General features: G+C 42.5%; 1 protein-coding gene, 1 non-coding gene and 1 pseudogene across 2 annotated transcripts; all 3 read left to right on the top strand.

The window, feature by feature from the left end:
• Positions 1 to 930: 930 nt before the first annotated feature.
• LOC119800691 lies at positions 931 to 24,061 on the top strand (annotated as a pseudogene).
• Positions 24,062 to 37,767: 13,706 nt separating this feature from the next.
• Eif4e (eukaryotic translation initiation factor 4E) lies at positions 37,768 to 74,551 on the top strand. Its single transcript, XM_038311695.2, has 7 exons — positions 37,768 to 37,814; positions 57,130 to 57,236; positions 65,103 to 65,198; positions 67,803 to 67,866; positions 68,407 to 68,520; positions 70,582 to 70,721; positions 73,032 to 74,551. The coding sequence occupies exons 1-7, from the start codon at positions 37,797 to 37,799 to the stop codon at positions 73,144 to 73,146; spliced, it is 654 nt and encodes a 217-aa protein (XP_038167623.1). The 5' UTR covers positions 37,768 to 37,796; the 3' UTR covers positions 73,147 to 74,551.
• LOC119801568 lies at positions 68,601 to 68,703 on the top strand. The gene has a single exon (XR_005283250.1). It is a non-coding gene; the product is annotated as a U6 spliceosomal RNA (small nuclear RNA).
• Positions 74,552 to 144,179: the final 69,628 nt, after the last annotated feature.

Below are 144,179 nucleotides of genomic sequence, written 5' to 3' on the forward strand. Positions count from 1 at the left end.
TTATTAATTTTTACTTATCAACAGGATATTGGGTAACGGGTTCAATCCTGATTGGCTGGAGTCTAGGGACTTCTCAGAAATTTTATTTTTGAACCTCTCCTGTTGCTTGTCAAGTTTTTTTTAATCAGCTGACCTTGGGGTGGGGACATTCTGTGTTTATCTGTACTTTTCAGAGGGCTACCCTGTTACTTTTGCCCCTAGCCATTTCTGGGGACTAGAATGTTTTATGGGAAATAGCTTACACAAGACACAAGATGGAGGCAGAGGACAAAATGAAGGAACTTTGGTTATTCAATGTATATGGTGCTCTGTCTGTATGTACACCTGCATGCCAGAAGAGGGCATCAGATTCCATTATAGACGGTTGTGAGCCACCATGTAGTTGCTGAGAATTGAACTCAGGACCTCCTCTAGAAGAGCAGCCACTGCTCTTAACCTCTGAGCCATCTCTTCAGGACCTGACCACAGCAACTCTTATGAAGGAACACATTTAATTGGAGGGGGAGGAGCTTACAATTTTAATGGTTTAGTCCACTATCTTCATGACATGGTGGCACGCAGGCAGACATGGTGCTGGAGAAGGAGCTGAGAGTCCTACACCTTGATCTATAGGCAACAGGAAGTGAACTGAACTAGGCATACCTTGAGCATAGGAGACCTCAAAGCCCACCCCCACAGTGACACACTTCCTCCAACAAGGTCACACCTCCAGATAGTGCCATTCACCTGGGGGAACCATTGTCTTTCAAACCGCCACAATTACCATGTGGGTGCTGAGAACTGAATCCTGGTCCTCTGCAAGAGTAGCAAGTTCTTTTAACTCCTGTGCCACCTCTCCAGCCCCCTGACATTGATATTGATGTTGATATTAATATTAATACTGAGATCTTGGGGATGAACAAAAATGAAAATCTTGTGAATTAAAAAGTGATGTGTTCCTGCAAATTTCTTCCTTCTGTGTGCATCTGGCCTCTGGCTTCTAGTCACGTTCCTCGTGCCGTGGTCCCAAAACAGCAATGTGCACTCCTGCCTCAAACCAAAAAACCCAAATCTCTCCTTCCCCAAAATTTAGAGGACAAGTCGCCCTCTCCTGGAATGCCAAAGGAAAAAAAATAAACAGCAAGAAGCAATTGAACACATTGATGGAGAACAAAACAAAGTGGACAGACTTAATGAATAAGTCAGAGAGGAAACTCTGAAAGTAGAACAAAAATATAACAAACTCAGCCAACCATTTTTTCAGAAGAGGTCAGAATTGATGGCCAAAATCCCAAATTTTGGGGTGTCAGCCATCCACAAGTGTCTGAGCTGCTCGGGGAGGAAGTTGAAGGGGCTCTGCTAAAGCAACAGAATTTGAAGACATTAAGTCAAGTTACACAATAGATTTTTATTTTGATGAAAATCCTTACTTTGAAAACAAAGTTCTCTCCGAAGAATTTTATCTGAACGAGAGTGGTGACCCATCTTCAAAATCCACTGAAATCAAACAGAAATCTGGAAAGGGTTTGACAAAACGCTGGAGTTGAACACAGAATAAGGCTGGCAGGAAGAGGCAACATGAAGAGCCAGAGAGCTGCTTTACTTGGGTTCCTGACCACTCTGATGCAGGGGCAGATGGGTTAGGAGAGGTCATCGGATTACACTGTGTCTCTATGTGAATAGCATTTACCAACATGTATCTGTCTACTTTCTCTTGTTTAATAAAAAGAAAAACAAAGATAAAAAGGAGAGTATATTGTAGTGTGGAGCAGCGGGCCGGCTTCCCGCCGCCCGGCTCCTGGTCACCCAGCTAGCTTTACCCCGAAATAACTACACGGAAACTGTATTCTTTTAAATACTGCCTGGCTCATTAGTTTCAGCCTCTTATTAACTAATTCTCACTTCTCTTGCTTTAACCCATATCTAATAATCTGTGTAGCACCACAAAGTGGTGCCTTACCAGGAAGTTTCTAGCATACGTCCATCTTGGGCTGGAGCTTCATTGCCTCTCACTCCCTGAGCAGAGGCATGGCAGTCTGTCTAACTTAGGAGAGGCGTAGCATCTGACTGAGCCATCTACCTCACTTCCTTCTTCTTGTTCTGTCTACTCCGCCCACCTAAGGGCTGGCCAATCAAATGGGCCAGGCAGTTTCTTTATTAGCCAATGAGAGTCCTCCATCAGTATATAAGGTCACCAAGGGTGGGTTTGAGGTGTCTCGAGGGGTAAGTGGGCATTGTGACAACATGGCTTCTCCTTTGGCATGTGTAATTGTGATGGCAGAGACATCCTTACAGTTTAAGATGACACTTCCGAAATAAAATTCTCTCCTAAAGATGACTCGAGCCCTGCCACTCAATGGGGGAATCAGCAGACCTTCCAGGGTTTTATTTGGAGTTGACACTCTCTGTTGTAACTTTGAGTGTTTTTATTTTTAGTTTTTTGGTTTTTACTGGAAGGAAAAAGATGCTCATTGAAAATGTTGAAGTGTACAAGTTGCTTTGGTACAATAAGACCAATGCGTATACAAAGGATCAGATGCTTTTCTGTCAGAACAGAGGCTCAGCATGACCTTCCCAGTTTGACCTGCAGAATGACATCATGTCAAACTTTGTCTCTCTAACTTCGTATTTTTTGATATGTACTTTGCAAGATGACCTCAGGGCTATGCAGATTGAGTTAAAGGGATGTGAATTATGTCTTAATGTCTCCGTAACTGAGTGATGTGGGTATAGTTTTCTGTAACAAACTTGTACCCTTGATTTTTATCTCAATTTGGCATTTTTAAATGGGCCTTTAGTTACCTGGATGTTATGACAGCACCTGCTCCCACCATGTCTCAGACCTGTTGTTCTAATGCCATCTATACAAAGGTGTCTTCAGCAATAGGGTCTTAGTGTCAGGTTTAGAGGATAGCATTGGCATTAGCCTGTAATATTTCAGGGGACTATAAAATATCTTTGGCCATCAACTCATGAAGATATAACCCAAGCAGGAAAGTGGTGGTGCACACCTCTAATCCCAGCACTTGGGAGGCAGAGATGGGCAGATCTCTATGAGCTCAAGGTCAGTCTGGTCTACAGGAGCTAGGTTCAGGACAGCCAGAGTGGTTACAAAGAGAAACCCTGTCTTGAAAAAAAATTCTTTTAATGTCTTTTAGTGTCTAAAACAGAATTCTGGACTCACAAGTCAAATAAGCACAATAAACAGTTGCCTCTACTTTTCTAAAAAAATAGGTTTTGTTCTACAATTCAGCCTTAAAATTAACTGACTCAAATTTTGGGTTCTATGCAACTCTTGTTATCTGAAATGCAATGCTGGAGATATCAGCCAAGCACTTCAAAGTTTAATTGGAAATATGTGTTCGCGTCTGGTTTCCCTCAATACCATTAAGCAAATTAAAATGGCAAGTAGCATCATCTGGCCCCGTGTGAGGTTAGCAAGAGGCCCCAAGGGTTTGCTTCCTCTTCACTGACACAGTCTACAATGTATTACAACACGGTTCTAAGATTGATTGCAGAGAAGTTGAACTAAACGTAATTTTTCAAGTGCGTCTGTAGCTGAGGAATGAACTCAGCCCTGCTCCGGTTTTCTGTCTTGAGAACCTGTGATAAAGATGAGACAGTCTGAGTCACTGGAGTTAGGCAAGTATGCAGAAATTTGACATACATATTGCAAAATTCAAACTTTCTCATTTTAAATCTGAAAGACAACTATAGGGGAGAGGAGGAGGTACTGTTAGGAGGTGGACCTCATTACCCAGAATGAAAGCATTTACACGTGAGGAAATAGCCATTTACAGTTATATATATTCATAGCAGTCTTATAGCAAAGAGAGGCCCAGGAAAAAGGAGAGAGAAAACACTATGTCCTTTCATACTTCCAAAAGGGCTACAAACTGCATCAAGGGTTCCAGGTAGACAGGATAGATAACTATACAATATTGAGTCCGTTTGGAAATAAAAGGCAAGCATCTATTTGGCATAGACATTTATCAGCTCCCCGCAGACTCCGCAGTCACAGCCCGACACTGGTAGCGCAGTGCTTGCTGAGTTCTGATGCATCTTTTCCTAGCCAAGCGGTTCTCTTCTACCATCACTTCCTGGGAAGTATTTGCATAGCTTTACATCTTTCCAAAGAACACACACCACGTAGCATGTAAATTAGGAGTTTTAGAGTAGGCATTCATAGGCATTGATTTATGACAGGATTCTATTTCAGCTTTCTTCTGGGCATGTCTCAAAGCAGTGCAAGAGTTGAGATCCGTGGGGGGCTGGCAAAGAGAGCTGGAAGGAGAGGTCAAGCGTGCTACCAAGGTCAGGACGCCTTTGTGGCAACTCAACTTCAGCCAGCTGTGGGTACAGCTGCTCTTGTGAAAATGGCCTTGGTGGCTCTGCTGTGCCATTTAATCAAATGCTCTTGGTGATTCAAAAGCCAGCAACGTGCAGCCTTGGATTGCACACGCCATCTACGCGGCTTTGTTTTATGCAGCCTCATCAACATCACAATGAATAATTCAATTCAAGCTCCTTCTCCATCTTACAGTAAAATTGTATTTCTCGTTAAAACACTTGCTACGTTTAGCCAAGTTCCTTTTCAATAATTGTCTTTGTAACAAGAATATCAGTAATGCATCTCCAGGGATTCCCAAGTGACTCTGTATTCATTATTGTCAATTCTATGTATTTTGATTTTTTTTATAAAGACGAACAGAATTGGATTCTAAGTCCTAGCATCATTTTTTATTTAAACCATTGACATTATTTACAAGTACTTGATCCTTTATTCCTATCAACTAAATAGGACAAGATGATAAAATGCTTTTGCAACACTCCGGAAAGTCCAATATTAATGAAACAGCCTTCCTAAGGCTTTCATGCTACTTGAAAAGAAATAAAGAGAGATGTCCCTGAACAGAAGAGTGACATCTCTTGACAGTCTGGTACGGTGAGTGACAGGGAACGAAAACATTGAGAGGAATCAAATCGCTGCCTCCTATTTCTCTCAGAAGGAGGTGTTTGATGAAGCTATGGCTTATTAGCAGAACCTTCCTGTTAACACTGTCAGCAACAGGCAAAGACTGAAAGAGTCGACAGGCTCAATGGGGAGACTCCCGGCTTAACTGAGGAAGTCAATACCTGTCTCAGCTCAGAAAATCAAGCAGCAGCGTCCGCTGAAAATGGATTCCTGGGAGACAAGCAGAGACCACTTGCCTGTGGAATTAACACAACAGAATGTCTGTGTTTCCAATTTTGAGAGTGGTTAAGATACCAAAACCCTACTGTCTGTGCTATGCCAGTAACAGCTGTGCTGACTCAGGACTGAGTGTATATTAGTGTGTATTAGTTTGCTAACAATGCCACAACAAGACACGACCGACTGAAGGGCTTAAACAACACAAGCTTATGTCTCATAGACTTAGGTGCTAGGAATCCACAATTATGGTGTTAGCAGGTTTGGTTTACTTCTGAGGCCTTCCCTTTTCGGTTGGGAGATAACTACCTTCCAACTGGATCCTTCTGTAATCATTCCTCAGTCTGCACTGTCTACATTTGAATCTCTTTATAAGGGCACCTGACATATGAGATGAAGGCCTGTTTCTAGGACCTTGTCTTACCTTCCCTTACTTCTCTGAAGGCCACGTATTTAAATGCAGCCATACTGCGACGTGCTGGAGAGGAAGAATTCAGCGCATGAATTTTGACTGCAACACAATTCAGTCTACAACACTGGAAGATGCGCTATCTAGATCTGTCAGAGTCTGGACCCAGCAAATGTGGAAGTTGGTCCTCACCTCCCAGTGGACGATCCTTATTATCCAGACAAGGTACCGGGAGATCTGAGGAAAGATTCTCTAGCATTTTTTCCAGAACACAACACACTCATGTGACCGCACACATGGAACAGAAGAGCCCATTCCCCGTGCAATCTATTCATCTTTAGTGGAGACCTGTGCGCATTTGCAGTATTTCCTTCCCAGCGTTTTTGTCAAAGTTGTTGAAGGCATTTCAGTGTCTATAACATTTACATAATTAGAACAACCCTATTTGTCAACAAATTATTGCGTTATTCAAGAAGGAGGGGTTTTCATCTTACATTTATTGGTTTACCCTAACTGCTATAGCAATCTTTAAATCTCAGTGCTTTAAATATTGTGCCAGGCATGGTGATGCTCACTTTTAAGCTCAGCACTCAGAAAGCTGAGACAGGGAGTAGGCGTGCTGGGGGTGGGGGGTGGGGACAACTCTGTGAGTTCAAGGTCAGATTGGTCTACAGTGAGTTCCAGGGCTGCATAATAGAGAGACCATTTATAAATGATTATAAATTTTTAGGAATTTTTTTCCTTACTGAAGACTGTTAGATGTTCCTGCTTGAGCAATCTTCTGGGCAGGTCTTTAGAGTAGTCATTCAGAGAAGCAGGCACTTTGAATTTTATACAGTTGCAATCTTTTTTTTTTTTCCCAAGACAGGGGTTCTCTGTGTTGCCCTGGCTGTCCTCAGACTCACTTTGTACACCAGGCTTACCTCAAATTCACAAAACTCTGCCCGCCTCTGCCTCTAGAGTGCAGGGACCTGGCTAGAGGTTGCAATCTTAAATCCGATGGGCTCTAAGGTAAGAACAGAGCATAAGCGAATCACACCCTTGGCTCGCAGGTGAAGCACACCAGCCTGTCCCCCTGGATTAGAACCAATATTCCTCCTACTTAGATCCCAAGAGAAACCAATGATGAGTCTCTCAGCTCTCAACTTTTGTCTTTAAAAAAATAAAAAATAAAAAACTAAAAATGGGTGCTCGCCTAGCATACAAGAGGCCCTGGACTTTGTTCTCAGTATCAGAATAAAGAAAAGGAACACTGGGGCTGGAGAGATGGCTCAGCGGTTAAGAGCATTGCCTGCTCTTCCAAAGGTCCTGAGTTCAATTCCCAGCAACCACGTGGTGGCTCACAACCATCTGTAATAAGGTCTGGTGCCCTCTTCTGGCCTTCAGGCATACATGCAGAAAGAATATTGTATACATAATAAATAAATAAGTAAATAAATAAGTAAGTAAATAAATAAATGAATATTAAAAAAAGAAAAGGAACACTGAAAACAATAACGCTGACCTTACAGAGAGAAAATTCAGTGAAAGAACCAAGCACTTATTCTGACTTACAGTAAGTACTAAATTACTACTCATTTACCCTCTGAGCTATGCTGTCAACAGTAGCAATAGGTGGCAGACAGGACTATCTACCCTCCCCAACCCCTTGTAAAAACCCGTTCTCCTCTGGGATAGTCCCCAGCTGGAGAAACACTTCCCAGTCACAAGTGGACACAGCCAACGTAGAGTCGGAGTCATTGGTGTTCTCCTACCGCCATTCTCCGCCACATGCAAAAGCTCCAACAGAGGTTTCTTGAAGTTCACTTGCATCACAGATGCAGTGGTTAAAAACTAGATTAATAAAACTAAAGCCCTGGGGCTGCGCTGCTGGGTAGGTGATCCTGGAAACACTGCTCCATGCTAACCAGTTTATTCTTCCCATTCTTTGAAATGGGAGTGTCATTTAGAAGTTTGAAGAGACTAATCCTAAAGTACTTGAAACAGTTCTGGCCCATGGTTACTGCTCCGTAGAAGCTGTCGGTTTTGAAATTATCACTGACATGTCCATAGAGTCGACTACAGAAACAGCCCCTTGTGATATGGGCTCGGAAAGCTTGAAAGCCCCTCCCTAGCCACAGTGTAGTTTGGGGACAAGCGTATTATCTGGGGTAATGACTCTGCTTACCAGACGTGGCCAGAGTGAAGAGAACACACCAGTGTTTGCTCTGACAAAGCTGAGCAGGTCACACACAAAGAAAGCCAGCCGTTTGCTGAGTGGAGCTCAGAAAGCGAAATGCCAGAGAAAAGGCAACCATCAGAAGCTACGGGACAATGAAAGTCAAGAGTAGTCAGAAACTATGAATGGCCAGAGCTAAGACAGACAATGGACAGAAGCCAGTTCCCTGCACGGCAGCAGGAACAGCAGCTAGAGAAAGTAGCTGAGTTGCCAGAATGGTATAGGATGGCATCAGGGACTCACAACAGCAAGAGACCACTGTTATGCCCAAATCCACGAAGTCTATTCAAGGCCAACAAGAAAACCAAGTCCCATGTGTAAAAGCAAAGAGCCTTTATTTTAATCCTTTGCAAACTCAGTCTCTCCTCATGTCCAACGTATTGGAATAACCAGAGAGCCCCAAGCTCAATTAGAAATGGGTTTTTATAGTAATAAAGGTGGGGGTGAGGGGTATCTGAGGTTCAAGACCTCTGATTAGCTGACATTTGTCTAGGGTGTCCTAGTGAATGTGCACTGGCTGGTGTTTCTATCTACAGAGCTTGGAATGCCAGGCATTTCCTTTGAATGGTCTGCTCTTGGGTGGAGGTAAGGTTATCTCAGCTTGTGGCTCTTTCCTGCTACCAGATATTGCTTCAGGGTAAACTACTGAGACTTGGGCCTCTTATTAAATTTATCAAGGGCCAGAGTTCTACTCTGTCAGGTGATAATGGCTGGAAATAAAGAACTTCCTTTGGATGATCTGTTTATACTTAGCTTATCATGGCTGGTCCCCCACAACCACCTGGCAAAGATTGGTAACCAACCATTCCTGTGATCTTCTGCATTGGCCCCAGCTGCGGAAGGGACAGGCTCTAATACAGATATTTGTTTCTTTATTCAGGAAGAATAAGATTCTCCCATCATGCCTCTAAGGTTTGTGATTTAAAAGAGCATGCCATTACAGCCCCTGTGATTCATCTGAGACTCAGAAGTGACCTTGGCTCTTTTTCTATTATTGATAATGTGAATGCTGAGGATTTGAGCCTCGGGGCTCAGACACAAATGCACAAAAGATGTTCTGAATCTCAATGTACTTTGAGTTTTGTCCACTCTCTAATTCAACTGCATATGTGGGAATTTAACTTCGGTCATTCTCAGAGTTTGAAACCTCTCCAGGATCACTCATTGCGCTGGACTCATGTGTTACCTCCAGGAGATGGGTAACAAAGAGCCCACTGGCCACTGGTCATCTTTCCACAGCCCTGGCCATGCCCTGTCTATGTCGTCCCTTCAGGATCAGTGACTCTTAACGTGTCTGTACCAGGTTTGCTACACAGAGTTATTTTTGTCTTGGTTGAGGAGTCCATGCTTGGGAGTTCATTCACCCTTCACCCATTCCTTGTTTCAATCTGTGTCCCCACTCCTAGGGCTGCAGATAAAGCGCAGAGCTTCATACATGTAGAGCAAGAACTCTCCCGCTGAGCTACAAACAGACCTTGCAATCGGTCTTACTCACCCTTACTAGATATATTACCTGAAAGCATCGTTTGAGTCTCAAAGCCCAACACTCAATCTTTTTGGTCCATGTTGATTTTGTAGAATCTTACTTTTCTTTCATTGAACTGATTTCTTTGACTGGAACTTTCCTGAGTCACTTTTTGTACATGACTGTTCTCTTCTTTGCTGAAGTTTGCCCTTTGAAATAAGAGCCAGAAGGTTTTCTGTGGGGGTCTCTGCAAAATCGGGCTACAGAGTAATGATCCGCATGAGGCAAGAAGGGAGTCTGGTCCAACAGGAATCAGTAGCCAGTGCTGGTTCAGACTTCTAGAGTCTGATACTGGGTAGTTTACTTTTGACAGAGTTAAGTGGAATACAGCTTTGGAAATTTTCCTGGTGACAATTATCACGATAATGCTTAATGTATCTTTTTTGCAAATCTTTTGCAAAATACATGTGACCTCTCCCATAAGAAAGGGTTCTATAGCTTAAGGGCCTAGGGGAGGATCTAGAATGATCACCAAGCTACAAAGCACATGTGACATCTTTCATAAGAATGGATTCTTTTTTAGATTTTGTTTGTTTGAGCCAGGGTTTCACTGTATAGCACTTGCTGTATTGGAACTCACTCTGTAGACCAGGCTGGCTTTGAACTCAGAAATCTGCCTGCTTCTGCCTCCCGAGTGCTGGGATTAAAGGTGTGTGCCACCACCATCCAACATCAGATTCAATTTCTATGCCCAGAATCCAGAATCTGAATATTTACTACTAATTTATCTTTAAAGAAAAGAAAGAACACAATTTTTAATTGATTCTTTGGGAATTACACATCATGCACCCCAATCCCACTCATTTCCCAGGCATCCATGTCTGCCCTCCACTCCCCCCCCCAAAAAAAAAAGAACACAAGAGCCAGATAGTGGTGTCACACACCTTTAATCCCAGCACTTGGGAGGCAGAGGCAGGCAGATTTCTGAGTTCAAAGTCAGTCTGGTCTACAGAGTGAGTTTCAAGACAGCCAGGACTACACAGTGAAACCCTGTCTCAAAAAACCAGAGAGAGAGAGAGAGAGAGAGAGAGAGAGAGAGAGAGAGAGAGAGAGAGAGAGAGAGAGACCTTAGGAGCCCCTCCGCTGGAATTTTTAACTGGTTTAATCTTATGCAGGTAGCCATAGCTGTTGTGAGCCGATGCGTGTAATAGCCACGCCCTGTCCAGAGGCTAACACTTCATAACACTTGTCCACATCTACTGGCTCTTAATTCTTCTCACTCCTCTTCTGTTGATATTCCATGAGCTTTGGTGAGGTGGGGGTGAAATACAAGATGACCCTTCTACTGATGAGTGCTCACAACCCTATTCCCAGCACTTTGGATATTAACCGTTATCCACTGCAATAAGAAGCATCTCCGACCAACATTGAGAGTAGCACATTTTAAAAAACACAGTCCGCTTTCTCTTGGAATCCTTCCAGGTGCTGGGTCTCTTTTTCACATCTAGTAAATCCAACAGATTTCAGCATTTCTTTTTAAGTTCTTGTCTCCATGTGCGTGCAGAAAACTGACCGCATGCCAGTCGAGGGATTCCTGGTCACAATGGATGATGTCCCACCAGGAGCTGCTCACCAAATGACCAGCCTATGGTAGTGAGGGGTTTTGGATGTACAGACGGCTCGGCAGACGCCAGGCACACCCTTTCCCTAAGACGTGACAACTGAGGGAATTTCCAGCTGCTGATGATTATTCTCTAGAGAGGACAAAAGCAAACAAAATAAACACAAAAACAAAACCCACCCCAGTTGAAACCTACCGGTCTGGTGCATTTGGTAAACTGCCTACTCTTGCGGTGAATTTAAGACTGATCAGGCGCAACGGTCCTTAAGGGGATGTCCCCTAGAGGGCCACTGGTAAGAGTTCCTTACTCCAAGAGTGGAATTGGCACAAAAGCATCCTTTTCTTTCTAGCGGTTGTCTGTGGATGTAACTACTTAACTCTTACGGCCACTATGTTTCGGAATATTCCTTTACACTGTGTGAAGTTATATCACTGTGGTTGGTTTAGGAAAGAACTGAATGGCCAATAGCTAGTCAAGAAGAGGTTATGTGGGACTTCTGGGGATAGAGAGGCTCAGGGAAGAAAGGTAAAGTAGCCAGCAGGCACAGGAAGCAGGCTACGCAGTACAGAGTGAAGGTAACCAAATGGCGTAAAAGAACATAGATTAAAAGATATGGGTTAGGGTGCTGGAGAGATGGCTCAATGGTTAAGAGCATTGCCTGCTCTTCCAAAGGTCCTGAGTCCAATTCCCAGCAACCACATGGTGGCTCATAACCATCTGTAATGAGGTCTGGTGTCCTCTTCTGGCCTTCAGGCATACACACAGACAGAATATTGTATACATAATAAATAAATAAATATTTTTTAAAAAGATATGGGTTAATTTAAGTGATAAAAACTAGTTAGGAACAAGCGTAAGAAAAGACCAAGAATTCATAATTAATAGTCTCGTGTGATTATTTGTGAGCTGGCAGCTGGGACGGAGAAAGATTGGTTACATCATCATATAAAGGAACAAGTTCCAGGAAGAAGGGTGTGGAGGGAGAATGGGAGAAATACAGGCTGTAAGTGGGAAACACAGGAATTTGTATTCTTTACACACTGAGCTGATGATCTCCCGTCTACAGAAACTTGTATTGACTGCTGTGTGTGCGAGCGTGCGTGTGTGTGTGTGTGTGTGTGTGTGTGTGTGTGTGTGTAGGCACCCAGTACATATGTTACTCAAATGTGACTATACTGTACACGTTGTACGTTGTACTGCTTTTTCCATAATATTTATAATATCTAACACAAAATACTGAGAGCTGCCTCATTTAACATTTTTGTTTATTTATTTTGCATCTTCACTTTGTTTACTATCTATTTATTTTTGTGTGTATGTGTTTATTTAGTATGTAGAGATCACACTACAACTTGTGAGAGTCAGTTCACTCCTTCCACCTTAGGGGTCCCAAAGATCAAAGTCAGTTTGTCAGGCTTGGTAGCAATTGCCTTCATACATGGGGTCATCCTATTGGCTGAGAACTAGCTCACTTTTTGTTTGTTTGTTTATTTTTTCGAGACAGGGTTTCTCTAGGTTGCTTTGGAGCCAGTCCTGGAACTAGCTCTTGTAGACCAGGCTGGCCTCGAACTCACAGAGATCCGCCTGCCTCTGCCTCCCGAGTGCTGGGATTAAAGGCGTGTGCCACCACCGCCCGGCTGTCTCACTTTTTGTATCGACTATAAATAATTCTGTTTTGTAGGTGAAGAATAGTTTATGACCAGTACCTTGTTAGTCTTCTATGTGCTCAGCACAACCTCCAATTGAACACTGTGGCACCACAATTTGCATATATGGAAAATAAATAAAATAAATAAATAAAACCATTTTTAAACTGGGTTGTGGCCATGCATGCCTTTAATCTCAGTACTCGGGAGGCAGAGGCAGGCAGATCTCTGTGTGTTCGAGACCAGCCTGGTCTATAGAGTGAGTTCCGGGACAGCCGGGGCTACACTCAAAACCAACCCCCCACTCAAAAAAAAAAAAAAAGAAAAGAAAATATTTTAATGGATGGAGTGGCCCAATATACATGTGTTCTCTTGCACGTGAGTCTGTTGGATAGACTCCATAAGAAGTCTTAGGTAAAAGCTTCAGCGTGCATGCGATTTTCCCAGAGACTGTAAAACATCCAGGGCAGACATATTTTTTTATTATTTATTTAAGTACAAGTGCTCTGTCTACATGTATGCCTTTGTTCCAGAAGAGGGTGTAGGGACCTCTGGAAGAGCAGCCAGTGCTCTTCACTCCCGAGCCATCTCTCCAGCTCGGGACACACATCTTCCTCATTAGCACACTCCTAACTGTTCCACACGCTGTGGGAGGAAGTAGATGGTCAACCTCTTTGCACTCCAAGAATTTCGAGAAATATGTCATTCTAGCTTTCGTATTTTCTGATGAATGAGATTCAGTCTTTCATAGTGTTTAAGAATATGTAATTTCCTCCCCTCCCCTCTCCTTGTTTTCCTTTTCTCTCCATGTCTTGGTCTATTTTTAAAATTACATTTATTTATTTATTTATTATCCATATATGTGAATTGTGGTGCCACGGTGTCCAAATGGAGGTGGCTGAGCAATTTGCAGAAGCCGGTTCTTTTCTTTGCCAGGTGAGTCCTCAGGGATCAAACTTAGTTTGTCAGGCCTGGCAGCAAGCACCTTTCCCCACTGAGCCATTTCGCCAGCCCAGTGTTTTGGTCTATTTACTTTTGGATATTTCATTTCTTTGCCCATGTTTCTATGACTAGTGGCCATTTTTATATGGCTTGAAAAACTTCTTATATGTTAAGGGAAATTTTTGTATTGTATTGTCTCTATTTTTTTGCACTGATTAATTATTTTGTAAGGAGTTGGAGCATGCTACACTGTTATGTGTCTATCAAAGGGCAATTCGAAAGAACCAATTCTCTCTTTCTCACCCTGTAGGCTCTGGGATCCAGTGGGTTGTCGTGTTTGGCAGCAGGTTCTTTATCCACTGAGCTATCTCACAGGTCCAACCTTTAAATTTTTTCTTAATGTTTAACAGTTTCCTCATGAAAGTGCATATGATTTATTTTATACTTTGGCTGAATTGAGTGTATATATTAGCCTCTCTTTCAGGTACTATTAAGTTTTAACTATTGGCCTATTTAGAATATTTTAGCAAGATTTTGAAACTATTCTCTCATTATATTATGTGCTTTAACATGTAAAAAAAGATTTAGTTTATTTTATGTGCATGTGTATTTTGTCTGCCTGCATGTGGTGTGTGCACTATATGCATGCCTGCTGCCCTTAGAGATAGAAAAAGGGTGCAGATCCCCTGGAACTGGGGTTCAGGTGACTGTGAGGCAACATGTGGGTGCTGGAAACCAAACTTTGGTCCTCTCTAAGGGTAGACAGTGCTTTTAATGACTGAGCCATCTCTCCACCCTCTGTAGCATGCTCCTTCACTTCTATTTTGTATGTTTATTTATTATTATCCTGGTTCCATCTTTGAACAATGACATACAAATCTGAGTTTCTCCCCAAAGGTATTGTTGGTGAATTCTTGACTACCCACAGTCTCTTCACTGTCTCCTAATGTCAAGGATAGATACTTAATTTCTCATAATGGCCACCGCAGCATATAGCGACATGTAGTGCGCACAAAACTGACTTCTGAAACCAGAATGTCTGGTTGTCTTGTTGCCTGTTAGTTGTGTGCCCTTGGGCTTCTTAAATTCCTTATCTGCAAAGTAGACTGTTAGGACTGAATGAGTTAATCCTTGTAGCAGACTTGTGGAGTTTAGGTTTAGCTAGTGGCTGAGCTCTGCAACCCTGGGCTGTTAGCATAATTGCCTCTGTGAGGTTGGGAAGAGAGGAGAGAGAAGGGCTGAGACTCAGGCAAATAGTGGAGCTCTTAGCACATGGCAGTCAAGAGAGAGAAGGGATGAGATCTGGGCCATTAGGAACTCCTGTAGGCCTTGGCATGTAATTTAGAAATCATCTCAGACAGTCTTGCTTAGAGATTGCTTTCATACCCTCTAATGCTTTCGTCTACTCTTTCTCCAGTTTAGTCTAAACAAATCTATGTTTGGAAAACATTTTAAAAGTTAAAAATAGAGTTAGAGGCCAGCCTGGTCTACAAGAGCTAGTTCCAGGACAAGTTCTAAAAAAGCTGCAGAGAAACCCTGTCTCAAAAAACCAAAAAAAAAAAAAAAAAAAAAGAAAGAAAAGAAAAGAAAAACCAAAAAAAAAAGTTAAAAATATTAATGTGGAAAATTCTAAATAGTATTTTAAAACTTCTATAATACAATAATAAAGCATATTTACCACATCCCAGTCGTAACTATCATGTTCTTATGGCCATCACAATTTTTTTTCAAGATTTGTTATTACTTTTTTACAAAATTATTTTTATTCTATGTACATAAGTATTTGACCCTCATGAATGCATGATCAACATGTGTACTTGGTTGATGCCATAGGAGGTCAGGATGTGGGCCTCAGATACCCGAGAACCAGCGCCTTCCATGTGGGTGCTGGGAACTAAATCCAGGTCCTCCGTAAGAACATCGAATAGTCTTCGGAGCCATCTCTTCAGTCCCTGTTATTAAAATGGTGTGTATGTGTGTATCTTGTGTGTGTGGAGGGGAAGGTAGGCTCTCTTGAGTGCAGGTGCCTGTGGGCTCCAGAAGAGGGCATCAGAGCCCCTGTAGCTGGAGTTACTTGTCTCAATGTGCCTCCTGGTATAGGCAGTGGGAACCCAACTCTGGTCCTCTGGAAGAGCAGCACATCCTCTTAACCTCAGAGTCACCTCTCCAGCCCCTCCCTCCTTCACAGTTTTTGAAGGAGGTGATGAGATCCCTGGAAAAGAGGAGAAGTGGGTCTGGGGTCAGCTCTAGTTCATTCGGGAATCCCTGCACCTCCTAGGCAGGTCTTGAGCTGTTCAGACCCAGCTCATTTTTAAGGCAGCAATAACAGCCTGCGATACCTATCCTGTCCTCTTTATTTCGACTCTAATTGCACTTTTGGACCTTCATCGCGTTCATCTAAATTATAGCAACAGCAGCCTAATTGGCCTTCCTGTATTCAGCCCTCCTTCACACCCTGCAAGTGTGTTCTTAGATCACATGCCTAATTATGACACTCCACTCAGAGGCTCAACAATTGCTCTCGGTTGACTATAGAATAAAATTCTAATTGCCTATTTTCTACTGAATCCAAGGTAACTTTGCTCACTAGAGTATCTTTTACTGTATTGTGCTAGATTTTCAATGCCAAGATGCCACCGATTGTGAAAATAGCATTGTTTTAACAAGCAATTTTTGGGTCAGAGACCAAGAGAGAGGATGGAACCTATAAATATGGATAAAACGCATTGTGATTTCACAGTTATTAAAATGAAAGGCTATGTTAGCTGCTGCTTACAGTCACCCCTACAATATCAGGGTAACAACAAGAAATGGGTGGCGTGTTAACCCGAGTAATTGGGGAGATGGTAATAAGGGAATTCCTTACAGACATGGGCAAGGCTGACTTTGGAGAAAGCTGGGGGGGGGGTGGGCATTAAAGCCTCTGTGTCTGAGAGATATCAACCACTTTTCTCCTTGCTGTACCAAACTACCTAGCAAAACCACTTAAGGTAGGAAAGGCTTATTTTGGCTTACCATTTACATCAGTGGTCTTCAATCTGTGGGTCACGATCCCTCTGGGAGTTGCATATCAGATATCCTGTGCATCTGATATTCACATAATGATTCATAATAGTAGCAACGTTACAGTTATGAAGTAGTTACAAAATAATTTTATGATTGGGACCCTCTATGCTATGAAGAACTGTGTTAAAGGGCCACAACATTGGGAAAGTTGAGAACAACTGTTTTACATGTCCATCCAACATTGTAGGGAAGGCCTGGTGGGGAGAGTGGCTCTGCCTAGAGGCAGAAGCACGAGGCAGCTTATAAGACACGGGACAGGAGAGACCTTGATGGATCCCACCCTAGAATACACCATGCAGAAAGAGCTTGAGTGTCGGGCTTATCATATGTATTGAAAGGGTAGGGAAGAGGGAAGGAAGAGAGAGAAGAGGGGGGGGGGAGAGGGAGAGGGAAAGAGAGAGAAGGGCAGAGGGAGAGGGAGGGGGGGGGAGACTGAGAGTGGGTGGGCCTTGTCTCTTAAAGGGACAGGGTACCATCTGCTATACAGGCAGGTCCAGAGCATGAGGTGCTGTGCCAGGGTGTGCCTGAATACTAACACAACTGGTCACAGAATTGTGCAGAGGCAGTTGAATGCTGCTTAGTGCTCTCTTTCTGTTTTTTCTTTTCTTTTAAAAGTTACATTTATTTATTTATTTAGAGTGTGTTTGTGTGTATGCACACATGTGCATGCATGTTCCCATGCATGCATACAAGGCACACTTTTGCGTATGCCAGAAGACAACTGGAGCAAGTCAGTTCTCTCCTATCTCATGGGTCCTGGGGACTGAGTTCAGATTGCCAGTTTGCTGGTAAGCCCCGGGCCATCTCACCTGCCCTTTCTCCCTTCTTTTTTTTTTTTTTTTTTTTTGGTTTTTCGAGACAGGGTTTCTCTGCGGCTTTGGAGCCTGTCCTGGAACTAGCTCTTGTAGACCAGGCTGGTCTCGAACTCACAGAGATCCACCTGCCTCTGCCTCCCGAGTGCTGGGATTAAAGGCGTGCGCCACCACCGCCCGCCCGGCTCCTTTCTCCCTTTTTATTCAGTCCAGGATCCCGGCTGATAGAATGGTGCCGTGCACACGAGGTTAGGCCTTCCTTCCTCAGTTAAACCAGTTTGGGCACATCCAGAGAAGTATAACCTAGATCATTCTAAATCCAGTTCAGTTGACGGTGAAGATTAAGCAAGCCAAGGAGGAAACATCAGAACCCAAAGAAGGAAGTGTATGGAACAGGCTCCAGACCCGTGGTCCTCATCCTGTGGGCTGTGACCCCTGTGGGGGCCGAACGACCCTTTCATAGGGGTCATCTAAGACCACTGGAAAAAAAGATATTCACATTACAATTCATGACACTAGCAAAGTTAGTTATGAAGCAGCAGAAGGTTGAGGACCTTCAGTGGAGGGAACAAGCCATCCTAAGGCCTGCTTTGCTGTCCTATTTCTCCTTTACCTACAGCTTAGCTGGAACCATCTGAAATCAGAAGGCATATACGTCAACCAGAGCAGAGAGCCTCCCGGGGCCGGAGCTGGAGGGCACAGAGTGGACAGAGGTGAAGTGGGGGTCAAAGGACCACACTGACATTTGATCTTAAATCTTAGGTTTAATCTCCGTGTGTCTGAATCCCCTCCCCTCCATGACCCAGTACTAGCCCAGCTTAATTTCTATCTTTCCCGTGAAGCCTTCTCTGACTATGTCGGTCAGTTTGTCCTCCACTGTGAGTCCATAGAAATCTACTCAGGGGGTTTAAAATGTACACTGAAGTCTTGTTTGGTACTTTTCTCCATTGCTGTAAACTCTTCCATGGCAAAGGAGATGCACAATCTTTTCCCCCATCCTCTCTCCCCGACTCAACACTGCTGTAGCATCTTCGCCGAAGAATCATTTCAAAGGTAGAAAAAAAAAAACCTTAGAACCCTTAGTGAAGCTATTCCACCTTACAGGTGAAGAAACTGCTCCCTTAAGCAGCGTTGGTAAATACTCAATAAACCCTACTTCAAGTAAAGAGAAGACGAGCAGAACAGGTCAATGAGTAGCTTCAGAGTGGTGGTGAAAGAAAATGGCTCCCAAAAGGAGCGGCACTACGAGGAGGTGTGACCTAGTCGGAGGGAGTGTGTCACTGTGGGGGCGGGCTTTGAGGTCTCTTTTTTTTTCTTAATCTTCCCTTCAGTGTGAGGGTTAACTGACTTCCTGTTGCGCTGAGTCAAGATGTAGGACTTGCATGACGTCATGCTCCTCACCATGATGAGAATGGACTGGACCTCTGAAACTGTAAGCAAGCCCCTCAATCAAATGTTTTCATTCATAAGAGGGGCCATGGTCATGGTGCCTCTTCACAGCAATGAAACCCCAAGACAAAAGGACTCTGAGAATCCGTGGAAAGAAACGGCCTCTAGTGGAAGAAAGTCTGTGGTACCTGTGACCTAGAGTGCTGGAGATGACTGTGCCTTCCTCTCAAGCTTATTGGCTCTTAATAAGAATTTATTTGAATAAGAAGAATGAAATAATAAGTTACAGCACCTGTTTTACCAGAAAGCTTGAAAAGTGGGTGTTAGGAATATTTTCCTAATAATCCCAACCAAGCCAAATCAGACCAGATTAAAAGATATCCAGGTTTAATTAGACACCTGCGCTCCTGGGTGGCCACGAGGGGAAATGGAAAGTTCACCCCAGAGGAAGAGGGGACACCACGTGTTTATTTTCTGGGGGGCAGTTTAAGTAGCCCAAGGGAGTGGTCTTGACCTTTCCTTCAGGAGGGGTCAAGGTTTGAGGGGCACAGCGGAGGGGCCTCCAAAAATGGAGGCCAAGGCTGGGATTACACTGGGTAGTTGCTTTGTGGGGCATTATTTTACTATAACTTTCAAGAATTTGAAAATAAGGGAAATGGCAGGGTGTGTTGGCACACGCTTTTATTCCCAGTGCTCTGGAGTCAGGGGTAGAAGGATCTTCGAGTTAGAAGTCAGCTTGGTCTACAAAGAGAGTTCCAGAACAGAAAGGGCTACACAGAGAAACCCCTGATTCAAAAAAAAAAAAAAAAATCCGATAGTCTACCAAAAAGTGGTAATTTTTAATTTAATTTTGACAATCTCTAATTATCGGGGAGAAAGCTTTACTTTGGAAATTTCCCTTGAGTTATTAAAAAGCCTACAAAACTTGCCAGTGTGGGGGCGAGGCTGCTTTAATCCCAGGATATTAGCTGCTCAGAGAGACCCAGGGAAGTAAAATCATTCAGGGTGCTCCAGATAGTCGAGCTTCTGGCTCCATTGTGCTAGATCAGTCATGCCGTCCCGAGGGACACGGGGCTCTAAAGCTGTAGCGTTTTGACTTTTATTGGAGAACAAATCCCCCAAGGCGAGAAGAATGTGAAGTGATGAACAGCTTTTGGTCCGCTGTGTGCTGAATCACCTAGGCGCGCCACTCCTCTCCAGATGTTTCTTCATGATTAATTCCTGTGAATTACTGCTTTTTTCTGCCCCGTGACACACTTTAGGCCCATCTAATCAGATAGATCTAATAAATTGGAATTACCAGAAAGGAAGGGGTCAAGGTCTTGGCTCCTTTTCACTTCGGGGTCTCGGTGCTTTCTATGAACATTTGCATGCCCGGAAGTATGGGGGGGGCAGACTTTGCCAGATGCAGGGAAAGGAACCCGCGGCCCTGAAGTCCTTATTCTCAATGAGAAGCAATCACGTTAGTGCTTCTTAGGAATAAGGAGGGAGGGCGCCACTCTGAAGTGAAATTTTGTCTCAGTTTGGAGTAGCAGCTGACAGGCTGCAAGCTTATAAACCAAACGTCGATTTCCTCCTAGCCAGGCAGCGCTTTTCCTTAAGCGCTCCTCCGCTCTCCTGCTTCTTCGCATCACGCCTTGTTCCGTAGTTCTTTTTTTTTTTTTTTTTTTTTTTTTTTAAATATTTATTTATTTATTATGTATACAATATTCTGTCTGTGTGTATGCCTGCAGGCCAGAAGAGGGCACCAGACCCCATTACAGATGGTTGTAAGCCACCATGTGGTTGCCGGGAATTGAACTCAGGACCTTTGGAAGAGCAGGCAATGCTCTTAACCTCTGAGCCATCTCTCCAGCCCTTGTTCCGTAGTTCTATAAACTCTATATTTCTACCTCCAACATTTCTGTGATGATGAGTTAAACTAGGTTGCTATAGGTCTATATCAAGAACCACAAGCCGGGCGGTGGTGGCGCACGCCTTTAATCCCAGCACTCGGGAGGCAGAGGCAGGTGGATCTCTGAGTTCGAGGCCAGCCTGGTCTACAAGCGCTAGTTCCAGGACAGGCTCTAGAAACTACAGGGAAACCCTGTCTCGAAAAACCAAATAAAATAAAATAAAATAAAATAAACCACAGAAATATTTTTACTGTTTTCCAGTCAAATTTTTATTTATATTTTATTTATTGTAATAAGTGTATTACACTTATTGTATAATTTTCTCTTATCTGTCCAGATTGCATGGAACTACCTTACCTATGGCATCCGCTTGGGTACATTTTCTTTGTGTATTCTTCTCTTTAAAGAGTAGAACACCCCTCCCCTATTTCAAAGACATAGAATACATGACATTACATTCTGTGCGTTACCCATGACATCTGTTATGTTCTCAGTACACTGTATTCCCCTTTTATCACTGCTTACAAAACTTTTAAGGAATTTTGGGCCTTGCTGTTTACTTGTTTCTCTATTACAAATGCATATATCTACATATTTGTAAAAGTTTAAACGCTTATACAAGCACAAAATGTCAGTGCCTTTCCATGGCTCCCTCCCCTGTGTATTTCTCAGACGGCATCGTTGCTGATGCATTGATGCGTATCTTTCTGGTGAGCTCCCACTTTCGCTTGGAAAAGTGCTTCTGTTTTTACTCTATTGTCAGAGCTCATTCATGTTATGATGTCTTATTTGGTCAAGCTGGCTAGTTACTGCGTGCTGATAGTCAAGTGCTTGTCCGGCGTTATCTGTTGTGGCAAATACTACACTGCTGGCAATGTGTCATTCCTCCACTTTCCTGTAACCAGCTCCTCCTTCTTCCTATTCCGAACCATAGGGAAGGTTTTCAGTTATCACAAATGTCCGGTCTCGCTTTCAGGCAGAACTGGCTGGGCCAAAACTCTGACCAGTCTCATCACCCATTCCTGCTATGTGTATGTGCCTGGAGCTATTCCTTTAATTGGACGGCTTTGAGAAGGATCCATGGACCATGTGAAACAGCATAAATGTAGTGGCAAAGATGTCAGTGAGGTTCGGAATCCCTGGGAGCTGGGTTTCCTGCCATTTGGAGGAAGCCGGTTTTCACTGGGAGCGTGACACAGACACGCAGAGCGTACGTAGTAGGGAAGAGAGGAATTTCTGGAGTCACTCAAGCTCTCTGTCCCTAAGACCCACGTACGCTACTGTCTTTGTTTAGTTGTTTCCACTAAGAGACTCGTGGGCAATTTCTCTTTTGCTTATGCTGTGCCTCAGAAAGGTAAATCTTCCGTTGAAAGAATATTGCTTTGTTCAGATGATAACAATTCTTTTTTTTTTTTCTTTTCTTTTTTTTGGTTTTTCGAGACAGGGTTTCTCTGCAGCTTTTTTAGAGCCTGTCCTGGAACTAGCTCTTTGTAGACCAGGCTGGCCTCGAACTCACAGAGATCTGCCTGCCTCTGCCTCCCGAGTGCTGGGATTAAAGGTGTGCGCCACCACTGCCCGGCAGATGATAACAATTCTAATTATCAGGGAGAAAACTTTACCTTGGAAATTTCCCTTGAATTATTAAAAGCCTACAAAACTTACCAGTGGAGGAGGGGGATGCTGTTTCAATCCCAGGATATTAGCTGCTCAGAGAGAACCAGGGACATAAAACCATTCAGGGTGCTCCAGATAGTTGAGCTTCTGGCTCCATTGTGCTAGATCAGTCGTGCTGTCCGGAGGGACACGGGGTTCTAATATTTTATTGTTTTGTACCATTGCAGAAATATCTCTGGAATAAGTATTCTTAGCACTAATGAGAGTGGAAGATATCAGATACGATATACCACCAGTGGAGCCATGTCAGGAGCCCTGACAGCCCCTGAAAGTTTCGATCCTGGGTCCTGTTTGTATTCTCATGTTATACCCTAAAATCATAAGGTTGGGGTGAGTAAAAAAGATTTGACAGAAGTGTATGTGACAGTCAGCAGGTTATTAAGGGCAATGACCCATTGTTTCGGCTATTTCTCCACGTCATTTTGTTCCAGGTAGCAAGGGAAGTCATGCCTGACAAATAGGTAATTCAAACCGTGCTTTACGTAAATCACTGAGTCATGAAATCAGTATCTAGCCTAATAACTGGTCTTCTCTATCTCATTCTACTTCAGTGTGTGTATGTGTGCATATATGTGTGCCCACATCCCAAAGTGTACATGTGGGGAACAGAAAACAAATTTTGGGTGTCTGTTCTCTCTCAGAACCTTGTGAAGACAGGGTATCTTTTGTTCTTTTGTTTCTGTCACTTTGAGCACTCAGGGCTAGCTGGCTGGAAGACTTCTGGGTCATTCTCTCATCTCTATCTCCCATCTCCCTGTAGGAATGCAGGCCTACCATGTCTGGCTTTTTATGGGTTCAAAGACCAAGTCGGGTTGTGGGGCTTGCACAACAAGGGCTTGGATTTGTTCAGCCACGTCAGTGGCCCAGGAACAAAAATGTCCAATTTTTGTTGTCCAATTTTCATAACTGTTCAGAGCTCTGTTTTCCCTGTTTACTCTCAAAAGATGTAAACCCAGAGTGCAGTTTATTCAAGGGCTAACCGTGCATGATCAGGTGGGTTGGACCCAAGGACACAAGGAGAATACGAGCTTTCCGTCCCTAAACACCTGACAGGCAGTGTGCAGAGAGCAGAGTCATAGATGAAATATTTGGGCCAGAAGTCAATAACACTGGTTTAAAAAATTCTATTTTCATTGTAAGGAAAAAGAGAAAGAGAATTACACATAGTCCCTCCCTGCATAGTGGACATATTTTCATATTTTAAAAAATATACCTTTCATCAATTTTGTTTGCATTCTCTTGGTAAACTATAAATCAAATTAATTAGTATTCTTTTATTTGTCTTTATTTTTGTTTGTTTGTTTTTGTTTTTGTTTTGTTTTTTGAGACAGACTCTCTCTGCGTAACAGCTCCGGCTGTCCTGGAACTCACTTCGTAGACCAGGCTGGCCTTGAACTCAGAGATCTGCCTGCCCCTGCCTCCCAAGTGCTGGGATTAAAGGTGTGGTTTATTTGGTTGTTTTGAGATAGGGTCTCATTAAATAGCCTTGGCATACCTGGATCTCAACAAGCACACCAGGATGGCCTTGGACTCAGATCTGCCTGCCTCGACCTACCAAGAGCTGGGATTAAGGGTATGCACTGTAACACCCAGTTCTAATTTAAAGATTAAAAACTTTAAATTCTATGTATGTATGTGTCAGGTACATGCGTGTCAACAAAGACTCCTGTGGAGGCTGGCAGGGTCAGTGGTACTGGTGCCTGTAGAGGCCGGAAGTGCCAACACCCTGGAGCAGGAGACAAGCAGTTGCTAATGTAACACCACTAACCAGGCAGTTTATAGCGAAAGCAGCTTGTTTTGGCTCACATTACCACCCCTGGCCCCACCAGGGTCATAGAGTCACATCTATATAGCCTTCATACTAGTAGAGTCCCCAGGTGCACAAGCATTACATTTAGAGAGGCAGGAAAGGGCACAGCTCTAGCTAAACTGGTTTTTCTAGCATACCTAGTCTGTTTTTGTTTGTTTGTTTGTTTTTTGAGACAGGGTCTTACTATGCAGACCAAGCTGACCTCAAACTCATAGTCACATGCTTCTGCCTCCCGAGTGCTGGGATTAAAGGTGTGCACCGCTATGCCCAGTGCAAACCTATTCTTGACATCAACCATTGATTGATTAATTAATCATATCCATGAATGAGTCCATTCATAAGGGCAGGGCCTCACGTTTGGGATCTGATAAGGCATGATGTCAGACTCCTGAGAGATGAGGAAGTGTGTTCTAGGTTCTTATCAGCCTTAAGCACAAGCAGGTGTCACTCCGCAAAGGACGAAAGTGGATGGAACAATTTTAAACTATACAGCCTGTTTCCTTGATATGACACTTATATTCTTGTTTTTCAATTTTGAGACAGAGTTGTAGTGATATTTTGTTTGCAATCTACAAATAAAGCTTGCCTGAAGACCAGTGTGCAGAGCTAAGTCACTAGTTAGCCTTAGAGGTCAGGCAGTGGTGGCACACACCTCTAATCCCTGCACTCTGGAGACAGGCAGATGGATCTCTGTGAGCTCAAGGTCACCCTGGGCTACACTATTCCTCAAGACTTGGTTACAGCAATTTTGGAGCCTGGTCCATGTACCGGTGGGTACCGGCGTGTACCCGTGGTCGGAGGGGTTTGGAAATAACCAAAATAGTCCTTTTATAATAAATCAGTTTTAATAAAAGGGGAAATAAGGGAACTTACAGAACCAAGGGTCCAGCGGAGCAGAAGATAACGTGGGGGATAGCAAACAGGGCTCCTCCCGGAGCCCCATCCTTTTTAAGGGTATCCTACTCCCCTGGGGCAGCCACGCCCCTGAACACAGGGATTGGGCCAGCTGCCCCAACAGGTCCACAATTACAGTGGAGGACCTGGTGGAAAGAAGAGGCTAAGACCATTGAATAACAGAGTAGAGCTAGAGGTATGGAAATCTCCCCAGATCAACTTTTTGGAGAAGGAAATTATACTAATATAGAAAGGCAATCTCTATATGATGGCCACACCCTGACTTTGTCGGGCAACAGCTTTGAATGCTTGGGACATTAGTTCTTTGAGCATATCCTGTTTTTTTTTTTTTTTTGGTTTTTCGAGACAGGGTTTCTCTGCAGCTTTTTTTCTTTTTTTAGAGCCTGTCCTGGAACTAGCTCTTGTAGACCAGGCTGGCCTCGAACTCACAGAGATCCACCTGCCTCTGCCTCCCGAGTGCTGGGATTAAAGGCGTGCGCCACCACCGCCCGGCTAATATCCTGGTTTTTAAGCAGTGTTGTGAATATACAATGAAAGGCAGAGTCTCTCAAACTCTGAAATTAAGGATACAGGCACTCATTGTGATGGGTAGTTTCAATTGTCAGCTTGACACATTCTAGAATCACCTGGGAAGATTCTCAATGAGGTATTTTCTGGATCTGGTTGGTCTCTGGGCACATCTGTGAGGGATTGCCTTGATTACTAACGTCAATTGATGTGGGGCCACCCAGTCCACTGTGAGCAGCTCCACTCCCTAGACAGGGAACCCTGGACTGTACCATGGCAGAGAGTTGGCTGAGGATGAGTAGGCATATGTACCTCTATCCTCTTCCTGCTCATGACTGTGGACATGACTAGCTGCTTCAAGTTCTTCCCATGACTTCGCTTCAGTGATTGGATCCTAGACTTGTAAGTGAAGTCAATTCTTTCTTTTTTAAAATTGCTTTAGTCAGGGCATTTTTATCATTACAACAGAAATGAAAGCAGGACACTCATACAAAAAGCAAACACGAATACAACTGAGAGTAAATCATTGAGCATGTTTCAGTAGTTTATCATAATTATAATGAACTTGTTACATTTTTAAAAACTATTTGTTTATTTATTATGTATACAGTGTTCTGCCTGCATGTATACATGTGTGCCAGAAGAAGGCACCAGATCTCACTATAGATGGTTGTGAACCACCATGTGGGTGCTGGGAATTGAACTCAGGACCTTAGAAAGAGCAACCAGTGCTGGTAACCTCTGAGCCATCTCTCCGGTCCCTTGTTACATATTTTTTTCTGGATAACACCAACATTTGAATTTTTTTTTCTTTTTTTTCTTTTTTTTTTTTTTTTTGGTTTTTCGAGACAGGGTTTCCCTGTAGTTTCTAGAGCAAGGTTTTCATGCGTATGAGTGATTTGCTTGCATGTATGTTCACCACATGTCTGCCTGATACCTGTAGAGGCCAAAAGAGGGCATCCATTCCCCCAGATGGTTGTAAGTCACCATATAGGTCCTGGGAGCTGAATCCAGTCTGTCTGTAAGAGCACCAGTGCTCTTAAGTACTGAATCATCTCTCCAACCCAACATTGGGATTTTTAAGAGAAGAAAACTTCCTATTGGCAGCAACATGGTGTTTCTAGACTCTTCATCACACAGTAAATTCTGTCTATTCTCTACACTTGTCTAATATGAGTTGTTCTGCATACAAGGACATGCTTTTAATTGCATTTAACTTCTGTATTCTTTCTGTAAATTTGTTATTAGAATACAATAAACCTCTCCCCCCCTCTCCCTCTCCCTCTCTCTCTCTCTCTCTCTCTCTCTCTCTCTCTCTCTCTCTCTCTCTCTCTCTCTCTCTCTCTTTCTCTCAGGTTTTTCATGACAGTGTTTCTCTGTTGTACTGGAACTAGCTCTGTAGACCAGGCTGGCCTCTGCCTCCTGAGTGCTGAGATTAAAGGTGTGCACCACCACTTCCTGGCACTAAACTACTCTTTAAAAAGAATTTCCACCTGGCAGGTGTCTAGTGAAATGGCTAGAGTAGAAGATAAAGCATGCTGGGCAGTGGAGGCACATGCCTTTGATCACAGCACTCAGGAGGCAGAGGCAGGCAGATATCTGTGTGTTCAAGGCCAGCTTAGTCTACAGGGCAAGTTCCAGGATTGGCTCTATATCTACTGAGAAATCCTGTCTTGAAAAACCAAGAAAAAAGAAAGAAAAGAAAGCGAAGCATATGGGAAACGCTGGTGAAGGGTGTCAACCACCTAGGCAGTTCCCACAGGAAGATCCCACAGATCTTCCCAATCTCAGGACACAGAGGAGATGCAGTCCAACGAGGAGCTTTCTTTCATCTTCTCCCACAGAAAGCAATTACATGTAAATAACCCCAAAAGTCAAGGACCCCTTTAGAAAGTGACTTAAAACAACCTTAACTACTGTTGTGTGCACATCTTTATTTCCTTAGAAGCTCTATGTGCAAATAAATATGGAAATGTAAGATTATCTGTATGGTTGCTTGGTGAGTCTGAAATTACGGTGAATTAGTTGTGTCCTGAGGCAATATCTCCAAGAACTGGATTTGCATTTGCACACTGGAAGCCTTGTCCCTGGAACAGGTGGACACAGTCCAAGCATTGCCATTCTACATTTCTTATAGGTTGCAAGAGCTGTTCCTGATGAATCAATACTGTATGTAAAGTCAGTGTATGGAGCAATGAAGACCTGGACGTGTTTCCCTCAACCAGATCTCTGATTAAATTTTGGGTACTCTAAATGAAAATTAAAGGCTATTGTTTTAGACCACGTTCCTACACTGGATCCAACAGTCCATTGCCATAATGAAACTAAACTGTTTATTAGCATTAGAGAGGTAAGAGCCAAAATTCCCCCAAAGACCAGTCTGAGGTAGTACATTAATGAAACCCCCTGCTTTAATCCTTCCACTGAGATGAACTGAGACTTCAAAGTCTTCCTATTATCATTTCATCTTACATGGAAAAGAACTTGGAAATGACCAATCTGTTTTTTGTCTTGTTTCTGTTTTCATCAGCCTTCTATGTTTATGAATCTAACCTCCTTTGCTTGACTCTTTAGAGCACTCCTATTTTGTGGAGCGAAGTGTTAGCTGACTCTAGCATTGAAAAAAGACTCAGTCTTTAAAACCTTGAAATCCAATAGTTCTATTTAGCCCCTTAACAAGTATTTACAATGTTGGTTTCTTTCTAAAGATTACTGATTTTATCCCATGCGTTTTTTTATTTCACCCAGGTGTTGTGGAATATTCCTTTACACTGTGTGAAGATATATCACTGTGATTGGTTTAATAAAAAAACTAAACAGTCAATAGCTAGGCAGGAGGTATAGGTGGGTGTCGTTTTTGTGAGCTGGCAGTCCAAAGAAAAATCCATCTATATATGGTGACCAATGTCTGGCCACATATACCCACATAAGGCTTGAGAATGCTTGAAAGAAAAAGAAAAGGAAGGAAGGAAGGAAGGAAGGGAGAGAGAGAGAGAGAGAGAGAGAGAGAGAGAGAGAGAGAGAGAGAGAGAGAAGAAAGAAAGAAAGAAAGAAAGAAAGAAAGAAAGAAAGAAAGAAAGAAAGAAAGAAAGAAAGAAGCCATGCTGGGCATGGCTTCCTGGTGACCAAGGGCTCATGTAGGCTCAGCCTACTGAGACCACCTGCAGACTGGAGCCACCCACCAATGCCATACTAAACTGAGCCACACCAATATCTGACATTGCAGTTTAAGATTGGTCTCATTTGATCAGGGAATGCTATAGATGCTGAATAAGGCCAGATCCAGACACACAAAACCTCTCAAAAGGTACAATATGTTTTTAAACATGTGTGAGGCTTAAAAAAGAAAAGAATAAAAAATATAGTTTATAAATAAGATAAAGTCTTTAAAGAGAGAATAATATAAAAGGATAAGCCATGTAAAGATGGAAAATTCAGAGAATTTGGATTCTACATGGACCTTGTTGACTTTAAATTTTATGATTGCTGATAAGCAAAAAATAGCTAAGAGACATTGGCTTATGGAAACTGCTAAATTGAACCAGCCTATATATTTTTAAACTTTTTTTTTTTTAAGTTTCTCAAGACAGGGTTTCTCTGTAGCTTTGGAGCCTGTCCTGGAAATAACTCTTGTAGACCAAGCTGACCTTGAGCTCACAGAGATACGCCCACCTCTGCCTCCTGAATGCTGGTATTAAAGGCGTGCACCACCTCTGCCTGGCCAAAAGTCTTAACTTCAAAATGGAAGTAAAGGCCGGGCGGTGGTGGCGCACGCCTTTAATCCCAGCACTCGTGAGGCAGAGGCAGGCGGATCTCTGAGTTCGAGGCCAGCCTGGTCTACAAGCGCTAGTTCAGACTCTAGAAACTACTGGGAAACCCTGTCTCGGAAAACAACAACAACAACAACAACAACAACAAAAAAAAAAAAAAACCAAAATGGAAGTAAAAAAAATATGTTACATTGTGGAAGAGGTTATGCTTTTGTAACCATAGAAAATGAAAAGCTGTAAATTCATTCAAGGTTGATAGAGATCAGCTTTGATGAGGGGAGACCCCCTACTTGTGTTAATGCAGATATGTGTGTTACTTTTGAAAGTTTGTGTGTTTTCAGAGCAAGGGGACCAGACACCAATGAAAACAGGTAGCACAGATGATCCAGCCTCTCAGAGAGACACTGTTGGTTGCAGTTTCCTCAGAGTTCTGCATTCAGAACAGCTTCAAGGCTGCTACTGAGGTGATCCAGCCTCTCAGACTATTTGGTTTTCGGTTGTTTGGTGGGTTATGGATGTTTGTTATTGATTAGGGGGGCTGGTTACAAACTGTGACTGGTCATGGTCAGGTCATAAAGGGAAACAAAGATCAGATTCAGGAATTTCTTTCTAATGGGAAAAACGGTATAGAAACGATGGGATAAAAGGGTGGATTGTTGAGTCTACTTTTAAACAACCACTAATCTCAAATATTTTACATTAGAATGGATTTTTTGTATACTGATACAAATTTAAGGTTATTTTTGTTATACTGTATATATGTTTCTATTTCTGTTTAAGGTATTGTATCTATACAGCTCATTTAAAAATGTAAAGTTTTAGTCCTTAAAAGCTATTTAGAATAATAAGAAATACAGGCTAATAGTCATCTATAACAATCAAATTTATAGTCATCTATAAATGTAATTCTTTTTTTTCTTTTGCTTCTTTCAAACAAAACTGGCAAAGCTTTATTTAGATCACCCAAAATAACATTTTATAGAAAAGGAACTATAACATTACACGGCAGAGTATGGCTGTAAAATATCAAACAAGACAGGCAATTCTTTATTTATATAAATGTAATTCTTACCTTATAATTGTTCCTATTGTACATAGTTTTACTGTGTTAGAATTAAAACTTGTTTCAGACAAAAAGGGGGAAAATTTGTGGAATTCCTTTATTTTTATGAAGATGTGTCACTGTGATTGGTTTAATAAAAAGCTAACAGCCAATAGGTAGGCAGGAGGTATAGCAGGACTTCTGGACAGAGAGAGCTCTGGGAAGAAGAAAGGTGGAGTCGCCAGTCAGATGCAGAGGAAACAGCATGGAGAGAGGAGGTAATAAGCCATGGGAGAATGTAGATTTAAAAATATGGGTTAGTTTAAATTATAAGAGCTAGTTAGAGCCGGGCGGTGGTGGCGCACACCTTTAATCCCAGCACTCGGGGGGCAGAGGCAGACGGATCTCTGTGAGTTTGAGGCCAGCCTGGTCTACAAGAGCTAGTTCCAGGACAGGCTCCAAAGCCACAGAGAAACTCTGTCTCGAAAAACCAAAAAAAAGAGCTAGTTAGAAACATGCCTAAGCTAAGACCAATCTGTCATAATTAATATTAAGTCTCCATGTCATTTTTTGTGAGAGGATGACCTGGTCTAAATCCATATTTCAATTGTATAAAGTAATTATTTTTATTTAACCTTATTATTGGCCTAATATACTACTTACATGAATTTTCCACGTTACCCACAGAAGATTTCTTTTCCCACTATTTTGTAGTATGGCCTTCATTATGCAGTTCAGTTACAATCTGGTCTGTCTCATAGACTGGCTAAGAGCGGCTCACTCACCTGAACCACCAGGCATGCCTACTTCAGACTGCTGTTCTGAATGATGTACCCACACAAAGGACTTAGCAGGCATACACTGAAGGGTTTTTTCCTGATAGTTACTTTATTCGTCCTAAGGCTGAACCGTTTAAGAAAAAAATGTCTTTGAGTTTCCTCTAAATATTACACCGTGCCCACAGACCATCCAGAAGCTAGTATCTTCAAGTCAGAGGTGAACAATAATTAAAGAATGTTTGGCATGAGGTCAAGCCTAGAGTAAGGGCAAATAAAGCAGGGTTGCGACAGAGTAATGGGGAAGCTAGTTTACAGGGGTGAGCAAGGAAGGCATCTGTCAGATGACATGGGACAGAGGCTTGGATAAAATGAGGGAAGCAATTATGTGACCGGGCCACTCCTCACAGGGTGCCTTGTGGTTCGCTGCACCCTCTTGCTTCTTAGTCATGCTCCTTCATATGGACACTGGATTATTTATACCTCATGACTTAGTATACCAACCAGATTTCAAAATCCAGGAGGGAAGTGCCTATATTTATTTCATGTGTCTTTAAATAGCTTTAACTGATCACATAGTTCCCATGACTTAGTGCCTCCTGGATGCTTTCTTGTCAGGCCTGCAAACCAACTTGTAATTAGAAGTGCTTTCAAGAGAGCCAAGGGGATGGCTCAGTGGGTGACAAGGAGCTGGCTCGGTGGTGAAGGTGCTTACTGAGCAAACTTGATGACCCGAGCTTGATTCGCTGAACACATGGAAAGGTAGGAAGAGAGAACAGATTTTACCATGTTGTCCTCCGGGTTCCACATTCACTTCCTGCCACCATCACCCCCAGCCCATCATATACATATACATCAAAAACTAATTTTAAAAATTTCAAAGAAAAATAAGCATCATCTGGAAGACCCAATCAGAAGAAAGCAACTATGGTGTGAAAGCATGAATCTTGGAAGTGGAGAAGAATGGTTTGTATCTGTGGACTTCAACATGCCACTTAATAGCAATTGCTCTGTTTATATTTAAACAACAACAAAAAGGAACGATGTGTTTCATTCACATGATTATAAAAGTCAAATGAAGTGATGCATATGAAAAATACTTGGCACATTACAGGAGACCAATCCATGTTAGCTAACTTTTTAGTTACACAAGCTGGAAATATCCTAAAAAGATAATAAGCAGCAGTTGGTTCTTGAGGCAAAGGAATTCTTACACATATTACATTTCACTGAAAGAGAAGAAACAATAAATTTCTGTTGCCAGGTATGGTGGCAACAGTCTCACTGAGTAGGAAACAGATAAAGGAGGACTAGGCAGTTCCAGGCCAGCCTGGGCTACACAGTGAGTCTCTGTCTTAAAAACAGTAGCAGGAGCCGGGCAGCGGTGGCCCACACCTTTAATCCCAGCACTCGGGAGGCAGAGGCAGGCGGATCTCTGTGAGTTCGAGACCAGCCTGGTATACAAGAGCTAGTTCCAGGACAGGCTCCAAAGCTACAGAGAAACCCTGTCTCAAAAAACCAAACAAACAAACAGTAGCAGCAGCAGCAACAACAAAAAAGGAAGAAGCCTGGCCTGGTGGCAAAGGTCTATAATGCCACTTATATGGAAGGTTGATACAAAGTAATGAAAATTCAAGTTCAGCCTGGGATACAAAGTGAGTTCATGGCCAGTTCGGGCAACTTAGTGAGCCCTGTCTTAGAATAAAGAATAAAAAGAGGGCTGTGAACAGCTCAATAATAGAGCATTTGACTAATATATGACAAAGAAAATTAAATTAAGATGGGTGGTGGCGTATGCCTTTAATCCCAGAACTCGGAAGGCAGAGGCAGGCGGATCTCTGTGAGTTTGAGGCCAGCCTCGTCAACAACAGGTAGTTCCAGGACAGGCTCCAAAGACAGAAAAACCCTGTCTTGAAAAACCAAAAAGAAAATAAAAGTAAAAGAAAATTAAGAAATTTACATCAATGTAATATTTTATCACTCTAATGATCAGTAACGTTGAATGTTTGCTGTGTTCTAGAAACTATTCCAAACACACTACATGAAACAGTCACTATTCCTCACTGTAACCAAATAAAACAATATAACTCATGAGAAAAACGAGACACAGACTAATGCCATCTGTCCGTGATCCACACATAGAGAGCAGTATGAGAGTTTGACACCACCCTAGACATTCCAAGCTACAGGAATAATTTCTAAGGCTAATTTTCATGTAGAAGACACTAAGTTGAATCTTTCCTGAAGGAAAAATGACAATACTAAAAGTAGATATTAAATTATAGTTCAGGCAGTATTGCATCTCAAGGAAGAGAGATCGAAGGGAAAGATGTAGCTAGAATTTATTTCTAGGTACTGTTCAGCTTACAATACTGAGGTAATTGATCACCCAACTTCATACTTTCTGTCTCAGAGCCTACTTAAGAAAAATGGCTGCTTAGTATTTATGAGGAACTACGAACGTCTGGACTTCTAAAGCTTGCTGAAGTAAAAACAACAGTGAAAACCCAAGATAGTGAGCAGTAATAATTTTATACAGATCATAGCAGGTATGATTAGTTTGAAGTATGCAGTGTGATTTCTTTTTATCTTTTTTTTTTTTTTTTTTTTTTGGATTTTCAAGACAGGGTTTTTTTGTAGCTTTGGTGCCTGTCCTGGAACTCAAACTCACAGAGATCCACCTGTCTTTGCCTCCCAAGTGCTGGGATTAAAGGTGTGCGCCACCACTGCCCAGCTGCAGCATGATTTCTAATTGGTTTTAATAATAAAAACCCAGAGTCAGATATTAGGGGGTGGAAGCTGAAAGATCAGAGAAACGGAGCAGCCAGCCACTAGTCCTTACCTCCACAAAATCCTCAGATCGAATGGAGTATCCTGTCTCTCCAAGTCCTCAACTGAATGCCTGAGCTCCTCTCCTCCTGTCTTATGTTCCTCTCTCTGCCCAGCCATATCCCTTCCTATCTCCATCTCCCCAATGCTGGGATTAAAGGCATGTGATCCAAGTGCTGGGATCAAGGATGTGAACTCTGTTTCTCTTTGAGACTGGATCAATCTCTGTAGCCCAGGGTGGCCTGGAACTCACAGAGATCCGCCTGCCTCTGCATCCCAAGTGCTAGGATTAAAGGTGTGTGCCACCACTGCCTGGCCTCTATGGCTAACTGGTGGCTTAGCTCTGCACTCTGATCTTCAGGCAAGCTTTATTTGTTAGATCACAAACAAATATCACCACAGAAACACAGTCAAATAGTCTGGCAAAACAATGGCTTCATTCATCTAAACCAGGGAACGAGAACTCCAGAGACAAAGTATACATCTGAAATGACTAATGTGTTCTATCAAATTGTTTGAAACCTCAACATTACTTAAATCTACAAAGCACTGGTAATATACTAGTTTGAGGAATATATTATAGTGAAAAAAATCATCATTATTTACTAATGCTTAGTAACATTCAATCAGCCTAGGATTATAAGGAACGCATATATACAGTGAGACTACGCTGGACCAAAGTAGTCATGTGTGACCTAGACAATCCTGTCATATAGGGCAGCATTACAACACCATCTCTCATTCATAAATCTGACTCAAAATTAAACTTTTTTTTTTTTAACGAACCAGCATAGACATGGTAGCAAGGTGATAAAGGCATGTTTTGTAAGTAGATAAGACATAATATATTCTGCTGTGTGCATTTAAGATTAGCACAGAGCCGGGCACAGCAGTCTACACCTTTAGTTCCAACTTCTTTGTAGGAGGAGGTAGGAGGATCCTTTGAATCAATGAGTTCAAGATCACACATTGCAAGACTCTGACTCAACAAATAAATAAGGAAAACTAAATCAGTCACATACAGACAGACATAACACATAAAACCTGGCCACTGCCGGGCGGTGGTGGCGCACGCCTTTAATCCCAGCACTCGGGAGGCAGAGGCAGGCGGATCTCTGTGAGTTCGAGGCCAGCCTGGTCTACAAGAGCTAGTTCCAGGCCAGGCTCTAAAAAAAAAGTTGCAGAGAAACCCTGTCTCGAAAAACCAAAAAAAAAAAAAAAACCAAAAAAAAAAAAAACCTGGCCACCATATATTTGACCTGATGAAATCTTAGTCTTGATACTACGCAAACACATCTGAAATGTCAAAAATATGAAACAAGTCATATACAAATATGGAGATCAATTAAACTATAAAGAATGGGGCATACATAAGTACTGTAAAAGCACTTTTTTTTTTTTTTTTTTTTGAGAGGGGAGAGAAGGGGAGGCTGGGAGTACTGGGAATGGAATCTAGACAGTCTTAGGCAAACATTCTATCTCTGAGCTACACCCTAGCCCAAAATATGAGTCTTGGCTGACAATAGAGGAGGAAGGTTGAAGGAAAATACAATATAAATGAAAGCCATTTAAAACACAAGTTTTATATCGGTAGCTATTCGGCTCATTGGGATATTTTCTTGCAGCTTAATAAAACAGGATTATTTATGCTATCTTGTCTTTTCTTTCCTTGAATAGAGATTCTCATGTTGCTTTGGCTGACCTGGAACTTGCCATGTAGCTGAATTTGGAGTCCTGCTCTTTCAGAATACGGGGTTTATTGTTGTGATGGGGCCTGCTAGGTGAGCCCTCTACTGAGCTATGCTCCCAGCACTCCATGCTGTCTTTTCACCAAAGTTAACCAGCTATCATTTTGCAAACAACAGAAAATAGAGGGATCAACGGTAATTCCTTTGGTTAGTGGAACCGATTTGTGCAGAGAAATTCACCGAGCTGTTTAGTTTGCAGAACTGTATCTACTTTAGAATCTACTGGTGCTGAGTAAACAAACGCTTTCATTTGAATCATTTCTGCCATTCTTGTAAAGAAAAACATCAACAGAGTATTGGCTTTGCGTTCTTTGACAGCCTCAATTATGTGTTAGTCAACCCAAGCATCCATTATGTACTCAATAATAGCTATGACACAGCTCCAGACAACAGCAACTCTGGGAGGAGGCAGGCACAGATAGCCAGCTCGCACTGCTTTTCCTGGTGATAGCATTCTTAAGCCCCGTGGAAATAGCAATGAGATCCGTCTTCCTCACTAGAACTCAACACTATCTTGATAAACGATAGCCCAGCAACTTAGAAGAAAATGCAGCATGCCAGCATGGGGACACATTTCTGTTTGTTAGAAGTTGTTATGAACATAATTTCCTCAACATAAAGCTTCTGTTGAGAGCAGCTACATTTGAAAAGAAAAAAAAAAAGATTTTGAAAGTTTAAAACTGCATCGGTGTACAAGGCAACGTAACAAAGCAAAAACAAAAAAGCTTAAAACATTGTAAAGGGTTGGGGATGTCGCTCAATTGGTACTGGGCTCCCCTGGCACTCAGGAAACCCAGGGTTCCAGCTCTATCTCCGCATTACCCCACCCCCACCCCGGCACTAGCTAGCACTCCCAGTACTTTGGGAGGTGGAGGCAGGAAGGTCTACAGTTCAAGCAAGGCTATTTTCCCTTACACCGCAAGTTCGAGGTTAGCCTGGGCTAGCCTGTATCAGGAAAAGAAAAAACTGAACAGTAGCGGAGGAGAGGCAGCTGGTCCTTAGGAAGGCGCACGCGCTTGCTCCTAAGCATTGAGATTCCGAAGCGTTTTCAAAGCTGGTTACAGTCCTTACCACAGCACACCCTTGTGAGGTAAGTGTATTATCATCTTTGGTTCATAAATGAAAAAGCTGAGGCACCGAGCGATTAAGTCACTCGCCTAAGGAGCATGAGTCAACGTCAAGAGTCATAGTTGACCCGGCTTAACGACTCCTGACCTTCAGTCCAGGGCTGAGTCAGCGGAGCCCCGAGTGGCTTCCCTGGCTGGCACCTGGACGTAGGCTATTTCCGTTCACGTTCAAGCAGAATACTGAAACCGATTGGACAGAACTTCCAAACTTTTTACGTCCAGCAAGATTCAACCCTGAAGCATTCATCTCAGGACTGGGAACAGGAAAAGCCGACGCGTGCACATCCCCCTCCCCCAAAGCGTGCGAGTGGGTACCGTGGGCTAGCCCGCCCACCCGCTAAGGGCAGCGATGGAAACAAGTGACCACCCGCGTTAGTGGACCGGGGACAAGGGGAACGCAGACCGCATCAACGACTCTCCATCGCCGTCTCTTTCTGAAACCAAGAGAAAATGGTGGGAGGTGAAAAGAAAACTAAATAAAAAAAACACACAAGCAACTTGTCCTAGAACCTCAGCTAAGCAAATGAAGCCTTCTTGCGTGTGCTGAGCCTGCAGTTCCCAATCTTCTAGGAAAGATGGGAGGACTGGGCGACAAAGGGCACGGCAGGAATGCCCCGCAGTGAGTGACTGCGACCGGCGCTCTGCTCGCAGCACCGCAGAGGCCTAAAATCTACTCTGCAGCGAGCACCCGCGGCGCCGGGAGCCGCGCACCCTCGCCAGCGACCACGTGATCTTTTTTTTTTTTTTTTAAAGAGAAAAAAAAAAACTTCGCTTTAAGAAAAAAAAGAGACTCCACTTCCCAGAAGCCTCTCGGTCCCCACGCAGCTGCAGTCTTGCGCAGGCGCCGCCAGGGCCAAACGGACACGTCCGTCACGTGGGCAGGAGCCGGCCAATCCGGTTTGAATCTCATTTTTTTCCTCTCGCCCCCCCTTCAGGAGCGGTTGTGCGATCAGATCGATCTAAGATGGCGACTGTGGAACCGGTGAGTATTGCCTTCGGCCCCCACCCCCGAGGTCCCCGCGCTCCGGCTCCCTCCGCTCAGGGACTCCCCGCGGGACGGCGTTCCCGGCGCGCACGGCGCCCCCGGCCGCGCCCGGCCCCTGTCCCCCGGCCTGACCTTCCGCGGGCAGCCTTGGCGCCGGGAGGCTGGCGGCGGCAGCGTGGAGCGCACACGCCGTGTGGGGGCCCGGGCACCGGGGCGGTGGGGGAGGGGCGCCGCGCGGGCCCCGAGGTGGCGGCTCGGGCCGACGGCCGGCGCGGGGATCGGCGCCGGGCCCCGGGGGCGCGGGGCGGACTCTTAGCGGGCACCGTGCTCGGCGGTGCGGGTGGGCGGTGAACCCGGCCTGGAAGGAGCCGGAGGGGGAAGCCTGGGGGCAGCTGCGCCTTCGCCGCCGGGATCCTCGTGCGGGCGGCGCAGGATGCGGAGGAGGGTGGGCCGGCGGGGCCGGTGGGCGCGCGGGGCCGGGAGGGAGGGCGGACAGGAGAGAGGGGCGCGGCAAGAGGGCTAGCGCAGCCCGCGGAGAGCCGAGGCGCTGCAGGGTCGAGTGGGGAGGACGCACGCCCCGGGGTCGCGCCGCGCACCTCTCGGGGCCGGGCGAGGGGGGCTGCTGAGAAGGTGACCACATTGTCCCAGCCCCTCCACACCGGGACGGGGCTGTCATGGAGGAGTGGAGGGGGAGGAGCGAGGCCTACAGATCGCGGCCGCGGGTCGGCTGGACGCAGACCTGCCTTTCACTCGCGCCGGGCTTCCATTCATTCATCTTTCCGGCGCAGCGCGCACGCCTCTGACGACTCGGTAGATTCTTGTGCTCTGACGCGACTCGATCGTCTGGAAGATAGCCAGCGAAAACTAATATTGGAAATAGAAACTTTTAGGATTGCCTTTACTTTAAATGAAAAAGGAAATTAGCATGGGGACTGCAGCGCGTCCTGTGGCTCGCGTGTGGAAGTCAAAGGACAGCGTTTGGAGTCCAGAGGATGGAGATTCAAGCGCCTTTGCTGAACTCCGGCCCCTCGATACTGCTTTTTCATTTGGCTTCCCCCCACACACCTACCCTGCATTGCTTTCTCCTTAATTAAAGCTCTATTCCCAAATTGATTGAAGCAAGATGCTCACCGAGCATCACGTTGGTAGTTACCCGGAAGGCAGAAGAGCGCTGTCTTACGTGTTTGTCATGGTTTGGATTTGCCAGCAGCTGGCTCACTGACCATCCGTCCCAGGTTTTTTTTTTTTTTTTTAAGGAATGTCACACCTGTGTGAGAAGGTCTCAGATGATTAAAGGTATAGACTAGCAACAAGAAACCTTTGACATAGAAACCTTTGTAGACTACCTTTGCCAGATATTTTTAAGTTTTTAAAAACTCACCTATGGACTAAAGGAATTTGATTAGTTTGCAAGACGGAATTATCTTGGCAGAATTCAAGACAACTTTTTTTTGGCATGATTTACTGTTCTTTATTGATAACAGTTTTCATGGCAATTTGGTTGTCTGCAAAAATGCCTCACAAATTGCTAGTGAAATTAAGAGTATCCGTGTTATGTAAGAACAAGAGGGAAGCTTTTACATTTAACTTAAACTCTCCTGACACGTTCTGATGTCTACATCTAACTGAATCTTCTACCTTTCTCTACCAAGTGTTAGGGGAAAATATGGGTAATAGAGGCAAAACTGAGAAGATCCTGAGCAATAAAATAGCAGTGTGTTATGTGGTACTTCAGTTAGTTACATTTAAGTCTTGGATTGTGTTAAAGCCTCAATTTAGAGTCTTTAGATTTTGTTTAGAGTTAGTACAGAGCTGCTGATATTTTTAGGGTGGGGTAAGGAGTGAGATTTAGAGTACAAAGTTGTACAAAGTGTGGTTTGTACTTGTTCATTGTGCGCTCTTATGGGGCCTTACTGCCTGTGGTGGGCAGAGGTGAAATACTCCTAGTGATGATCCTGTTGTGAAAGTTGCATTGAAACTATTTGAGGATAGATAGTGTGCAAAATTGCATTGGGGTACTCCTTTTTGTTCACCCCTGCCTCTAGACTAGTCATATTTTTAAGATTTGTTTTTGGAGCGTGGCCATGGTGGCTCATGCCTTTAATCCCAACACTTTGGAGGCAGAGGCTGGTTCGGGGCCAGTCTGGTCTACAGAGTGAGTTCCAGGACAGCTAGGGCTACACAGAGAAACCCTGCCTTGAAAAGCAAAAAGATTTGTTTTTGGTGCTTTATTTCAGCTCAGGACCTGGTGCATACTAATCATATTCTACTACTAAACTACACTGGTGCTTTTCTAGTTTTTTAAAGCAGCTGATTTATTTTACTATTGGATCAGTTGAGGAACTGTATTGAAGCTTGCAATCTTATTTGGTCATTGCTATTTTCGTTTAGCATGTAAATTTCTTTAGGGTCGTGTCGCCCCCCCCCCCCCCCAGTCTGCTTGATTGTAAGCACTTAAAGCAGTGGTTCTCAACTTGTGGGTTGTGACCCCTTTGGGGGGTTGAATAACCCTTTCACAGGGGTCACCTAAGACCATCTAAAAACAGATATTTACATTTCGATTCACAACAGTAGCAAAATTACAGTTATGAAGTTGCAACAAAAATAATTTTATAATTGGGGTCACCACAGCATAAGGAACTGTATTAAAGGGTAGCAGCATTCGGAAGGTTGAGAACCACTTAGAGTCATGAGTAGGTAATTTTTCTCCTCTTTCATATCCTTTTATAAATATTTGTCGGATTTTTAGCCTTTGGAAATTCTATAAATGATCAGTCATTGTCAATTTGATACTGCAATTTTTTAAATGTTTGAGCTTAGTTAAGTAATAGCTTACAAATATAAATTGAGGTCATAAGGGTAAGGGAAGTGTATTGTTTCACAGAACATGTGGACAAAGGCTACTTACTCCTCTTAGTTTGGAATTGTAAGAAAGTCAAAATTAGACTGAAGACGGCAGACTGTGTCCTCAACTGTCGTCTTGTGGTTTTTGCTTCTCTTCAGGTAACTTCTAGGTTTTTCTTGTTATTTGGAGAATACTTTCATTAGTAAAAAAAAAAAAAAAAAATTCTTTTTTTTTTTTTTTTTTTTTTTTTTTTTGTGTAGCTCTGGGAACTCACTTTGTAGATCAGGCTGGTCAGCCTAAAACTTGGGGGGAGGAGTTCTTCTGCCTTCCGAGTGTTGGGATCTACCGGTGGACACCACCCCACCTACTAGTCTGGATAGTTCCTCTCTTTATACTTAGCAACCCACTTTTAAAATAAGACTGTTAAACATGGAGAAGCCAGCTGTGCTGGTGCGTGCCTGTAATCTGAGTCCTTGGACGTGGAGGCAAGAGAATTGTGAGTTTGAGCATAGCCTCACCTACATGACAAGACCTTTTCTCAAAGCAAAATATTTTTTTTTCTCATGGTTTATTTTTTTTATATTTAAAAATTTCCATCTCCTTCCCTCCTCCTCCTCCCCCCTCCCTCCCCTCCTTCTCCCCCTTCCCTCCCCTCCTTCTCCCCCTTCCCTCCCCTCCCCTCCACCCATACCTCCCCTCCCTCCCTCTCAAGGCCAAGGAGCCATCAGGGTTCCCCACTCTATGCTAAGACCAAGGTCCTCCCAACTCCCCCCAGGTCCAGGAAGGTGATCGACCAAGCTGAGAAGGCTCCCACAGAGCCCGTCCATGAAGAACAATCAGAGCCCAGAGCCATTGTCCTTTGCTTCTCAGTCAGCCCCCGCTGATGGCCACACTCAGAGAGACGGGTTTGGTCGCATGATCCATCAGTCCCATTCCAACTGGAGTTGGTGATCTCCCATTAGTTCTGTCCCACCGTTTCCATGAGTGAACGCACCCCTCTCGTTCCTGACTTTCTCCCTCATGTTCTCGCACCTTCTGCTCCTCATCGGGACCTTGGGAGCTCAGTCCAGTGCTCCAATGTGGGGCTCAGTCACCTTCCCCATCTGTCGCCAGCTGGAGGTTCCCTCACGGTCCTGACTTTCTTTCTCATGTTCTCTCTCCTTCTGCTCCTCATCAGGACCTTGGGAGCTCAGTCCGGTGCTCCAAGGTGGGGCTCTGTCATTTTCTTCATCTATTGTCAGGTGGAGGTTCTATGGTGATATGCAAGAAATTCATCAGTATGGCTATAGGAACTGGCCTTTTCAGGCTCCCTCTCCTCAGCTGCCCAAGGAACTAACTGGGGGCGTCTCCCTGGAAACCTGGGAACCCCTCTAGGGTCAAGTCTCTTGACAACCCTCAGGTAGCTCCTTAAATTAAGATATATGCTTCCCTGCTCTCATATCCACCCTTCCTATATCCCAAGCATCCCATTCCTCCGAGCTCCCCCCGCTCTCCCCTTCACACTTTTCTCTCCCCATCTTCCCTTGGCCCAGTCTTGCCCAACCCTCAAGGTAAAAAAAAAGGTAGGCTGAGATTTAGGGGTAAGGGCGATTGCTGCCAAGCTTGAGGATCTGAGTTGGAGGTAGAACCCTCAAGGTGCAAGCAGGACCTCATGTGTAGTTGACCCTCTGATTTTCAAGGCCACACCAAGGCAAGTGTACACACACACACACACGCAGAAAAATAAGTAATATATGTTTGAAAGCTTTAAAAGAAAACAGAAAAAGAGCCAGGTGTTATAAAATCAATGAAAAGCTCTTGATTGGTAAGCAGACTTTGGCATTTTTTTTTAAAGTGAGGAACCCATTTTGGTAGGAGCTATGTTCAGTGTTTATTTTACATTTCACTTCACTTTATACTCTGGGTAAGCATTTAACTTAGAGAAATGAGATGTGAATGTACACTTTACACATCGTAGTTACATAAATTGAGATGTAAAATGAGTCAGTTTGGCTTAATCCACGTTGAACAAGAGTCCTAAGCAAATAGCACTTTCATGAAACACTTTTAATTTCTAGAACAGCAGCTCTCGACTAGGGGGTTGAGCAGTTCTTTCATAGGGGTCTCCTAGGACCATCAGAGAACACATATTTATGTAATGATTCATAAGTAACAAAATTCCAGTTAAGAAGTAGCAGCATTGGAAGGTTGAGAGCCACTGCTGTAGAAAGCTAAGAATATAAACTTCAGTAGAAGTTCTGGGCTTCATAAAAGAATGTCTAATAGCTGCCCTAGCAATGGTCAAGTCTCCTGTTAGGTTGTAAGTTGTGCCGTCTTTCTCAGGGAGGTGACTGAGGAGTGGAAATGAGCATGGCTTGTACAGTCTCTTCTAAATTTCTCTGTGATGAAGAATGTTGAAATTTCTCAGTCTTGCTGAAAATGGGAGTCAAATATCCTAAAGTGATCCTGATTTTTAAATGTATTCAGAGTTGATATTTGTGACATGTGGATCTCATGTTTATACCTAGACCAAGGTTCTGTATACAGGAACCTCTCTGTATGCACACGTCTGCTGCTGGGAAATTCTTGCTTGCCAATCCTTGGCCATTAGCAAGCAGTGGGAAGCCTATGATCATAGCTTCAGGTACTGTCTGTCCCCTTTCCTGTCTTTACTGAAGAGTCTAGTCACATCTAGAGAAGAAAGGGTTTCCTTTCATCTAAAAAAAATAATTTTTTGTCTTATAATCAGAAACAAGTAGTTGTCACTGAATGTGTGTGTATATAAGAGCGTGCGTGTATCCCTCTGCCTGTATCATAATTTTAAAAATATATTATTCCATGGAAATTGATGGGAGGTTTAGTCATACTATGCCAAGTGGATTTATGTTAATTCATGACAAGCCTGACTAGTATTTCCAGGAATGTGGATTTAGTGTTCTAAGCAAGTGATTTTTTAAAAAATGACCTTTTAATCACCGCCTGTTTGAAACAACTGTTTGCTTTTGTAGTGGCTATTTTTAATATAATAGGCAGATCTTTATTAATTGCTAACTTAGTGTGTCAGTCATCATGTAGCAAGTACTTTATATATATTCATTCAATGCTTGCAGCAGTTCTGTTAGATAAGTGGAGTTATTCTTACTTCACAGATGAGGAGACCTTTAAGGCAGCCACGTCCTAGAGTATGTGCTCAAGCATCACCCTGGCATCCATCTGCTTGGCATGCAGGGGATGTTCAGAAAGGGAGCTTAGTGTTGATAAGCTTACCAGGGGCTTTGTTTCAGCTGTGACTTAAGAGTGTATAGACAGGCTTTAAGATAATGCTTGCACGATCATGTTGAATTAAAAGCATAGAATTTTAAGAAAATAGCCTGTAGATAACTTTTGCCTCATATGCTGTGGTGTGCTTGCATGTAGCTTAGACATCCTGCTGTGAACTTGATAATATATCCAGTGTAACATAAATGCCACAGCAAGGTCTGCCTGTGTTCTTTAGGGAATAGTGACAAAAAAAATCAAGTACATTTTCAGAGTAGGAGCTGGTTTTTACCTAGAACATCTTATGTTTAAAGTTTGTTGATTTTATTGACAGCAAGCTCACAAATACGGAGAGTTCATTGTGTAATAGTCATGTTTTAGTACTTGGTCTAGCACTTTTAGGTAGATTTCAAAAGACAGCAAGTGACCGCTTCCCTTCTCCTGATCTTGTTTACCTCTTAGGATATTTTGCTAGTGTAAAGTTTCAGTGAAGTTTTAAAAAGAAAAGAAATCACAGACAGGAGTTTACTTACTGTAGACCAAGTCATTTTAGTGAGGTTTACCACGGTGAAATTTATTTTGGGGAATAGTTGAGCTATAATGCATATTAACATGTCTGGAAGCTTGTAACTGCAACATACTGTACGGAATTTAGCTGTAATAGTCGGTCTTTGCTTTTACAGTGGCAGATTTTGTTTTTTGAGACAGGGTTTCTCTGTAGCTTTGGAATTCATGTAGACCAGGCTAGCCTCAAACTCACAGAGATCTGCCTGCCTCTGCATCCTGAGTGCTGGGATTAAAGACAAGTGCCACCACCGTTTGGCTTACAGTGACAGATTTTAATTCAATGTATTAGTATTTCCATATGAAATCTTAGGGGACAGTAACCTGGCAGCCACAATGTCTGTCCATTTTAAGTGTCGCTGAAGGCAAGGATATCTGATTTCTTAGTAGAAAGGTGAAATGTGCATATTTTTTTCTCCTTATATTTTAGATGAATTAAATATTTTATAGGTAAGGAATTTATATTTTTGCAAATTGAATTTTATCTTACCAAGATTATATAGGTGCTAAGTGAGTTAGGACTTAAAACCCACAGCCAAATCTCAAGTGTTATTGATGTATTGATGTTAAGGGGGGGAAGTGCATCAAAATTCAACCAAAACTAAAATATTCAACTCTTCAGTAAAATTTGTACATTGAGGATAAAATTGATGCTTAGGTCATCATTGAACATGAATAAGTTAATATGAAATCATTTCAATGAAAGACTATGCCATATGGCTTGGATGGTAGGGTTATGAATTATATATATATATGTAATATATAATGCGTGTAAGATATAGACAGGAATGTACACATAAACATTTTCTTTTGAAATTGTATAGTTTATTTTTATTTTGGCTCTATAAACTCTATAATGGTATTTAGCCTTTATTGTGCTTTTAGAATTTTTTAAAAATAATTAATCCATGCTCATGATCTAGAATTCAAATAGATTCCTTTAGCATTTGTTATTGTATTTGGTGATGAAGTCTGTAGTCATACTCTAGATTTTTCTCTTTGCATTGCTATGGATAGAATCTATCTGAAAAATTTTAAATGCTTTATATAAAATGCACAGAATTACAGAAAAAATGCCGATTGTATTGATATATAATTCGAATGCTGTAAAATGCTTAGGAGGACAGAAAAAACTAATTATATTATTTTCTCTTAAGTATGAATTAATGTGAAACATTAAATGCGATTGTCTCAGACTGAGTCATGTCTTACTTTGCTTTTTATTTATTACTTGGGTATACGTCTATGTGAATGTGTATGTGGGTGCCTGTGGAGGTCAGAGGACCTCGGGTTCTCTGGAATTGTAGTTACAAATGGTGTGAACCCCCATGTGGGTGCTTTATACTCTACAGGAGCAACAAGTACTCTGAACTACTAAGCCATCTCCCCTGCATGCGCAGGCTAACAACACACACCCCATTTTTGTTTTTAAGACAAGGTTTCACCGTATCTCTGATTGGCCCACAGCTCAGATCCACCAGCCTTTGCCTTTTGAGTGCTGAGATTAAGGTGTGTACATTGGCCTTTTATTGTGAAAAGTAGCTCTTACCTAAGCTCTTACCTATCCCCAAATAAGTTTAAATATTACTTATTTGCTTGTTTTTTAGTAATATTTTATTATTACACTTATTTAGTGAGGGGACACATGCTAAGGGGATTAGAGGATGGGGGGGCTGTGAGAGTTGGTTCTCCACCGTGGATTATTTGTGTTTTGTATTTGGTTTAATTTTGAAAGCACAATTGAGGGTGTCCTATTTGGCTGGATAAATTATTTAAATTTATCCTAAAAACACTTCCGTTTAAAAATTTTAGAGATTATCATTTGGTGTATGAAATTGGTATTGTTCTCTGAGTTAAAAAATAATGGAAATTGTATATGCCTGTGCATATATACATAATACCTATGTGCATACATATGGTTTAGAGTAATAGTACATTATGTACATATATGGTTTATAGTAATAAACTAGAAACCACTTGGAAAATCAACTTTCTTTTTACTCCATTGTCATATTCATACTTTAAAAAAAGTCTTTTAAATATATTTTATTTTTATTTATGTGTGTGGGAAGGGGCCGGAGGATGCCGGAAAAAGACATTGTATTCTTGGAGCTGTACTTCCAGGTAGTTGTGAGCCACCATATGAGTGTTGGGAATTGAACCTGGGTCCTCTGGAAGAGCAGCAAGTGATCTTACCCACTGAGCTTTCTCTCCAGCTCTGTATTCTTTCTTTTTGTCTGTCTGCCTACTACCTACTGTTCTGACTTGTGACAGTTGTTCTTCCTTTTTTCCTACTATAGAAATTTTATTTTATTTTTGAGAAAGGGTTTCTCTCTGTAACTAACTGTTCTGGCTGTCCTGGAACTCGCTTTGTATGTCCTTGGACTAAGATCTGCCTGCCTCTGCCTCCTGAGTACTAGGATTAAAGGAATGCACCACTGTAGATGGAGATTGCTTGTTCGTTTCCTGGCTGCCCACACCCAAATAATCATACAGAAACTATATTAATTACAACACTGTTCTGCCAATGACTCGGGCATATTTCTAGCTAGCTCTTACATCTTGAATTAACCCACTTCTATTAATGAGGTTGTGGCCTACCTGTAAGGTTCTGGCGGGCTTCTGTCTCTTTCAGCAGCTAGGCATCTCTTTGACTCTGCCTACTTTCTCTCCATATCTCTGTTCAGATTTCCTGCATGGCTTTACTAAACAGCTTCTTTAATAACCAATGGTAATAAAATATACATTATTCATAACATACAGAGTGGAATCCCACATCATGCCACCACTGCCCTGTGATTTTTTTTTTATTTAAAATTTTCATGCAATATGTTCTTACCATGTTTTTCTTCTACCTCCTCCCATTCTCTCCCCACTTCCCTACCCATACAATGTTATGTTCTTTAAAACTCACCAAAATGAAAATCAAAACAAGCAAAAGACCAATAAGACAAAAAAAGAAAAGCCCAAACAAAGTAAAAGGAAAGAAAAAAATTCACAAAAACACCACTGAGTTTCTCTTATGTTGGCCAGCTCCTCCTGGGCCTGGGTCCTGCCCTGGAGTGTGGTTGATATGCCCATTGACATTCAGTTGGGGCCGGGCGGCGGTGGCGCACGCCTTTAATCCCAGCACTCGGGAGGCAGAGGCAGGCGGATCTCTGTGAGTTCGAGACCAGCCCGGTCTACAAGGGCTAGTTCCAGGACAGGCTCCAAAGCCACAGAGAAACCCTGTCTCGAAAAACCAAAAAAAAAAAAAAAAAAAAAAAAAAGACATTCAGTTGGGGAAAACTGATTTTCCCATTGCCTGCAGGTATCAATTTCAGAGAGCCTCTTGGTTTCTTGGTTAGTGGTAGAAGCCGGTGTCTGCTTCTCCCTGTTAGTGCTAGGACCCTCTCTACCAGGCCTTGTTCATGCTGCGACAGTCATACATGCATGTGTACATATGTGCATGAATCCTGTGAAGACACTTTTCTTGGAGTGTCTTCATCTCTGGTTCCTACCGTGGGTTTGTTTTTTTTTTTTTTTTTTTGCCTTTTCCACATAGATCCCTGAGCCTTGTGGGAGCGCTTTAATGAAGACACCCCATTCAGGACTGAGTGCTCCACACAATTTCTCTCTGCAAATTGTCCAGTTGTGGATCTCTGTTAATTCTCACTGCAAGAAGTGTCTTAGATGTGGGTTAAATGAGGCACTGATCTCTTGATAGCACGCAGAGTACATTCCAGTACCCTGATGGTAGTCGGTAGGGGTGAAGCTTTTAGTTAGACACCAGCTGGACCTTTGTGTTCAGTGACTTAAGTGTTGTCTTCAATAATAGAGCCTTGACATGAGGTTGTGGAAAGCAACCAATAGCCTTGGCAATGGCCTGTGATGTTTGGGGTGGAGGTGGGTGTCTATGGAATTCTTTCTTCAGTGACTCAACGAGATAGTAGCTCACTCCTGGTCACTGGAGGCTTTACTTGTTGAAATAAGGTATCTAGTTCGGACATTGTCTCCCCTATCCCCTCCTTTCCCCTATTCTTTTTTTTTTTTTTTTTTTTTTTTTTTTTTGCATGTGGTGGTGGTGGTGGGGTCTGGTTTGACACAGGGTTTCTTTATGTAACCTTGGGGCTGTCCTGGAACTCACTTTGTAGACCAGGCTTCAAATTCAGGGATCATCTACCTCTCCCTCCCAAGTGCTGGGATTAAAGGAACGTTCTGCTACTGTCCAGCCGTGTATTTATTTACTTAATAGTAAGGTGCATTTTACATTAATACTAATAATACTGGAGATTGAGTCTAGGGTACTTGTTGAGTAGGTAAGTGGTCTGCCTTAGTTTTGTTTTTATTTTGAAACAGGCTGTGAGATGCCTAAGGCTGATCTTGAACTTATTTTGTAGCCTGTGTAGGCCTTGAACTTGTCATCACCTTTCAGCTTCTAGAATTACAGGTCTGTAACAACAGGCCTCACTAACTGTTCAGCTTTGGTGGCAAAAGTGAGCAAGCAAAAAACCCAACAAAACCCTGAAAAACCTATATCATGTATAAGAAAAAAGAAACTGCTGCCATTGTTGGGTAGGAATTTTGAAGGAAAAAAAACCCAAAACAAATTTTGGACTTGTAATCTGATGTCAGCTTCTAGAACTGGTAGTATAAGTCCTCCTGGAGAAGGCCATGAATAAAATTGTGGGCATGGCCTGAGAAGTCGGCCTCTACTGTTCTGTTTGTGGGCCAGGCAAGGACTCCTACAGTCTGTAGGAGTAAGATTAGATTAAAGCTAGGTTGTTTTAGTAAATGTACAAGCCAGCTGAACAGAAGAAAAAAAGCTTCATTGATGGGGACAAAATGAGTAATGTATAAATTAAGATCTGGGCCAGACATACCACAACAGTTGGTGTGTTTTAAGTTTTATTTTTATATTTTGCACTGCTGTTACCCGAACCCAGGCCTTACAGATGCAAGGCAAGTACACTGCCATTGAACTAGTGTTCTGCTTGTGTTTATTAGATAAGGTGGTATAATGGGCATGCTGGCATTATAGCCCATCAAATCGCATTACTTGTCACTTTTGCCTAAATCACATACTGCTTTCTGTTATCTAGTGCACTGTGTTTCTGGTTCCCTTCTTTGGGTGACATGCACTAGTCTGTTTGCTGTGCCCCATTGTCTTTTTCATTTGGTTTCTTGTCTCACTTGGTTAGAACAGCATTTTTTTTTTTTTAAAGAAGTACATGGGCTGAGGTAAATGGGAATCATTTCTTCAAGTGGTATAGCCACAGAAATATCCTTTGCTCCATTAAATAATCCTCCTCCCCCCTAACCCTCCGGTCATGCAGATGGTTCTGATTGAGCTCAGAGGGTCACAAAACATTAGACAGAAAAAAAAGGGGGAAGAATGGCTTGTTTATTGGGAGTGGGAGGTAAGAGAGGGCGCTGGGGATGAATGTTTATATACATGTATGAAATTGTCAGAATAAGTAAGTAGGTGTACATGGAAATGAAATGGTTTTGAGACCTAGTAACTAAGCAGTATTATGCCTGTATTGGCATTTGAAGTCACTGTCTTCAGCATCTATTGTAGCTGTTCATAAGTTTTTGTTTATTTACACAATGGCTTGTTTTCCTTTTGTACCTATTAGCATACGTGTTTTCATCCATTGTTCTGGTGCCTCCTGAATTTTTTTATTTTTGTAATTTTATTTATTGAAATATTTTCCTTTGCAATTCTTAACTAGTTGAGTATCATGAAGGTGGTAGCCAACAGCATTGCAGCCACAAACTTTGTAGTAGCTCCACAGAGTTCTTTGGGATATCTTTGTTCATAATAGTTACCCTCAGCCAGGTGGTGGCGGCACATACCTGTAATCTCAGAACTCAGGAGGCAGAGGCAGGTGGATCTCTGAGTTATGAGTTTGAGGCCAGTCTGGTCTACAAAGTGAGTTCTAGGACAGCCAGGGCTGTTAACAGAGAAACCCTGCCTTGAAAAACCAAACAGCAAAAGAGTTCCTCTCCTTGGTGGTGTTTTTCTTTTGGCAGTTCTTTGAGGTCTTTGATGGTCCAGGCAGAGACAGGCGGTGCTCCCTTACCTTGGTCGGTTTCACCGTAGTGCTCATGACTATTGTCTTTTAACGCCACCAATCTTCTATCTTTATTTTCATGTGGTTTTTTTTTTTTTGTATGTGTTTTTTGTGGGGGGCAGAGCAGGCAGATTTAACAACCTGTATACTTCAGACACAGGATTTTGCTTAGACCTAGGTGGCATGGTGGAGGCGGCTGGAGTCTGAGCTGAGAGATTTGGGACAGCTAAGAAAGTTACACTTTGGCTGCCTCCAGTCACACAGCAGGAAGGCTGGATATTCTGAGACATGACAGCTCAAATCCGTCACTGACAAGTCTATTGGTGTTCATTCGCTAACAGTTTTCCTCTTTTTTTCTTCAGAATTTAGACTATTTGGGGGGAAATTTTATGTATTTCCTAATCTTTTTGGTCTGATTGATTGATTTTTTTGAGGCAGTTTCTCTGAGTAATAGTTCCAACTGTCCTGGAACTCGCTTTGTAGACCAGGCCGGCCTCGAACTCACTGAGATCCACCATTTAATTTATTGGTGTTTTTCTCTCTGATCCTTTTGTTGTTGTTGTTGTTTGTGTTTTTTTTTTTTTTTTTTTGTTTTTGGTCTTTTGAATATTCTTTTTGTTGTGTGAATTCTAATTTGTCTTATTAAATGAAATCCCAGAGTCAAACTGGAAGGTCAGAGAAGTAGAGCAGCTAGCCACTAGAGTTCTGACCTCTCTGAATGCTCAGACCAAATAAGCAAGTCCTGTTCCTATGAATCTGAATCCTTAGCTCCTGTCTCCTCCCGCCTTATATTCCTTTCTCTGCCCAACCATATCGCTTCCTGTCTTCACCTACCTAGTGGTGAGATTAAAGGCCTGTGACTCTCAAGTACTAGTATTAAAGGTGTGTGCCATCACTGCCTGGCTTCTATGGCTAACTAGTGGCTTAGCTCTCCACTCTGATCTTCAGGCAAGCTTTTTTTGTTAGATCACAAAGTATCACCACACTTTTTCTTATAGCTTCCTGTTATTGTTATATGTGCATGTAAAATCATAACTTTGGTTTTCTCTCTCTGTGTGTGTGTGTGTGTGTGTGTGTGTGTGTGTGCGCGCGCGCGCGTATATATACTTTTCTTTGCCTGTTTCCTTCAAGATTGCTACTTATTTTTGAACTCAGGACAGCAGTCCCAGTAGGTTGAGAATAGCAGAGAGTTGAGGAATCTGCTTCCTTAGTAGATTTTCCTTCAGCATACCCCTTTACTGCACTTAAGGAACTGCCAGCTTGCTCTGCATTGATCCAGTTACCTCTCGTCCCTCTGCCTTCTCAGTGACCCTTTCTGCTTTTGTTGTACTAGTGAGTTTTTAATTGCTTTGTACTATAGTTTTTAACAAATATTTTTAAGTTAGCACACAAAAATAGGTTTCAGTACAATGTAGTAGCATTTCATTTGTATTTTAATAAAGCTTACCTGAAGATCAGAGAGTAAAACAGCCACACTGATCAGCCTACAGTGGTGACACACACCTTTAATCCCAGTAGCCACACTAGTTTGCCATAGAAACCGGTTGGTAATGGTATACACCCTTAATCCCAGCACTAGAGAGGATAACATGAGGAGACAGCTCTCAGTCTCATTCTGAGATTCCTGGAGGCAGGATCACCATTTTGGACTGAGGTAGAGGTTAGAGCCAGTGGCAGGCTGTTTTGCTTTTCTGACCTTCAGGTTGAACCCTAATTTCTGTCTCTGGGTTTGTATTAATCATGCTACAGTATAATACTTTCATATATCTGCTCCATCCCCACTGTCTTCTGTTTTCCTACACATAGTTTTCTGAGATAATAATAGGATAATAATAGTACAATCATTCATTAAAACATTTGATTGACTATGAGATAGGCACTCTTGTTACCTTTTAAAATGTGTGTGTGTATGTATGTGTGTGTGTGTTTGTGTGTGTGAGTGATGAGTATGAGTGTATGACTGAGTATGGGGACGTGGATGCAGGTGGCTGTGGAGGCCAGAAGGAGGCATTGGGTTCCTTGAAGTTGGATTTACAGGTGGTTGTGAACCACCCCACATGAGGGGTGCGGAAGTTTAATCCTTTGGAAGGTAGCAGGTACACTTAATTGCTGAGCTATCTCTTCTGCACTGTGATGTTTGAATGTATAGGGATAATGAACATAGAGGTAGCACATTACTAGATAGTAACTACTTAACACTGATCAAGTTAAAATTTTCAGGAGACTGGTATGATGACTCATACTTGTAATTCTATCATTCCAGAGGCTGGGGCAGGTGCATCACTACTGTTTGAGACCAGCTGATGCCTAAGTGAGACCCTGTTTCAAACAAGAAAGCAACAACAAAAAATGAAAACAGTTTTCATGAGATGTGAGGGTTGAAGTTCCCATTTTCAAAAATCAAAGTGCTGTTTCTGTGTTTTTCACCAGTCCTCATCTGTACCTTTGATATAGGGCCTTGACCTTGTTGATGTTAAGTTTGTGAGCAGTGAAGCAAGGGATATGCAGGGGGCACTGGATGGAGCTAGTTACCAGTCTTGCTTTGTCCATTAGTTGCTGCTGTGGCATTATGCTTGCATAATTATTTGGTTTCTTCAGGAAGGGAAGCATTGACATGAGAGTCATTTTGGGTATGATGATCCTGTGGGGTAGTCATTTTCAAACAAGTCACCAGCATTTTTTTTCTTCACGTAACTACATTTGCTATGTTGTGATTGGGTTGGAAAGGTCTGATGGATAGACAAAACTGTTGTCAAGGACTGTAATTTAAAGAGCGTGCACCAGGCAGGTTAGGTCGTTACCCAAGTGATAAGTTGCTGAGATATGAATGCCAATGATTCGACTTCTGCAATTTGTTTCCTTATGGTAAAATTGAAGGGTCTAGCCAGAGCACCCCGGAGTTTGGAAATCTTGTCCAGTATGCTTCATTTACTCATCTGCTGGCTTTTCAAAGTCATAGCACCTGACAGAACTGATGACTAATTGAAATTGTCACCTGTTGATGAGTTGCGTGCCAGACTGTAGAGTTATCACTAAAACCCCTCACAACTCTTTGCAAATGAGTTGATGTTTAGGGAGTTTCAATCACTTAAATCCCTATTCTTAAAAAGTGTCACCCAACTAATTAAAATGTAAAGGAGTTGTCAGATGAGGACTACAACTAGATCCATACTGTAGGCTCCCGTACATGCACCCCATTTTGTAATATTTCCTCTTAGTCCGTCAGAGATTGGCAGATCTGGGATTGCATTCATGTCATTAGAGGAAATTTGTGGTAGTGAAGTCAGAGCCTGGGAAATGGGAGCTCTTAGTTGCAGCATTGCTTGCAACCACAGGATGGTAGGTGAGCAAGTATGCCAGACCTACAGTATATTTCTTTCTCCAGCTCCTTGGATCTTTAATTTGGTTCTTGACTTCAGTATCCATTATATTCCTTTAATAAATAGTTCAGCTACATATTATGTTCTAGCCATTCATTAAAATATACAAAAACACAGAAAATGAGGCCCAAGTTTCAGAACAGAAAAGGGGCTAGAAGTGTCTTTTGTGTTGTCTGGAGTGTTACTGTAGAGTGACTTCACAGTGTTGGGTCTCTCTAGTCTGAGAGGACTACAGTGACGACTCCTGCTGGGTAGACATGATACAGAGAGGAGAGCAAAATGTGCGTATCATAGCAGACCTAGTAAAATCTCCATCCACACAGTGTATTTGCAGCCAGGAACAACATAGTTAGTATATAGTTTGTCAGTGTTTCCCTCTGTAGCTCTGGCTGGCCTGGAACTTGCCCTGTAGACCAGATTGGCCTCCAACTCAGAGATCTGCCTACCCCTATCTCCCAAGTGCTGAGATTGAAGATATGCACAATTATCGCCCAGGATAGTTTTCTGTTTTTTAAGAAACATGAAATGGGACTGGAAAGATGGCTCAGTGGTTAAGGGCATGGACTGTTCTTCCAGAGTAACCCAGTTTGGTTCCCAGCATCCACATTGGTACCACTGGTTACCAGCTCCAGGAGGGATCGTTTGCCTCTGGCTTCAGTGGACACCTGCATGCATGTGCACAAAGTCCACATGTGCACACATATGTAATTAAATATGTATATATATTAAAAGGTTTATAATTCTGGAGCCATTGCAGATAAACAAGGAAATGAAACTCTATAATAGAAATGCCCTTAGGTTATTCCCTGGTAGAGTGTACATTCCTGGTGGATTGACAGTTGAAGGAAAGCTTTTCATCTGTTGATTGATCTAGTTCCAGCAGTGAGTCTTCTCGGATAAGTGCTGCAGTGCTCATCTTTTTGGCTTTTTGAATCAAGGTTTCTCTGTGTGGTCCTGGAACTCTCTCTGTAGATGAGACTGGTCTCGAACTGTCAGATCTGCCTACCTGTGCCTCTGGAATGCTGGGATTAAAGATGTGCACCACTAGTGTGTGATGCAGATTTTATGATGAGGAAGGCGAGGGACAGGAAGACTGACACAAAATTGCACAATATGAATGACAGAACTGGGTTATAACATGGATGTAGATGTGAATCGAGCCCACTATATCCCACGTAGGAGTGAAAAACTTGTGTTCTTTATATTACTGACTGAAGCTAGGTTTAGTCTGTTAGATGGTGGATGCTGGAGGATCAGGAATTCAAGTTCTTCTGCCCTCTTGCTTCTTAATCTCTTTGGGGCCAGTTTAGCTACATGGAATCTTGCCTCCAAAAAAAAAAAGTTTTTATAAAATGATACACATTATGAAAAAGGCATGTGATTAATTTTAGTAGATATATAATTACTGTCGGGCACTGTAAACATTCCCAAATGTTTATTTTACATTTCAATAACTTCCCTATAGACCAGCAGTATGGTGTGGGGTCACACTTGGAGTTACTGCTTTGAATCTATATTAGTGCTAAAGGAGCTGTGTGCTAAACTGAGGGACTTTATACACTTGAAGATGAAAGGTTAGATGGTCCTTTCTAGAAGGAAAGTCCCAGTTGTTTATGGTATGGAGGTAGTGGTAGATACTAATCTTTATGTCCAGAAAAGATGATTAAATGCATGTTTGCCTTGCAAGTTGGTGACAGATTTGAATATATAAAACCACAACAAGCAATCCAGGATTTTGGGAACTAATGAAAAATTGATGTGATCAAAGTGAGAATTTAAAATTTCATCACATTTATTATAGAAAATAACACAGACATAGGGTAGACCCAGGAAACACTGAGCCATATTAGGACTGACACATTGATAATATTAACTTGTTGACATGTGCTAGTTTTTACAGAATACTGAAAAGGCTGTGTGTGTGTGGGGGGGTTCTTTCCAGCTAGTTAGATTTATCCTGTTCATGCTTGGCTTTTTCCTTTTCAACCTTCTGCTGTTGGTACAACAGCTTACTAATCCTGGGATCCCTAAAGTACAGTACTGAACTCTTTATTTGACCTGTATAAACGTAACTGATCTAAAACCAAGTTTATTCTTTTGCACTTGAACTGACGGTATTTTTCTCTTTTCTTACTTGCTATGGGTATTTAATATTTAATCTCTCTGACCTGGTATTTAGTGGCTTCCACTGCTTCAACGATGAGGTGTACTTTAGCTTGACATCTGAGGCCGTCATAGTCTCTGTAGCATTTGCCCAAACTTCAGTTCTATGACCACCCCACTCTCAGGTATTGTTCATGATCTTCTAGATAACACAGCACCACTTTATGGCATTGCTCTTCTCTGGTCTGCCTGTGTGTGATTCACTTATATATAGTGGCCATTCAAGGGCAGCCTGTCTCTTAGGTTAAAAATGTGTTATTTTGAGAGTAGCCATAATCTATTGTTAGCATTTACCTTTTTTGTCCAAATGTGTTCAGATCTGACAATCCTGGTAAAAGGTGGGTGTTTCAGATGTGGTTGAAAAAAGCAAGCATGCATGGTGGGTGCGCTGGTAGTCCCAAAACTCAAGGTCGTCATCATCATCTACAATGGTGAGCTGGAAACCAGCCTCAGCTACATTGATTTTTGAGACAGGGTTTCACAAAGTTGCACAGACTGACCTCAAAATGGCTAGACAGCATAGGCTGGCTTGGAACATTGAATCTTGATTTAGCCTCCCAAGTCCTTCAATTACAGGTGCCAAGCACCATGCCCATTTTAAGAAGTTTTTTTTTTTAAATATATAAATGCAGTGCAGCTCCACCATCTGTACTCTGTAGGAAGCAACATTTTAAAAATGAATGTGCTTAGTTGTATGTCATGGCATATGATTTTAATCCTAGCACTCAGGATGCAGAAATAAGCAAATCTCCTTCCAGTCCAGCCAGAACTATATAATGAGACCCTGTCTCAAAAAAAAAAAAAGAAATATTTTAACATTAAGAAAGTTGAGTCATTGAATTTCCTATATAATCTTTGATGATCTAAAAATGTGCAAATAGGGTAACTACATTTTTTTATAAAAATCACTTAAATTTGAGAAGCGTTTTTGTCTTAATGAAAAGTGGTCTAATTGTCCTAGAGGTTGGTTTGTAGTTTAATTCTTTGTATAAAACTTGTTTATCGTATTGCTGTCGTGGCTTTGTTTAAAAAACTTAAAAATTTTACTATATATTATTTTCCATTAGGAAACCACCCCTACTACTAATCCCCCACCTGCGGAAGAGGAGAAAACAGAATCCAGTCAGGAGGTTGCCAACCCAGAGCACTATATCAAACACCCTCTCCAGAACAGGTGAGCTTCTCACACAGACTCGATATGACTGGTTTTAGGCATACATGCTCAGGTATCATCCGCCAAAGGATTTTTGTTAGGAGAAGGAATGCTTCTCTGAAGGATAGAATCATAAAAACAGGACTGTGGTTGACCATGGGAACCAGGAACATGGCTGAGTCAAGGTTCCACAGTTTCCGTTTGGTTGGACAATTAAAATAACTTTGCTGACTTCAACAAAGATTTAGTAAAGTGTAGGTGAAAGAATGGGAGATTGAAACATTTGACAAGTGTATAGCACATAGGAAGCAAGAGTGGACAGTGAAGGCAGACTGAGAAAGGAGATGGGTGTGTGAAGGTGAGAGGGTGAAGATGAGGTGGGGACTGGAAGGTCTGTTTTCATAATTAACAGTGCAACGGGAAGATGGGTGATAGGTCCCTATAAAGTTTTCTCTAGCTATACCTATACCTCACAGTCTGTTTCTGGTTTAGTTAACTGGTTTTTCAGATTATGTAATGAAAATAATTTTTACTTCACTGACAACTGATGGTGGAAAGAAAATGGAACCTCGAAATGTACATGAACCTGGAGGAAAGTAAACTGGAACTGACTTAGGAAGGCCCAGTTTCTGGTTTCTATGTATGTTTGCCTGAGACAGAAGTTTCACTGAATTTACTTTGAAAGTCTGCAGGCCTGTTCGTAATTTTTGTTCATCATATCATATTGTTGACATACTAAAATGATAGTTAAAATGTAGTTGATAGAGTTTCTTCATAGGAGAGACCCTTGATTTAGTGTATCCGCCCTCACATAATTAATTCTGTATAATGGTGAGGATTGTCACTGTTCCTAAATGGTCTTTACAAGAAAAATAGGACTAGGGATGTAGCTCAGTAGTAGAGCGTTTGCCTAGCAAGTGTAAATCTCTAGGTTTGGCCCTCAGTTTTGCAAAAACAAATCATAAAAAGTTGATAAAATTCAAGGTGATAGCATAACACCAGAACCCTAAAGTTCATTTTGTCCTTTTTGTGGTGTTTTATGAACGCGACCTCTAGGAGTTGGAGCTCCAAGGTTACAGGTACTGATTGCTCTTGCAGAGGACCTGGGTTTGCTTCACAGGACTCTGGTGGATCTCATAACCGCCAGTAACTCCCATTTCAGGGGATCCAGTCCACCTTCACGAGTCCATGGCACCAGACATGTGCGTGCGCGCGCGCGCACACACACACACACACACACACACACACACACAGCTTACTCTGTCGTTTAGTCATCTGAGCAGAGTTATTAGTTTGCTCTTATGGAAGGAAGTAATCCACACCTAGTACTCGAAAGAAATGTGAGATCATGGAAAATAAACAGATTTACTCAATCTTAGTGGGATCTCCTAAGAGATTTCAGTTTCTCTATAAGTTCTAATCTTTTTTTTTTTTGTAAAGTGCATTTTGATACTTGAATCATTACTGACTTACCATAAATTTGGTAGTTTTTGTGTTTTCTTAAACCCTTAACAATTATAGAATTTATTAATGAGCAGAGAATAGTGTATATAAAGTGTGTTTGCTTTCTCTGGTAGTGTGTTTGCCTTCCTCCCCTTTATTAAAGGTGGTGTGTGCTGGTCAGAGCTGAAGTGTGCCCATATGTGCATAAGTTGTTCAGACCAGATGGGTGCCAGTCTGAAGTGGGAAACCAGGTTTCTTACTGTGTATGTACTTCTTCATTGAAGTTTAGAACATTTCCATACTCCTTTGATCACTTGTAGTGTTCTCTGTAGACAGCCCATTATGCATTTTTTTTACCTATATCCTTTTTTTTCTTTCTTTGGATTATCTTAAAGTTGATTTCCAGGTTTTCAAATAGTAGAGATATTATATCAGTAAAGTGCAGTTCCAGTTTACTTTTATTAGTTTCTCTGAATTATTTGGGATTTGATTTAAAAGGATTTTAATATTTATGTAGGCAAATATCAATTTCCCCATGTTTTCTGGATATCCTGTCAGTCTTAGTAAAATTTTATCATGTAGTAACTTTTAAAATAAATATATGCTAATGTCTCATGATTCTGTCATTTTGTTTTCAATAATTTCTCAAAAGCTTGATCTTGTGTGATCCCTTTTCCCTTTTAAATTGATTATTTATTGTTTTTATGTGTATTGTCTCCAAGTGTACCATGTACATGCAGTGCCCATGGAGGCCAGGTGTCAAATCCCTTAGAATTAGAGTTAAACACACTGGCTGTGAAGTACTGTATGGGTGCTGGGAACCAAATATGCTTCCTCTGCAAGTGTTATTAATTGATGAGTGCTCTCTCCAGCCCCTCCTTTTAAACTTTGTTTGCTGCTGTTGTTTTGCGAGACAGGTTTTTTGTGTAGCCCTTGCTGTTGGGGAACTCTCTCTGTAGATCAGGCTGACCTCAGAGTCACAGAGATTCCCTGCCTCTGCCTCCCCAGTGCTGGGATTAAGGTGTATGCCCCCACATCTGACTTCCTTTTAAACTCTTAAAACAGCACTGTTTACTCCAGAGTTTTTATTTCTGTGTTCCCACTTAACTATATTCTTAGAGTAATTCTAAGATAAGACATTGGAATTCATTGTTTTTTTTTTTAATATTTGGAACCGGTTTTTTATTTGTGTATGATTCTTGTAGCATGATTTATTGGTTGCTCTGAGAATAGTCCAGTGAATTAAGCTTATCCTAAAAATGTAGACACATTTCATTTATAGCATCAAATATATCACCTCTATTTTTTTTTCTTCCGAGACAGGGTTTCTCTGCAGCTTTAGAACCTGTCCTGGAGCTAGCTCTTGTAGACCAGGCTGGTCTCAAACTCACAGAGATCCGCCTGCCTCTGCCTCCCGAGTGCTGGGGTTCAAGGCGTGCGCCACCACCGCCCGGCAAATAAATCACCTCTAAACTCATCAGAAATACCATTGTTTTGTGTAATTGTCAAGCTTACTGCAACAACTACAAACTTTTTTGCAAAATAATTATATTTTTTATATTGAATATTCACAATTTTAAGTAATAGGCTTATTCATTTTTCCCCCAAGAAATAAGTATAGGTTTTCAGTTTTTCAAGTGAAAATGGAGAAAATGGCTCATTTATTTCACCATTCAAAACAGTATTAGGTTAAAGAGTAGATGTGTTTTATATGTAGAATATGTAAAGGACATAAACAGATAGGAATTTAGTGGAAAAGGTGCTTATACTGTAGCCCAACATAGCTTGGCACTCACTAAGTAGCCCAGTATTACTTCCAGTTGTCCTTCATGAGCCCATTGAGTTTTAGGATTGAGTTCAAGTTTGAGCTACCACATGCAACTGAGATAATTTTTGTAGGCTGAGGTCTTAACCTGAAAAGATGCATTTTAAAGTGATCTCTAGATTATACTACCTCACACAGTGTGTAAATGGAGACTATTCGTTTGTTTCCCGGCCTCCCAGACCTGGAATAATCACATAGAAACTATATTAATTAATATACTACTTGGCCTATTAGCTTAGGCTTCTTATTGACTAACTCTTACACCTTATATTAACTTATTTCTATTATTCTGTGTATTGTAGCATAGTGGGTAAAGCTTGGCATTTGTCTCCTTTGGCAGCTACGTGGCGTCTCTTTGACTCTGCCTACTTTCTCTCTATATCTCTCTATTCAGATTTTCTGCCTGGCTTTATTCTGCCCTGCCATAGGCCCAAACCAGCTTCTTTATTAACCAGTGGCAATAAAATGAGTTCACAGCATACAGAGGGGAATCCCACATAACCTTACTCTTTTCTGTCTAAATGAAAAGGAATGTTTTAACTCTAACATAGTAAAATTACATATAACAATATAGGTATCAAGCAAGAATTATAGTTACAATGTTGACTCCATTTACATTTGACAAATTAGGGAAAATATTCTATCGTCCTATCTTCATGAGTCAAAAGTTTTATATCTAATTTATCCTTTATCATAACCAAGGAAAACTGTATTTTTCTTCAACTCTTCAAAGGCCCCAGAAGGATAGAATATTACCTAAATTAACAGGAAGTACATTGTAAGCAATTTCCAAAACTCTAGAATTGACAGAGACATCTCCTTGCATGGACAGTCACCCAAAGTTCTTATATAACATTGGGGACATCCATCTTCAGCCTATAGACCAATAGTATCCAGCAGACTTTTCCATGAAGCAGGAAATTTGAAAGACTGTTTGGCCTCTATTGGCAGTTTGTCAGTCACTTTCTTCTGTATCCTGAAGGTTGTTTGGCAGACTCTTTCATGAAGCAGGAACCCTGAAGGACTGTCTTCACCTTTAGGCAAGTTAAGCACTCATTTTTTCTGTGGGTCCTGCATGTCCAGTTCATACATATTATCAAGCAGTCCAGGCAAGAGCAGTTTCTTTTCCAAATGACTGAAAAAAACTCCATAAGGAGCCTCTACAATGGCCATCATCCTCTTGAAGGCAGATTGGTGCTGCCAGGAGTAGATGTATCTCATTGTCATAAAAGTCCTAAGTTCTTAAAACATTTTAAATGCCATATTCTTTTAGTCTTTGAAAAGTTTGAAGAATACCTATACATCTGAAATATTTCTCTGCACCTAGAAAACTTAACATGACTACATACAAGCTTGACTATTATATTAATTATCATATTATATTACATTTTTAAATAAGCTGCACAAACACAGTACTTTAATCAAGAGCAGAAATACACACATAACAAAATTGACCTTAAATTTGTATCGATAAACCAAGATCCATACCAGTGCAAAGTATTCATCTCTATAACATATCCCTCTTTAAACATAAACAAACATTTATAAACAGTCATTTAGGGAATTTGGATGCTGTTTTCTAGAATACTTCCTGCTCATGGGGGTGCTGTTGACCAGGACTTTTGGGGGGTATCCTGTATGGTAGCTCCATCTCAGCCAGTATTCTGGAATCTGTTGAGGATTTGGATCATCTGTGCCATTGCTTCACAGGGTCTTATTTGGTCAAACCATATTAATTGGTAAGGAATCCATAGCTTTCTGTCCTCTGTGGAAGCAAAACCTCTTTTCCAAAGCAACATATCCTTAGACCCAAATATTTTGAAGTCAAGATACCTTTAAAGTATATATGTTGGTCTAGTTTAGCAGCTCCCACAATCAAATGTCTCTCTGCAGTCAAAAAATATAAAGACAACGATATACATAATTCAAACTCTCTGTGTATATTCTGTCTTTATGTGGCTTACTTTTTTCTACTCCTTTAATATATGACTGACTGTATACTCTTATATTACTTTTACTGTCTCTTTAAAGACTTGATTGTATTTTTTAATCCTTTTTCTTTTTATAACTGTCTTTATTCTTCTCTGTCCCAAGCCTATATACATTTACCAAACTCTGACCCATTCAGAGGTCATTTTTATCTGAATCTGTCTATATTGCATTTCTGTAATCATTTTCTGACATGGAGCATTTTAAAATGGTAAGCAGTATGGTTGCTTCAGCTCTGGATGCTGACTCCACCTCTCTTGGCCTTTTAATGTGGCAGAGGTATGTTTACCACCAACTCTAGTACTGCTGGGTGGGAGCCATGCTCACCACCTCAACTCTGGAAAACACTGTACAGCACATAAACCCTTTGTGTCTTAAGTAAAAACTAAATCTGCCATGCAGTGTACTGTGCAGCCTGGAAATGTCTCCGTGTATGGCAGCTAGAATCTGCCATGCTTTCCTGCCTGTGCTTGCCAATTCAGCCGCTTGCCGAGGCGGGGGTGCTGAACAGCAGGCATGCTCTCAGCTACTTTCCTCCTAACCCCCAGTGGGCATACAAGCACCCAGACCCAAAGTGTGTGGCTGGCCATGCATGTTAGCCACAAATGTATGGGTGCTATCTTTTAGGCAGAGAAACACTGCTTGGCCTATTAGCTTAGGCTTCTTATTAACTCTTATATCTTAAATTAACCCATTTCTATTAGTCTTAATTATCTTAAATTAACCACAAGACTGTGGCTTACTGATTAAAGTCCCAGCATCTGTCTCCTTCAGTAGCTACATGATGTCTCTTTGACTTCGCCTACTTTTATATAATTTATATTCAGATTTCCTGTCTGGCTTTATTCTGCCCTGCTGTAGGCTCAAAGTGACTTCCTTATTAACCAATGGTAATGAAACATTCACAGCATACAGAAGGGAATCCCACACCAACAGTGTGGACACTCTGAATGATTATTGAATTGTATTGTGCAGAGAAGAATCCTCTTCAGAATGGATGCAAGTGCTTCGCCCAAATATTTTTTGAAGTTGCTTGTATCTGAGCATGTCAAACTGAAGAGGGTACTGAGAGATGATTGTATTGTATTTCAGGGAGTTAGAATTTATTACCCTTAGAAAAGAGTGTGTGTGTGTGTGTGTGTGTGTGTGTGTGTGTAAGGCTTCTATAAACTATATATTAGAAGTAAAACTTTTAGCCAGAAGCATACACAAGTATACAGAAATTGTCATACATTATTTAAAAGTATATCTGTAGATCTGTTTAACTGTATTTTTCAGTGTGTTAGACTACATCATAACATTTATTGATTTTCCTCTTCTCTGCTCCCCCTTTTTCCTTTTAGCTAATTTCTGTTCTATTTTGCCTTTAAATAATTGTTCTTTCTTAACTGTTATATTATTTTGTACATTATAATTGTCTGTTTTGCAGAGAATCTGTTATGTAGTTGATACACAATGTTTGTGGAGCTTAGGATCAAACCTAGGACCTCACCTATACTAGTAAAGGACTATTTTCCCAGCTAAAATCCATGCTTTTTAAATGAAAAATATGAAAACTATTATTTGCTTTTAATTTTTTTTCTATTAAATATACACAGTAAAGTTCAAATAACAGTTTATCTTAAACTTTTTCTTTTTTTAACATTTTAGATTAATTTTTATGCATATGGGTGGGTGTTTGCCCTGCATGTATAATTGTGCACTCACTGTGTGTGTGTGTATAGTGCTTATGGAGGCCATGAGAGGGCATCAAATCCTGGAACTAGTTAAAGATAATTGTGAACCACCATGAGGGTGCTGGGAATTAACCTGGGTCCACTGAAGAGTAGCTAGAGCCTTCAACCACTGGGCTACCTCTCCAGCCCCTCTTAACCTGTCAGATCCACAGCTTAGTGATGTTAGTTGCACTCACACTGTTGTGTAACAGAACCTGTTCTCATCTGTAGAGAATGTGCTTTAGAGCCAGCATGATGCCATATGCCTTTAGTCCTAGCATACAGGCAGGCCTGGTCCACAAAGGGAATTTGAGAACAGCCAGGGTTACACAGAGAAACCCTGTCTGTATTAGACCTCCCTCGCCTAAAATATGTTTATTTTTGTGTATATGCATCTACATATCTAAAGGTTTTCCTGTGTCACAGCACAAACAGGAGATCACAGGACAAACCAAAACTGGCTTTTACCTGGGTTCCAGTTGTGCAAACTCAGTCACCAGGCTTCCACTGTAAGTGCATTTGCCTGCTGTGCTATTTCCCTAACCCTTTTTCATCCTTTAAACTGAAACTAGTTAATTAAATACGTCGCCAGCACCATTTTCTCCAGCCCTTGGCCTCACTTTTGTTCCCTGAATCTGACTACCTTAGGCACTTCATTTAGGTAGAGTCATAGAGTTGTGTGTGTGTGTGTGTTGGGTGGTATTATTTCACACGATCCCATGGTCTTGGAATTCATCCTTGTTATACTGAGTGTCAGAATTTCCTCTTGAAGGCTGAATAGTTTTCTATTGTATATCAGTTCTATAATTTGACATCATTTTCTTACTGATGGACATTTCTACCTTTTGACTAGTAAATAATTCTGCTATGAATATGGGTAAACAACTTTTTTATATGCTGGCTTTTTAATTTTAGGTGGGCACTCTGGTTTTTTAAAAATGATAAAAGCAAAACTTGGCAAGCAAACCTTCGATTGATCTCTAAGTTTGATACTGTTGAAGACTTTTGGGCGTAAGTAATTAAGATATTTATACTTTTTTGAGTTACAGAATTTTTTTAATCTTACATCATTTACAAAATGAAAGATGAAGTGTATTTGTCTCTTCACAAATGTTTTGAATTGGTGATTATGCTTTTACTATACATTGTTTAGTTTCTACAAAAGCCCTATGTTTGATCTCCAGCACCCCCACAAGCAGCAGAAACAGGGTCTTTATAGTCAGCTCTTTAGATTTGAATAGTCTTTGTTCCTCATCTTTCTGTGAGAATCCTCTTTTACAGTCTTAGAATTTTTGACATTTTTGAAATTTGTTCCCATGTGCAGTCACCTAGATATATTTGTGTCATAACTGGGTTCTGGAGAGCCTTATTTCTATAGTTTTCAGTACAATACCTGGAATTCCCCTGCTCAGGATACCAAAAGCTGAAGTGATTAGAATTCAGAGATGTGTCAAGAGAATGATGGTATCTGCTATGTTCATCAATTTTATTGTAATTTGTTAAAGTAATTGATATTTTATCTTTTAGGTTTAGTTTGCAGTGTAGGAAAATGTTGACTTGGAATTGTAAGTTTTACAAGATTTTAAAGTAGAATATAAGCTGAAAGTCTTTTATTGAAAAGTGTGTGTGTTTGGGACAGGATATATCTGAGTTGTTGAGGATGTCCTAGCCTTCTAGAACTAACCTCTACCTCCCAAGGCACAGCACACATACACTACCTATGCCTTAGAAGCTTTGAAATGGATTGATTTTACTTAGTCTTTGTTTTCTGAGGATTAGATATGGAAACTTAAATGTGATAGGCAGGTGCTGTACCATTGAGCTGCATCCTGGCTCCTCCAAAGTTTTCTTATTTCCTTGGAGAATATTTAAGGAAATACTGTTTAAGAAATATGAAAGGCAAAATTTTAGAATGCTTTGAGTTACCTCAAAGTTACCTAGTCTATATATTTGTTAGGCTCATATACATGTTGAATTAAATACAAAAAATGGGTTATAGTCATGTAATTCACAGCTGTCTGTTTTCCAAGAGCACAGTATTCAATGTATTTCCAATGCTTGCCTTAGAATAGACATTTAATATACATTGCATCATTAAAAAAGGCAAAGTATAAAATAAATAAAAACTGTTGAATTCACTTTTTTTCTACTAAGAACATTGTAGTGTTTTTATGATACAAGTATTTTTAAGCTCTGCAAATTAATTAGTTTTCTAGTTAATTGGAGTTCTTGAAAAAGCATCAAGGGGTTTTTATACTCTTAATTGTGCTTACTCCAAGACTCTTGAGTAACTACAATGAAACCTTCTTTTACACACACGAAAAGAAACTCGACTAAAGGCGTGGTGACACACACTTAATTTCAGCACTTGGGAAACAGAAGCAGGTGGTTCTCTGTGAGTTTGAGGCTAGCCTGCTCTACAAGACCTAGTTCTAGGACAGGCTCCAAAGTTACATAGAGAAACCCTGTCTCAAAAAACAAAAAAAGCTCCCTAGTTTCCAACTAAGGAAAAGAAGGGTCTTGAACCCTACCTCCAGTCATATTTGCATGTAATCTGGATTGTTTTTCTTTTACAAGTTTATATAATTGTGTTTCTAATTTGTTGTCTTGTAGAACCAGACCCATAGTTTAGTTAGTATAAGCAAAATCATTGGGTACTGTAACTGAGAGATTGGGAAGAATCCTTTACTTTTCTGTACATATTAAGCTACTTATTTATTTCTTACTCTTTTGTTTATTTAAATTGTTTATTTAAACAATTCTTTAGTTCATTTTGCTTTAATCTAGTCTGTGTAATATTAAGATTCTTGAGGTTGTAGTTTGGGAATAGCGAACCATTAGATACCTTATGCATAATAATGTTATCTTATTCAAGCTAGATTATCTGTATAATTTGATAAAATGTTGAATTCTTTCTTAAAATAGTCTAAAATATTCCTGAACAAAAATTAAAGTTAGCACAGGAGAGCATGTCTCATTTAATGCCATTGAAAGTTTGCAGACCTGTAACTATGATAATGCCTGCCATCTAATGTTAAAGATAGGCCAATTTTACTCTAAGAGACTGCAAGAGATAAGTGATAAGGGTTTTCTCCCTCCAGGCAGTGAATATCAAACATCTCAAATACTGTTCCATGGTTTAAGTATTTTGGAAATACAGGTCCAACTGTTGGTATATGGCTGTGAGCCTGGTATGTGCCCAAGCTCCCCAGCGTCCAAGTGTGACCCACCTGGAACCGTTTTTGGAGTTGGGTTGTGTTTATACCTGGGTACTTGCTGGGATGTTAATGTTGATTAAACCATTCAGTTTGGGTGGTTTGTTTTCATTTTCTTCCAATTCAATAAACAAATGTATAGAAATATTTTTGTTAAAATAAAGTCATTTGAGATAGTTCTTTGTAGTAATCTATGTTATGAAATTTCTTGAATGTAATCATTATTGAGACTGGTTTTATCCATTTCAGATATTAGAGTCAAAAAACCCAAATATACATAAACTTTTGTTTTTTTATATTTTCCAAATATGTGTATATGTGTTTGTATATATATATCTATGTAAGCACCCAAATCCTGCATTACATATTATGTTTTTAATTATTATTTTCTTTTACCTAGTCTATACAACCATATCCAGTTGTCTAGTAATTTAATGCCTGGCTGTGACTACTCACTTTTTAAGGTATGCCTAATCAATGATTGTTTATATTTATTACAGGACCAGAGCATTCAGGTATTTGTAAGAACTGGCCACAAATTCAGGCAGTTGGCTTTACCAGGCTTGAGTACACTAGTCTGGTGACATAGTTACTCATGGGTACATCCTGGGATTGACTTTGAGCCTTGCTAATCCTGTGCAGCCCTTCCTGGATATACTCGAGTAGACTGACTTCGTCAACTCATTTTTAACCCATGAGATATTTGTAAATAGACCTTTGTCAGGTGCTAGGATAGGACTTTAGTTGGCTCATATTACATAATTTCTAATGTAGCTTCTGAAAGGTGTCTGCTTCTCAGGAATTTAAAGATTCTTCAGATGAAGTGAGACCTGAGGATCTGATGGTTCAATGATGAGTGGCAGGCACTCTCCTGTAGTCGCATGCCTCTGGCACACAGTTCCTGTGTGCTTTTAAAGGCTGTACCAACTGCAGGGGTGTAGGGACTAAAAGAAAAGTTGTCAGTGTGGTTGCTTGCTGAGTCTAATTGTGTTGTTATTTTGTAGGATGGTATTGAGCCTATGTGGGAAGATGAGAAGAACAAACGGGGTGGTCGATGGCTAATTACATTGAACAAGCAGCAGAGACGAAGTGACCTCGATCGCTTTTGGCTAGAGACAGTAAGACTTTAAAATTACAGACCGGCTTTAGGATGTATTTTCTTTGGTTTACTCAGGCTTCCTGTTCTAGAAAAGTCCTTGTGCTCACATGGCATCGTATACACTAAAATTGGAACAAAATAGAAATTAGTATAGTCCTTGTTCAAGGATGACATTCAGATTCCTGAGGCTTTTGTTTTGTTTTTTTGGATGTAACTGGAAAGTGTTAACCAAAATAAGCCAAACTTAGAAAGAAATATGTGGCATGTTTTCTTTCATATGTAGAACTTAGGTTTAAAATACATATATATGTGTGTTTGTTATATCATGTGTGTTTATAGGTCATGAAACTAACAAGACCTAATGAGGTGGGAAATAGGCTAATGAATACATGTAGTAGGGAGGGGGTAAGAGGAAGGGAGCCAGCTGGGGGGAGTGCAAACGATGACACAGGTATGAAGATGCTATGGTGAAAATAAAAATACATGGAGACAGATGAAGGGGAGTGCTTAGGTGTGCCTAGGTGTGACCTTTCCTGCTGGAAGATCATCCCCAACCCTGTTCTTAGAAGCAGAGTTCTACTGCTCTGCGGGGACTAGAGCTCAGGATCCTACTGCCTCCAGCCTTTGAGTGCTGTGCTTATATAAGCATGTGCTATATAGCAAATAACCTTTTTTTCTATCATGGGAATATCATATACATGTGAATTCCGTGAATGGCTTTTATTCTTCTACAGGTCAGATAAAAAGTGATTGACATCCACTCCACCTTCTACAGTCAACTCATTTCATTAACCAAAAATGATAGGCTCTCACATTTTGTGATTAATGTAAAGTTTTTACAACCTATTTATAGCATTGCTAATTAAAAGTTACAAAATTTTGAAATCTCTGTAATCGAACAGTAAAGTGGTTGGTTAACATTCTTTAGTGTATGTGTTTTGGTATGGTTCTTTAGCATTTTGGTTTTATGAGCTACACTAAATATGAAGTAAATAGGCATTCTTGCACTCAATACCTGATTTATAGTTGACACTAACAAAGTGAATAAGCACTTACATGTGTGTATCAGTGATATTTTAAAGCAAAGATTTATTTACTCTTTTGGAGGAGAGTGAGGAAATCGCAGAAGACAGTGGTTCTCAATTTTCCCGATGCTGCGACCTTCTAATACTTAATCATGTTATGCTGACCCCAACTATAAAATTATTTTTGTTGTTACTTCATAACTGTAATGTTGCTACTGTTATGAATTGCAATGTAAATACCCATGGTTTCTGATAGGGTCTTAGGCAACCCCTGTGAAAGGGTTGTCCCAAATAGGACATGAACCCCAGGTTGAGACCTGCTGCCGTAGGAAAAAGGACATTTCGTTTCTGTAGGTTGAAAAAAAATTATGGCAATGGTAGTGACAGTTGCTCAATAATGTTAAATGTGTTTAGTGCCACTAACTCTGCCTTGAAACTGTTAGAACATGGCAGTTAAATGGGTAACTGTTTCTGTCATCTCGCTAATGATTGTTTGCCAACATACTAAGCAGCTGAGCAGATGGATATTAATGAGATCACTTTTGTTTGTGCCCAATTTGCAGAAAAAGCTAAAACATTTGATTTTTTTTTAAGCCAAGGCAAAAAGCAATATAAATTAGTAAAATTTAGACATTTTAAAAGTCAATTCATAGGTTGGTCTGTGGCCCATAGGTCAGATGGGGCTCGCTGCCAATCTAACTGCCTGAGTTCAATTCCTAGAACCTACTGGGTGGAATGGGAGAACCAACTGCTGCAAATTGTCCTCTTGCATTAGTTTGCTATGGCATGTATGTCCTGCCGCCATCCCCAACAAAATAGCAACAACAAAAAATTAAGAATCAATTCTTTTTATTTATTTGCTTTGGGTTTTTTTTTTTTTTTTCTCTGTAGATCAAAATGGCTTCAAACTTGGCAACCTGCCTTTGCCTGTTTAAGAAGTCAACCTTGATTTAAAAACTGCTTTAGGTTTTTAACTGTACACTGAGACCTTCGCTTTCTTCACTGTTGATGATATATTTGATGTAATTTGGATTTTATTTTTCAATTTTTTTTAGCTGCTGTGCCTTATTGGAGAATCTTTTGATGACTACAGCGATGATGTATGTGGAGCTGTTGTCAATGTTAGAGCTAAAGGTGATAAGATAGCAATATGGACTACTGAGTGTGAAAACAGAGACGCAGTCACACACATAGGGTGCGTTTTGCTCTACCTACCTACTTCTTGGACAGTATTAACTACATCTAGAAGTCTTTTACATACAGCTTTAAAAACTTAGGAGTTTACAGACTTATTTTCTTTGTTAATGTTTTCGTGAACATTTAGAAATTTGGACCCTGTTGACATAGAATATGTTGTCCTCTGTAGGATGGGTTTGCAGCAGTGGTGTGTGCGCTGTCTAGAACAGTTGAGTGCAGGTAGTGAGTCATGGCTCCTGTCCGTATGTAGAACCCACATGTTTATAAGTTTTTGTATTTTGTTCTGGTAAGTTTTATTCTTTACAAATGTGGTCATTCTCCCCCATTCTTCCCTCCAGAATTTTGCTAGAATTCTCTTTGGCTACATGTAAATTGGTAAAAAAAAAAAAAAAAAAAAAATCAAGTTTGATTCTAGGTGGGATTTATAAGAAAGAAATTCATTGTTGACTTGTCATTTTTCATCTTTTAGTATCAACATTTACTTGTAGGAACATTGTATTTCTTCAAAAAACAGAAATTAATGAATTTGTTAGAGGTGTTTTGTGTCAGTATTACAGAGTTTGAAATCTAAAACATTTTAACCTTAGTTTTTCAAGGAATTTTTTTTCTTTTTGGTTGTTTGATTTTCAAGACAGGGCTTCTCTGTAGTCCTCGTTGTCTTGGAACTTGCTTTGTAGACCAGGCTGATCTTGAACTCAACTCTCAGAGATCTCTGCCTTCCAAGTTCTGGGATTAAAGGTATTTTTACCACTATAGTTTTTGTTTGGGGGTTGGGAGGCCGTTCGAGACAGGGTTTCTCTGTGTAACTGTCCTGACTGTCCTGGAACTCACTCTGTAGACCAGGCTGGTGTAGAACTCACAGAGATCCACCTGCCTCTGGCTGAGTGCTGTGATTAAAGGCGTGTGCCACCACTGCCTGACTTGACAGTAGCTTTTATGCTTCCAGTTGGTACATTTCAACTACTCCTTTTTTCTTTCAGTTTTTCTTTTCTTCCTTTCTTTTTTTTTTTTTTTTGCAAATACATTTTTAATGGTAAAGAGTTTTATATTAAGAAACTATTACAGTGTCATCTCATACTAGTTGCCAGATTAGTTATTTAAACAAAAAATACCTGTTTAGAAGAATTTTAATTCTGCTCTGTGAAATTGAGTCTTTCTCCCTATTTTTGAGTGTTGGGTATTTTTTTCCGAGAATTGAAAATTCAGATTTCTGAAATTGACAGATGAGGTCCGTGCTCCTTTTCAGGTATTTTGTCAGCTTGTTTTTCATATCCACTCACAATACATAACTATGCAGATTGCATTTTTTTCTGTAGCTTTTTGTTGTTTCTTTAGATGTGCTTCATTCCTTAGAAGCTTTTTAACACCTTGACATCTGTGTGTTTGCCCATCCATTCATCCATTTATTTTGAGTCAGCATCTACATAACCCTGGCTCATTCTAGAACTCACTATATAGACCAGGCTAGCCTCGAACTCAAAGATCTACCTGCCTCTGTTTCCCAGGTGCTGGGATAAATGCGTGTGTCTTAATGTCCACCCACTTTTTGGGCTTTTAAGGAGAGATTTTCTTAATACTTCAGATTAGATATCTAATTTATATAACTCATACTCATATACTTAATCTTGTTTAGTACACACCACATTTTGTTCTTAAGGTAGTCAAGCTAATTTGAAAATTGGGTTGTGAAGTTAGTAGATAGGCAGAATCAAATTTATATGTACAGTAGAAATTTTCTTTCTTCTCTCCCCGCTCCATCTCCCTCCCTCCCCTCTCTCTTTCTCTCTTTTTCCTTGTTTGTTTATTTGTTTGAGATATTGTCTTGCTTGTAAACCAAGCTGGCCTTTTTCTTCCTCAATCTCATGGATGCTGAGATGCCAGGCTTGGAACACTACACCTACCTTAGTTTTTACCTTTTACATAGAGAAATGAAAGGAGGTGTGTGTGTGTTACTTATTTTTAAATAAGTATATGTGTGATTATTTCATCATAGGTATTGATTATTGATTTGTAAAATACAAATGCTGTGAACTCACGAACTGATTCTGCTTTGATCGCTAATGATTTAGTTGTGGTAATCATGGTTCCTTACACAGACTGGTGGGATTACAGATATGTGTAAAGTGATTAAGTATGGTTGTGAAAGTAAATGCTAATTTTTAATTTTTCTAGTTATGCTGAAAGAAAATATTTTGTTTTGCTTCTTGTGAGCGTTACTTAATGTAAAGGCTAATAAGAGATGAATTTTTTTAAGACTTTGCTTAAAAAAGAAGAGTTAATGGTCCTTTTTTTTTTCTTTGTCTTATAGGAGGGTATACAAGGAAAGGTTAGGACTTCCTCCAAAGATAGTAATTGGTTATCAGTCCCACGCAGACACGGCTACAAAGAGCGGCTCCACCACTAAAAATAGGTTTGTTGTTTAAGAAGACACCTGAGTGTTCTCACAGGAGACTGCGTCACGCAATCGAGATTGGGAGCTGAACCAAAGCCTCATCTAAGCAGAGTGGACTGCACTGAAGTTTGATTCCATCTAAATGTTGCTAAGATATAAGAGAAGTCTCATTCGCCTTTGTCTTGTACCTCTGTGTTCATTTCTTCCCTTCCTCCCCCCAATTTTTGCTAGTGTGTCCACTACCCCAATCAGAGAATTACAGTATACGCCACCCCAGAATCCGCAGGTGTGTTCCTGGCCCACACTGTAACAGCTGGGTATAATTACCATGATACACACATTTGCCTTTCCACAGTATTCAAAAAGAACTTGCATTTCTGTTACCTTAGCAGGAAAAGATCTGTTTCTGCTCCACTCCGTGCAGGAGCGTGTTTTGCTGGTGAGAGTCTGCGTGCAGTTTTCTAGCAACCTCATGTCCTTCCACAGCGTTCTCCTTGCTGGCCTCTTGCTGATGGCTGCTAGATTTTAATTTATTTGCTTCCCTCCTTGGATAACATTACTGATTCTGATTTCAGTTTTTCATTTGTTTTGCTTTTGTTTTTTTCCTCATGTAACATTGGTGAAGGATCCAGGAATATGACAGAAACGTGGAATAAACATTAAATTTGTGCATTCTTTGGTAATTTTTTGTTTTTTTGTAACTACAAAGCTTTGCTACAAATTTATGCATTTCATTCAATCAGTGATCTATGTCTGTGTGATCCCTAAACATAATTGTGGACTATAAAAATGTAACACCATAATTACATTCCTAACTAGAATTAGTGTGTCTGCTTTTGTATCTTTATGCTGTACTTTAACACTTTGTATTACTTAGGTTCTTTTGCTCTGGTTACAAATGGCTCAAGTAGAAAAGCGGTCCCATTCATATTAAGACAGTGTACAAAACTGTAAATAAAATGTGTACAGTGACTTGTCTTTTAGACAACTAGAATTGTCCTTTATTTCTCCATCTCTGTAGAAGGAATCTGTACTTCCTATTGCAAGGCAGTCTCTTGTGTCTTCATAGTGTCTTCCCCATGCACAGTCTAAGTTTGGAGCACTAGTTTATTATTATGTTTATTACAATTTTTAATAAATTGAATAGGTAGTATCACATGTAATTAAACTGATGTGGTTATCTTTTTTAATAAAGTTAAGGCACAGTTTTTCAGTCTTAGGTTAAATAATGTACTTTGAATATGTTAAAATTCATGAGAATTGGGATTTTGGTGTATCACCATTTGATAGGAACAGTGGCTATAAATTTGTTGACTTTGAGATGTTTTTACTTAAAGAGCAGAAAACTAGCACAAGGAGAGTATAGGGGAACATGTGTTAGGATTCTTAGTGTTATTATCTGAATAAAACAGAATAAACAAGTATTAAGAACTATTTATATTGGTCAATTGTTACAGTATGGTTTTCTGTAAACTTGAAACCTTGATCTATTCTTTCCTTGTATCATTTCAAAGTAAACTTGAAGATATTTTGTCTGCAATACACAATTGTATGGTTCAGATCCTCTGAAATGAGGTGTGGCTACTATAGACTAAATGGTAAGCTGAACTATGGGAGCAGAATGGAAACCACTAGTTTAGAGAAAAATGCTGTCTTTAAGTGGTTGTTATTATGAATTCATCCTTTTCACACTGATAAACTTGATAAAGCTCCTTCTAAAATAAATATGGAATCAGTAGCATTGCTTTTATTACAGACTTTTGAGATGTTCCACAGATTGCCAGTTGACTGCTCAGTATCACGGTTCCTGTTCAGTGCTCTAGCAGTAGCAGTGTCTGTCATCTCAGTGTTCTGTGCCTAATATCTTCTGCATAAGTGTGGGTCTTTATCATTGCAGCATGATGTGCTCTGTGCTGGGTTGCATTCGTGGCTATCTTGTGGGTATGAGTCCCAGGGCAGACGCCAGAAGCTAGTGGATACAGTGTGTAATCATGAAAGTGCTGGTGATGCGACCTTGTTACCAACAAATTGAATTCTAGTAGTTGGCCTGTAGAATGCTCGTATTCCTTTAATTCTAGAGTATAATCAATTGTAAGAAGTATCAACTTTAAGTAGAGGAAGAATCCTAAAATACAATTTTAAAGTTAAAAGCTTTCAGTAGGATGTATTTTGTAATAGAAAATGAAATGATTTATAATGGATGAAACTTGTGATCTAGCTGCTCTTTATGGTCAGACTTTCTTTTGGGTTGCCAACTCCCCAATAATGACATGGAGACTTCTTATAATTGTGAAAGCTTGACCAGCTCTTACAACTTAAATCAAGCTCTTTCTGTTAATCTCTTGTGGCTTCATTTTGTATGTCCAGCTCGCTTGTGTCTTGCTGTGAGCCTAGATTCTAACCCTGAGTTCTTCTCTCCCAGGAAGTCCTGCCTGTTCTCTCCTGCCTAGTTATTGGCCATTCAGCCCTTTATAAAACCAATCAGAAGGTACTTTAGGCAGAGACACATCTTTACAGTGTACAAAAAGATTATCCCACAACATTGTAATGGATAAATTAACAATTCCACAGAAGGATTTAGTGTATACTATATAGGAATTAAGTAACTGCAACACTTAACATAATACTAATTGTTAGGTGGTGTTTCAGCCACTTCACATATACATTGGCCTGCATAACAACTGTAGGTATCAGTTTTCCATTTTTCAAAGGATGAAACATAAGCATTAATAGTTAAGTAATGTTAAGCTTTTATCAGATGTAAAGTGTGAATTTGAGTCGTAGAATTTGCTTCCAGTGGTTCTTAGTCACTTTGAGGAAATGTAAAATCTCATAGGCTATAGTAAGTTACCTCGGTTACGTTCAGCTAGTATATAAGATATAGTATATATAATAGGCATATAAATGTTTCTCCATTTTACTGCCTTTGCCAATGAAACTAATAGATTCTTTTTTTTTTAAGACTTAGTTTTTAACAACCAGCTAAGTTCATCACGAATAACCATGGAGGCAAAATTACAGGAGTTAGTGTAAATGAATGTTTTTATTGGTGCTCGAAGTCATCTAAGATATGACAAAGTATTCAAATTGTTAGGACTTAAAGTTCTTGAATGCTTGTTAAGTTAGTAAATGGTGTGGCATGGTGGTGCGTTCTTTGATCACAGATAGAATGATTCCAAGTTTGAGGCCAACCTGGGCTACACAGGCCTTTTTTCAAAAAGATACGGGCTTGGATCATGCCTCGTTAGAGTGCTTGTCAAGCATGTGCTAGTTCTTTGTATGATATGATGAGCGGGTTTGTGCTAGTGTCTCTGTCTTCAGTATTAAGTAGTTAGGGAATAGACAACTGACAGTCAGAATACAGGTCAATGTATCACTACAAGTGAAATAGCTACACTTTGGGAACCAGTGTAGAAATGCTGAGTATCTAAAAACTTCCACAGCAATTTATGTTGTAACAGTAACGAGTGTGATCACTTCCCACTAATATAAAAAGTATATGATTTACAGAATCGTGTCTGGCAGTATGGGAGATTTAGACTGGCCTTCTTCACGAAGGGCTCTTGAGAGACTGCTGTTGTCTTCTCCCAGGACACTTACCTGCCCACTAATCCTGAGCAGCCTGTGGTGCGTACACACAGTACAGCTGATGGTTTGGGTGTAAAGTTTTGGTTCTTTTGTGCAGCATATTAAAATAACGCACCGTTGAATCCTGCTTGCTGTGAATTCCAAGCAATAAATCGGTCCACTTAATAGCCAGAGTAATACTGTAGACATGGGAATCCTTGTGGTTGGTCCGCTGGTGGAAGTAGTGGGGTAGTGTGCATGTGATCACATGAAGTCCTTTTGTTTTTCAAGACAGGGTCTCTGTAGCTTTGGAGCCTGTCCTGGAACTCGCTCTTGTAGTCCAGGCTGGCCTCAGACTCAGACCTCTGCCTGACTCTGCCTCCTAGCCCCAAAGGAATGAATTTTAACATTTTAATTTTGCTCTCTTCTGACCTCATAACTACTCAGAAGTTTTGTACAATTCACTTGCCTGTTTCTTTTCTGTGTGCTAGAACAGGATGTGCTAGGCCACTATTGTAAAGACAGATCTAAAGTAGACTTTCAAAATGAGTGAGATCCTCCATTAAGTTCTACAAACAGCTTTATTGAAATTGAAGGGTTTTTAGTTGTTTTTAAAAATACAGGCAATTTGTGGCACATAACTTTAATTCCAGCACTGGGAGGCAGAGGCATTTCTGTGCGTTTAAGGCCAGCCTGGTCTACAGAGCTAGTTTTAGGACATCCAAAGCTTTACAAAGAAACTCTGTCTTGGAAAATAGCAAAATAACATAAAAGGCCTGGTTGTCTTGGAGAGTCTCAGCTCTAATGTTGAGTCTAAATGATTCCAGCAAACCAGTACATGGAAGTGCCAGGTTGCAACTTGGCTTTTTCTTTTTCCAAGATGTGTATGGGCGCTTTGTCTCACGTATGCGAAGTGGTCAGCAGAGTGCATCTAATCCCCTGGAACAGAGCTCTGAACAGCTGTGAGCCACCCCGTGAATGCTAGGGACTGACTGGATCCTCTGCATGAACTGTTAGGCGCTCTTAATTGTGCACCATCACCTCAGCCCCATAGCTCTGATTGCTTGACAGCATTAGATTTCTTTTAAGAAAATAATTTTAGTGTATTTTCATTGTAATTTTGCATTGATGTATGTTTTGAGGGTAGCAGCAAGTCTTTTCTTTAGTCCCCAATTCCAAATACTGAACTGATTTTTAATGTTTGATGAAACATGCCCACTTTCCTTAAAGAAGGTCCTGTGTACCTTAATTTTGCTCACTTCAAGACATTTCCTGCTATGAATATCAGATTTTTCTGTGTGTACATGAGATTTATGTATGTGTACATGGTGGATGTTATTTCTTTTGGACCTTAACTAGTATTGTTTAATAATCTTGGATTCCTGGTGCACATGGAAAGCAGTATTTTTCTCTGCCTTGGTGTTTTGTTTTTGTGTTTTTTTTTTTTAATTTATCTTTTAGTGCTGTGCCTCCTATCTCTACAGACCTGCATGAAGCTCTATCTTTATATAAGGAAGATAATTTGCTTTTGCTTCAGCAATACTAAATGACATTTCTTTCTGACACATATGATACTAGCTTACACTTAAGAGCCTTTGTCTTTTGTGGGGCATATCTCCCCCCCCCCGTGTGTGTGTGTTTGTGTGTGTGTGTGGAGAGAGAGAGAGAGAGAGAGAGAGAGAGAGAGAGAGAGAGAGAGAGAGAGAGAAACCCTCATAGTTTTTGATAAAGTTATGTTACCCTAAACATGCCTATGCCGTGATGGTTCATGAGAGTACATGCTATTTAGGATTTAAAAAGATTTTTAGCTCTGGCAAGGATCTAATGGAGTGACCTATAATTGGAGTGTTCCTACTGTCTGTCATCGTGACAGCTGTTGGATGCAGCTACTCTGAAATGGCAAAGGGCACTAGTGGTATCTTCTCATTTTACTTGTGATACTGCTGGAAATTTCAAGGTTCATCTTGTGCAGAAAATACTTACGTATGATCCCAGTACTGAAGAGGCTGAGGCAAGAGGATTAACATTTCCAGGCCAGCCTTTACTCTCTAGTTAACATCATGTCTCAAAATTGAGAGTTTAGGTTTACATTCTTTAAAGGCTGCTTCGTTCTACTTCTGGAAGGTACTTGAATGTCATTTACTTTTCCCATTGAATGTATGGATTTTCATCCCTAAAAATTAGCATTAGTCTATCAATGAGTACTCTTATAAGTTCCCCCAGGACAGTCAGTAGTAGGGCTTAATTGGAATTGTCACTGGAAACAACTGGACCTGTGCCTTTCTGTACACCAGTAACCTAGCCGCTTTGTCTCGGGCCTGTGATTCTTCCTAAGGTGTCACCAGGTGAATTCCACAGCAATCTTTGGGATCCAGTTATTGGAAATGGGGATAGGAAGTATGAGGTTTGGTGTGTGTTGTCTTGACACAGGAGTCACTAACCAGGTTGGCTATTCTGCCAGCCCATCACTCAGCAGTGCATCTCAAGTGCTTGCCATCTGTGCTCAGTGGCTGTCCTGCACACTTCAGACAGCGTATTCTACCATCTCCAAGCGTCCTCCTGGGCAGCAGTACTGCACTGTTCCTCAAGTGGGCTTTTAAGCGTCTCTGTGGTATTAAGTTTACCTTTGAGACAAGTGTCTGAAGAGCGGTTGTTTTAGAACAGTTTAGAATGGGCTGCTGTTCCTTTTGAGTCTGGTACCTGAGAGTTGCCACTGTCTTGCAGAATAGACGAAATAGCATAAAAATAGCTTGCCAATTTTCTTCACTACAAACATTTAAAAATTTTGATTTATGTCCCTATTTATATACCAAAAAGTTACTAAATGTAACATGCAATGAGTTTTGAGGTTTTCTATTCCAGTCTTCCCTTCCTTCCCTTCTCAATAGTAGGACTTGGTATTGTCACCAGTTCTTAGTCTCCAACTGTAGCTTGAGAAGATGACATAAGAGGTTTCCTTATGGTAATGGGGCTGTGAAAGTTGTAAAGTCTGAAATCACTGGCCTGTTGTGTTCTTTTGCTGTGAAGAGACTCCATGACCATAGCAACGTTTTCAAAACAGCTTTTCATGGGGGTTTGCTTACAACTTCAGAGGTCTAGTTCATTCTTGTCATGACAAGGGAGCATGGCTGCATTCAGGTAAACATGATGATGGAGAAGTTGAGAGTTCTGCATCTTGATCTGCAGGCAGTAGGAAGAGAGAGACACTGTGACTTGGCTTGAGCTTTTGAAGGCCCAAAGCCCACCCTCAGTGACACACTTCCTCCAACAGGGTCACAACTCTTAATCCCTCACAAATCATGCCAGTCCCTGAAAGAAGCATTCAAATTTATGAGCCTATGGGGCCATTCCTATTCAAACCATTACAGCCTCCATTATCAGTTCTCACTTCTCATTGGGCTTTAACAAATGGAAAACATGCCTAGATACAGAGTTAGCTGAGCACTAACTCAGAACTGTAACTCCAGCTTCAGAGGAGCCTATGTCTTCTGATTCTGCAGCCTCCAGGCATGTACCTGGTGCATGTACATACGTGTAGACAGGCAAGCATTCATACACAAACCCACAAATTTAAAAATTTTAAGCATTCTCTTCTATTTCTGTTTTGCTCAACTGACAATAGTCTCTGTCACTACTTTGGTCCTTGCAGTGTCTGTATTTGGCCCGTGTGAGTCTCAAGCTGAGCTCCCTTTTGTCATGTCAGAAATCCTTCGAGTGTAATTTACTTTGGGGTCCAGATGGGTTTCCTAGGTCCATCTTGGCTCATTTTGCACTTTGCCTACCCCAGCCTTCGATCATTTCTCCATGCAGCTCTGGTTTCTTGAGTATCCAGGATGTGGGCCATTGATCTGCATTAGCTACCAGGCATCATTGCTTACATTTTCTCAGCAGATGGAGCTAGATTTAAGTGTATATTTGTACATACCCATATACTGTTCTTACAAACTTTTATACATACATCAACCCCTGCCCGTCTTTAACTCGGCCACATTATTAATGCAAAGTCATGTTATTCAATTGTATCTTGTGTTAGGGCTCTTACCCTCATCACTTGTCCCCCTTACCTTTTTCTCATCTCTGACCCCCTATTCCATATCCTTTTTTATTTCCATGTTTCTGATCCTCTTTTATGTGACCAAAACCAAAATATTCTTTCCTCATCACCACCCCGTTTTTGAGTATGAGGAACAACTGATGAAAATAACCTTTTTTTTTTTTTTTTTTTTTTTTTTTTTTTTTTCCTGCAGCAGGGTTTCTCTGTAGCCCTGGCTGTCCTAGGACTCAACACTGTAGACAGGTTGGCCTCGAACTCAGAGATATGCCTGCCTCTGCCACCCTAGTGCTGGGATTAAAGGCGTGCACCACCATCACAGTCTGGAGGAGTGTTTATCTGTTGCTAAGTTTTGGCTACTTCATTTGATTTCTGACAATATTCTTGTGCTTGTTTAAGAAGCAAGAATTGCTTGTGCAGTCTGGAACTGCTGTGAGTTGCAGTCTTAAGTGTACTTTCCTGGCATTTTTCAACTTTGCAGTTGCTGGATTTGTTGACTTTGAGTGCACATCCCAGTCCTGCCTACTGCCATCTTGACCATGATTTCCTTGAGGTCTGTTCTCTCTGCTCATTCTCAGTGCACAGCATCAGATGCTTTGAGTGATTCAGACCATTCCTAACCTATGTTTGTTCCACTCGGGAGTTTTTGACCTTACGTGGGGTGAAGTTGGTAGTCTATAGAAACTACTTAGAATTCTAGTGTTTTTCTGTGATCTGCAGTGAGAGGTCCTCTTAAATAGGGTCGCAGCATGTGCTCAGCTACCGTCATGGTTCACAGTAGGTGATGCTCATTGGGCAGGCTTTTGTTGCTTTTTGGTTGTGTTTGATGTTTTAAAATGCCCTCATAACTGGGAAACACCCACCTGTGTGTGAGAGAGGATTCACACCTTGTTACAAAGTAGACTTTGTGTTAGATGTTTCTCCCAACTGCAGGCTAATATGTTTTGAGAAAGTTTAAGGTAGAATCAACTGGAATATGGTGCTTAGTTAGGTTAGGTATACTTAATGCATTCTGAAGATGTGTTAAGTCTTGTTAAGGTGACAATGGTCCTTGTCCCAAATGTTTGTTATTTTTGCTCAGTTTCCAGAGGAGAAAGAGAAATAGTGATTTGATTTGCACAGCTTTCTCACCAGAAGGCCCTCTTTCCCTTTCATTTCATGTGGCTCAAGGAAGGAAGGGGTCAGTTCATACTTAGTGGACTGAATGTTTTTTTAGAGATGAATTTTTTTTTAAAGTCAGGTGGTGTTGATGCATGCCTTTAATTCCAGAACTCAGGAGGCAGAGAGGCAGATGGATCTCAGTGAGTCTGAGGGCAGCTTGGTCTACAAAGCAAGTTCCAGAACAGCTAGGACTGTTACACACAGAAACCCTGTCTAAACAAACAAATTTTTTGCCGCGCTAGGTTCTAAACCTAGAGCCCCATAGCTAGGCAAGCACTCTACCCTGAACCCAGTTGTCTTTTTTTTTTTTTTTTTTTTTTTTTTTTTGGTTTTTCGAGACAGGGTTTCCCTGTAGTTTCTAGAGCCTGTCCTGGAGCTAGCTCTTGTAGACCAGGCTGGCCTCGAACTCAGAGATCCACCTGCCTCTGCCTCCCGAGTGCTGGGATTAAAGGCGTGTGCCACCACCGCCCAGCCCCCAGTTGTCATTTTTAATTTCTTCTGAAATCATGTCTTTATTTGTGAAGATGATTTGTCTTTGCTGTTGTATGCACAGGGCCTCTTGCTGTGCCTTCACCTTGTGTGTTATGTTTGTTTATTTGTTTGACTTTTTGAGACAGACAGATTCTTTTTATGTAGCCCTGGCTGTTCTGGAACTCACTATGTAGACAAGGCTGGCCTCGAATTCAGAGATCCCTCTGTCTCCAAGCACTGGGATTGAATGACTGTGCCACCATGCTTGACTGTAGTTTTTTTTTTTAAAGATTTATTTATTTATTATATATACTGTATTCTGCACCAGATCTCATTACAGATGGTTGTGAGCCACCATGTGGTTGCTGGGAATTGAACTCAGGACCTTTGGAAGAACAGGCAGTGCTCCTAACCTCTGAGCTATCTCTCTAGCCCCTACACTGTAGTTTTATATGCTTGATTTCTGCTTCATTTTGCTTAGAACTGTTTGAGTTTGTCATTTTAAAATACTTTTTTCTGAGCAGATAATTTAAATCTTCAAAAGCACTTTTTAATTTTTTTGTTTGTTTTGTTTTTTTCAAGCTGCCCTGGAACTCATTATGTAGATGAGGCTAGTCTTGATTTGCCAAGACACTTCTCAAGTTCTGGGATTAAGAGCACATACTACATGTATGCATTGCCCATGGGGGTCAGACGAGGGTGTCAGATCCCCTAAGGATGGAGTTAGCTATCCCCTAAGGATAGTTGTTAGCTGTTTTGTGGGTGCTGGGAATTGAACCTGGGCTCTCTGGAAGAGCAGCCAGTGCTCTTAACCACTGAGTCATCTCTTCAACCCCTGCAGGCATTCTTAAAGCTCTCATACATGCAGGTGGTTGATTTATCATCAAGTTAACGGGAATATTGTCATACATATGTGCAACTTAGACCAATTCACATATTGTGGATAGTGTAAAGTCAAGTATATTTCCATATTATGAGAGGATACAGATTGATGGCCACTGTGTCTACATGTATTTCTATTTTTCTGTATATGATGTCTCTTCTATATATGACTTTTGAATGTGATATGCGCGTTGGCTGAGAGCAGCAAAGGCCAACTTGTAGTAAAAGTTTTTTGGTTTTTTTGGGGGGGAGACAGCGTTTTTCTGGGTAGCCCTGTCTTGGAACTCACTCTATACACCAGGTTGGCGTCAAACTCAGAGATCCACCTCCCTCTGCCTCTCAAGTGCTGGGGTTAAAGGTGTACACCATCACTGCCCACCAAGATCTTTTCTTTTCCAGACCACCTAAGTTGAAGGAATTAGATGCACTTTGCCACGTGTGGTGGTATTATGCCTTTACTCTCGGTGCCTGTCTCTGCCTCTGAGTGCTGGGATTAAAGGCATGTACCACACACAAAAGCCAATTGAAAATCTTTTAACCTCTGCACTTTGATTACTCATCTATAAAATATGAATTATTTTTTAAAAATACCATGGAATTGTGAAGCATAAGGACAGTATTCTCAAATGAAGACCAGCTGTATGGTGTGGCTGGGAGAGGCGATTAGATAACAGCCACTTGACATTTGATGACACCAGGGTCAGCTACCACACCAGCTATCCTGTGAATAAAAAATAAAAAAACCTGATGAATGAAAAAAATTAGAAATGAAAATGTTCAGAGGCCTGTCAGCCATGGACACTCTTGGCATAATTAAATACTCCAGAAAGGGCTTACTATTCTTTTTTTTTTTTCTTTTTTTGGTTTTTCGAGACAGGGCTTCTCTGCAGCTTTTTTAGAGCCTGTCCTGGAACTAGCTCTTGTAGACCAGGCTGGCCTCGAACTCACAGAGATCCGCCTGCCTTTGCCTCCCGAGTGCTGGGATTAAAGGCATGCGCCACCACCGCCCGGCTAGGGCTTACTATTCTTGACTAAACTGATTTTTCCTTGTAGTGACAGAGGGTTTTTGTTTTTCAAATACCTTCCTTTTTTCTCTGTCTCTTTTTTTCTCTTCCTGTTTTTTTTCCTCCCTCCTCCTAGAAGTTTGTGTGACTTTTATTGATACAGGGTCTCATGCAGCCCTGGCAGGCCTGCAATGCATAGAGATCTCCTGACTCTGAGAGGCTCTGCTGTTTCTGTCTGGGAGCCCAATTGTATCCAAATAAGAAGAAGATGGTTTACTCACTATTGAGATGCTCAGATGTGGGACAGGAAGTAGTCAGCATCTCTCAGTTCGTTGTGGCTAGAGTTGACAATAGGAATGTTGATGCTATCCAGGTGGTCTTATATTGTGACTACAGCTCTCACCACTGAGTCTCTTGCTCATCCTTCAAGTCCCTGAGCCTTCCCCAGGTTTGCAGGAAATATTCTGCATCCCTTCCATCCAGAGAAGCTGGAGTGGCTTAGGGTAATTCAGATACTCCTTACCTGTATCCCTGGGGCAATTGTTGATGCTTAGCTGAATTTGAAACAGCTGAGCAGTGAGAAGACATTTCCCCTGTTGCTTTCTCTGAAACCTCATCCCAAACTCTTCATTTTAGGTTTGGTGGATATCATCATATGAGTTTTCCAAGGATTCATATGCAGTATGTTTTCTAATCTTTTGACTATTTGAAACTTTGAATTGGTACAAGTTGTTTGGCAATCTTGGGTAGTAGGTTTTTGTTTTTGTGTGTGTGTTTCCTTTCTAGAAAACAGTAGTCACTATGGTGGAGAATTTGCTCCTTGGGTAAGAGACTGGCTGCTATTTCAGAGGTTCAGCTATTTGGTTCTCAGCATCCACATGGTACTCCACAACTATCTATAACTTCAGTTCCAGGAGATACAGTACCCTTTTTTGGCCTCTGCAGACACTACTGTTGTGGGATGTCTCTGTATGATTTGAATATGTTTTATTACCATTAGTTAATGAGGAAACTTCTTTGAGCTATGACAGGACAGAATATAGCTAGGCAGGAAATTTAAACAGAGATACAGGGAAAAAGCAGGTGGAGTTTGGGAGACACCGGGAGCTGCCAGCAAAGCAAGATGTGAGGTAACAAGTCACAAGCCTCGTGGTAAAATACAGAATAAATAGGTTAAGTTGTAAGAGCTTGTTAATAAGTGTGAGCTAATACACCAAAAGTTTATAATTAATGTTCAGCCTCAGGGTATTTATTCAGGAACTGGTGGGTCAAAGAGAAACCTCATATACACTACACACATGTAATACACAGACATAAATGCAGGCCAAATGATCAGATACATTTATTTGTATCTAAGTTCTATTTACTAAATGAAACTCTGGAGCCAGATATTGGAATGAAAACCTGCCAGATCAGAGAAGTTGAGAATCAACCAACTGACCTTTTTGGCTGGAGACCCAGTGAGAGAGAGTCTGTCTGTCCCAAACCAAAAAGGATCATGAATATCCAGGTCACTTTCTACTTGTTCCTATGTATCTCTTTATTCATCTTCCCAGTTCCTCTGTAGCCTATGGTTATTTCTTGTCTATTATTATTAATATTTTACTATTTTTTGGTGAGATCTTGACGGGGCACCCAGTCCCACGAGGAGAGACAGACAGATGGGCACACCATGAGACCACGTCGCAGGTCTCCAAAGGCAGATAGTCCTGGGCAGAGAGCCACGTGAAGGGTGAGAGACAGAGACACGGATAGGCACGCCATGCAGAGAGAAGTTAGCTATTTATTTAGTGGGTTATGGAAGGGAAAGGGAGAAGAGAGAAAGAGAGACAGAAACAGAAGGGGAGAAGTGGGGAGAAGGGAGAGACGGAAGCTGCCTCTTGGAGAGAGAGACAGAAAGGGAATCTATTTCTTGTCTATTAGTCACTGGTTCCAAGCCATGATCCAAGGTTAACTTTATTAACAGTCTGGACTGCTGTGGGATAATGCTCTTGTACACTGTAAAGATTTGTCACTCATTTGTCTAATAAAACACTGATTGGCCATTAGCAAGGCAGAAAGTATAGATGGGGCAACTAGACTAGGAAAATTCCAGAAAGGAGAAATGCAGGAGAGTCAGTTACCAGCCAGACTCAGAGGAAGCAAGATGAGAATGCCTTATTGAGAAGAAGTACCATGTCACTTGGCTAAACATAGATAAGAATTATGGGTTAATTTAAGTTCTAAGAGCTAGTTAGTAATAAGCCTGAGCTAATAGGCCAAACCATTTATAATTAATATAAATCTGTGTTTTTCTTTGGTACTGAATGGCTGCAGGACCAGGCAGGACAGAAACTTATTTATAATGGATATTTCAGTGTAATCAAATATCCCACAACACTTCCCCCATTTTTGTCTAAGTAAAAACAAAAGGGTTTAACTCTGACATAGTAAAGCTATATACAATAAGAACGATTATCAAGTATTGTCTAAATAAAAATAAAGGTTTTAATGGAGTAAAACTATATACAGTAAGAACAATTATCAAGTAAGAATTAGATTCATAATGTTCAGTGCATTTGTATTTGGCAAATTCAGAGAACTCTTTTGTAAAAGTTTACTTTCTGAATGTGATAACAAGACAGTTTAACCATCTGGTCTTCAACACCAATCAGAGACTGGAGAATGATAAAATATTACTTGAGTAAACAGGTCTTGGAAATATGACTACCTCTAGCCTATTGCTCTATGACCCTTGTTTCCTCTTTCCACCATTTTCTCCATTGTAACTGAGGACCAGCTTCCAATATTGCTGTGTTTAAACCTTTCCAGTCTTGGGTGATAATTCTCTTTTGAGTTGCCCGTGAATTTAACATCCATTTCACATAGGGTGAATGTACATCATGAAATGACCACTTCCTTAAACCGCTTCAAATCTAATATCTCTATAGGATTCCATCTAACTTCTACATAACCGTGGGAGTGTCTATTGTCTGGTGGTCTTTCTTTTATATTAACTGGATAAACTAAGGTTGGTTTTTCTAATAACCTTGGGTCATCCCTCTTCATTTTCATCATACAGTGGTGTGGCAGGTTCTTATTTAAATTCCTCTGTATATCTATATCTGAGTATTTTTGTTATTTTCATTAATAGATCTAAGCCTTTCTAGGGCTTGTATCTTATCAGTGAAGTTTTCATATTTGGCCTAATTATTAAACCACTTTTTAGGGATAAATTATGAAACCAAACTGATAGTAATTATAATCGGCATTATGTCAATCCCAGCTAAATTGATTATCCCTTCATTTATTTTTTCCATTTTCAAGCCATCCAGTATGTCACTATACAGAGTGCTAAATCCCTGCATTATATTTCCCATTCTTACATGGGAAAGGTTTTTCTTTGGATTTCTCAGGTGTCTTACAAGTATGCTTTGACGTCTGTGGCAGTGGGGCTATGAGACACTCAGGGCTAGGGTGTGGCTGCAGGGAAATGGCCAGAGAAGCCAGAGAAGCTGCTCTTGGCTACAGCAGTGGGGGGAAAGTCAGTGCTTCAGAAGCTACCACATAATCTCATGCCACACTTTGGATGCCAAATGTTGTTTTATCTAATTTGTTCTATTTACCAATAAAAACTCAGAAGTTAGCTATTGGGGTGAAAACTAGGTCAGAGAAGCCAAGAAGCATCCAAGTGACTTCCTTATTGGCCAGAGATCCAGCAAGAACATTTCTCCTTTGGTCCCAAAACAAAGTCCCTCTCTACTCTTTCGTGTGTGTCTCTATCCTATCTTCCCAGGTCCTCTGTACTCTACGGCTAATTCTTGTCAACTAGTTGCTGGCTCCACCCTGTAATCCAGGGTTAATTTTATTAACACAGTCTGGACATTTCACTGTGCCATCAAATATTCCACAACATATTAAATTCATTACATTTAATAAATGAGGAAAAAAGAAAATAGTCAACCTTGGTTGTACACACCTTTAATTGCAGCACTCAGAAGGCAGAGACAGGAAGATCTCTGAGTTCAATGCCAGCCTGGTCTACAGATCAAGTTCCAGGACAGTCAGGAATACACAGAGAAACCCTTGTCTTGAAAAACCAAAAAACAAGAAAAGAAAATGATTAATACTACTCGGTGATTTTGACATTTAAAATTGCAGTCAAGTCTATAGCTAAGTGGTAGAGTCTTACCTGGCATGTACAAGGTCCTAGGCTCAATCTCTAGTACAGTAAGTAAATACATGCATACATACAAACAAGCATAAGTACATACATACATGCATATACTTTAAGTTTTCCTTTAATTAGGAAAAATTGCAGTCAGGCCTACCTTTAATGCTCTTAGGGTTCAAGACAAGAGTTCAAATAAAGATCAATATATAATATGTTTAGTCATAAAATGTTTTAATTAAGCTGATAAAAGCATTCCATTTCCTCACTTTAGTGAGGAAATTTTTATGATGACGTGCAAATGTCGTGAAACTAAATTTAGATGGTGCACATGTCTGAGTTGTACCTGGGGTCTGGGTGAGAGTCTTTGGTTAATGTTTATTTCTTTGTTTCAGATCTCTCAGGATCCTTATTTATTTTTATTTTGTTTTTTATATATATTCAACTATTCCACGGTCTTTATAAGTTTTTATTGTGAAGATTTGCAAGTGTTTCTTTACCTTTATTATAGAAAAATGATTTCATTCTTAATTTTTTTATTCTGATAGCAGTAATATAAAATGCTTTTTGTTTTAGTTTGGGTTTCTATTGCTGAGAAGAGACACCATGACCATGGCAACTGTTATGAAGGAAAAACATTTAACTGGGACTGGCTACAGTTGAGAGATTTAGTCCATTATCATCATGGTGGGCAGCATGGCAGCGTGTAGGCAGACATGGTGCTGGAGAGGGAGCTGAGAGTCCTACACCTGCATCCACGGGCAGCAGGGAACAACAGTGACACACTAGGCCCAGCATGAGCCTCTGAGACCAAGACTCACCTGCAGTGACACACTTCCATCAATAAAGCCACATCTAATAGTGCCACTTCTTGTGGGCCTGTGGGGATCACTTATTCAAACCACCATACTTGTATACATTTAAATATATTCATTCAAGATGAAAATTGAGTATTCATTTTCATGTTTTAAAAAGTTGTCTTTTTAAACAATCATTTATTTTCTGTGTTTTATCTGCATGCATGTCTGCATACCAGAAGAGGGAATTGGATCTTAATGGAACTAGAGTTAGGGCTAGCTATTGAGCCTCCATGCGGGTGCTGGGACTTGGACTTGGTGCTAGTGCTCTTAACCTCTGAGCCATCTCTCCAGGCCCTTTAACAAGACTTTATAAGAACATTCTGAAGAAGCTGGAGAGATGGCTTAGAGGTTAGGAACAACGGCTGCTCCTCCAGAGGTCTTTCAATTCCCAGCAACCACATGTTGCTTACAACCACCTATAATGAGATCTGGTGCCCTCTTCTGGCATATAGACATGCATGCTGGCCAAACATTATTCATAATAAATAAATCTTAAAAAATTATTTGTTAAACTTAAGATACAATCTGAATATAATGAATGTTTTAGTTTTAAGTAGAAATTTAAGTAAAAGTTTGATTTCCTGAAACACTAATTTCTCTAAACTCTTAAGTGTTATTTAATGGTTTATATAATAAAACTATGCAATCTGGATGTTCATTGTCTTGTTGCTAATGTAAAGGTTCAGCAGCTCACTTCATACCTTCATTTTCTTGGTTTCCCTCTCTTCCTCTCTTCATCTTCATCCCCTTCCCTTCCCTCCCTCTATCCTTCCTCCCTTCCTCCCTTCCTTCCTTTCTCCCTTCCTTCCTTCCTTCCTTCCTTCCTTCCTTCCTTCCTTCCTTCCTTCCTTCCTTCCTTCCTTCCTTTCTGCTAGTAATCAAACTCAGGGCCTTGCACATGGCAGGTAAGTCTTCTACCACTGAACTATATATTTAACCCATTTTTAAAAAACAGTCCTACAGTATGGCTTAGACTGGCCTTGAAGTTTATTATTTCACTCAACTGGCCTCAAACCCATGATCCTTCTGCCTCAGCCTCCTGACTACTGGGATTCCAGGCATGTGCTATCATGTTTGACTATACATTACTTCTAGAACTGTTTAGAAACAAATGAGCAATAATGAATCTTGTAAAGTACTGAACTTTGGTTACTTGGTGTGAATACTATTGGCAGTTCATCCTGTGTTTTCAAAATCTTGTTTCCTTTGTTCTCTAAGTCATAACGTTCTACTATTTCACATTACCTAGGATCTTCCCAATTCATTAACTTGTTTCTCCATCATCTCCAATTCATTTCCAATGGGTTAATATGAGGCCTACGGTTTGGTGAGGGTTCCACTAAGCTTCCTATCTGGTGCTGCCTGTCACATAGTATGTCACCAGCAAGCTCATACCCTGGAACATTATCCCTTGGCTGGGACAAGAGTAGGACCTCTTCATTGTGGACTTGTATTTTTCCTTCCAATAAGCAGGCAATCTGTGGGGCAGCTCTTTGCTATGTCTGTGTCTTCTCCAGTGACTTCTTACCTAGTGCTTGAGCATTCTTGTCTGAATCGTGTCCTGAAGACTTGCATAAAGGACTTAAATCAAATCATTCCTTCTGTGTGTCTTAGATGACATTTTTCTATAAAGAATTTTCCTTTATTACTACTGAAAACTTACATTTCTTCCCAAAAGTCAAGATCAACATATATAACTTTTATGTATATATGTGTATGTATGTATGTATGTGTGTATGTGTGTGTGTTTATGTATTTAATATGTATTGGTATTTTGTCTGCATGTATGTCTGTATCATATACATGTCTTGTTTTATTTTTATTGTTGTTGTTATTGTGTGTGTACATGTACCCTGGAGCCCATGTTGAGGCTGGAGTACAACTTTGGGGAATCAGTTCTCTTCTTCCACCACACTGGCCCCAGGAACAAACTCACATTATCAGGCTTGTGGCAAATGCTCATGCTGTTCCCTTGTTGGATTTTTAGCTAACTTTGCTGTGCCTGCAGAATTAGTTTGTGTTTGTTACCTTTCTGTTGCTGTGATAAGATACCGTGATCAAGGCACCTTAAAGAAGGTAGGGTTTATTTGGAACTTACACTTTCAGAGGGCTAGAGTCCATGAGTGTCATGGCAGGGAGCATGAACTCACAGTTTCAGAGGGCTAGAGTTCATGCGTGTCATAACAGGGAGCATGGTGGCAGGCAGGCAGCAGGTGTGGCTTGAAGCAGTAGCTGGAAGTTTACATCTTTATCTGAAGCAGGCTTTTGAAACCATTCTTTTTTCTTTTGAAAGCCAGCCCCCATTGGCACACCTCCTCCAACAAAGCCACATCCCCTAGTCCTTCCCAAACAGCTCCAACAACTGGGGATCAGACATTCAAATGTATGAGCCCGTGGGTGCTGTTCTCATTCAAACTACCACAAAGTTGTTTTTCCTCATTTTCTATTCTCTGGAAGAATTTGGAAGGTTGAGATTATTTCTACCTGAATGTTTGAACAACTCATTTTGGTACTCTACAGAGGTTTGGGACCTTTTTCAGGTGTGGTGATTCACAATGATGGATGCTTTACTCCACTGTCAACAGGACCTTTGCTTTTACACATTTGTTAAATTGCATTCTTGTTGACATTTGTCTATTTAAATCAGATTTTCAAGTATATAAACTTCAAAACTTGCATAAACTTCAAAAACATCTGTTTATATTTCTTTTAGTGTTTTAGACTATGATGTGAGATCATTCAGTATTCTTCATCTTGCCATGCTTTCATCTTGATTTGATCCAACAGATTCAGTTTTATTAATAAAGAACCAACATTTGCTTTCTCAACTCTTGTATATTCGTTTTGTCCCATTCTTTCTCTTATCTTTACCATTTCTTTCCTTTTAGTTCTTAACTTCTGAAGATTTGTGCTTATCTGTTTTATCTTTAGTTCTGTTCTTCTAATATAAAATTCCCTTTATTCTTTGCAACCTTCAGGACTATGAGACTGAAGTACTGTCTACTGTGTTTAAAAGTTGCTGGCTAGACTCCTTTATTTTAAAGTACAAAATTCAATGCAATATTAATCAAAATAGTGATGGAAATTGTGCAGAGTAACAGTAATTTAATTATATATGAAAATAAAAATTTAAGGATAGAAAAGACACTCATGAAATAGAACTTGGGTAGAGAATTTGCTTGGCCAAGCAATGGGATTTATTTTTAACATATTGGGGATTGTTTTTTAAATGGTGAGTTTTGGGTACAAAACTAGAAAACAAACCAATAGGATAATGCAAAGCCCAGAAAGAGACTGATGTGTTTATGAACACTTGATTTATGACAAAAATAACATTGGGAAGTGGGAAAGATGGCTTTTTCACCCAATGGCATGGGCAAAATGTGATATTGCATGAAAAAGTCGAGCCCTAACTCATACTGTCCATAAACAAAAAGCAACTACAGTATGATAAAGATAAAAAGGGAGTGCCAACCAATGAGGCTTTGAGAAGATAGCATCTTCATGGCTACTGGCAGTGGAAAAGGTTTTTTAAGAGACAATGTTATGCCCAGTCCATGGGGACCCCAAAAGATTATCAGGGAGACCGACTCACCAAAATGCAAAAAGGAACGTTTATTGTGTGCACAATTCAAGCCAGCAGGGACCCCATCAAAGCAACTGGCGCAACAGCGGCAAGAGGAGGTGCCCTGTCCTTCTAGAGGGCATTATTTAAAGGCAAAGACCAAAAAGGTTACATTAACGGGTGTGGGTGACAGGGTCAGTTTTGATTGGCTCATGTCTAGGGACTTTTCAGAAATTTTATTTTTGAACCTCACCTGTTGCTTGTCAATTTTTCTTATCAGCTGACCTTCAGATGGGGATGTTCTGCTGATCCGTGTACTTTCCAGGTGGCTACCCTGTTACTTTTGCCTCTAGCTATTTCTGAGGGCTAGAGTGTTTTACAGGAAATACCTTACACAAGACACAAGATAAAGGCAAAGGACAAAATGGAGGAACTTTGGTTCTTCAACAGAAACACTAATATTAAAAATAATAATTTTAAAACATTAAGGTTAAGAGTATTCATTTTATAAAAGACCACTAAGATAGGTTAAAAAGTAAAGTAAAACCATTAGTACATATAGTCAAACAAAACAAAGTTTATTGTGTGCACAATACAAGCCAGACATATAACCAGACCCAAAAAAGAACTCATAGGCCAGGCAGTGGGTGGCACATGCTTTTAACCCCAGCACTTGGGAAGCAGAGGCAGGCGGATCTCTGAGTTCGAGGCCAGCCTGGTCTAGAGTAAGTTTCAGGATGGCCAGGGTTACAATTTTTGTTCTTTTGGTTTTCTGAGACAGGGTTTCTCTTTGGAGCCAGTCCTGGAACTAGCTCTTGTAGACCAGGCTGGCCTCAAATTCACAGAGATCCGCCTACCTCTGCCTCCCGAGTGCTGGAATTAAAGGTGTGCGCCACCACCACCTGGCCCAGAAACCCTGTTTTAAAAGCTGGGGGAGGGGAAAGAACCCTTACAAAGCCAGGAGAGGTAATGAAAGCCTTTAATCCACGCCCTTCAGAGGCAGAGGAGAGTGGATCCTAACTCAAAACAACAAAATCCAGAATTTACAAAATCAATAAAACACCTGTAATCCCTACTTTGCAAGTTAGAGATTAGATTGGGTTTCGTGAGATTCTACCTCAAGAAGCCAGAAAGAAGTGGGCGTGGTGAGGACAGGGCTCAGCGGGCAAGTGCTTGTTGTGACCTGACATCTCTGGGAATCCATGTGAAAAGCTGGGTGTGGCTGGGTGTGCCTGTAACCTAGGGCTGCTGGGGCAGAAGTAGGAGGATTACTGGGGCTTGGTAACTGTCAGCGTTGCTCCAGGTTCAGGGGCGAATGAGAGAGAAGGACACCAGATGTTCTCTAACTTCTGCACTCATCCATGGGCATGTATGCACACACCACACACATGCATACACACACGTGTGCACACACCATACCACATACCAAACACACACACCACACCCCCATACACACATCACATCACACACACACAATCAAATAAAAATTAAGGAAAGATAGACAAAAGGCCTGACCAGCTTCACAAAAGAGGATGCTCATACACAAATCTATGAAAAAGCGTTAAATCTCATTAGCATTTAGAAAAATGTATCACCAGTGAGGCAGTTAGTACCCCACAATCAGCAGTCCTGAGAAAGCTGAAGAGGACAACTGAGAGCGGTGTGCATCTGTAGTCCCTGAGCCAGGGACGCCGGAGCAGGGGATCACGAGTTCAAGACCAGTATCATACAGCAAGAGTTTGTCTTTAAACAAACAACAGCAAACCCAGGGTCTAGAGAGAAGTCTCAGAGACTGAGATTTTGTGTTCGTTTTTCTGTTGTTGTGATAAATACATGATCAAAAGCAACTTACAAAAAGGTTATTTTGGTTTATGGTCCCAGAGAGAGTCTGTAATAGTAGGAATGCCCGCAATGGGAGCAGAAAGTTGAGAGGGCACACCTTCAATCACAAAGCAAAGACAGCAAACTGGAAGTGGGGCAGGGCTACAGACTCTCAAAGCCTGTCCCCAGTGATGCACTTCCTCCAGCAAGGCTGTGTCCTTCATAAACAGAACCAGCAATCCAGGACCAAGGGCTCAAATACCTCAGCCTGTGAGGGACATTAGCATTAAGAAGATCACCGGATGTGTACTGCTCTTGCAGAGACAAAAGTTTGGCTCCCAGCACCCATATCAGCTGGTTCACCACTGGACACCTGTAATTCCAGCTTCAGGGGATTGGTGTCATCTGGCCTCCAAAGGTGTCTGCACTCATGTTCACACACACACACACACACACACACACACACATGCACACACCAACAAAGACATGAAAATAGAAAGTTATTTGGGCAGAGAAAAGGTATTGATGGGAGTTGGAGAACGAAAAGGAAGGATAGCAGGTGAATATGATCAAAATACATACATGTACATGTATGAAAGTGTCATAGTGAAACATTGTATGTAGTTTATAATGCTGACATTTATTATGTATAATTAATATATGCAAATAAAAACATTGAAAAGATTAAAATCCAACACAAAGTTGAATGATGTTGACCTTGGCTCTACACAGGTACATACATACAACACACATACACAAGGAAAATAAAAGATCATTTGTGAACCCACTAAGCTGGTCTACTGTTAGTTTTGTTGTTCATTTGAAGCACACTGTGAAGAACCAAAGCTCCTGCATTTTGTCTTCTGCCTCCATCTTGTGTCTTGTGTAAGGTATTTCCTGTAAAACATTCCAGTCCTCAGAAATGGCTAGGGGCAAAAGTAACAGGGTAGCCATCTGGAAAGTACAGATAACTGCAGAATGTCCCCATCTGAAGTTCAGTCAATAAAAAAACTTGACAAGGAATAGGCGAGGTTCAAAAATAAAATTTCTTAAAAGTCCCTAGCCACGAGCCAATCAGGATTGACCCTGTTACCCACACCCTGCTAATGTAACTGTTTTGGTTTTTGTCTTTAAATAATGCCCTCTAGAAGGGCAGGGCACCTCTTCTTGCCACTGTTGCGCCAGTTGCTTTGACGAGGTTCCTGCTGGCTTGTATTGTGCACACAATAAACTTTGCTTTTGCATTTCAGTGAGTCGGTCCCCCTGGTGGTCTTTTGGAGTTCCCACAGACTGGGCATAACAACTGGACCATAGTGATATCTTCTGAACACAGTAGTGTTAAGGACCCCTTAATAGGTGTTTCAACCCAGTATTGCCTGAGTTATTGTATTTCCTGGGTCAATGAAACACATATGTAGAATAGGACATGGAGGGAGGGTTCCTAACCATTCAACATTGTTAAATAGAACATATTTCAAAGCAATTACCATTTACTGTGATTATAAAACGAAATCTTAACATTTTAGGAAAGATGTGAATGAGAGAGTGAGCTGAGTTCCAGCTACACAAAACATCAGCTCACACAGATCAAGACAGATGTCACAAAATTCCTTGGCCTTGCAGCCCGCCACTGTTCCAGGTAGGAGATGGGTAAATGGCCTCCCTGCCTGGACAGCCAGAGCCCTGCGAGGTGCATGGCCAACTGGCCCAAGGTACAAGTCCTTCTGGCTGGTGTTCCAAGGCTTTCTTGTAGACCCTGTTATTTAAATAGACAAAGTCAGGGAGGAGCTGGTTTCCCTGGGAAGAAGTGAAGGGCAGGGGGCAGTTGTGGCAGTGCTTGTCCTGATTGTCTTGTTTGAATTCAGAACGTTACGTTTATTTCACCATTGCCTCAGTCCGTGAAGGAAGCACTTTGAGTCCATTATCCTTTGCATGTTCACTTGGTGCCACGGTGACTTGGTGACATTTCACTTGGCTGCCCCTCATGGCCTATTTATAGGACCTGTTTTAAATATATACTTGGTTTGATACTTTAGAGAGACTATTAGAGATATGGGAATCTGGGTAGAAAAGGTTATGGAAATTAATTTAAAAGGTAAACAAATCCAAGGAATTCTAGGGTTTATCATGCAGGAGAACTTAAAAATCTGCCTCCTCGTCCTGAATACTGGCTTAGCAGGGTCAAGGTGTGAGCTCGGGAGAGGTATTATGTTTTGGTCAGCGTCCCTGAGGACAAGTCTGTCTGCAGACCCACAGAAGAGTAAGGCAAAACCACAGCCAAAGGGGAGGAACAATATGAGTAAAAATACCTCCATGTGGCGCTGTGAAGGTATTTGAGAGCCGTGTGGAAAGGGCGAGGCAAACAAGCCTGGGTTCGCACACTCCTTGCTGCACACTTCATGAGAGGCATGGTTTTGCCTTATAAGTTTCCAGTTACACTTATTGGGCTGTGTACAGGAAAAATATGTAGAATATAGAGGGCTCAGTAGTATACACAGCTTGTGGATCTTAGAAAGTATCTTCCATGGTTAAGAGATTGTATTTGAATAGGAAATATACTACTGTAATACACCAATAATCCTAGCTTCCAAGAGTCTGAAGCACAGGGATAAATTCAAGGTCAGCCTGGAGTACAGAGAGGGAAAGGAACGGAAGGAAAGAGAAGATGCAGCTTCATGATTCAAAAATTGAAAATACAAAAGGCGAGGTGCTTAGTCAGTCATAAGGTTTACCTAAGGAAGGTACCAGTTCTTGACGCCTGGCCTCTGGTCCATCTCTTTCTCTTGCTTTCGGAATGGATGGGTGAGTTACAGAACTGATGAATTTGAGAGGAAAAATTGATGTGCCGAACCAGGTGGTGGTGGCGCACGCCTTTAATCCCAGCACTCGGGAGGCAGAGGCAAATGGATCTCTGTGAGTTCGAGGCCAGCCTGGTCTACAAGAGCTAGTTCCAGGACAGGCTCCAAAGCCACAGAGAAACTCTGTCTCGAAACCCCCCCCCCCCAAAAAAAAATTGATGTGCCAAGCCCAGTTCTGTCCTTCTGTGGAAGGACATGAGAAGGAAAGACATGATTCCACTGCCGTAGGCCTTTGGCTCCTTAATTTTATCAACTAGGGGCTTGCTTATAGTTTCAGAGGGTTAGCTCATTATCCTTATGGTAGGGGCCTGTCAGCTTTCATGGCACTGGAGAAATAGTTGACAGCTACATTCAGATTCTCAGGCAGAGAGAGAGTCTGGGCCTGGCATGGGCTTCTTTTGCCAGGGTGGGGGGGGGGGAGACACTGGTATGGGCTTTTGAAACCTCAAAGGCCACCCCAGCGACACATTTCCTCTAACAAGGCCACACCTCCTAATCCATGGTCACTAAGCATCCAAATATATGAACCTATGAGGGCCATTCTTATTCAAACCACCTTACGTATTGACTCACTTGAAAGGAAGGCATAATGTAAGGAGAGAGAGACACAGAGAGAGAGAGATAGAGAGACAGAGTGAGTGAGAGAGACAGAGACAGAAGCCATTAGGTGGATTTGTTGGAAAGACTGTGAGTTCTCCTGTGAGAGTGAACATACAATTAGCCGGAGACTTGAGAAGAAGTGGGAACCGCTGTGGGGGAGACAGAAAAAACAGTAGCAGCGACTCAGAAGCACCTGGAGGCCTCTGCTAGGCTGTGAGCAGAACTCAAGGCAATGCCCTCAGTAGGGTGTGCCGGTCTGCAGCGCTTTCTGCTCAGAGAGAGGCTCAGGGAGCGTCAGGTAGTGCTGTCTGAGCTGAGTCTGTCTCCACCTCGACTCGCATTTCCAGTTCTACCGTGGGCGACCAAGACCCTCACTTCATGAGAAGACTCCTGGAGACTGAGAGGGGTGAGAGCAAGATGTATGTGCTACCGACCACAGACAATAGTTTATAAACACGAACACAGGACCCTCCCCCGCTCTTTTTTTAATTTTTGGAAATGAGAAGTGTGCCATCTACCACATCACCTGGGCCCTACCTTCCCCACCACCACCTATGTCTTTTTCTCAACAAAAGCTATGCGTGGGTTTATCGCTACATTTTACATCTTCTGCGTTTAAAGCTTTGCAGCACGACCTCGTAGGCAAGCTTGGCCGCTGGCAATGTTCTTCTTTAAACTATTTTGGCAGAGAGGGTAAAGCTTAACAGAGATGCCGGTGGGGAAGGGTAGCCAGGCCTGCCAGTGTTATCAGAATCTGGTGGTCTCTGTCCATGTGCACCTGGCTCAGATGCCTTTGAAAACGAGCCATCAGATTTTAGTCCTAACTTGGCTAAGGAGAGATTTAGTTTGATTTTTTTCTTGTTTGTTTAGGACAGGGTCTTATGTAGCCCAGGCTGATCTCTAAGTTACTAAGTAGCTGAGGATGACCTTGAACTCCTGATCCTCCTGCTTTCACCTCTTGAGTGCTGGGCTCGTGAATTTAGGCCTCCCCACCCAGCTCTATCGTGAAATGTGTTATAAGACTAGGGGTACAAAGGGAATTTCCTTCCTACCATAGTATCATAACTGATATTAAAATGTCAATTTAAAAATAACAATAATGGCTGTTAATAACTTAACAGTTGATTTGCCTTTTATTTATCATAATTATCATTATAATCCCTTCCGTTTGACAATTCAAATGAAAAGGCAAAGAGATGACACCCTTGCAAGATGCTTGCTGTGCAAGGGTGAGGACCTGAGTTCGGATCCCTGCACTCATGCAAAAAGCTTGACTGTGGTTCTCGCCCCAAACTGTTTACATTTTTAGCAAAGGTCGTAGCTGAACTCATCCCCCAAACTGATAAACTCTTCCTCTTCTCAGGGACAGAAATTAAAGCTAATTTGGCCTAAATAAAAAAATAACTGATATAGGCCCATGTACCAGAAACATCTATGGTGGTTTTTAATGGTAAGGTGACACCGTTAGGTTCACCTGTATCGGGAGCCTCAGCTGAAGACCTGTCCATTACCTAGATTGATGGGCGGCACCTTTGGCAGCAGCGCAGATCAAAAGAGTACAGCAGAAGGACCATTACTCCTTCCTTGTGCTTGTTTCGCCCCTCCTTCACTGCTACCAGAGCCAGCGTTCCCAGGCTCCCAGAGGGGGCTAGGGACCAGCGGCTCTCCAGGAACCTCCAGGTTCTCAGTGGCAGACTGGGACCATGGAGGCATCCAGCCTTGTGGATTGAGCAGATGCTGGGTTGTCGGTCCTTTCAAGGAGAGACAGCCATTGTGGGATTACTCAGACTGCGATGACCGCCAGGTTCAGAGGCAAGCAAGTAATGGAGGCTCAGTTTTCCAGGTGTGATTTGGATGTTGTTAGCGCGTGTGTGTGTGTGTGTGCGCGCGCGCGCGTGTGCGTGTGTGTGTGTGTGTGTGCGCGCGCACGTGTGCGTGTGTGTGTGTGTGTGTGTGTGTGTGTGTGTTCATGCGTGTCATCCTGTTGGTTCTTTTCAAGAGATCCTTGACTAATAAATACTGACAATAGGTGACTGCGCTCTGATTGCAGCTGGACCAGGGTTGAGGCTAGGCGAGCCCACTCTTCTCTCGGCTTTAAATTTCTCTGAAGTTGGCTCCATATCTGTTGCAGACACGCTTTCTCTATTCAGGTCCCCACTTTCCTAGTAACGCCAGCGTTCTTGCTTCGGCTGATCTCAGTGGGGTCATGTGGACTAAGTTCTCTGCGTTTTGGCTATTAAAATGCATTCTTGGGTTTTGCCTGTTGTGGTAAAGGAAATGCTTCACGATGTCTGTTGTTAACACCAGCCTAGCTTCCTCCTCCAGCCGCGAGCACTGGGCATGAAGCGTTTCTGCCTTGGCTCCTTGCTGCTTAGATTCCTTCGCCGCTGTCATCCTTTAGCCTTTCTCAGCTGACCTCCTGTGCTCCTGCCCCGTGAACACCCTTGTCTCCCACTGGTGCCCTCCCCTTCCAGCCCCCCGTACAGGCATGGAGGACACTCGGGTTCCTAGTCCCTAGGACTCCGTGCATGGAGCTTCATGTGTCATGGCGCCAGACCGTGTACCTGCTCTGGAGCTGTCACGGGTGTGTGCCTGGGTGCTCCCCAGACTGTTCTGAAACGTTGACTCTTAGTCCTTGCACAAAGTAAACACCACTGCGTGTTGTAGGCCCTCAGTCTTGTCTCTCATTCTCTGTTGAACTCGTTGACAGCTGTGGAAATCAGAAGGGCATGGAAGGCCATGGCTCTTTTTTTCTCTCTCGCAGTTTAACTGCCAGATCTGACACGTTAATGATCATATAGTCTTCTAAAGTAGAAGTTGCGTTGTCTTTTGTGAATAAAAACGACTCCAAGCACCTGGACCTTCACTTCCCATAATAGGGGTGCAGTCTTCAGCTCACCTTGTGTTACCTTCTGCTGGGTAGGGTTGACACCAGCTCTACTAAACCAGGCGCCAGACTGTTGCCCTTTAAGACAGCAGTAGTCCCCTTTCTATGCAGTGAGAAGTTACAAGAGTCTGTTAAGGGTTCTCAAGAATTTATAAAATAGGGGCAAGCACTCACTGATACAGAATGGTTTAGATGCTACCACTGATCCAGCTACCTTTGTACAGTCGTTCAGTCCAGGGGTGAAGAGCAAGCCACCTGCTCCACTTCAACCACCCAAGAGAGCACAGGAGCAAGAGAAGGCAAGACCCTCTCCCTAAGCTTATAAATTGTGACATCTGTAGACAAGACCACACGCTAGGAGTTGTAATTCCCAAAAGCCATTGGCTAAAGAGATCAAAATCCCACAATACTTCCTCCTTTTTTATAAATAAGAAGGTTCTAATCCTAACAAAACTATATACAATAAGAACAACTATCAAGTATTGTACAGAAGAAAGATAATAGCATCAGCAAAGATGAAACTGCAGCCAACAAGAACAACATCAAGCAGGAAACACATTCTAAATATCCAGACCATAGGTAATTGGCAAATAACAGATCATTCCAATAGCTGTCCTATCCTGAAGAATCTAAGTCTTGTACCTAATATGTTCTCTACAATGTAAAAGGCTTGTAACTGTGACTGTCTAGTCTTCAACCCCATAAAAGACCTGAGAAGGAAAATAATATTTCCCGAGTAAGCAGGAAGTGAAAGCAAACAATTGAGAAGCTGCGAGAGGCTGTTAAGGGTTCTCAAGAATTTATTTAGGTATAAAACAGGGGTAAAGACTCACTGTTACACAACAGTTTTGATGCTGCTGATGACCCAGCTGCCTTTGTCCAGTCCTTGACTATAATGGAATTAAACTAGAAATCAAGAAGAAAGATAGCTGGAAAATATGCAACTGAACAACACACTTCTAACTAACCTATGCAAACCCTCTACCACTAACTAAAAACTCAGTCTTTTTGTAAAAGCTTTCAAAGCAGGTTCTCATCAGGCTGCCTCAAACTTTCTCATAGCCCCAACAGGCAGGGCTTAGGCTTCTGTTCTTTGGCCTTAGCCTCTTCTGTAGCTGGGATAACAGGTTTGTGCAACCAAGTCCAGCCCCAGACTGCTTTAAATTCTATCTAAACAAACTCACAAAGAAAAAGGACTGAAACAAAAAAAATTAGCCACAGACCCTTGACTGTCCCAATATATCACCCAGAAAATGCAAAGAAACAACAAACTGTGGGAAATAAATACTTTCAGCTAAAATTTTCTTTCTTCAAGACAGTGTGTGTGTGTGTGTGTGTGTGTGTGTGTGTGTGTGTGTATGTGTGTTGTCCTGGATGTCTGGAAACTCTGGAGACCAGGCTGGCCTTGAACCCACAGCGATCCACCTGCTGGGATTAAAGGTGTGTGCTATCAACACCTAGCAAGTACACTGACTTTTAAAGACCATCTGCTCTTTGACAGGCCGCTGATAAGAGCCAGCAGCTCCCAGAGAGGAGTGCAAACCTTTAGTAAGTGTAAGGACATCTAATTTTATAGGGAGAAAAGAAATGCAGACTTTCCTGTAAAATTAAAAAGTGATACCATTTCAATGAGCGGTGCATCTAATATTAGTTCATTTTCATGAAAACTTCTATTTTAAAAATTTCTCTGCCATGTTGGAAAGGGTTTAGTAACAAAGGCCTTGTCATACATTGCTAAGGGTAATCTAAATTGGTGCAGGCACAACCTTTCCAGAAAGCAATATAGATAGTTATCAGCACACTATTAAGTTTTATAAACTTTAACCCAGGATTTCAACTTCTAAAACATCAAAAAAGGTTACACACAGAAACATCCTTTATGTGTCTGAAAACAAGAAGCCAAACTCCTAACAGATAATGCTTACAAAGAAGTCAGTTTGGTGGAACATTAAGATGCTATCAAATAATTGATTTCCTTAGTTAATTAATGATAGAATCGTTTGGAAACGGGATGACATGCAAAGTTGTAAATATGTGGTGATAAGTACAATTCTATATTAGGATTCATAGAAGGCAATATTATCTGAATATAAATCCACAACTCTCATGTCTGTGCACTTGGTCCCCAGCTGGTGTGCTGTTTTGGAAGGTTGCTGGCAGAAATAGGTCTTTCTGGGTGGGCTGTCGGTGATTACACCAACTTATTTGCTATTATGCCCACCCTGTGAAGCCTGGTTGTCTCATGATTCTACCGCCATATACCAGCTTCTCAGCGGTGCCTTCTCCACCACAATACATTGAAATCCTTCAGTAACCCTAGGCCAGAATCAGTCTGGGCCCCAGGAAGTTACTTCTGTCAGGTGCCTGTGGCATATGTCAGAACAGGTATGCTATGATAATGATGCGAGAGTAGTCACCACAGAAAACAAGGAATGCTACAAAGTGTCAGTCACTGTAGGAGTTATTGCCTCTAGATACTGCAGCCGTTTGCCAGTGCACATTTTAGGGGAAGGGTGTATTTTTATTACTTGAATTTTATACTTTTCCATTAAAAAAGCTTTATACTAGTCAATCAATATAAATAAATAAAATTAATAACAATAATAATAATAAGGAAGGAAGGAAGGAAGGAAGGAAGGAAGGCCTTTATGTTATTGAGGTAGCTACAAAATATAAGTGTATTGGCCACTGTGGCAAAATGAGCTCCAAATTCTGATGATGACACCCTAAGCTTTTTTCCTCCTAAAAAATAAAAACCAGGTTGGAAAAAAATAATGAGGCAAAAGTATGCAGAGCACTAAGTGACCTGACACCCAGGAGATGCGCTCCTGCCCTGCATGCCTGTGCCTCCAGGGTCTAGGTTCATCTCTTCCTGCTGAACACGCCATATTAGAGCACGCCATAGCCCTGGGGCATCCTGCTGTTGGGGAACCAGTTTAACAGAGCTGTGTAAAACCCTTTTGAGCTGTGGGCGAAAGGAAAGCACACTCTCTGTTACTGAGAATGACTCTGCCTCTTGAGGAATAGGATCGCGATTCAACAGTGTTCCGGATTGGGATTTCTGATTTCCCTTGGACTTTATACACGCTGTCTTAGTCGGTTCTAGCTGCTGAATAAGACACCACGATCTGGGTGCCTTCCAAACAACAGAAATCAGTTTCTCACAGTCAAAGATCAGGGGTCTGTCTGTCAGCTTTACTCTCTGGAGACGTTCTGTTTCCTCCTAGATGTGTCTTCTGAGGAAGAGGCAAATGGGCTCTAATATCTCTTGTTTAAGGACACTAACCCCATTCATGATGACCCTGCCTTCATGACCTATCCCCTTCTGAAAGCCCTGTCTTGCCGATATCAGCATCTTGGAGGTTAGAATTAACTGAGGGGTGGGGCAGATATTAGACCATAGAACCATGCACGTGTTGAATATCCCCAATCTTGCTTCCATTTGTTGGTCATGCATAGCAGGCTGAAAAAGGAGCATCTGTTTTTTGGGAAGCCACTATCATGGTACATCTCCAATTCCAGTCCTATTAAACAGGAGTCATTAGAATGGCTCTCCCTTCTATGATAAGAGAACCCCAGCCCACAATCTACACTGCACTCACTTATCTGATTTGAGCCCACAGCTCAAAAGGGGTTCACACAGCTCTGTTAAACTGGTTCCCCAACAGCAGGACGCCCCAGGGCTATGGCGTGCTCTAATAATTCAGCAGGAAGAGATGAACCCTAGACCCTGGAGGCACAGGCACGCAAGGCAGGAGCGCATCTCCTGGGTGTCAGGCCACTTAGTGCTGTGCATACTTTTGCCTCGTTATTTTTTTCCAACCTGGTTTTATGTTTTAGGAGGAAAAGCTCTTTAGGTACTGGCGCCCGACTCTGGGCCACCACATTTCTTCTCCAGTCACCAAATGACTACCTTCTTGGCTTTACATAATTGATTTTGTTCTGAATAATTCGGAAAGAGAAGAGGGGCCAGCAAAACTGCTCAGAGGTTAAAGATGTCTGTTGCCAAACGTGAGTTCAATCCCCACGTGGTGGAGGAAGAGAACCAACTCCACCACCTGTTCTCTGACCTCCACAGGCATGCACTCCCCACCCAAGTGAATACAACCAACAAAAAGTGCTTTCTCCTAACAAAATAGGAAAGAGACGAGAATAAAAGCAAGAGAAACATTCTATTTAGTCAAATGATTCTATAACAGCAAAGGTAATATTTGGGACAGAAAGGAAATGATGGGAATTAGGACTTAAAGACCTCTTGGAAAGCTAGGAACACACTGCAATTATAAGGGGCTCAGGCCATGAGGGCTTGTTTCTCTCTGTCACACAGTCTTTAATGTCTCCGCTCTAGGATAGTCTCATGTCAGGGTTCAGACTAAGGGAAAAACCCTTGCTGATATGTGCCGACTTTTCAGATGGCTGTGATGGTGACTGACAGGATAGGTCTTTAAGCTTCTGACTGAAAATGGCCAATGCCACCCCCATGTCACTGGCCCAGCTTGACACCGCTGAGGTGAAGAAGTAAATGGAGAGAGGAAGCAGGAACGCGAGTCACATTGATCTCCGAAGGAAACATACACAGACACTTAACACAGACATGTGGTAGGAGAAAAAGTGCCTGTTCCCCTAACCCTGAGAGGGATGTGGGAAGGCAAACATGTTGAAGGCATGGTTCTTCAATCAGCAGGGTATTTTATGGCCTTGTGGAGAGAAAGGTTTTGGGTGGAAGTGAAAGAAATAGAAAAAGTTAACAATAAAGACTCTTGCTGGGGTAGGACAAAAGGAACAAAGGAAGCAATCGGTTCTTTGCGACCTGGGAGGCAAAACAATAAGCACAAAGCCTTCCCGGGGAGGTGAGAGCCCTGCTAATAACTGAGGTTTGCACAGCCCTTTCACCCTCTGCTCTAAAGGGCTTTGCAGAGCTGCGTCAGGGTTGTTTCCCAGAGGTGAACTCTTCTCTTGAAGTGGCATTTTTTTTTTTTTTTGAGAAGCAATTTATTTGTAACAAAAGAAAAAGGAACCCACCACTACTAGATTGGACGGATATACAAGACTAAAACTTATGCTGGATTTCCCCCCAATCTAGTGGTTAAGAGCAGGTACTTAATTCCCACTTCTCTCGTAAGTGGGGGTGCCATATGCTTTGTTTTCGTATCTCAATTTTCATCACAGTGAGCTGTGATTGATCCTTTACTACGCTGGCTTTCTACTGGGATTTTGGTTTGTTTGTCTTAACTGACTCACAGGAAGGACTTTTGACAGTTGGAACTGAAGAGAATTCTGAGTTTGGGACTGGATGTGAATGAAACAGTCCGGAGATCTGGGTGTCATAAGGATCTCTGGGGAGAAACATCCAGATAGACACAAGGGGAAAGATCTACCTGCCTCAAGGATTGAAAAGAGCGTGGTCATCCAGGGCAGAGGTCTGGTCCCACCCTTGGAGAAGAATTCTTAGTGTCTGAGTGTGGTTGCGCTCTTTCCAAGTGGAGTGTGCTAATGAGTTTTATCAATCTGACACAAATTTGGGTCATCTGGGAAGAGGGAACTTCAGTTAAAAATTGCTTCCATCAAATTGGCCTGTGGCCAAATCTGTGGATTGGGGGGCATGCTCTAGATCAATGAGTGATACAGGAGGGACCATCCCACTATAGGTGGGGCCACACAAAGGTGAGTGGTCCTGGGTTGTATAAGACAGCAGGCCACAGGTTGTGTAAGACCACAGTCAATAACCAGCTTTCTTTTATAGTCTTGGCTTTGGTTCCTGCTTTTAGGTTCCTGCCTTGAGTTCCTGGCTCCTCTTGATGCCCTGCGATAGGGAAGTGTAAGCCTGTTCATTCCCCAGTTTATTTTTGGTCATTGCTTTATCACAGAGAAAGAAACCAGGCTAGTATACTGGGTCTTTTTACTGAGAAAGCAAGTGAGAAAACCAGACTTGCCTGAGGAGTATAGCAGTGTGTGAAATCCATGAGAGACTAGCTCCAGGGTGGACACACGGAGAAGCTCCAGGGCAAGAGCTATGCTGTGGAGATTGGTCCCTCTGTTGAGAGAGAGAGTCATCTGACCCACTGAGGGGGGATGGAACAGCTTCCAGGCCAAGATGGCTCCCAAGTGGCTCAGAACAGCTCTCTGAGGAAGGGACAGCTGGGCATCATTTGTAAACACTGCCCAGGAGCCAGAGGCCAGGGGCCAGGTACCGTTATCCAGGAGGAGAATCTGGATAGGACTAAAGTTTCTAGAACATTAGCTAGGACCTCAGGCTTCCCCAACAATACATGTTCAACAGTGGCCAGGTGATCCTCAAGTTTTGATGGAGTTACTCTGTCCTAATAACCCCACTGGAAGCTTAAACTGTATTTAAAGCTGTGTTTCGGAGCACAGCGCACCCTCAGATGACTGTCTGGGAGCTGTAACTGCTACCCACCATTGAAAGACAATTGTGCCTCACAGGGCTCTAGCCAGGGAAATTCCAACATTCAAAATTCCAGTGGTTTCTGTAAAATGCATGTTGCCTTCATTCCACCGTAAAGTCTAGAAATCAACATCATAAGTCAGAAGTTGTCTGTAATTGAAAGTTCAACGGAAAAAAAAAATCCTCCGAATAGTAATCAGAGACACTTTTAATAACAGTTAGTGGATATAGCACTGGCAAGTCATTATGAAAGTCACGTAGTAGAGTCATTGTCTGGGCATAATTATTTGTTATCTTGGGGATACGTTGTTGGGACCATGCATGGGTTTATGAGCGTTTTGATTATCCTTGGGCCCCAGCTGCGAAATGCCAAAAGCTGGGCTCTTCAAATACATCACTTAGTCGCAGGCACTAATGGTGTCAATGATGGTGGCAGTTTCACCCAAGCAAAAATTAATAACCAACAATGAGTGAACAGGATGCTGACAGATTGATGGACTGGGTGTTTTCCCCTGCCGCCCACAGTTCTTGTTTGCTATGGCTGTCACGTCGGCTCTATGGATGAAATGACAGAATGCTGGCAGAGGGCCACCGGAGGGAAAGATCCGAGAAAGATTTGCAAACTGTGACTTTTCGATGCTTCTATTTCTAAACACAGTGGCTTGTGGGCATTAGCGGGAGGGTAGGTCTTAATTATAGACCTAAGTAAAACACACCTGGATCTAGCTATATTTGGATTTCAAAAGCCTTTCAGTTTAGATCAGGGAGCCAAGGTGATGGTACCTTATTGGATCAAAGGAGCGTGTGTGTGTGTGTGTGTGTGTGTGTGTGTGTGTGTGCACATGCACGTGCCTCTGTGTGTGTGTGCGTGTGTGCATGTATTTGTGTTGACACAGGGTTTTGCTGTATAGCACAAACTGGCCTTAAAATCATAGCCTCTGCTTCTGTCTCCTCAGTGCTGAGATTATAGGTACTGGTCACTAGGCAGGCTCGGATAGATATTTTTAACTAAACAATGAAACATTTTATGTTTTCCACTTGATCTTGCCAGCCGTAATCATTGTTATCCGCCTTGCGATGATAGCAAGGATTGTGCCTCCTCCACGCTCACCTATCTTTGACTTGCTGATAGCGCTGTTTCAGGCCTTCTTGGCGGCACTGGCTTTGGGTTTCATCATCCACAAAGGTGACTGTCCTGGCAGAGTTGCATGGCTTTGTTTGTGGGGCTTTCTCACTTTGCTGCAGCTGAGCAGTCTGGCCTTTATGGACTCAGGTTGATAAACAATACCCACAGGGCCTGAACAAGAGGTTGTTCTAACCGTGGCACCAGACCTGCATCTGGGCTTGGTCTGGACCTTGTCCCGCGGTGACCCACCGGCCTGCCTGCTCTGTGTGCCATTGCCGTATGGCAGTGAGTCACGAGCAGACATCAGGGCGGCAGCTGTGGAGAGACACAGCATGTGGTGTGGTTGGGAGGAGGGGCGCTCTGTGGACTATTGTTTCTCCAGTGAATGGCCCTGTCCCCACTCAGATCTCCTTCAGCTCAGAGGCAAGACTTATCTTTAAGTTGCTTTAAAGGCTCCCAGATGAGGGCAGGAAGCGAGCCAAGGATCAGCAGCTGTGTTCTCTGAGGGGGCACAGCGGGCACTTGATCGCAGTTTTTCCTAGGAAAACGGCTGCCCAGTACAGGGTGCCCCACACAGCAGTTTGGCTCGAGATGTGGGGTGCTGCCCCCGCCCTCAGCATCCTTGTTCACTCCTCGAGGGGTCAGAAGAGCACAGTAGGAGACAGTCCTCATGGTGGAAGCTTAACGCTCCTCTGCTAAGTTTAGCACGTACCAGGCTCCATGCCATGGCAGGCAGACACACTTGCTATCTTGTAGTCGGACATTTTCGTCGGGACAGTCAGCTCCCCAATAATGACATGGAGACTCATTATTAATTATGAAAGCTCAGATGACAGCTTAGGCTTGTTCTGAACTAGCTCTTAGAACTTAAATTAACCCCTCTCTTTTAACGTATGTTCTTTCCTAAGGCTCGGTTACCTTTACTCTGTACTGCCCATGCCACTTCCTCTGCACTTCCCAGTGTCCTCTGCGCCTGGAAATCCTGCCTAGCTATTGGCCATTCAGCTTTTTTATTAAACCAATCAGAGTGACACATCTTCACAATGTACGAAGATGATTTCACAACGCTATTTAATCCTCCTAACCACACACGGAAGTCACACAGCAATCGCCAAAGGGGCTGGCTTCCTGCCCTGACTTCCCTGACGTCACAACCCAAACCTGTAGCCAATAGACTCAAGTACCCCAGGCAGCTGCTTTATGCCTGGAGCTGTTCTTAACTGCTGGTGAGAATTTACAGGAGAATTTCCTCACTCTTACTGACCTGGTATCGTCAGGAGAGGAGCCTATAGGAGAACAACGTCTTCTCCTACCCCTTCCAGACAGGGTTTCTCTTTGTAGCCCTTGCTGTCCTGGAACTTACTCTGTAGATCAGGCTGGCCTTGAACTCAAGAGATCCAACTGCCTCTGCCTCAGAGTGCCGAGATTACAAGTGTGCACCGCCACCACCTAGTTTAAGACTGATTTCTTAATTGGCTGTGCTCCTAGCCACTTGGGGACATAGGCCCTCAGATGAGTTTTTCCAGTTACCTCAACCAAATAAGTGAACTCTTGTGTCTTAACTAGTAAGATTAGCTATTACAAGATCCTCTCACTTTTGCGTTCGTGGCCACATCAAGGTAGCTTCTTAACCTCTGTACAAATAGAATGGAGTCTCTCACCAGGAAGCAGAGCCGGAGACGTAGAGCCGGGGGGGGGGGGGGGGGGGGGGGGGGGGGGACAGTCTAGCAGCAGCTCTCTGGGCTGCTGCTACAGAAGGATTGAAGCCAAGGGCACTTATTGCTGATTTAGGTAGACCGGAATTTCTTGTTCTCAGGAAAATCTGGTCTCTTTGGAAGGAAGTATCTATTTCCCTGAGGTTTCACATTGATTCTACAGCATTTAATATGAGCAGTTACATTCTTGTTTGTTCCAATCTGTTAGGGCCAAATGCAGCAATAAACTCAAAAATCAGCCTCCCGTGATTTCTGTTTAACAATCCCTGGGTGTTGGCAGATTAGAATGGTAAAGGCTGGAGCTGATCATATAGTGGGAAGGCCATAGGTCTTAACGCCAATATTCAAATGAAAAGTTGAACTTTTTGTTTATTATGTAACTGCTTCCAAGCCTCAGGTTCTTCATGTCTAAACTGATAATACATTTTTTAGTGTTTTAGGGAAGATGAAAACAGACAATTTATGTGATAACAGCCTTTTGAGGGGATCGATAAATTAGAGTATTTTCTTTCTTTTCCCCAAAACCATGATTTCATGAAGATTGCAATACACATTTCCCTGAGTGCGTGTATGAGTGTGTGTGTGTGTGTTTCTGTGTACATTTGCATGTGCAGATGTGTGTGTGCCCTGGGAATGCAAGAGGAGGACATTAGGTACCTGGCTGTCCCTTTCCACCCTAATACCTTGAGACAGGTCTCTTGTACTGCACCCGGAGCTCAGAGTTTTGACTAGCCCAGCTGGCCAGCAAGACCCAGTGACCCTCCTGTCTCTGCCAACCAAACTTAACATGTGCAATGTCTGTTTTTTACATGAGTGCTGGGGTCCAGACTCAGGTCCTCACGCTTACGGAACGAGTACACTTGGTCACCCAGCCATCCCTCCAGGCCCTATTTCTATACTCCTGATGAGCTATCTATTCATCTCGAGAAGAAAAAGAAAGGGCAGAGCAGAGAGGAAAGAATAAAGGTTGAGAGAAAAGTCATGTTATAAACTCATGGATATTAATCTTTTCATTACAAAACTCTTTACACTTGGGCCTTCTCAATCCTTTCTTATCTCATTGCCTACCAGGCACCTACACTCTCTCTCCCAGAGGTGACTTGAATGCAGGCAAGTTTTAATATTACCACAAGCAAAATGTAATTAGGGGAGTAAAGCTGGGCCCAGATGGGCCCCATTCATTACGGAGTCAGTATGCAATGTGGCTTTGAGATGTTATTTGCAGCGTGGCATTTGGGGGTCATCAGGGCCTGCAGCCAGCTCTTCGCTGCGGATCTGACTCGGTCATTGTTTGTGTTTGCTAAGAAGAGTGCAAAAATGTCACCTTCCAGTCTCTTCTCTAGGCTGACAGAATGTTCTTTCAGTGTTCACCCACCGCCCTGCTCAGGAATAGCCACACAGGAGAGTCCGAACATAACTTAGTTATAGCCTCAGATACATACTGCTGGGTTTTGTTGTTGTTTTCATTAAAACAAACAAACAAACAAGGAAATTGTGTAACCCAGGCTGGCCTAGAACTTCCTCTGAAGCTGAGGATGATCTTGAATTCCTGATCCTTCTGCCAAGTGTTAGGATTATAGGCATATACCACCACACACATATACCATCAAACCCAGGGTCCCGTGCATGCTGCCAACTGAGTGACATCCCAAGCCCATGTGCAGGGCTAACTCCTGAGAATTATGAAATCCTCCGAGCTCCCCAAAGGATACTGAGCCTCTCTCTCTCTTTTTCATCCCCGCTTGTTTTTCTGGAGTTACCTACAGGGCTACGATCTTCAAATATTTCCTTAGATCACAGTATACTAATTTTTAATTTCATTTCATTTAAAGACTCTTCCCTTTGACTCACCATATCAACAGTGCTATTAATCTGCAACATAGTCAGATGTGAATGTGTTTTGGAGAAGTCTTCAATATCTCCTGAGACAAATGGGCTGACCACAAAAAGCTATGAACCTGTGCTAAGAAAAACCCTGCACTCTGGAGATTCCAGGCTGTGGCATTTTAATAGCTCCCCGATTGGAGGAAACTCGAGAAGAGCTTTCTCACGTTTTCTCTGTGTCCACTGAAAACTCAGTTCTGTTTCTTGCAAGGTCAGGATGCTGTTTACTCTGGGTAAACATGACAAGCTCTGGCTTGGTGCTCTCCATCCAAGAACAAGCAAGTTCCTTGAGTGTCTTCTTTACCTTCTGAAATTAGAGGGTCTGGTCTTTCCAATGCACATTAGAGAGAGCATACAGATTAAATTACCTTTCATTTTATAAAAACTTAAAATTACAAGCTGCTCTATATTTTAGTTTCAGGCAATTCGTCTGCCTCACATATGGAGAATCTCTCTCTTTCTCCTTCCCTCCCTCCCTCTCTCCCTCCCTCCCTCCTTCCCTCCCTCCCTCCTTCCCTCCCTCTCTGTGTCTCTGTGTCTCTCTGTCTCTCTCTCTGTCTCTCTCTCTCTCTCTCTCTCTCTCTCTCTCTCTACCCACCTTCTCCGGACCAGTGTCCCATGTACAGTGCTTGCAGGGTCGCCTCCTAAAGGCATTCATCTTTTCATAGTTGGAGACCCCGCAGGGATAAACACTCACATATCATCCTAAGTCATCATTCTTTCTACATTATCTTTCTAAGATTTTACCCAGCAGATGTCAAAAACAGCCTCACACTTTAACACACAGTAGCCTTAGGAATTTCTGTCTTGCGTGGCTGGAAGGTCAAATGTCATGAGACATTACTCTAGCCCTTGGTACCTGGAGAACAGAGTCTGAAGGGCTGGGTGAGATGCCCACATGCCCTACAGCTCCAGTGATGCTGCTCACTTGGCCCGTTCATCTCCCTTAGTTTCTTTCTCATGAGCACCCCTCCTCTCTCTGCGCTGCTGATGTCCTCTTTAGGGAATGGGAGATTAAGTAGGTAGAGGCACACAGCTGAAGACATGGCCACTCCATGGTATGGCTAAGGTTTTTATTGCAGATATGGGTGAGAGAGAACAGCTAGAGGCATCTGGAGGCGCCCAGCAAAAGGAATAGACTGAACGTGGCCAGCATATCGGATATGACTAGGGGTTACCTGCAAGAGGGGGAGAAAGCCTAGAGGGGTATGCAGAAGCAGGACTGAAAGGGGGAGAAACAGCAGGTACTGCTGCACTGTAAGAAGGGGGAGCAGCTGCAGGGAGGGAAACCCACAAGCTGGAGGAAGTGAGAAAGGCTAAGATGCTAATGTGGACTTTTGAAGTGCTGATAGTCATCATCTATATATGCTAATTGCAGAGTCATCTGTCTCTTTAACTGGAGGAAAGGGAAATGACTGCTTTGGGTAGATGGAAATAGGTTTCATCAGTTCCTGAGGAATGCTGGCTTTTATCTAACCACCAGAAATCCTTCTGAAGTCCAAGTTGAACTGGGTCTAGACTCAGTTTTGGATGAGTCAGTAGGCCTGCCCTTTTGAGGGTGCCCCCTTTGAACCTGACACTGATGAAATCTCTCACGGGCTGAGATAACTAGCCAAGGATGGCCAAAGTCCGCAGCTAGTCTGCGCATCACACAGGATCTGCCTGTCCCCAAGCCTTGCAATCACAGGGAGTGGAGACACAACTACATGGAATCTTGCAGCTTGGAGCTGGAACACACAGTTGGGGCTAGGAATCAGCTCAGAAGATAGAGTTTGTTACACTGGAGAGAGTGGCTCAACGGTACCCCAGAGAGCAGGATGCTGATGGGCAGAGAACTGGCCTGTTCCTCTTGGAGGAGATATCTGGGGGCTGGAAGAGGCCATAGGGACCTGGGTAACGAGTGAGCTGGTTCAGGTTGAAGCACTGCTTCCACCACCAGATGCTTCATTATTCTCTTCCTGCTAATTGTGGCTACAAATCCAGCAACAACTTCCCCACAATAGCTAGCAATTCTAAATACACGTACACATTTGAGAGTTCACAGGTGGTGCTCAAGTTTTTCCACAGTCAAAATTATCATAGGAATTTGTGTAACTTCTTTATTGCAGGAGATGAATTGGGTAGAACACAATCAAAAAATAGCTCTAGTTTCCCCCATCACTGTGTGTAACACACTTGACCGTGTGTGTGTGTGTGTTTGTGTGTGTGTGTGTGTATGAGTGTGTTGGGTTGGATGTCTTTCTTATTTTATGTGTATGAGCCTTTTGCTTGTGTGTATGTGTACCACACATGTGCCTGTTGTCTGCAGAGGTCAGAAATGGGCACTGGATCCCCTAGAACTGGATGTATGGATGGTTGTAAGCCTTCTTGTGGGTGCTGGGAGATGAACCCATTTAAGAGGAGCAAGTGTTCCTAACTATCTCTCCCGCCCCTCTTACTTTGGAGACGCAATCTCTCCCTAAACCTGGAATTCACTCATTGACTAGACTGGCTGGCCAGCAAGTGCTAGGTATCCCCCTGTCTCTGCTGCCCAAGCTCTGGGATTATAGCCACATGCCTCCGGCTCAGTTTTTATTTAAGTGTTGGGAATTGACATAAGGCTGTGTTACCCATCAATCAAAACACAGTTTACTCTAAAGCTTAAGGGTTTAAAACAATAAGCATTTATTACCTAATTTCTGTGGGGTCAGGAACTCAGGAGCAGTTTGGCTGTACCGTTCTACCTCTGAATCCACCGTGATGTTCCAATCAGGACGATGACCAAGGCTGGGATCGCCAGAAGAGTTGACGGAGGATGGAGGGTCTACTTTGAAGGTCTCTCACACAGCCAGCTTGGTGAGTTAATGCTGGTTACCAGTGTGAGTTTCTGTTTTTCCTCACCTGCGCCTCTCCATAGGACTGTTTGAGTGTCCTCATGACAAGGCAGGGGCTTCTCCCATTGTGAGCCATCAGAGAGACCCCAACATGGAAGCTGGGTGCCTTCTACAGAGTCACTGATGTGCTAACAGTGCCCCCTGTTGGTTGCATGGATCAGTTTTAGCTACGTGTTGGTGGGGGGGGGGTTAGAATTACTGAGGGTGATTGAGGTGGCTGGCTCTTCCAGTTTGTTCTCTGATTCCTGTCCCTCACACATGTGAAACACACCCATCATTTCTGGGCTTAGCCCAGTATCTCACCATCTGAGTTGGGTCCGGGGTGGATGAGACCCCTCAGGGTATCAGTCCCTCTGCACTGGAAGCTCTGTGACACGTCTTCCGCCCCTCCCGCTTCTGACACAGAAAGATGGACTGTGTAGGATGGCAGCTATGGAGTTCCCCATTTTGAATGGGAAACAGGAGGCAGTTTTCAGTGCAACCAGACAAATGCCGAAAATGCTCTAATTAGGATTCAAATTGACCCTGTCCCGGGAGCGGCTGTCCATGGCTCTGGGCTGTGAGACCTGGTATTTCTGTTCTGCCTTCTGATCCTTCCTCACTACATCAAAGGTAACCTATTATTTTTGCAGTGGAGAGGTACCCCCTCCTCTTTCTTGTCTATCAAAGTTGATGTACCCGAGGTGTTTTAATGTCTTATGGTTTCTGTACCTTCATTGCAATCCTGTAGAGTTTCTGGTAATGTGTGTTTCCCAGACTTTGTACATTACCTGCACAAGGCTTTATTCATTCCTTTAGGAAGACGCTATACCAATCCATCTCTGTAAGACAAGTCTCTCTTTATAGTGGAGCTTTGCTGAAAGAGCTGAGCGACAATGCTTTGGGGTTTTATAGGAGCACTGTGGTCCTCTGAAGTATTTGTTTTTTTTAAAGATGTATTTATTTATTATGAATACTGTGTTCTGTCTGCATGAATGTGTAAGGCCAGAAGAGGGCACCAGATCTCATTACAGATGGTTGTGAGCCACCATGTGGTTGCTGGGAGTTGAACTCAGGACCTCTGGAAGAACAGCCAAGTGCTCTTAACCACTGAGCCATCTCTCCAGCCCCTCTGAAGTATTTGTAAAACATTTTCCAAATCATGAAAACAAACTGTGAAGTCAGTTACCTCCGCTTCATCCTCAGACCATGTTTTTATGAGTGGGTCTTTGACTGAAAGCCCTTCTACCTTTTGTTGCCCGTCACCGGAACAGTTTCGGAATCAGACAGTCCTGTCTGCTTTGACTGACAATTCTCCAGTTACCTCCCGTTCACATACCGCTCTAAGGAGCAGGAAGAATCTGAACAGTCCGTGGAACACTCTGCCAGGAACTCTCAGCGGCGTCACTCAGCTCTTTAGATGCAGTTGTGTGCGATGTATGGGTCCAGCTCTCTAGATACAGTTGTGTTTTCTGTGTGTGGGTCCAGCTATCTAGATGGAGTTGTGTTTTCTGTGTGTGGGTCCAGCTCTCTAGATGCAGTTGTGTGCGATGTATGGGTCCAGCTATCTAGATGGAGTTGTGTTTTCTGTGTGGGTCCAGCTCTCTAGATGCAGTCGTGCATGGTTTGTGTGCGTACATGCTCATGTGTGATGGCAGAGGACAGCCAACTGCCTTTTTTTTTTAAAATGGAAGAAGCCATTTATTTTGACTTGCAGTTCCAGAGGGGGAGTCTATAGAGGTGAAGAAGGCATGAGAGTGGTTTTTGTAGTTTTTTTTGGGACACTCAAAGGCCTGGAACTCACCAGTAGGTCAGCCACCTCCAGGAATCTCTCTCTCTGCCTTCTCCCTGTTATGATGGCAAGCAGAAGTCACCATGTCATACTTTTTTTTTTTTTTTTTTTGATTTTTCGAGACAGGGTTTCTCTGTAGCTTTGGAGCCTGTCCTGGAACTAGCTCTTGTAGACCAGGCTGGCCTCGAACTCACAGGGATCCACCTGCCTCTGCCTCCCGAGTGCTGGGATTAAAGGCGTGCGCCACCACCGCCTGGCTTGTCCCGCTTTTTAAAAACTGCATTCTGCAGATAAAACTCATGTCCTTGTGGTTACATAGCAAAGAGTAACCAACCTGCCAGTCTCTGCTTGTTTGAGTTTGAGGATCTCACCCTCCGCATGTGAGATCATGTCATGCTTTCCTTTCTGTGCCTAGCTCACTTCATTTAGCCCAATGGTGTCATAACCAGGGTTTTCTTCTTTAGGGCTAAATAGCATTCCACATTTCAAGCCAGGCGATGGTGGAACACACCTTTAATTCCAGCACTTAGGAGGCAGAGGCCAGCCTGGTCTACAGAGTGAGTTCCAGGACAGCCAAGACTGCACAGGGAAACCCTGTCTTGGAAAACAAATCAAATCAAATCAAAACAAAACAAAACAAAAGACACAACATTCCTTTGTCTGTTCATTCTTTGACAGTCATTTGGGTAGTTTCCATGTCTTAGCGACTGTGAGCAGTGTAACAAATATGGGATGTTTCTTGGACACATTGATTTTGTTTCCTATGTATCTCCAAGAGTGGAGTCGCTAGAACGTATGGTTGTCTTGTGTTTAGAAACGTCTGTACTCCTTTCCGTGATGGCCGTATGCAGCAGGTGAGATTGTCACGAGGGTCTTATTTTTAACCGCATTGCTTATCGCCTCATTGGCCAGGGAAGCCACATGGCCGCAGAGGACAATGCCCAGTACTTGCCATAGGAAGACACTCAACCCTGGCTCACTGATGCCATCAACAAGTGTCACCCTTCGCATAACGACTGTCACTTAACTCTCTCAACCACTCCCCAGGAGCTTACATCACAAGCTGCTCCCATATCTACTTTCTGAGTATGTCAGTCACCTTAGAATAGATCAACCTCAGGCAGCAGAAACAAGAATTTCATATATAATTTCCTTGAACGTTTTGAATCTCCTAATAGGGACAAATGCAGTCATTCATGAAAGGGAAAAGCCTGTTTTGCTTTCTCTCTACTCCCTTCCTTCTGTTCTCTCATTATCTAGACACAACTGCACATAAGACTCTGTGTGTTGCTGGAGCATTCCAGAGCCTGTGTATTTATTACTGTGCGTTTATACCATCTTCCCCGATGACATGCTGTGTGGGTTTCTCTGGAGGCCAAGGGGAAACAGAGAAAAGGGCCAAGAGCAAAAATACAAACAAGACAAAAAACAAACTAAGAACTGAAAGGCAGAATGTGAGTGGGCACTGGAAGGGAAAAAAGATGCCAGCAATATTTTGGTACCGGTCAGAACAGGTTTGCAAACTTATGTGGAATGTGAAAGTCACTGTGTTTTGTTTCCATTTCTATTGGGTTTTATTTCCCCTCACCTGTGGAATGCGACATCTCGGCAGGACCAGAAGGAGTGATTTCTTTCTCCATCAGGTGCTACTGGTCCATCCATTTTTCAAGTCACCAGAGCAGGCTTCAGCATAACACAGCTGTAGGAAGCAAGGGTTCAGAAGAGCATCCTCATTCCTGTGGAAATGCACATGAGCTTCTCCAGGCTCCCAGGCCCTTCATGCTATGGCCCCATTACTAGTCTTGCCATTCTATCAGGCCATGCTAATTTGACGTTTGGGACGCTGTTCCACCTTAGAGTCCGAGAACACTATGACTGAGAAATTCTCAGAAGTCACGTGGTCCAGACCCATCCAGAACTGAGCAAAAACGAACAGGAAGAGTGGAGTCTAAGGGTGGTGTCACGACAGAGCTTGGCTTTGCTTCCCATCCAGAGTGTGCCACGTCACCTTTTCTTTCTCCTGTGGTAAGGCTGGTTCACCAAACAGCAGATGTCGTCTGAGTTGCTCAGGAAACACCAGCTGCTGGGCAGGGACACGACGCTGGCTTCTTCAAACTGCTCCGGCTCTGTCTGCCATGAGCTGCTCTTTTCCCGGAAATGGGAACTCCGGGGTGTGTCTACCCTCACCAGGTCCTTCCAGATGTGTTCCAGCCTGTTTAGGCTCGAACTCCCTCACAGCTAGAATACTGTGTATCTATTTTACCAGCTTAGAGTTGCCCTAAAATAGAGCCCAAGCCAGATGTGTTCCAGCCTGTTTAGGCTCGAACTCCCTCACAGCTAGAATACTGTGTATCTATTTTACCAGCTTAGAGTTGCCCTAAAATAGAGCCCAAGCCTTCCTCTTGCCTCTGTTCACTCAAGTTAGCTAAACCTCAGGGTGCTTCTGTGAGGAGGAGTCTCCAGCTGCATTCAGCAGTGGTATTTTTTTCCCTCTAGTTAAGAGCATGGCATAAATTACTGTAATTCTATTGCTATTTGCTATTTTGGAGTTATTCAAGTGATTCATTTTGTTAGGGTGGTCCTAAAATACCCCATTACTCTGAGCTACACACACACACACACACACACACACACACACACACACACCAGACATGTGATTTGGTGGTAAGATACAGGCTGGAGTTTTCTTTAGATTCAGGATTAGCAGACTAGCACGCTTGTGACTTTATCTCATCGAGGAATGAACTCAGGAAGTTGCAGGTGCTGCTGAGTGGTGACGTCAACTAAATAACCAGATTCTCTTATGTCCCCATCACTTATCAATTCATTTATTTGCTGAACGAATGAGTCCCACGTTCCACGTGCTCTCAGTAGGCATCTCCACCCATGGTGCCTGGTCAAGGGACATGCGCTCACTCCCTGTATCATTGGCTTCACAAACGAGCTGTCAATGTGTGGTGGGTGTACAAATTTCATCTCGGTACCTGATGCTAGCCGCTGGGACTGCCTGATGCCCACTCCCGACGGTGACAGTGTGGTGCACAGTGCGGAGGGGACACAGTGAGGAACGACAGCAAAGCCAGTTCCTGGTCACCGAAGCTCTTTGTCTTTAGTGCTCATCAAGAATGTGACCAGGGCATACACAGCTTTTCTTCACTGGCTTCCATTCTGCAGAGTGACCAAGTTGAAGGCCGCAATAACTGAGAGGTTTTATGGGCACTATAAAAGGTGTTAAACTGCAGTAGTGATTTCGGTAATTTATTGCCGGTTTCTGCTTCGGCTCACAACCCAAGTTGTCCACATAATTACAACACAAAGGACTTGAGGAAAAACCGCCAGGCTGAGGCACAGAAGAGGTTGATTCTCATTAAATCGCCAAGGGAAGGGAGGGGAAGCGCCCAAGTTCAGCAGAGGCCATTCCAGGCTGACACCAAAGCATCACAGACAGGGGCAGAAGCTTCTAACTATCCCCCATGTCGTGAAGAACATGTGTCTGGGTAGATTACATAGCCCATTCCCAGAATCCCTCCTTTGGAGCACCCTGGCAGGGAGGCGTCTTAACATGAACAGGTCTAGTCACAGGAGAGTAAGTGGCAGCTGTATGTGCAACTTCTGAATCTCCTGATGGGCAAAGACACTGACCATGACATTTCTGTCTGCCAGGCAAGGCTTCAGAATCCCAGGAGATGGGGAAGAAACAGGATGCTGGGAGCTCGGGTCCCCAGATGGCCAAGTGGTACAGCGTGTCCTGCCAGCTCTGATCCTCTTGATCCTGTACTGCTCTGGGAGAAAAAGAGAAGTCACAATGAAGGCATCTTGTCCCTTTGCCATGGTACTTGACCTGGAGTCTGCCTGTGCTCAAAGGTTCAGATGCAAAAGGGCGTTTGCCAGGGAAGTCCTTGTGAGGAGAACATGGAGGAACGAGCTGAGTGTGGTGGGAAAGGCACTACACAGCCAGAAGGCAGCGATGAGCTTACTAAATCCAGGACTGATCTTGTGTTTGGGCGATAGTGGCAGCATGAGCTACGTCGAGAGCCCCAGTCATAAAACACCTGAAATGAGATCTGCTCCCTTTGTATCTACTCATCCTGACTCCAGAGCAAACAGCTGACGATGCTTGTGCACTGGCCTCTAACAGCCTTGGTCTTGAATAAGCCACCATGCACTGTCATAGGCTGCACCCCTGTTCTTCACTGTGTGCGTGTGCCTGTACGTGTATGTCTTCCAGGCCATAACCTTGGTTTGTTCTAGATTCTTTCTGTCCCAGCAATCCTCAATCATTGTCTACTGGCCTTTATATCCACCTCAGATAGTGTGTGTGTGTGTGTGTGTGTGTGTGCGTGTGCGTGTGTGTATGTGCACACGCGTGCGTGCATGCGTGTATAGGGGCCTCCCACTGGGTCCCCACACATGTGCATTGCAGTTTTCTGGGGCATTCAGAAGTGTGCAGCCTTTTGGCTAAATCTAACAACTGTTCTATTTCTCCAGCGACAATCAGCGTCGCTGCTGTATTATTCTCTGATGTTCCTGTGCTTCATTTTTCTTCTGTTCTTTCCTCATTTCTATTTCCTTTTGCATCAATGGGGACTGAGCCTAGGGCCTCGTGAATACTGAACAAACCTTCAACCACTAAGTGTACCCCAGCACCTCTAGACTTCACTTTTCATTTTCTGAAAAGCAAATTACTTTTAAAAAATGAAGGAGTTAGAAAAAAAAATCTTATTTCAGGAGTCAGGCTGGTACAGCACGCTTTAATCTTGGCAGTAGGAAGGCAGAGGTAGGGCAGACCCTTGTGAATTCAAGGCCAGTCTGGTCAACGCAGTGAGTTTCAGGGCAGCCAGAGTTACAAAGTGAGACCCTGCCTCAACAAACAAACAAACAAACAAACAAACAGATAAATCCCATTTCAATGGTTAAGCAAGCTATGCTTCTTGGTCCCAAATGGGACGTCTTCATCAACCCTTCCCTTCAGGGCTCAGGAACCTATGTAGAAAAGGAGCTGGAAAAATTATAAGAATCAGAGGTGATAGAGGACTCCAAGAAAAGTGTCTTCCAGACACAGCAGGACCGACGCACATATGAACTCAGACTCGGTGGCAACGTGCACAGGGCCGCACAGGTTTGAGCCAGGCGGGTTCCTAGTGCTGAGGGGAGAGCTGTCACAGGTCCCCACCCCTAACCATGAAGCTATTTTCAACTGGTTCCCGCTTATAAAGGAAAGATTAGTTTTCTCTAACGGGGTCTCACTGGGTCTATGAGCCACATTCCAGTGCAGGCCCCATGCCCAGCAGTACCTGGCCAACACAAAATGAACTCTGGTATTCTTCCTGACTTTTTGTCTCACATTGTTTGGGTACGCTTTTGTCTTATTGGTTTTTTGCTTGCATATTTTAGTTTCTGTTTGCGTTTCTGTGGGGATTTATGTGTCTGTGTGTGTTTCTTGGGTATTTTGTTTGCTTCCTGATTATAGTTTTAAAGAGAGAAATGAGGAGTGTGGATTGGGTGGGTAGAGAGGTGGGGGAAATCTGGGAGGAGTAGGGGACCGGAAAGCATGATCACAGAATGTTTTATATGGAAACCAATTATTTTCAATAGAATGCCACTCAGCTTTACAGAAAGAAGGCTGTGCTCCATGTTTCAATGTCCCTATAAATTCTGTAACTGCCTAACTTCAAAGCTCTTCCGTCTGCTCCTAGAACACCTCTGCCCAGTTATGGCAAACGCCAGCTCCTGTTGTTCCCATAAAGTTTAAGTGTTCACCGCAGTAACGTATCTCTGGTTGCTAAATCCATCTGCCCTTCCAGCTTCTCGTCCTTCTGCCCCTGTCTGCACCCTGGGAGTAAGCTGTAAACATCTGTAAACTTCTTCAACCTGAGAGACCTTGGAAGGGAACTGGGGTGCAGGCAGCAGGAGGGATCATCCCCACGTCCACTTACTGAGGCTTGCTAAGAGTTGTTTATAGAGGGTTGCCCCCTTTCCCCAGAGCCCGCAATCTCTATCAGGAGGCTGAGCTTGGGTCTCACTATTCTCTGTCTTGGATTCTGGCTCAGACCTCTCCACACCTCCTTTCCTGATGGCTCTGGTTCCCTATAGCTCCCCATCGGGATTCTCAACCTTCTTAATGCTGTGACCCTTTAATACAGTTTCTCATGTTGTGGTGACCCACAACCATAGAATTATTTTGTTGCTACTTTCATAACTATAATTTGGCTACTGTTATGAATCGTGATGTAAAATACCTGCTATGCAACTCAAGGGGGTCATGACACACAGGTTGAGAACCACGGCTCTACCTTCTGCCTTGGCCAACAGTCCTGTCCTGTTGGGGGGCCAACTGCAGGGGCTGCGCCAGCTTGTGGATCCCATGGGGACTCTCAGGACGGCAGATTCTAACCAGAGCCCTGGGATTTTCCTCATATGTCAGGCCATTTCTTTATGATAGGGAACTAGGTAGGTCCAGCCTTGTACACGGATGTTTCTGGGAGAAAGATGTTCCACAGGCATAGGGGGCTCGTGCCTTCTTCCCTTCTCCAGAAAACCTTTACCCCCAGACCCCACCCCCCTCAGTTCTTTATGAATCAGTTGAATATAAGTTCCACCATGGTGCTTTGCTGCTAGCTACATCAGCATCTGCTGCCTGTAGCCACAACACAAATGTCCACTCCACCAATTTACACTGACGTAATGCTCTCAGGCACCCTGACATTCTCGTCCCAATTTTCTGTCTTCTCATCGGTGTTCTCTCCAGTCCACCCTCCTTCAGCACAGGGTCCAGCCCGGGGTCTGGGCAGTATCTGTTCCCATGCTCCTTTAGTCTCTTCCGATCTGAAACACCAACTTTTGCTGTCTACTATGACACTGGCTTGTTTTAATGAAGTCCTAAAATTTGTAGAGGACTTCTAATTGACAAGGAAATTAAGAAGACTCCGAAATATGACCCATACTCCTCCTCTGGCAATGCTTTCCCGGTGGTCAATATCCTTCAGCCTCCACCAGAGTGACCTTGACATTTTTGAAGACAGAATTCCCTCTCACACACAAGCACCATTCCTTTAGAAAGCACAAGCTTTCGTTTTTGCTGTTGTTTCTTTGTGATCGGGCTGGGGTTTACGTGCTCTTGTCCATGAAGCCACAGAGGTGATACTGCCTCTGTCACTGGGAGCCACATTGGGAGGCACACAGTACCCATCTCTCGTCACTGGTCTCTGAAACTGATCTCTGAATGTTTTTTTCCCCACCTTTAACTAGAGAGCAGTCTTGGTGGAGATATGCTGCGACCACCCGGGTCTAGTGCTTGTCATCAAAGCCTCTGGCCAGACTTAGTGCCTACTGGCATTTCCTGTTTACGAGAGGGGTAGAATCCTGTCTCCACTCTCTTTCCTCCAGAGACACAGCCTGTACTGAAAACTGCTGAAAGAACTGACACGGTGTATTGGAGAAGGGAATCCCTCCGGGGAGCAGAGCAGGCAGGAGCTTTCTAGGGCTTTCAAGACCTACTTCATCTATGCCCCGACCTAGGGCTCAACACAGCTCTCCCTGCTAAGGGCAGAACTTTTTGCTTCTCAAATTCTCCCACCGCCACCACTCAAACGCTTCCTCTCAGCCACAGAAAGCAAAGAAATCCACACTGCCATTTCCCCCCTAGTCCAAGGGATGGAGAGCCGTTGCTGTTATGGAGGAGTCCCTAGGAAATTTGTTATCGGAAGGTATAAAACAGGGTTACAGTGTCCCTCAGATAAGGTTTTCTCTCCTGGGGAAGGCAAATCATTCCAGATAACAGTGCCTCCCGCAGCTCAGATTCCCACGCTTATCTTTGGATGACTGTGTCTGCGCGGCTTTGGTCAAAGTGTTTTTGTTCTGTTCAGACAGTGGGGACACAGCTGTTGGGTCCTTGGCCGGAGATAACTGTGGAGTTTTCTGTACCTGCTGGGAGTGCTAAGGGAAACAGCATTCCAGACCCTTCCAGAAAGAGGAGCCCCCATCCCTCGTGAAGAAGGGCACGCTGGAGGCTGTACTGGGTGGGCACAGCTTTAGTGCTGGGTGAGTAGAGTCATCAGACACGGGGACACACCAGCTCCCCTCTGCAGACACTGACAGGGCTCACGGCCAGGAGCCAGGCTGCAGCTGTGCAGAAACTTGGAGGCATAAGTGCCTTGTGGTGGGTGGTCTGTGCTGGGCATTCCTCAGGGGCACTGTGACCCGCAGGCGTACTTGCTTTGGTCACAGTGATTGGAATGGAAAGAGCAACCACAGGAAGTGAACGGACTAAAGAAAGGCCCTAAACTCTGGAGACGGGAAAGGGAGGCTGAGGAGAGCTGGGTATTAGCACTAGCATGATTTTCCCATGGTGGATCTGTCTGCCTCAATGCCCTGAATAGAACCAGAGGGATCTATGTCTGCAAATCAACTCTAAGTACATCTCTCCCTAGATCCAAACTCTGCAGGACACAGAAGACAGCCTGAACTCAGCCTGGCACTGTGCCCTGCCCAGCCTTTTCTCATAGTACTGAAGGACAAGCAGCAGGTTGCCCTCTGTTCCCAGCCCCTCCTAACATGGTGGATTTGCAGTGAGGTGCTATTGCCCACTGTCTGTCTGTCTGTCTGTCTGTCTGTCTGTCTGTCTGTCTGTCTGTCTGTCTGTCTATCTGTCTATTATCTATCCAATCAGTCAATCAGTCAATCTTATCTATTTACCTATCTACCTATCATCTATCTATCTATCTATCTGTCTGTCTATCTACCTATTATCTATCTATGTATCTATCTATGTATCCATCTATGTATCTATCTATGTATCTATCTATGTATCTATGTATCTATGTATCTATCTATCTATCTATCTGTCTGTCTGTCTATCTACCTATCATCTATCTATGTATCTATCTATGTATCCATCTATGTATCTATCTATGTATCTATGTATCTATCTATCTATCTATCTATCTATCTATCTATCTATCTATCTATCTATCCATCTGTATGTATCTATTTTTCATCTATCTATCTATCTATCTATCTATCTATCTATCTATCTATCATCTATCTATCTATCTATCCATCCATCATCTATGTATCACTACCTACCAGGAAGCAGAGTGACAGGAGACAAGCAAGGATAATATACTCCCAAGGGCTTGTCCCTAGTGACCTACTTCCTCCACGTTGGCCCTACTTCCCAACATTTCCCAAACCTCCCAAAAGAGTGCCACAAGCTGGGACCCAGCTTTCAAAATATCATTTTCTGGAGGATGTCTCAGATTCCTGCCTTACCCCTTTCCTTTAGGGCTAAGAACAATAGTTCCCTGTACCAGGAGCTTGTGCATTAGTTTGCCTAGGCAACTGCACCGTTAGTTCAAATCTGGCCCTACTAGTATCTACTGTGTAAACATGTTTTTAATAACAACAGTAATAAGAGACATTCTGACAACCAAATTGTCAGCCCTGCATATACGCATCCCACATTAATTTGTTACAGCATTCATGACAAAGCACCACATACTGGGGGCTTAAATCACAGGACTGAGTCCTCTCACTGCTAGGGTAGCGGCTCTCAACACCGCTCAGTAGAAAAATTAGTTATGAAGTAGCAAGGAAAATAAATTTATGGTTGGGGGAGTTCTTAAGACCATTGGAAAAAGACGTATTTCTGATGCTCGTGACCCACAGGTTGAGAAGGGCTGGTCTAGTGGCTACAGGTCTTCTCCGTTCTCTCCTTCACTCTAGACAGCCATCTTTTCTGTGTCCACGCAGTGTTTCTCCATCCTATGTTTCTTTTCCCGATTGCTTCTTTCAAGGGCACACGAGCCCTATCATACACATAAGCCCACGTCTAGCCCAGGCAACACTTTGAAGACCCTGTCTTCAAAAACGGTCTTATTCTGAGGTGCTGGAGGTTAGGATTTTAGTATGTGAAAGAAGACTTAGTGCATAGCAGTGCCTTGTGGGTGCTGGGCCCTGGCGAAGTGTGGTTGGCTGTAGATGTTTACCAGAGGCCTTCCACTACTTCCCGTCAGTCCTGTCTGGTTACAGTCAATACTCCTTCCACAGCGTGGTTCCCGCAGTGGCCACTCTTAGCCCTCTCCAGTTTCCATCAACTGTAAAGAGTAGAATCTTCCTCTAGGTGGAGACAAGCACTGTCTCCTCTTCTAAAGGCTCACCCAATGGGGCAGGGCAGGGACCTGGTAGAGGGCCGCACTCAGGGAGGTGACTTAGGCCTTCCAGTCCTGGTGTGATTGGTTTTGTACCTTTTCCTTCTCAGAATTCTCTCCTCCAAGTGTTGTCCCCACAAGCCAAGTCACCATGAGGTTCGGCCTTGAGGACAGTCCTTTCTCAGTCCCAACTGCCTGTAGCTGCCTGGGGCCGGGCCTCCTGCCCCCTTATCCAGGAAGCACAGATTTGCTCATATTCTTCATCCTCCTCCTCCCTTCCGGGCAGCTGAGAGATTACAGTTTGCTTACCCTGGGGATTTTCTTCTGACATTCTAATAAATTGTCCCTAGTTTCTGTTTGTGTCCATTCTTAAGTTATTTTATGAATGACACCGGGTGGTAGTGACACACATCCTTAATACAAATATTCAGGAGACAAAGGCAGAGGGGATTTCTGAGTTCAAGGTCGGCCTGGTCTACAAAGCAAGTTCCAGGACAACAAGAGAAGCACAGAGAAACCCTGTCTTGAAAAAGAAAGACAAACAAAAATTTATTTTATGAATAAAGAAAAAAATCCAATAGGGTTTCTGATTTCTTGGGTATCATATAATAGCTGTGCTGGGTTTTCTCAGGATTTCTGGTAACACTTTTTCTTGACTTTAATTGGCAGAGAAAACAAGCCTGTTCCCGCATCTCTAAGACAGCATGGTAACTAGGTCACCTCTGGGTCATGCCTGCAGGGATCCTAGTTCCTTAGATCTGGGAAGGAATCTGGGCCATAGGATCAACTCCCAGCCTCCCAAAAGGCCATTGCACAATGTCCAAAATACAGTCTGGGCTCAGCTCAGGCTGGGCTCTGATAGGTAAACAGAAGAATTTCGGGGGCAAGATAAAAGCTTACACTCAGCATTCCTCAGGAGCCGGTGAAAAGGGTCTCCATTGTCTGGAAGAGTCCTTAATTCCCTTCTTTCCCTACCTCTGGCCATTAGCTCCCTAGTCCCGCACACCTCTAACACATATCCGAGCCTCACAGTAACTCCCAGGCTGTTCTGGCTTCCAAATCTCCCACCACCCTGCAGCTACCTGCTGTCTTCAAAACTGGCAAGACTATTCTCTGACTGCCTAAGAGATAGCCACACGACAGTTCTATATTTTATCCAGTCCTACTTGGATTTGATGATTGCTTTATTTCTCCTCTGCTAATCAAAGCAACCAGTGTCCAAAGCTTTTTGACAAATAACAACAACAAAACTGTTATTCTACTTCTCTTGCCCTAGTTGGCCTGGAACTTGCTATATAGACCAGGCTAGCCTTGAACTCACAGAGCTCCACCTGCCCCTGCCTCCCGCTGCTAGAATTAAAGTCATGTACCACTATGCCCAACCTAACAACCAGACTTTTAATGAGCACATATTTCCATGTGGACATTGGCTTAACTCTATATGGGTTGTCTAATTTTATTATCAGTGTGGTTCTGTTTTGTGGTCCTATCACAGTTTCAGTTCTACAACATGAAAATGTCAGGTTTCAGAGTGTATCTTAAGTCATACGTATAGCAGTTGCCAGAAGCAAGACTCAAATTCAGTCCTTGGCTGCTTTCTTTCTTATCACAAGAAAACCACTGTAAGGCTAAAAAGAAAGCCCAGAACCACATAGTTACTGTTTTACTAATTACAGACAAAATAAAAAGTATTACTGACGTAGTTTGTGAATAATGGTTTCTCAAAGTCCTTGGACCGGTCCCAGAAGGTTTGGAAATCTGGCAGTCTATCTTTGGGCTGAACTATTGTCATGCAAGTTGATCCAGCTTCCAGAAATTGTGATGAAACTCACCCTATGTTGGTCAAATTTTGTTAGTCCCAGTAGGAACTACAAAGTTCATAATTTTATGAAAGATGAAACGCCACCTCATACTCAAGAAAGACTAAAATGAAACACATGGTTGAAAATGCCAACTGTGGATGACAAGGTAATAGGACCAGGGCTCTTACACACTGTGCAGAATCCTGTGTAATTCACTGTTTTTCCCTAGAGCATACTCATGCATAGTTCTGATAAGAATCAATTACTTAATTGTTTCAGGAGAATTGTTCGCGCTGCCCCAGAAATTGAGATCAAGACCTGATAACTCCAAGGAGCAGTGGAGGGGTGATCGACTGACCCTAATCTCCACATTTTCCAGAGCCAAAAAAACCCCTCAGCCCCTCCTTCTCTCTTCCTGTCCCCCTCTATCTGACTTCCTCAGTCCTCCAATATCTCTGCGGCTAATCCTGGTCCGCCAATAGCCAACTCTGTCCTTGATTCAAGGTGGCTTTATTGGCACCATGAAGTGGCAGTGCAAACAATTCTCCTGCAAAATTTAATTTCCATATGATTTTACAAGAAGAAACACGTAATCATCTGAATGTCTGATTTAAAAATTATTTGATAAATTCAATACACCATGGTAAAACTCTCTGATCTACGAATAGAAGAAACTTTCTTTATCCTCATAGATTTTATTAAAATTCACCCAAAATGTCATATATGAGCACAAGAAATGGAAACATTCCATTAAATGGGACAAACATCCACTCTCATTATGTCTGTTTAATAAAGAAGAGTTGCTTTTACGATAGTGATTTAAAAGTCTTAAGTCAGGGGGCTGGAAAGATGGCTCAGCAGCTAAGAGCACATGCTGCTTTCTCAAAACACCTGGGTTCAGTTCCCAACACCCACAAAATGGCTCAGAGACAACCATAGACACATACGAGGTGCACGTACATGCAGGAAAAACATTCATACACACGAAATGACCTGAGTAAGTCTTCAAAATACATGAAGTTAAAAGTACCAGATGAGGGCTAGGGATGTAGCTTGGTAACAGGGTGCTTGCCTGGATGCATGATGCCATAGTTCAATGGAATCGCCAGCAGCAGAAAAAAAGGCAAGGAAAGAAACAAGTGACAAGCACGTGGATTACCAAGAAGTAAAGCTGCCATTGTCTACAACAGGATTCTCTTATGATTCATAAGACTTACTCTATGGAACTCTACATAGAAAGTCCAAAATAATTCTCTATGAGAATTACTTTCCCATACACTAGCAACAGATGCTTTAAAAACATAAGAAAAGTCACTATATTAAATATCAACAAAAATGCTATGATACTTAAGAATAAATTTTTTTAAAGATATACAGTTCTGTTTTGGTAATAACTACAATACTATTGTAAAAAAATTGGAACCTACCTAGACTTTGGGACGGTAATGTACATTGTCTCTTTTTCTTTTTCTTCAAGATACAGTTTCTCTGGCTGTCTTGGAACTTGCAGGTAGACCAGGCTGGCCTCAAACTCAGAGAGTCACCTGCCTCTGTCTCCCATGTGCTGGGATTAAAGGCATGTACCACCCACTGCCTGGCTATGTTCCTTGTCTTAAAGCTGCTGACTGCCCCTAAATTATTGGCCTAGTTCACACTAACCCAGTCAAAATCTCAGTGTGACTCCACCATCCCCTCTTACTGAGAGGCTAACTAAAGCATGTATGCCTTAAAGGATAAAGAACAGTCCAAGAAAATGTCAGGGAAACAAAAACAAAAACAGCGGCCAGATCCCACACTTCGCTGGAGCTTACTACACTTTATAGTAATACGGAGAGGGCAGCCCTGGTGCTCTTGGGGAGAAAAGGACACTGACCAGAACAGAAAACCCATGGCAGACCTGTGAGCGTGTGCATAGTGGGTAGGAAACAAAGATGGCCTCCCGTTAGGTTTTCAGGGCAGTCTCGGGTTCTGTTCTGTCTATAACTCTGGTTAGATTAAAAAGAAAAGATCTCAGCCAGCATCTTGCTGTGTGGTGACCTCAAATTCATAATCCTTCCATCTCAGCCTCCCAAATTCTAACATTAAAGACATATACCACACCTGACTCTGCTTACAATTAAAATATTTGTTGTTGTTGTTGTTGGTGGTGGTGGTGGTGTGTGTGTGTGTGTGTGTGTGTGTGTTGTACCTACCCATCACAACATGGAGGTCAAAAAATAACTCATAGGATTCAGTTTTTTCCTTCTACTGAGTGAGCCCCGGGGACTGAACTCAGGTCGTCAGGCTTGGTCGCAAGCGCCTTTACTCAGTGAGTCACCCTCAGTCTACATTTTTTAGTGCAGTTGGAAGCAAAACAACACGATCCCTGAGGCCATTTTCTGCCTACACCACCCTCACAGTCTTCTCTACCACCCAGCCCTACCAAGCCTTGGCATATTTCACTCACAAACTCAACATGCATGCTTTCTAATGCCGTTTCTTATTTTCACAATCTTTCTAACACTGTCCAACTCTGAAACGCTTCGTCAGGCCTGCTTAGCATCCTCTGGTTTGTTTGCATGACACCTTTTCCCAGTTAGAAACAGAGGAAATATTTAATTCACCTTACCTATCCTCAGGACGGTAGATATGGCATATGGCAGCCTTGGGCCTTTTGTCTACACGGCAAGGGAGCCCTGCCCCAGTTGGAAGGCAGGGAACGAATAGAGAAATGGGCTGAGAACCAGAGAAGCTGAGCTGCTGAACAGAGAACACAGTTGGCTCTCGTGATGGTTTTATTATCTGAAGGATTGCTGTTTTTACCAAGTGGAGTTGGTGTGCCAGCATGCCAGCATTTAGGACTCGGCCAGCTCTGTCTGGAGGACCAGAGCACAGCATCTAACTGGAAGTTGTCTTGGCCGAGTCTACCTTTGCTGGTGACAGGTGGTTTGTGGAAGAGACCAACACTTTCCTCCCAATTCTCCGACATGATGCAAGACCAACAGTTTTTCAAGCCCTGCTGTTAAAAAGTGCATGTTCTACACGAAACCATGGTCCTAGTGAGGGCTTCTGTTGCTGAGATGGAACATTGCCAAAAGTAAGTTAGGGAGGAAAAGCTGTTTTTGGCTTACACTTTCACACTGTAGTCTATTGCTGAAGGAAGTCAGGGCAGGAACTCAAGCAGGACAGGAACCTGGAGGCAGGAGCTGATGCAGAGGCCATGGAGGAGTGCTGCTTACTGGCTTGTCCCTCATGACTTGCTCAGCCTGCTGATAGAACCTAAGAGAACAGCCCAGGGAACCCACAAATGGGCAAAACCCTCTCCCATCAATCACTAATTAAGAAAATGCCCTATAGCCCGATCTTGATAGGGGCATTTCTCAAATGAGGTTCCCTCTTTTCAGACGACTCTAACTTGTGTCAAGTTGACATAAAACTAGCCAGCACAACCACCTATAGCAGGCAGCGGCTAGTGTTATTAACAATGATAGTACCAATACAACCAAGCTCCAACTGTGCCGGTATTATCCCGTTGAGTCCTCGCCCCCCCCCCCCCCGCCCCCCGCGCCATATTCAACATCAGTGTTATCCCATCTTACAGCTGAAGCCACCAGCGTCACACTGCGTGGAGGTGGGTCTTGGGAATAAAAGATAGGGGATGATGGGAGAAGCTCACCAGCCATTCCAGGGTGCACATCCCTGGGGCCCCTGGTGACGGAAAAGCCAGGCATCTATCTTTGTTGGCACTCAGTTGTTCAATGTTGCTTTATGGGAGAACTGCAGGCTCTCTCGGGTTTGTTGAGAAGAAATGTAGGGAGAGAACTGGAGATGCTCAGGGAGGATACAGACAGGAGAATCAGGAGGCAGATGCATGCGTGCCAGGGAGTGTGACAGCCAGGTATTTCCTGAGGGCATAGGCCAGGGCAGGCAACAGGGTGATTCAGGGATGGAAGTTCAGTTGACTAACCCTTCTGCAGCTGCCCTTGCTATCCCAGGAGCTATTAACCAGTGTCTCAGACCAGGTTCAAACCTAGCCCGGGCACCTTTAACTGAGCCGCGTATTCCTCTGAGCCTGAGTCTCCTTCTTTAGTAAGAGGCCATCAGACGAGGGAAACTCCAAAGGGTCTTGTAGTCTGAATTCTCTTTCATGGCTTTAGCGTTCCACGCATGGGCCTGTTGATTTTAGAAGAGTTCTTCCAACTTGGTTCCATGCAGGTGGTTCAGAAGTTCCTCAAACAGTATCATCACAAAGTGCCACACGCTGAGGATGCCTTCCCATTTGCATGCTGGGACTTGAGGTCTATGCTGTGGAATAATCCTTCTGTACATGATGGATACATGTTACTCTTATCGGCGAATAAAAGCTGATAGCTGGGCAAAAAGTATAGGCAGGGTGATCAAACGGAGGATGCTGGGAAAAAGGAGAGTCAGCAAGTCGAGAGGTGATGCCAGCCCCCTGCCAGGGAAGCAGGACATATAAAAAATGAGGTGACAAGCCACATGGCACAACATAGATAAGAAATATGGGTTATGCTGAGACCTTTCTCCTGCCCACTCTGACGTCATGCCTCCCAGGCCACCCAGCTCAGTGGACATTGTTCATCTGGGAGAGATACTTCATAAGGGAAGGCTCCTGCTGACCAGCAAGGTTGTCGTCCTGGACCAGTGCTTGCTCAAGTGTCTCCACACTTTCGGTGACAACATCAGTCTAGGGACAGCTTATGAGAAACAAAATAACTTCCCATCAAATGCAATGCGTTCGTTTTAAGACACACTTTCATCTCAGAAAATGACAGTGTGGAGAAAGATGGACCAGGAGACAGGCATTGACAAGCAGCTTCCATTGTCAGAGTCCCTGCTGTGCAGTACGAGGCCAGGGACTGTTTTCTGGGGATCTTCCCCAGGACCCAGAAATAAATCTGAGTTCGTGTCAGCAGCCCCCCAGTTTGGAAGAAGCTTTTGTGTCTGTAGGGTTCGCTTCTGGATGGGAGGCTACAATTGAGCTATGGCACCCAGTTAAGGGGAACATGGCTCTCAGTGACCCATTTTGATATTTTTCTTTCTTTCTTTCTTTCTTTCTTTCTTTCTTTCTTTCTTTCTTTCTTCCTTCCTTCCTTCCTTCCTTCCTCCCTCCCTCCCTCTCTCCCTCCCTCCCTCTCTCTCTCTCTTTCTTTCTTGCTGTCTGTCGTCCTTCCTTCCTTCCTTCCTTCCTTCCTTCCTTCCTTCCTTCCTCCCTCCCTTCCTCCCTCCCTTTCTCTCTCTCTCTCTCTCTCTCTCTCTCTCTCTCTCTCTCTCTTTCTTTCTTTCTGTCTGTCATCCTTCCTTCCTTCCTTCCTCCCTCCCTCCCTCCCTCTCTCTCTTTCTTTCTTGCCATCTGTCTGTCGTCCTTCCTTCCTTCCTTCCTTCCTTCCTTCCTTCCTTCCTTCCTTCCTTCCTTCCTTCCTTCCTTCCTTTTAAAGATAGGGTTTCTTTGTGTAGCCCTGGGTGTCCTGGAACTCACTCTGTAGACCAGACTGGCCTCGAACTCACAGCTCTAGCTGCCTCTGCCTCCTGAGTGCTGGGATTAAGGGCGTGTGCCACCATGACTGGGCCATTTTGATATTTTCATCCCAGTCCTGTGATGAAACTGGTTCGGCATGAACATGATTTTTTTTCTACATCTTGCTGAAAGAATAGATGTTCACAGTGATTCCTTTCACCAGCTGGAGCGTCTGCCATCCCTGCAGTTGGTCAACGGCATACTCAAAGGCAGGCAAACAGGAAGCTAATATCTGTTAGTTTCTTCCTTCCATTTATTCCTATGGGGCAGCCTTCGGACTGGTGGCTGATTCTTTACTAGTCTGGAAAGGCGGAAGGACAGCTCCCAGAGAGCCAATGTTGACAGGCGTATTCCTTTCTGTTCCTATGCCATCTCCTCTGCCCCAGGAGTTTTAATTGGTGTGAGCAAGGGAAGAACAGCTCACAATGGTTAAAACCACAAAGAAAACCAGCAGACATACCAAGAGCTGCCAAAGCAAGTCCCAGGGTGACCAAGCACAGCATTCTTCTCAACTTTGTCCTCAACCGTCCTTGGCACTTCAAAAAGCACATCACAGAAAATTTCAAAGACAGCATGAACGTCTTCTGGATCTATATTTAAATGTGTATATATATATGTGCATATATACACATCTATGTACATATATATACATGTCTGTGTGCATACACACACACACACACACACACACACACACACACACACGGCATGGAAGGAAAAGGGGAACTGTTTGTGGGGCAGAAGGGAAGCAGCATGGAGAGGAAGAGGATGAAGTGGTGCCATGGGATCCTGCTAAGCAAAGCATAACTGATATACGCACATGAACATGCAAGAATGAAACCCATTGTTTGGTTTACTAATTAAAATATGAATAATTTTTAAAATAGAGAAAAAAGGTAAGCTGCTTTCTTAATCTTAGGACCAAAAAGGCATTCTATCCTGAGAGAAACTGAGGAAGGAACCATTTTTTCTCTTCTCGTTAAATGAGCTGAAGAAATTACACTGAAATCCTACCATTCTAGAACATTCCATGTCATCTCATTTGCTAAAATTGGGTCATGTGTCTTTATAAAACTGTCACTTTGGTAAGACACAAGAGTATTGATTGGCTTCATTTACAAAGGCTTGATCTGACTCCCCAGAAAACAAAATAACAACAAAACCCAGGACCTGACAAAATGAGCAGGAGGAGGGACTGTTTGTTTACCAACCTGCAATGTCTGCTTATAAATACTAGAGCCAGTGAGGTACTGACCCGGGCCAGCAGGTTGTTCTTTACTGACAGGTTCCTGAGAAAGTGGACCAGGGGATGAGAAGATAAAGAAACTAGAAAAGCTCGGGCGGGAGGTCTGGCACAAGCCTTGTCTTATGCTAAGCAAGCTTATTAAAAATAAGTACATCTTATATACAGTTTGCAGGGGGAAGTGGTTGGAGTCAGCAGAAATCTATCACACAATGGGACCAAGTCAGCAGGAAGCTAATCAAGCAATGTCACACAAGGGGAATACAGGATATCTCAAGTTCATCTCACGTAGCGCACAGCCAGCTGCCTTGGGACTGATAACTACAGCCCCCTAGGGTGAATGAGGGTTAGAAAAAAATTGAAGTACTTGGCAATCAAGCTATGTATATCATGACTTATTCTCTTTGAAGTCTTGAGCTAAGGATGTAGCTCAGGGTGTTCACCCAGCAAGTGCAAAATTCTGGCTTCAATCCTCAGCCCTGCCCCACCCTGCAATACCCACAAGTTCCCACGCTGCCATTTATTTCTAAGAACCATTACTAGTGTGTCCTCAATTTCTAGAATCCTTGAATTTCAGTCCAGGAACGATCGCCCAATGTTGCATGATCTCTTGTTAATATGTAGGGTATTTCAACAACTCATTTGAAACCATAGATAGCTCCTTTAGCAGGACACACATTCCCAGTTCATCTGCCCTGCTGCTAAAATCACAAGTGCCTCTTCTCACTCTTACAAGTGTCCTTGATCAGTCACTCATGAGTCCTCCCAATTCTTCCTGGCACCCACATATATAGTGTTATATAAAGCAGAAATGCTTCCTTATATAGCTCATGTGAATATGTTTGAATAAAATTACATTTCTATATGTGGTTTCATATGGGTATTTTTCCTATGAATATATTAGCCACTTCTCACTCCCCCACTCTGTATCATGCTGCTATGGTTTGGTTCTTAAATGTACCCCAAGGCCCGGTTGTTGATGCTGAAGGCTTGGTGTTCTTGGGAGATGATGGGAAGTTATGCAACATAATGTTTGGAACGTGCCCTTGAGGGAGATGCTGTGACCCTGACATCCCATCCCCTTTATTCTTTGCTTTCCTCCCACTGTGAGGTGAGCAGCTTCCTCTGCCAAAGCCCCTTTTGTCCACCCTCGCATGGAGTTCTGCCTCATCACAGTCCCACAGCTATCTGTGCACAGTGACCATGGACCATAGCCTCTGAAATGGCTTCTTTTTATAATGATAGCACCCCCGTTCTGGGTGTCCATATCTGTGAGCAATGACCCAATGACTCCTGGGCCATGCACTCCTTCCAGAAGAGCATATAAACGATGCAAATGTCTCCTCTTTGGTGTCATAGGATTTCGATAATGAGAATGATCGAGCGTTTCTCCTTTATGAGTGGACAGCATGCATGTCCATAAGGGCCTCGTACTCATTGGACCAGAGGTTCCATCCAACTGAAGGAACACCAACCATGAATGCATGACAATGTTTCTGTGTCACATAATATCCAGTGGCTCGGGGCTGGAGAGATGGCTCAGGGATTAAGAGCACTGGCTGCTTTTCCAGAGAACCTGTGTTTAATCCCCAGCACCCAAATGACAACTCACACCTGTTTGTCATTCTTGTTCCAGGGGATCTGCCACCCTTCATACTTACATGCAGGCCAAACACCAGTGAACATAAAAATAAATCTAGAAAAGTACAGTGGATCCATTTGATAAAAGAATATTTAATAATTCAGTGTTTTCTTTCCAGCATTATATTTTAGCATCTAAAAAGTATTAAAACTTGGCAATAGTATTTCCTATATTAATTTTGCAATAAGGAATAAAACCATGATGTCCTAGGAACACTGGTATCTGTCTTTCATGACAGGATACATTATTCCCTCCAAAAAGTCACCATTAGAACTTGTACTAGAAAAACCTCACTAGTTTACTAGAAACGTCACTCTTATTTGAAAATTGTGGGCAAGCTCTGCTGGCTTCATATAACTTTGGGGCAAAAATTTAAAACTCTTTATGAAGGAATAAATAGTTCTATAAACAGTTTATTGCTCTAGGGAAATTGGATTAAATATTTTCATCTTGTATGCTTCCTTTTTACATTTCCATCTGGATCACATGTGTGAAATGATCTCATTTGCACATCATCTTGAACCAGCACATACAGAGTCTTGTTTTCTGTTTGCTCTGTCTTTGATCACTGCCCAGAAACATTTTCTGAATTGTCATATTTATGATATATTTTATAATTACTTTCCTTTAAGAAAATGATTTTGAGCCTCTGGTCAGTTTTTATCCACTGAAGGCATACATAAACAAGAAGTGACATTAGCTGGCAGCTGCCTCACCCACCCAGGAAAGCAGGATGAAGCTCTCACAAGGATTTGGCTTTAAGACTGTAATACCATTTTTGTGAAAATCACAATTACATTTCAAACGTGTAAAACATGTTCATTGCGCCAAAGTCTCTTAGCTCTCCGTGGGAAGCTATCAGGGACTGCGAAGACAGCGTGCGCACCAAGCGCGCACTCAGAGGCTGTCTTTGCAGGGTAGTGCTCAGGCAGAGGCAGACATGTTGATAGCATGCTTCTCTCAAATCACTTTCTTCATAAAACTCTAGAACCAAAAGTCATTCTCGTGGGCTTTTTGCTAAAATATTACTTCAGCCCAGAGAAAACCCAGCTCTCAAACGTGTTCCTGAAAAGATCATCTAAGTTTCCTTGGTAACAACACTCATGCTTCGCAGTCCTTGGTGCCCGGCGGAAACAAAGACAGCCCGACTATGTGAGCCATTCCTATTCAAACCCTCACTATTATTAGGGGCCTTCTTGGAGGAAGTGTGTCACTGGGGGTGGGTTTTGAGGTTTTCAATGCTACAGCCAGGCCCAGCAACTCTCTCTTCCTGCTGCCTGTGGATCCAGATGTGGAACTCTCGGCTCCTTCTCCAGCATCATGTCTGCCTACATGTCACCATGCATCCTGCTATGATGATAATGGACTGAACCTCTGAACTGTAAACCACCCAACGAACTGCTTTCCTTTCTAAGACTTGCCATGGTCACTGAGTCTCTTCACAGCAATAGAACCACTGACTAAGATGCTCTGGTTGAGGGACTTAGGGCTCTCAGAGGTTAGGTAATTTATCTAAAGCCACATCCACATATGTGATAAACGACCAAGCTGGCGTTCGGTCTCTGGCTTTGGTGCCAGAGATCTTACCTACCACTAAAGCAGACAGAGACATATTACCTCTTATGCAACAGGATAAGGGCCAGAGGATTCGGAGACTGGGAGGCTTACATTCCATCATCGCTGGCTAGGGGAGGATGTTAGGGCCAAGCTGGCTGGGTTTCATCTCAGCCTCATCTCCCATGAGCGTTTTATGTTTGGAAAGGTTATTTACCTGTTTGTGCTTGTTTGTCTCATCTGTAGGATGGGGCCACTCACACTTATCTATATAGAGTTGTACAGGGTTAAGTTAGTTAGTAGGACTATCTGCTGTTAGCACTAAATTCCTGCTGGGACGGATGGATGAGCGCAAATAGCATTCTATAGAGGGGAAAGCACACAAGAATAGTATTTTCAAATGATGAATTTGGGAAGTGGAGTGTGCACAGAGAACTAAGGCAAAGAGCTAACATTGGGCACAAAGACGTGCAAACTAGAATATTCAATTGGAAGCTTGTAGATGCTCAGCTAAAAAAATTCCATGTAAACTCAAAGAGAATGTGGGATTTCTAAAGGTTCGGGGGCCACGATAACACATTATTTTTAATTTTTATTGTTTTTATATGTATGTGTATTAGTGTGGCTGTTTGCCACATGTGTGCGGGTACCTCTACAGGCCCAGAAGGACATTGGATGCCCTGGGCTGGAACGGCAAGGTGGTGTGAGAAGCCCACATGGGAGCTGGGAGTCGCCCCCGGGACATCGATAGTGTGCTCTGTTTCTAAACCATCAAGCCATCTCTTTAGGCCCTGGGACGCTTTTCTTCCTACATATGACTTCATGTGTTAAGCAAATGTACCGAGCAGATGAAAAATGTTCTCAGTCTACTTGGTGGCTATATTTCTCAGGAGAAATTAATAATATAATCTGGTGCTTCATAAATCCATCTACCCACTGACCTACCCAACAGTGAAATGCCTATTACATTAACACATACTTCATTCCACACGGACCTAAGAAGACTGTGAACGTATACAAATGGAGCAGATAAATAATACATGAAAACTTAACAGCATATAGGATACATCAGCAGGTGCATAGCTAGGATTAGGATCCAAAATAAGATACAGAATCCAGCTAATTGCACATTCCCTCAGCCTTCTGAAAATACAGACATAAAGGGAATATGAATCATGCAATTCTTATTACCGCATAAAAATTCTAATATCTTTGGACAGAACTGGCTTTTTCTTCCTGGAGCTCAGTGGAAGAATAATGTGTACTCTCTGCTAATGTCCAGTTTTTAGGAGGTAAAAAATCAACCTCCACTCAGCCATTTCTGATGAGTCACTGTCAACAGCGGCTCCCCATCCTTAGGGTCTGACGATTTCTCTGAGTCGGTAGAAAATGCTTTCTGAACCTCCACCTGGAGTTCGTATTAGAAGCATCCTCTCAAAGGCTCATGTATTGAAAGCCTGGCTGCCAGCCTGTGACGTCACTGGGAGATCGCGGGACCTATAACAGACTGGGCCCAGGGAGAGGAAGATAGACCTTCCTAGTGCGCTGGAAGGGTGTCTTGGAGCTCGTGCCCATTTCCTTCTTTCTCTTTGCCTCCCAGCGCCTGTCCATTTGTGCATGAGGGTCACCCGTGTTCCTCTGGTAATCCATTTTGGGCTGCATGAGTTTTGAATACGTTCTGTCTGTGACCTGCTTAGGAAAGTATTGGTGACGCCATTGCTTTCTTGGAGCTTTTAAAGGTCACCAAGCTGATGCTTGGTGTAAGGTCACCGAACGATGCACGTTCCCCACTTTTATTAATTTTGTTCATTTCATCACACTTGATGATGATGAAAGGCTTAGAAGACTCATTAGGGTAGGAGGCCTTCTGGAACACTGTATACACGGCAGCCTGGGGTCAGAAATCTCTGGCACTAAAGCAATGGAGATCTCAAGTGCTTGTCACCAGGAAGAAAAGGGAACTGCCAAAAAATATAATACCAGGTACTGAAGAAAAACTGACACTTTCGTGAGCTCTATTAGAGCCTGGGGAACATAGTGTTTCTTTGGAAACGAATGGGCCACATCGAGGACACAGAAACCCCACTTCCTAGTGAACGTCTGTGTGCCTTTCCTGAACAGTAGGTTGGGCGTTCCATCTTCTCCCCATGGTGCTCAGCTCTGCCTGACTTACTTTGATGCTCAAAGTACTGGTTGCACTTAGGCACGGGAGTACATGTCTGCCATCCTAGCACCAGGGAAACAGAGGCAGGAGGATCTTGAGTTTGAGGCTAACCTGGACTATATAACAAATTCTGGATCATCCTGGGCTACTGAGAGACTCTGCCTGAAAATACAAACAAGAATATAAAGAAAACAGCAATTGTTCTCCAAAAATATGTATGCGTGGCATAATTATCCAAATTCCTAAAACAGCTCGGCAAAGTGATTCAAATGTTCATCAGAAGAGTAAGCTGGATCGCTAGAAAAAGTCTAAATCTAAGGCTCTGCTACAGTGTAACTGTCCTGCGAGAGCTAGTGTGAAACCAGACTTCCAAAGCTTGCAGCAAATGGGACTGGAGAGATGGCTCAGAGGTTAAGAGCCTGGACCTTCTTCCAGAGGTCCTGAGTTCAATTCCCAGGAACTACATGGTGGCTGCCAACCATCTGTAATGAGATCTGATGCCCTCTTCTGGCATGCAGGCATACATGCAGAAAGAACATTGTATACATGATAAACAAGCAAGTAAGTAAATAAATAAATCTTAAAAAGCATGCAACAAAACGACAAAAGATAAAACGTCTGAGCCAGTGTTAAAGCTTTATTTTTTATTATTTTTATTTATGTGTATGTTTGTACATATGTGTGCATGTGAGTACAGGTGCCTGCAGAGGCCAGAAGAGGGCACGGCATCCCCTAGAGCTGGAGTTACAGGCAAGTCATGAGCCATCTGATGTGGGTGTCGGGAAACGAACTCAGGTCCTCTAAAGAGCAGTTTGCCCTCTTACCCACGGAGCTATCTCTGCAGCACCTGAAGCCAATTTTAAAGAGTTGGCTAATTCAACAAGTGCTGTGGGTCATCACTCAGCCAGTACTGAGTTAAATGCCAGTTCAGATTCCAGATGACTCAAGAGCCTAACAGTCAGAAGTGAAATCATATTATCAGAAGAATATAAAATTGAACAATTATCTTCTAAGAAAAAACAGGAACTTTAATGAAAAAATTTAAGAATTTTACATAGTTTCTTTATGGTTCCTGATGTTGATCTTTGCTATGGAAAAGTCTTTCCCTGAAAGGATGCATATTGAACAACTAAAAAAGCTACAGTGTAGAGATAAAAAGAGAAGAGATTTGAGTTTACTTTGTACAATTTAAGAAGAAGGAGATTGTGGACAGTTCTTCCCTTTTATCTACAGTGTTCTTCACATTTGATTACTCATCAATACATGCACATTGAGATGGTTCAGTGGTTAATAGTATTGCTGTGTCATGATGAAGGCTTGAGTCAGAGCCAAGCACCCACAAAACTAGCCAGGCTTCGTCTCACACACATCTGTATCCTCAGCTCTGTTGGGTAGACAAGAGAATCTCAGGGGCTTGCTGACTGCCAGCCAGGCAAAAAACCTGAGCCTTCCAGGATCAGGGAGAGACCCTGCCTCAAAGGAATAAGGTGGACACTAAGAGAGTGGGACACACAGTGCCCTCTTCTGGCCTCCAGGCCCACAGGCAGGCACACCTGCAAACACATACCCCTCACCTCTCTCTCTCTCTCTCTCTCTCTCTCTCTCTCTCTCTCTCTCTCTCTCTCTCTCTTTCTCTCTCTCTCTGTCTCTCTCACACACACCTCATACAACATGCTTTTTAATATGAAAGAAAATGTGTACTTTTGAAAGTAACTCAAAGGCTTTAAAGCAGACTAAAGAGACTCTTGAAACGCACCTTTAAAAAAATATGACACTCATCTTGATTTGAAAGCAGGCAAAGGGGCTGGCTATAAAAAAAAAAAAAGCAGTTCATTAAAAAAGTAAAAGTGGCCAGAAGGCATAATAAAATATATTTTATTTCACTGCAATCAGAGAAATACAAATTAAATAATTATGAGTTATCTATTACAGTGGCCAGGGAAACTAGCAAAGACGAAAGGGAAAGAGTGTGCCACACAGGCAGAGGTCTTGGGACACGGGTCTCATCAGGACCACTCGAAGTTAGACAACCACTGTTAGGGGAGTTTGGAAAAGACATCAGAAGCCTTAAATGACACCAGAACTTGGTATCATCATTTTCCCCCTAGGAAAATAACCGAACAAGCACACCAAGATTCTGAAAATCAGCAGCTGTCTAACGTTCATCACAGGGGAGAGGTTCAATAAGTGGGGACATCCAGGGAATTGGGATGCTTAATTTTCAGACAGTTATCTTCAATTTACTTCAGGTAAAGGTGGTCACAGGATAGTGGAAGCACAGACTGCAACAGCATCTGTGTCACCATCGCATTTTTAGAAGTGTGTGATTGTGCGTGGGCATGTGTGCATTCGCACACAAAGTGTGTGTGGTTGATTATGTGTGGGCATGTGTGCATTCGCACACAAAGTATGTGTGGTTGTGCGTGGGCATGTGTGCATTCGCACACAAAGTGTGTGTGTAATTGTGCATGGGCACGTGTGCATTAGCACACAAAGTGTGTGTGATTGATTATGTGTGGGCATGTGTGCATTCGCACACAAAGTATGTGTGGTTGTGTGTGGGCATGTGTGCATTTGCACACAAAGTGTGTGTGTAATTGTGCATGGGCATGTGTGCATTAGCACACAAAGTGTGTGTGATTGATTGCGTGTGGGCATGTGTGCATTTGTACACAAAGCTAACTGGGAAGAAATGTCCCCTTGCATATTTTAAGGTAGTTTATTCTGGATAGTGGGCTATAGATTTAAAGGCGCTTTATTTCTTTGTAGGTTCCTATTGGGTTCCTTAAAAAAAATTGATTTATGGGGATTCAATATAAGGGCTGGAGAGATGGCTCAGCAGTAAAGAGCACTGGCTGCTCTCCCATATGGTCCAGGTTCAATTCCCAGCAGCTACATTGTGACTTAATAACTGTCTATAATTCCAGTTCCAGGGGATCTAACATCCCTTTTAGCCTCTATGGACACCAGGCTTGCACCTAGTGCAGATGTATGTGAAGACAAAATACTTATAAATTAAAATTAAAAGTTCCATATACTAACATATTTATTTAGTCTACACACAGAAAACCCAATGCTAAATGAACTCCAGTCTTCTAAGCTCTCGTCCCTTTGGGGTATTTCAGATCCCACCACTGTTTACTTCATGTCTGTTAGACTTTGCAGGCTTTGGTTCAGCTCAACCCAAGCCCAGCATAAAGGGATGGAAGGACGAGCTTGGGAAAGCTGATCCTCCCCATGGTTCAATGAGCTTCCTGCAGTGTGGAAATATGAATTTTTTTTTTAAAAATGTTATTGGGTGGGATGATGCGTGTGAGCGCCCCTCACTTCTGGGGCCCAGGGAA

Source organism: Arvicola amphibius, chromosome 14, assembly GCF_903992535.2.
Source record: "Arvicola amphibius chromosome 14, mArvAmp1.2, whole genome shotgun sequence".
NCBI lineage: Eukaryota > Metazoa > Chordata > Mammalia > Rodentia > Cricetidae > Arvicola > Arvicola amphibius.

What these genes read in the sequence shown, in the direction of transcription:
- Eif4e (XM_038311695.2), top strand. An exon ending in ACTGTTGAAGACTTTTGGGC is followed by an intron (nt 65,199 to 67,802) that starts GTAAGTAATTAA and finishes TCTTTTACCTAG; the next exon opens with TCTATACAACCATATCCAGT. An exon ending in GTGACTACTCACTTTTTAAG is followed by an intron (nt 67,867 to 68,406) that starts GTATGCCTAATC and finishes GTTATTTTGTAG; the next exon opens with GATGGTATTGAGCCTATGTG.